Below are 103,958 nucleotides of genomic sequence, written 5' to 3'. Positions count from 1 at the left end.
GGGGTCTCTTCTCGGCTACCAACATTCCATATAAATTAGTCTCGTGGGTGCAATTTTATTAAATCAACAAAAATTTGCAATGTTGGCAACGTGTTTCTGTTTCCGCTTCTGTTTCTGTTTCAGCCTCTGTGCTAGTTTCCCCTTCAGCCCTTGGCCCCGGAAAGCAAGGGAGTCGTCCTAAGTAGCCGCTGTGAAAGTGCCATCCTCGGGGTGAAGGTGGGCTTTCTTTTTCTGTTTGGTATTTGGGAGGTTGGGTGCAGGGTTGGCTGACTGTCTGGCGCTGGGGGTGGCTCCGGCTCTGGGGTGCTCGTATTAAAAAGATTGTGTTCCATTTGAATGCGGTGCACATTTGTCGGTTGGTTTCCTGGCGGATTATTATAATATATTGAAGATCGCTTAGTTGAAATTTAGTGTTAATGTCAATGGGGTCTTATGAGCGCCATAACAGCGGCCGGATTGCCTGGCAAATGGCATTTATACACAGGTCCTGCCATTCTTTTGTGGAGTAATCCATCTGTAGGCTTTCTTCTGTCCTTGTTTGGGGCCAGGGTTGAAGACTGTTGGGCTTTTGAATTGAGTTTTTGTTTCGACAGTCAGATTTTATTTTACTTTCTTCAACAGGGACTGTAAAAGTAGCAAATTATCATGTAAACTGACCTTTTTTAGTTTCAGTTTGAGTTTTAAATAGTCTAAGATTTTATCTCCATTTAGAGAAAGTGTATACATTTTTTGGGTGACTGAAAACCCAAAAATCCCTAATTTTAAGTCGATCATAACTACGTTGAAAATGCATTAATTTCAATTCGGAAAGTTTGTCTATGCTAGTTTTTTTTAAGTTAACAAATCTGCTTACTGAATTTTAAATTTTAAGAAATCCAAATTTTTTCGATTTTTCACAATTTTAACGATGTAACCCCTTATAAAATTTTCCAAAAAAATTTGTAAAATTTTTTTTCTCCAAAATATAGCTAGATCGACTCCGCAGATGATGCTGATCAAGCCTATATATGATTTATAGGGTTGGAAACGACTCCTTCACTGAGTTGCAAGCTTCTGGCTAAAATTTCAATACCCTTCAAGGCTATAAAAACCCCTTAAAACTCCTCCAAAAACCTCTTAATTGCTTGACAGCAGCCATTTTTTTTAGCTCAACTCCCTCCACTTTCAATTAATCGAATTGAAAACTTGACTTTTCAATTTTCTCTGCCATATTGAAAAGTGAAAATTGTGATAAATGTGCGCCGTGGGCTTTAAAATTGCGCTCGACGAGTGCCTGCAAAAAGGCAAAAACTCATTTCGCCGTGTTAATAAATTATGATGTAGCAGCGCGGCGGGATGTGCAATTTTGCAACAAAAGGAAGGCTGAGGTGGGGAAAAGACAACATATCCATAAAGGCCTACCCCTGCCCGGAAAAGGAGATGGAGTCGGGGACGAGGCCAATCTCTTCCGGAAAAAGTGCCAGGGGATAAAATCAACCTGTGCATTCGCAATGAGCTGTGAGCTGGGAGATGTACCATCTGAGGAAGAGATACCATTTTCGATTGCGACTGGGATTGGGACCCTTTTTGCACTTGCTAAACAAAAGCACAAAAAAAGAAAAAAGGAAACACCCAACACACCCTTCGCAATGGCATTAATGCCATGTCCTGATGACCTGGGGGTGAGGACGCCATCGAACAGGGTGTTTTATGCCTTGTTTTATTTATGCAAAATTATGTTTCAATTAAACGCAATGCGCTCGGTAATTGGCAGCCATTTTGTTTGGCAGAAATCCAGAAATCCTGGATGGCAACATCTGCGATGCGCCGTAATTAGGCCTCGCATATGCCGCAGCATCCACGGAATTTAAAGTAGGATCAGATCCCGGCATTTGCGGCTTTGTTTGCCCTGTCAAAATATTGTAATTCTTTTTCGGCCGCGCTCAGCCCAGTGCCAACGAATTTGAATGCCATAAACTGGCAGAGTTTATGTGAGATTCGGCATTAGAATTACACGGCCGACTAACGCCATCCGCGGATTCGCCGAATCACTGAGTCGCGGAGAAGTGGTGGCTCTGAATGTGGATACAGTCATACAGCATGAATAAAACATATGCCGGGAATGGGTGTTCCAATGGATTTAAATCATGGGAACCGCCAACTGTGCGGTTTATGTTTAAAAAATTAAGGATTTCATTTTAAAAGCAATTCGAGAGAGGAAATTGTTTTTATTTTAGACTCTTTTAGGTATAAAGCATTCGATTTTTAATACAAATAAATAACTTTTAACTCCTAATTATAATATTTATTAATCTTGGGACTGTTTGCCTTAAAAGCAATTTCGCCTGGCATATGAAATAAAATATATTTCAAGCGCTGCCTTATCGCGTCGATGATCGCCTTTTGGGGCAGTTTGAGCGACACAGGAAAACTTTTCCAATAACAGCATCCAAATGTTAACTTATGCCCGGCTCCTCTACGTGCTCCGCATATAGAGCGGCGGCGACATCCGCCGTGAACCCAACGAAGCCGGCGTCCGGAACCCCACTTGCCACCAAGCTAGTCCCCATCAATGGGGCAATCTTTGGAACGCCATTTTGACGTTTTCGAAAGTTTCTTTTATTGCATACATGAGCCATTTGGGTGCCGGGGCTTCCGTTTCCGTTTCTGGCAAGGACTCGGCTCGTTGACGCTGCCATTACGCTGTCGCAGCTCCAGAAATGGGATGGGTACATCGTCTGGGCTGCGTCTTCTATGTGTTTCGTCCTTCACCCCACGTCCTTCGTCCGATTCGCACACATGTGCTAGTGTGTGCCGTAAATGGCGTCGTTATGTGTGCGCTTATTATCATAATCCGTTGAGTTGTTGCCGCATTAATTAAATTTAATTAAAGGCGTTTTGCAACATTTCCGGCTACGTGGCCACGCTGCAAATTGCAAATGCCAGGATCCTTCGGCCGAAAAGGGGAAGAATCTCCATCTATCCCTTGAGCCAAAAGTGCGAACTCTAACCCCAATCGTCCTTGCGACGAGCCATGAAATCAATTTGCGCAAAATGGCATTCGTTAATTAATATTTGCGGCAGCGGCATTAGCAAGTGGTAATTTATGCCTCGCATGGGGATATATATTAGGCAATCTATAGAATGGAGTCGATGCTAAACACATGCTCTGATATATGTCTAGGATTACTTGAGAGTAGCCATAAATTGCTAAATATTATTGCGAACATATATTAAAGTATGTCCTTAGAGGAATAATTTAATCTGTAATTAAAATTATGGTATAGGTCGTTGGAAAAGTATAGAAAATATATTCCGACAGTTTCCTAAATGCTTCATTTAAGGGAATCCAGATTTTTCACACAATAAATGTTTTAATCCATTATTGGATTGGAAATTACTAGCCCAATAAATTGTATTGCAACTCAAGCCTTTGTTGAAATAAAATATCATATTTTCTTCCATATTATAAAACCAACTAAACTCTCATTATCCCCTTCCCACAATCACCTTAAAAACATTTGATTTGATTTGATTTATTTATTAATTCTTCACTGCAGTTGTTGTTGGCTTATGCTAACGTTATTTTTCGATTTTATTTTGGGTTCGCTTCATTTGGTTAACTCATGGTTCATATTGTATTCATTCCCTTGGCCGAAATCGCTCCGAATGCAACGAAATACGATTTCTAGGTTTTATATTTCATTTTCTTATCGTTAATATAGTTTCATGCAGTTTTATGTACAATTAAGATGGCAAATATTGGGGCGCACCTCTCGATCGCTCGATCTAATACTAGGATCTCTTTAAGGTTCGAATATAATTCAGTTACGTATATGCGGGCTCTCGATTTATCGCAAATTCCGAATATTTCTGGCTGGGTAAGTAAACTGGGTTGGTTAGTAAATAGTTATCGACTTGACTCTACGTATTTATGTTCGTTAGCCATTAGCTAATATTTAATTTGATTTCGAGTTTTTGGACCTCATCGAAAAGGTCGGCGTATGGATGGGATCTCGTTGCAGTGGCCTCCCAGTCAGTGGGGGGCGGAGAGTGAAACAAGAGTTCTTTAATTGTTTTTCGCATTCATTTTAAAATCGCATAAAATTATATAATACACAATTCGTCACAACTAAACTTAAACTAAAATTAACAGAAAGTTTTAGCATTAAGGTCAAACAAAATTAATTAATTTACGCGCTAATTTGCTAGGCCATCCGAATAGTCTAAACATTCAACTTAAAGCAAACTGAAACGCAACAAAAACAGAACGGATGCGGAAGCGGGAACGGAAACGGAAACAACTGAGTTCCTCCAATCAGGTCTTGAAACAAGGCAAAAGGCTGTCACCACCCGTGAATATCACTCGAACCAAGGCAAAACAAAGGGGAGAACGCGGAAAAGATAGAATGTCCTGCAAGGACACGGGACTCTGAATACAGAAGGAAGGGCGCGGTCTGGGGAGGCTGACTTTATGCGGTAGTCGTGGTGGAGGTGTGGCTGTGGGCAAAACGTGACTTTAACTCTGACTCGACTGCATTTAATGTTAATCATACTAGATACACATACATTTAGGTATTATACATACACATATAAGTTCATAGTTGTATATATATTTGTAATATATTCTCATATATATTTGTCAATAATTGTTTATGTAAATATGCGCTATGTAAGCCTTCCGCCTCGGTTGTGTATAATAAATAGATTTTGACTTTAATCCAACTTGCAATCCGCGAGAGACTATGCTAGGTAAATTTAATTTCGGGAAGTTTGAAATCTACGTATATGGGTTCGTGCCGATCGTCTCCTCCTCTATATCCCTCCCTACTTGGCCTTATCTCCGTTGTTGCAACCTTAATCTAATACGTATTTCAGTGTTTCCTTTGTTTTTCTTCTGTAGACTGGCAGGCTCTGCGCCTTCGCTTAATCGTAGATTAATTTAAAATTTTAGTCACTGGCAAAACGACAATTTCTCGGCTTCCTCCTACCTCAAATTTAGTTTCGTTATTATTATTATTATTACGTATTTGAAATCGTGATTATGCTTTCGGGTATGTTGCATACCGTTCCTTCTTACAGCTGGTATTTATGGAAATATTTGCGCAATTCTCTGCATACTTTTGCTGCTTACATCGAATCGATCTGAGTCGAATTAAGATTAATATGGCATTGAAGAAATCATTGTATTCAAGCGTTGGTATACAACAAAATACGGCAAACACACAGTAGAGACTTTGCTTAAACAAAACATTGGAAGAGGGGTTTTCTTGTGTCGAAAACATAAACAGAAATATCCAATAAATAGGTAGTAGATACAAAACGTACGCTCTATAACTCTATATGTAAGTATCTTTAATCTGTAAGCATATCCACATATCCACATACATATGCGTATATATAGGTGTTCATAGACCGTCAAACATAGTCGAACGTGGCTTCTAAATATCGAACTAGGTTATCCTACAGCAGTCGCAAATAATTTTACACTCGAATCCATCAAGGTCCCTCCCCGCAACCCGCTCCCATTGGGAGCCGATTGAGGTCGGGCAACGGAGTTCTCTGACTATCAAAAATCGCTCATTTCGTCAATATTCATTTATATAGATCGCGTCTCCTGCTAACTCCAGCCTTAAGCATTTACCGCTATTCTAAGTAGTTCAAGTTATCCATTAATATTGCCACGTTGAGTCCCCTGGCCCACGGGCTCTTCGCTGGGGGTTGAATTGGCAGTTTTGGGGGTTGGACGCGTGGTGCGCGTTGGCGAAGGGGAAAGAAATGTCGGATACACAAATTCTCACTGGAGATCTGGAAGGAAATCGCAGGCGCTGCTCTATCACATAGACAACGGCACCTGGGGGAAACCTCAGAAAGCTTTGATTCACTGCCATTCAATCGCTGGCCCCAGCAAAGAGCCCCCGAGCCAGTGGACCCACTCGCTGGCGTGTGTGCTTGTAGGTTTGTAGACTTATCCAACTATTTACTATGTAAAACTTTACGTATTTTAGTTTTCGAGTTTATCTTCTGCTTTCTATCTCGCGCGCTACACAGAGACGAGGACGCGACGCGATGCGGCGGTGGTGGTGTGGTGCTAGTGGAGCTAGTGGTGCGGCTGGTGGAAGATGGGCTCGTTGGCTCGACGCTGGCCAGCTTAGGAGTTAACCTTGCTGACCGCTTTCAGCAGGTCGTGATTGCTCTTGTCCAGGGCGCTCATCATGCCCAGGTTGCCGCCCAAGCCGCCGCCAAGGGCGCCGGGTCCGATGCCACCGCCCACGCCCACGCCGACACCCATGCCCAGGCCGAGCTTGAGATCGTTCTGACCGACGACGGAGTGGTGCAAGTGGCCCGGATTGTGTGCGATGATCGAGTGGTGGTCCTGCGGCTGCTGTTGCTGCTGCTGGTGCTGTTGCTGCTGCTGTTGTTGCTGCTGCTGCTGTTGCTGCTGCTGCTGCACTTGCTTGTTCTGCTGGGCGGATTTCATCGTCTCCTGGGCCTTCATCTTTTCCTGCTCCTCGCGATCGCGACGCGCCTAGAGAAGGGAGAACAAGGTGGAGTTAGTAACGGTTGGGGATCTCTAAGGTGACCAAACAGGGTCCTTCTTTGAAGGCCGATATGAAATTGGAGACCTTACCTGTTCGTTTATCTCCTTGACTGCTCGCAACTCCTTCTTCAGCTTCATGCGCCGGTTCTGGAACCAGATCTTTATCTGGCGCTCGGTCAGGCAGAGGGCGTGTGCGATCTCGATGCGCCGCCGCCGGGTTAAGTAGTGATTGAAGTGAAACTCCTTCTCCAGTTCGAGGGTCTGGAACCGTGTGTAGGTCTGGCGGCCTCGTCTTCGGGGGCATCCGTTGGGGCCTGTGGAGGGGAAGAGCAGAGAAAGTCATGTCAGATGCTGTCGGGATGGTGATGCTGTCGCTGTTTTTTTTTTTGGCAACGCTTAATGAGCTGCAAAGACGCTGTCAGACAGTCGAAAATGGAACTCTGGCCCGCCTTAACGGCCAGCAGCAACACATGTCAGGCATGTCGCCCCATGATTTGTGCTCGGGGATTGAGGATTGGGGCTTGTGGATTGTGGATTCGCTGCACTGCGAATGTCTGGCTGCAAATTACGAGGCAAACAAACAGTTTTCCCAACCAGAAGGGTATGAGAGACTAGACCTGACGTCAGCAGCCGTCGCCGCCCCAGGACACGGACTCCCCGGGGTCCATTCCGGGACCTGATTCCACTGCGGATTGGCATCGCACGCAGTGCGTGGAAGGGTGAAGCAACCGGCACCGAATCGCCCAGCGGCAGGTCTCGCCCTGGTGGCCAGCCAGCGCTTTTCTTTCGATTTTCCCTGCAGCAGGCCACACATTCCTGTCTGTAGTTTTTTGTTTTCTCTTTACTTTTTGTTGTATCTGCCTTTTTTAGCAATTTTCCACGCTACCTGTGCGAATTTTTTGCGCGACGGTGCGAAGATGCGCCTGGAATGGGCACAGGCTCCGTGTTTATGTTACGGAAATCAAAAATTCGCTATCTACAAATTGCTGTCCCAGTGCCAGAGCCTAGCAGCCTCTCACTTTTAGCCGCTTGCCGTTTTATGGCTTTCATGTCTCTCTGCTCTTTTTTGCCGCCTTTGTGTGGAGTTTTTCTGCTAAAAGGTTTCGTTGTCAGCAGCAATTTTTTATGGTTTGCAAGTTGCGACTTTCCAGCGACAAAGCCGGCAAAGAAAGGTACAATTTTAACGTAATATTATGAAAGGTGCAGATTTTGTGAATCTTTCCCGGTTGCAGTTGTAAATCACTTGGATTTTTTGTTGTCGACTTTCTGCTGCATTTTTTATGAGATTGAGCAGTTGGCAAAACATTTACGGACGGATGAGCCTGTGACGGTTGAATTTACCTGAACTGATAAGCGGCTTAGCTGAGTCATGGATATTGACTTGGCAGAATGTTTTATAACAAAAATTTACGTAATTTTAGCTGAGAAAATTATATTAACTCGTGTAAGTTTTAAGGGAAACCATAATAAGAGGAAAAGTAATTGATTTAATTGATGTATTTTTATGACTTGGCAAATTAAAATTTTATTAAGGCTCAAACCTCTAAAATAAATTAAAGCATAATTGCATCCCTTTAAATTGAAATTAATTTCTCTTCCTGCGAAAGCAGTGCTATGTTTTTAATTCCCGGATAGCGGCCATAAAATGGGAAATACATTTGCTGCTTGGAGTGGACAGGACAAGGCAGAGCACAATGAGAACAGGACATAGTTAAGCGGGGAAAAGCAATTTCAATTCTAATCAACCCCCCTTTTGCGGAGTCCTGCGTCCGGGAATAGCGAACTAATCTAAATTATTTACACGCTACAATGAGCAGCTACAATTCGTCCCATAAATCACGACTCCCAGGACACACGCGCCCCTAAACAAGATTTACGACGCCCGCAATGGCCGCCGGGGCGCAGGGCGCAGGTGCGAGCGGGATGGCTGCACTCGCTCGCAGGAGCGGAGTGATGGAATCCAACATGGCTGCCGCAGTGTCTGCCTTCGCACAGGTAGACACTCGCACACACACACACACCCATGGAGAGCGGCCAGAGAGCGTTGGCATGGCAACGCCTGAGCACGAGCGAGCGGGACGGGGAGTTGAGCGAAGTGGTGAGTCGGCGCAGGCAAACCGGTATAAGCGCAGGAGAGAGGGAGAGGGTGCACAAGTGAGCGCACTCACACGTGGAGCCGAGCGAAAAGGAGAGGGAGAACACATTGAGTCATAGACTTTGTTATTGATTTTCCAACGCCGCTGCATTTCCACTCAAAAAACCATTCGAAAAGCCTTAAATCCGCTTGGGAAAAATGGAAAATCGAAGGTTTCAATTCGGGTTTCGAGTGAGTCTCGCAGAGAGCGACTTTGTGGGGGACTTTTCGAGTTCAATGATCTTTCCCAGCACCGAGAAATTCATTCAAAATATGAAAAATATTAATGGTTAAGCGGATCGTAACACTATTCTTTTCAAGATTAAGTCGACAAAATTCTATAATTCTATAAATAATAATTGTGATATTTTGTATATGGATCTACATGTAATTATTTATTTCGAAAAATTAATTTGGAATTTATCTTAAATTTTTTGTTGACGGGAATCCTTATATCCTTGTATCAAAAAATGTAAGAGATTCATTAAAACCGGTTAAGTAATTTAATTGTTGTGTTTTATTACTACAATTTATAAGCAAAGATGCTTTCTTCATAACACTTTATAAAAAGTATTCTCCCAAAATAACTTATTTATTCTCCTTGGGTATGACTCACTTTTAGTGTTTCAAATCAACAATAAATCTAAACATTTGTTAATAAACTTTTACTTTTATTTTAATGAGCACTAAGCTGCGATTACGTCTTGCTATAAACTATTAAAATTTCCATAATTGAATCCAATGTGATGACTTTCGATTGCGCACTGATCGATAAATTAGCTGAAAGCGCTTCGATAGACTTGACAAGCGCTAAGCGGCTGTCTGGGGGTTTTATTTTAATTTTTTTTTAGCCCGTCGAACCGGTTCGTTGCACAATTGCTAAGGAAAACCATTTTCCAATTAAAAATCAATTAGCGCGCCATAAATCGTGGCTGCAATTGACTGAAGCGTCGGCGGCCAGTAAACAAAACTGAATAAAACCTGCGAGCCAGAAATCTGTTTCTGGTATTCCGAATCGCGGGAAATTCCAGACGCGGTGGCGTTGTCCGCCAAAATGGAGCAATCGGCCCATGGATCGATGGGGCTATTGCATATAGGCGGAGGGAATATAGAGAGAATCCGAGAGGTGACAAAACAACAAGCTGGGGAATATCATCCCAAGGCGCCGACGCTGTCATGGGACTGAGAATGGCAATGATAATGGGTTGGGAATGGTTATGGAAATGGGAATGGTTATGGCCCAAAACCGGGGACAGCGTCTATAACAATGACATTAACAATTAAAAATATTAATAATCATAAACGTAATTGTTCAATAAACAGCGGCGCGTATAAATAAGCGCAGAAACATACGAAAACGAGACGCTGAAAAAAAACAGCGCAGACTGAAACTTATGATGACATAAAAATCATAAAAACAATTCAAAGCGTACAATAAAGATACACACACACACACACGCTGCGGTAGGGGCGACGAGGGGGCGGTAAAAAGCGCCATAGTTTGCCCCAGAGTGCCGCTATGTGTGTGTGCGTATCTGTGTGTGCATTCGAAAGTGGTTCCGCGGGGACTTGGAATTCTTGTTTATCAAGCGACACAAAATTGTACAATAAACAAACATTTCGGGTACGAGTATTTCGTGTTTAGTGTTTGGCTCCCATTTTCCCTTTCGTTTCGTTTCGTTTTGGTAAATAATAAAGAAATTTACATATCGTTTGACAAAGAACTTTGGAAACATTGTGTGGCACCGTTTTCCTCTTGTTATTTCAGCCCGACAATTAGTTAGAATTTCGATTTAGAATTTCTAGCCGGGTCAAGCTGTATACTCGTATGTATTCTGTTTGCCGGCAAATAAATTTCCTGATTTCGTTGTTGTTGACCAAAAAATAGAAACAAGAAACTTTCCCGCCTCCGGCCTTCTTTTTCCGCTTGTTTGTTGACTTTTGGCGCGCAAATTTCGTTGTGTATTTGCTTTGAGTGGAATTTGTAGAAACCGCGTGGGGCTGGCTTCTCTTTAGTTTATGGGAGTGTCTGGAGGCATATTTAAATAATGCTGATCTAGCTCAGTGGCCCCGGGAATTGACCATTTAAATGTGACTTTTTATGGTTATAACTTTTAGATAAGAAAGTCAAGATAAACTGGGGTTTTGTGAATGAAATCGTTTGTGAACTTTACTTTATACTTTTGATACATTACAAAATAATAAAAGGCACTTTAAGAAAAAATTCGATTATTATTAGAAATATAATTTTTTAGATAAGGATATTTATGGGACTTAAAGTATAATTTCAACTGAATCAAAAAAAAATCAGAAAGTGTAATTGTAAAATTCTTAGATACTTTTCACATCCTAAATCTCTTCTGTGAAATTCTCTTCATAATTTTTACCAAAGATACATATCTGTAGATGTATCGCATCCAGAAATGTGTACGCATATTTATGCCATCGTATATTTATCTCATTTTCTTTCTTTTCAGAGAGAGAAGAAATTTCACTGGCTGTGCGTATGTTTTATGCTGATTTGTTTATATTTTGTATGAATTTTCGAAACTAACTTCCCGGATGGCATGTTGAAAGATATATAAACAAACGGCAGACATTTAACATGCCCGAGGAGATATACCATCACACTCGCAATGAATTGAAGTGGGGAATGTATTTCTGGGGGTCCCGAAAAAATATTGTGATGGCTCAACAATTTTTTTTTGGAGGCAGCACAGCGCCCATTGTTTTGCGCAGACGATCTTTCCAGCATTTAGCACAAATTGCAATGTTCCCGGGTAAAATCATGAGCCATCCCCAGGGAGCGGTCCCCGGCCTTTCTCTCCGAGTTTCCCCCTTTTCCCCATAGCACTTGGAATATGCAAATGCGCGGAATTCGTGGAGCGACGAAGACTAATTAAACTTTGAAAGAAAAGCCGCTTAAACGCTGTTCTGACAAGGCTCACGGGCAACATCTGGCGCCTTTGTGTGGCTTTTAGCCGCACTTTTCAGGGGGCGAAGATGAAGAGCACAAGGGGGTGGTGGGTTGCCCTCGGAGGTGGGGCAGGTAAGAGCCGCCATTAAATTGCGCTCATGCTCGCCTCTTTGGGGGTGGCTCTTCTCGGCTCCCGGCTGCCATTGCAAATAATTTATGTTTATTAAATTTATTTAAATTTAATCAGTCGCGCAGGGAGGCAGGTTAAGAGGTTGAGGGTGGCGGTGTCCTGGCAACGGAAAAGCCTCCGCCGGGGGATGCTTCCTCTGCAATTTATGTGCAGTGTTGTTGTCTGTGCTATCAGATCTGCCACGCCCCCAGTGTACTCCCACCCCATATCTCTTTTCCCCTGCCTGACTGCTAATTGTGTGCTTAATCTTGGAAAATATATGGCAAGCTGTCGCTGTCTGTTCGAAGAGCGAAGAAAATTCCCGGCAAATGTTGCAAATACTCCTGGCTCCTGGGGGATTAATATATTCTCATCAAATATTTCACGCCATTATTGGAATTGCTCCGAGGGGTGAAGCGGGTGTTACAAGAGCAGGAAAGAAAGGTCTATTTGAGTTTGCAATTAAAACTGTATCATGCCCACAAAGGATGTAGCCGGAGTAAATAAAATGGAAAATAGCAGGGAAAACAATTCACAAGACTAAAATGTTAATTGAAATTAGAATATTAAAATTGTAAACTTAAATAAGGTGATATTCATACATTGCTGTTGAATGTTTTATGTGTTAAAAGCATCAAAGGAGAGTCTAATTTTCAATACACTTTTTATATTAACTTTTATTATATCTAAGATACTTTTTGAAATTATATTCCAATTCCCTAGTTAAAAATTTCTGAGAAATAAGATAAAATAATTCTATTTTTACTAATTTAGTTCCACTTTTCAAAGAATATTTTCCTAATGATCTAATAATAGTTTTAGAAATCAAACCCTAGTTTTTCAGACATATGAGAACCCTTCTTATCTCCAAAATATCGCAAGTAATGGATACTCTCATATGTTTTTCGCATTATCTGGCCAGAATTTTCGGATATCTGCTCTGTATTCCGGAAAGTGCAGACAGCCCTTAATTCTACGCCCGAACCATGGAGCCATGGTAACTTGGTAACAGCTCGAGTTTTTCGGTTTTCCTTTTCCCATTTTCCGTTTTCCTTCTCGACGCTTTTCCCTTTTTTGCACACAGCCAAGCCAGGGCGCTGGTGCGAGCGAGAGGGACGGCAAATAACGGCAACGGCAGCCATTAGAGCCATTCACCCTTACTGTCTTTATGGCATTTTTAATCTCGTGGGTGGTTGGCGGCACAACCTTACCTCCCACAGCCCCCCCTGCCCAGCCACGCCTCCTACCCCCACCCAGCGAAGGCATTTTTTGCACGCATTGCAAACACGAGGGTGTGATAAGACAAAATACCCGACATAAATGTGAAAAATATATGGCCAGAAGTGAAAAGGGAAAACGGAAGAAGCCAGCCGCAGAATGGGTGTTTTCCGAGGGGGTTTAAGGGGGGGTTGTTAGGCAGGGGCGCAGGTTAACGGGGTTTTAAAAGAGGGGTTTTAAATAAATATAATTTGGGATACAATAAATAAATAAATCTCTTTACAGTTAGTATCTGAAATTAAATAAATATTTAATAACATTCTTATAGACCCCTCTTTAGACATCTAACTAACTCCTCTAACTACGCTCCTGTTTGCCAGAAAGTCTTGCCAAAAGGAAGCCGGTAAAATCAGACTCTTTTTGGCCCCCCATTCAGCCCATCGCACCGAAGTGGTTCCAATAAATTTGTCGGGCCACCCGGAAAAGGAGAGAAAGAGAGAGAGAAGGGGAGCCAAGGAGGGCAAGTTCCGGGCGGGGGAGCTCAACTAATTTTGGACGGACGGACAGCTGTGGAGCATTTGTAGCGATGGCCTATAAATGGCATTAGGCGTCTAGAATTGGTAATCCGCAAGATTTTTGCAAACGGCGTCTGTGACTGGCACTTCAGCCACGTTCTTGAATTTTTCCGGGGACACGTGTCGCCAACTGACCGCAAGTCGAGCACCCCCACACAGTATCTGTATCTGAATGTGAATCTGAATCTGAGGCCCCGCCCTGTATCCGTATCTGCGCCTTTCCTATCCCGGTCTGTGAGCCGCAATTTAATTGCAAATGAAAGGCGTTTAATGTGCGCCGCTTGCGATTAAAATCGCCGCGAATCGATGCGACACAATCAACGGCCATTCAATGATCACAATGAAGTGGCGCCGCAGCGACTCTCTTTATGTGAGTGGAATTATTTGTTCGCGTAAAGTATCTGTAGCTGTGGCTGTCTCTATATCTGTATCCCTGGCTGCGGCCGTGGCTGTATCTGCAGCTTAGGGAAACACGAGTTTCGTGGGTGGTCGTTGGGTTCATCAACACTTTTTGGCTCCTTTGTTTGGCTTTATTTTTCGGAGGCTAAGAGAAGACAAAGGGCAATGGCGAAACTTCAATTGGAAGCTAGCAACAAAAATACCCTGTAACTGTAGTTATATTCATTAAGACATAAATATGGATATAACGTTATCAATTCAACAAAAAATAGGTTTTAATGTTCCCTTAAGAATTTTAATTTCTCCGGCAGACATTAAAGGAATAATTTAATGACCAAAAATAAATATGATAAATTATTCAGTGAAGCACTTCCTCATTTTATATATTCCTGGGCCACCCAAAAGTTTCTTTCCCTCCACAAAATATAAAATGTTGAATCCACAAAACTAAGATACCCGATCCGCTAAAGATAAAGGGTAGAGAAAAAGGTTTCGAGGCAGTAACATAACTGCAATTGGCCTCGTCTTGCCCTTTGGACGCCTCATTGGCTTTGGCGTTATATTTTTTTGGGAAAGGAAAGGCGAGGAAACTGAATTGAAATTGATTGCCTTCATTGGCTGCTTTTCTCTCCTTTTTCCAAGTTCATTTGGTCGTTCTATGAACCTTGGCAAGCATTATATCGACTTTTATTGAAAATACATATAAATTGAGCCAACTGCCTTCTGACTGCGAACGCATTTCGGTATTGTTTTTTGGTTTTTTGTTTGCCTCCGATGGGTTTTCCTTGCCTTTTTCGGCCCGTTTTCCCAACTGCGTTCACGGCTCGGTGCACACGGGTCCCCGCACTCGATATTTGGGTATATACTATATACATATATACTCCTATTCCTATTTGGTGAAAACAAACACGAACTTCGGATTCCCATTCCCAGTCCCATTGCCATCTCCATTTCGATTCCGATTCGAATGCAGAACTTGGGGGCAGATGTCGGCCATAACTTAGATTGCGTGGGCCGACTTGAAACGATGACGTATTAAAACGCCATTCGGGGAAGCACCCCCGTCCCCGTTCGCCCTCTCCTGTTGTAATCCCCACCACTCCATTTTCCCCCCGCAAAACGAGAACGTGACACTTAAATTCGTATAAAAAGCATCGATCGATCGATGCGGGTTCTATATTTACCTAGGCGTGCGCATAACTCATGCTTATCCCCCTCGGATGGAAATTTCAATATAATACCCGTAGCAGTTCTCATGTGTGCACTGAGAGAAAGAAATTAGCTCTAAACATAATATATTGAAAGTATTTTTATATTAATCCGACAGGAGGGCAAACCTAAACACTACCTCTTAGGTATCTTCATCTTTTCTTATAAATCGAATTAAATATTCCTCGTTTTTTCTGTGTGTACCCCCTCGCATATTGAGGTGTGGTCCTGAGTAGGGGTCCTGAGAAATTGATTGTCGCTCGCTCCCCGAAGCGCTGTGGCACCGCAGACCACAGAAACGGAGACCCGCTTATTAGTGTTTCCAATCTTGCACTTCCTTTGGAATTCTCTTGTGCCTTCTTCTGCTTTTTCGTGGCTGACAAAGTTGATTAATGGCTCACACACACACAGTCGCACTCGCAGTTGGCCCTTTGTTAATGGCTGCTCGGGCAAAGTAATTCGAGAAAATGGTGTCTGATGGCGAGATGCTGCTGCCATGCCGATCCCAGAGGAAAGTCTTTTGTCACCGACAGGTTTTATTTCCCCTATTGTTTGCCTCCTTTTCTGAAGTTTTCTCCCTTCAGAGGCACTATACGTATATGGACGAAGCTCCTCCGGCAAGGAAACTCCAATTACCTGAATTGCTTCATTAGGAGAGAGAACGAGGAGCGGAAGGATTCCCACAAAAGCCAACAACTGGAATAACGAGTTCTTCGAGGGGAGGATTTTTAAAAACACAAAAGGCCTAGGATTTTCTTTATTCAAAGGAAAATTTCTTTATGAAACTGGGATCATAAATAAAACCTCGAAATTGAAACAATACTGCCAGGAATGTAACTTTTCATATAAGTCAATTCATTGTTAGAAACTTACTGAAAGACTTATAGTAAAATCAGACAGAAACTATGATTTAACTGTCACTATTTCTTTAATAAGGTGCCATTACCTCATTTCCCAACGGTTATGGCGCATCAAAGAGAACCAAGTGCATCGTAAACACTCTAATCGCGGTGATTAATCAGAAGATGTAATAAATTTAGTCCAAGAATCGCACACAAAAGAGTGCATTAGCCGACGCCGCGAGCGACTTGTTTAATTCCGCGATTAAATTAATATTAAGTACTCTCTGTCTTCGAATTTATTACAACCGGAAAGTCGGGGGGAAAATGGTCGCAGTCACGCATTGCACGCGATGCGGAAAATGGAAAACCTGCGAAATTGTCGCACGCCAGAGCCAAGTTCTAAATAAAACTTTTGTGTAAATTAAATATTAAAGCTAATAGAAATGTGTAAAGTTTGCCTACTGATGGCTTTGTTTGTTTTCTCATATGTGCACTGCGAGAAACTCAAGTCAAAGAACTGATGAAATAAATAGATTAAAATCAATTTCTATTCATAAATCTTTTATGGCTATAGTTAATGACTTGTTTCTTGGAATTTTTATATTAAAAATTGTCATTTATATGTATAATAAATATAATCAAAAGAAACTAGATTTTGTTTGACTTTTGAACCCATTTTTTTGGGGCGTGTGAGAGGGGAATAAACTTTGATTAAATGAGCGGGGAGAGTCAGTCGGTCGGTCGGTGGGAATCGAGTCGGCAATTGTCTGTGGAACGTGTGCGCTTTTAATTTGATTTTGTCTGCGCCAAATTTACATGTCTGTCGGCCCATTCCCAGTGCCCAAAATGCGCGCCAGTCTGGCTGCCATTCCGGTCCTTGTCTGCGGATGTCGCCCACTCCGAGAACAAAACCCTTTCCCCCGTGCATCCTGATCCTGGTAATCCAAACCCCTTTGCCAATTTGCACCACTCGGGCATTAAAACCGCAGATTAACAGCCGCACGGGGTAGTTTAAAAAAAAAACTCGGAGAACGTGTCATTTCGAATTTTCCGCCGCCGCAAAACGAAAAAAATAATACAACGACACGAAACGTGCCGATAACACGGTGTCGTACTGGAGCGAGATAGGAATATGAATGGAGGACCAGAGCGCGAGGGAGCAGCAAATGTAAATACCAAATATAAAAAGAGGAAAACAGAGACCGAAAGAAAACACAGGGAATCGGAAATTAAACAAAACCGAAACGAAATGGAATTCGCTTATCGCGCCTCATAAATTAACCCTTGCCAGCCGTCGTCCATGTTCCGAGAGATGCGAGAAGGAGCGACAGGCGGCGGGGCAGACCAGATCTCCCCCAGCGGGGTCAACGTTTATCGACGAAATGGCGGATCTTCGCGCCCCCGAAACCCCTGCCAATGACATTGATCGCTGCCGCAGAGAAAATATTGAAAATATTGAAAATATAATTGAAACATTGATATTGATTCTGATTCCAGCAGAAGCAAAGTTCAAGCCAGGGTTCAAAGAGAGAGAGATAGGCGGTCGCTCTGAAACAGAGACAGAGATAGAAAGACAGTCAATAATTCAATTCCCCGGCAAGCGAGACTATCGCCAGTCGCAATTATGGCTTGTAAAATTAATAAAAATAATATATTTTATTATTCCATTCGTGCGGTTATCGCTGTGCGGGGAATGCGAATAAATCATAGTGTCTGTGTCGACGTTGGAGAGAATTAAGCGGTTTGTTTTAGAAAATCACTGAAACACCAGCTATAGAGGCTACAAATATTTCAATTAAATGCTTCCATATTTTGTCAAAACTATTAATCCAAACTTGACACGCAACTATGAGTGTTTAACAATTAAAACTTGAGGAGACTATTAAATACATTTCAATTAAGATGTAAATTATTTTACAATAATTATAAAGACACTTGGCATCTGTAGATATTTTTCTTCTCTCTTCAGAAACCTTAATTTCCCAAGTTAGCTAGCCCCTAAACTAATTGTAATTATAAACCTTAAGCAAAAAACCACCAGCCGCAAATCTATGCAGAATGGCAAACTGAGACTCGGTGAGTTAATTACTTGTCAAACAGCGGCTGTTAGTGCTGTAAATTGCCCGAATGACTCCGCTCAACGCCAACGCCAGTGATTTATTTTCAAAACAAACACCAGAGGATCGCCAGTGGCAGTTGCCCAAGGGAGATATGGGGGCCTGGGGACTTTAACCAGCTCCAATATCAAACGATCTGTGACGCCCAAAGCCGAGCCATGGCACGTACTTCTGCTCCGATTTCAGCCCTGTTCCAGAGACTAAAGACCAGGGAGGCCAAGGGACCCAAAGACCGACCACAAAACCAGACTGCTTGGACACTGTCCGCAATTTGTTCGCCCATGTTTTCGAGAGCAATTAAACGGCTCGCAATTACATGCCACACCAAAAACAAAGGAAAAGGACAGAAAGAGAGAGAGAGAGAGACAGAGGGGAAGTGTTTAATGTCATTGCGGGGCCACAGTGCGTATGCGCAATGCGCACTAATATGGTTGAATTCATTTGCTAATCGATACGTCCTTTAAAAAGCCATTAGCAGGCTTCTTTTATGTTTAAAGTTGAGAGTAATAAATGCAAATTTAAAATAAAAATAAATATAAAATTGCAATATTACATGTTTATATTTATTCTATTTAGTAGCGCAGTCAAAAACATATACTTATTCGATTCAATAAATTACAATACCAAACATTAACCAATTAATAAACCCATTTTACTTCCCGATTGTTAATCGATTACGTGCCCTACTCAAAGACCCAACTAATTCGAAAAACTACAAAGTGAGCAGCCATTAAGTCGAGTGAAATGTGAATGGGAATCTAGATGGGAATCTAGATGGGAATGTGAATGCGACTGTGAATGCCGATTAATGACCGCCCATTGTAAGCCGCAATTGACAGTGGCTACCCGTGTTTCCAACTAATTAAATGGAACATATAGGCTATGGCTATGACTATATGACGGTGATTCGCCAAACAATCAACGCCATTATCGCGCCCATAAAACGGGGGATCGGTAGTCCACAAAATAACATCACGATCGTTATGCACGGCGCAAGACCATGCGTAAAATCGTAAATAGATCATAAAACGCCCATAAAAAGCCATTTAACGAGGCCCACAAGAACGCAGATCGACGTCCGCACAAATCGATCAATCGAGTGAGTGTTTCTCCCCTGTCACCAGGCGAGATGTACTCCAAGGTATTTGCTATGGACAGCAGCGGTTTGTATTTTGGGGGGCCCTGACGATAGCAAATACTGATTTACGATCCCGGGCGAATACTTGACATGAATTTCGGCTGCAACTTTCACGCAGCCGAGGGATATTAGCATGGAGAGGCGAACAGTTGCCGGCTGCGATGTCTAAACCTTTTCATAAACTCGTATTTGCCGGCAAATGACTCCGATAAACAATGCAATTGTGCATTGAATAAGGCAGGGACAGAAACAAAGGTTGAGGGATTTATGACAGGACAGCAGGAGCTATGTGACGAATGCATTTCGCCGAGAAGGGTTCACCGAGGTGAAAGTAGCAGAGAAAGAAATACGCCCGCAGCAGGTAAATCATATTTCTCAAGGCCATTCGGCCAGGCTCTAAAAAAAAAAAAAACCATCATATTCCACGGATTACCCGCAATCCTGGGCCCATAACCCATTGGTTCAATGCCAGTCGGGGAATTAACTTCAAGGGTTTCCGGTTAATTGCGGTACTTACCGTTGAAATCGCCGCAAACGACTCGCTCGAAGGGACTTCCCATCCAGTCTGAAATTAAAGAGAGAGAAAAAAGAGGAAAGCAATTAGCTTATGGGTTTTCTTTGATATTTTTTTACTACAAAACTAAGGAGTTATGTGTGCTCCCCATGTGCTGTTAATGCGAAATTCTTCGCCAAACAGCCTTGAGACCCAGCGAGACCCGCGACGATCCCTCAAATCATGTCCACTGCCCCCCTGGCACTTCCCAGAGGTTCCACATGGCAGCCTTCATAAACCACTCAATCGAGCCGTTTTCAATTTAGTTGTCAGCGCCGGCCACAAAAAGCAGAATTAGCCGGGCCACCGGACCACCGGCCGAGTGAACCTCCTCTGGCCAGTTGAACCGGCTCCGCTTTAAGTAGACCACGCGAGATGGCGGAGATGGGGAAGGAGATATCTATATGCTGGGGACTCTCAGTGAGTAAGGAGAAGTGTAGCAGCATCTGGGGGAGATGACCGAGGAGCAACGACCAGAGACGTCGGCTCCTCCTAATTAATAAGCAGATGAAGCTGCTCGGCATCGTTGGCGCATTTTTAATTAAAATACACAAATTTCTGTGCATTTGCCTTGTCGCTGTTGCCACTTTATTTGACACACGAACGGACAGACAGACGGACGGACAGACGGGCAATCTCTAATATGTACAAGATTCTGCAGGCCGAGACTTCTTTGTCGCTTCGATGATTGCACAATTTATGGACCAGACGCTTCTTATCTGGCCAAGGCAGTGTTCTGTCTACACATGGAAAATAATCGTAGATGTACGAAAATATAATAATAAATAAACTTGCATTCGAAGAGTTTTAAATGGAAAAGTGATGCAACTCCTAAAATATCAATGTATTTCTACTGATTTTCTCCCTGTGTACTCCTTCACCCCCTTTTCTTGGCCATTTTCTTCGTCTTGCCACCGCACGTGCTGAGTTTGCGAATATCCCAAGACGGGAAAAGCTTTTGCCATTTTCATGCTTTGTCGGGCTGCGCTTTTCCAGATAATTAAGAAAAGTTAACCTCTTTGCTTTCTTATCAGCATAATCAGGTGCAGGCGCGCCTTTCCTCCCGTTATCCCCGTTATCCCAGTTTTCTGCTGGCTTTTCCACGCCCCAGCCCGGCGGCAACATGCAACATTGTTGTTGATGTTGCTGCTGGCGCAGTCGGTGCAACGATGTGAAAATGAAAATTCATTCAGACGCTTTGGCGTAAAATATTAAAATTCATTAGTTAAATTGCATTTGGCAAGCATTCAGCTGTAAAACGTTGCTGCAGCAGCGGCAACAACAACCATTGCCGTGGCAGTTGTTCGTGTGTCCGGGTCTGTGTATGTTTTTTTTTTTTTTTGGGTGGGTTCGCAGGCTTGGCCAAGTGAAAGCCAAGCGCTCAGACTTTTTGCAAGAGGGATTCTCACATACATACATATGTATATATGTATATGTGCAGTTTATGTGCAACTTTATGTACAGTATCCGGATTTTTGGGGGGAACGAGGAGGAGAACCCGCTGCGTCGACGTGTCGCGCACTTGGCTGCCATAATGGCGTCATGCTCGTATTTACTTTCATCGCCGCCAGTCGCGTCGTCTATGATCTCGTTGACAATTTTATCGCTGTGGCGCTGTGAGCGGGAGATATGCAAAATATTTCATTGTGCGAAATACCGTTTATCTTCCCGGCCCGGGCTTCTTACTATTACCAACAGGTTTTGGCCAGCAAATCGCGTCTATCTGTGTGTATTGGCCAAATGGGCGTGTTGAATACCTTTATTAATGCATGTGTTTTCATAATTTCATCGGGCTAAAATAGTGGAATTGATATTTAATCTGCATAGATTAATCGGAGCGCTGGTTATCGATTTGCTGACACCCAGATCTAGCTGAAAATGATAATTTCCAAAGGCTCGGCATGTGGTTTAGTTCTTTTATTTATTTATATATTTACTTTGTGAACTTTGTAAGTTTTTGACTCTGTTTTTAGAGCTTTTAAAAAATGATCCTCATAAAATTACCACCTTGTTTTCGTTTATTATTTTGAAATCTGTCTGCAGGCCCATCGATGGATAATTACTCATACGAGTTAATGCACATGCCTGGGCCATAAATTCAAGTGAAATCCCCCGGGTTCTCGAGTAAATACATCTCTCGATCTCTGCTCTATTCCGCCGACCGATGTGCAGTCTATAACTCTGGCCAATTGACAGTCTATTCATATGCCGTCCGCCATTAATCAGGAGGCGTTCAACCCGCGGTCGGGTGGCGGAAAACCGAATTCTCTCAATTTCTTGTGCACTGTGGAAATGGCAAATAAATCTGCCCGGCAGAAATGCGCGAAAAAAAGAGCGAACGGATCGCGTAAATTAAACTGACCCACATAAATTTGGAGGCGAGTTCGCTCGTACTACGTTAGCCGCATAAAAAGATACACTTTTCGCCGTTGTATCTGTGCCTGTATCTCTAGCCGTGGCTGTATCTCTCGGCGAGTATCTGTATCTGGATTTCGTATGCGCGGAGCACACATCCCAGGCTTTTTTTCTGTGTTTCTGTGCGCGGGGCAACCTTGAGGCTATTTAAATTACAAATCGACGACAGACAGACAAGCGAAGCATTTTTCAAACTATTTTCATTTTTATTTACTGCCAACTTTTTAGCTCTTCGTTCATTTCGTTTTTGGATACGTTTGGTATTCGGATTTGGACTCGAATCGCTCTGGAAGACTGATGCGAAATAAACGACTTGGAAGTGCCCCAAAGTGTTCATTATGAATTGGAATTGGCGGTAAAATGGCGCGGGAAATGGGAATGCCATTGGAAAATGTTTGCCCCACGTATATCTATTGTTTATAGGAGCTGTGAGGGTATTAACTAACAATTTAGAACACTGCACGTGGAAAAACAAGATCGGAAAACTGGGAATAACACATTCTTAATGTAGAAAGAAAGGAACAGATTCGATAAATAATTATAATATAATTATATAAGTTAAACGCTAATCTACATTTATCTTATCGTATTAAAAAAAAAATACATTCTTATAGCCTCTTTAGATTTTGTTTATCTCTGTGTATAATACAATGATTTATATGTACACAAAACGCTTTAAGATCGATTCATAGATCGTAAAAAGGAAATTGATTTAAGGTGAAATGTACATGTTTATTATCTGTGGAGTATATAGTTTCTTTCAAGCTTTTTAGAATGTGTTTTTCCGCTGTGTAATTGGTTTGATTTATATCAAAAATGTTTAGTAATCGGTTCTTCATTTAAGATGCCTTGTTTCCTCGTAAATAATTTAGGAGATCTGTAAATTGTTGATTTTCCCTAATACCAAGTGTGAGTTTCCACTGATCTGACATTCACTTTAAAAATTTGTTTGATAGAAGCAATTTTTCCACCCTTATATTTATATATAAATGTAAAGCTTGACTCACCTGTGAGCGTCATCCAGGGATACCTTGGCAGATCGGCAATGCCGGCTCCGCCCGCTCCACCTGCGCCGGGCATCACCCCGGAGGCTGGCTGGGTGCAGGCATTGCCCAGAGAGTCCACGCCGATCGCTCCGGCACTGGCCGCGGATACCGCCGATGCGGCGGCTGTGGCGTGCTGATAGAACTGGGCGAACTGCGCGGAGGCCGAGGCAGGTACGCTCATCGACTGGTAGCTGTTCATCACGGTGTCCGTGTACCTGCTGTGGAAGAGAGATGGAGATTCGATTAGCCTCGGGAACATGTGTGTGATCCCTGCTCTCCTCACTCTGACTCCTGATTCCTGACTCTCCCACTCCCTTCCAGAAGTCACATGCTAATGAGCCGCTGTGCCCTGACCATTTGCATGCCCCCTTCTGCGGTCGCCTCTAATTGCCCACTAATCCCGAACACGCCCACGCACAGCAGGACTCACTGTAGCCAGCGTACAGTGGACTAATATGCAAATGGCCGCAGCGGAAGGTCAGACTGCGTGCGAATCTTGTGGGCACCGCAGGCTGCTCTAATTTGCCGGCTTTATGGCCATTCGATATGAATGGCCAGTGGTCAGGGACCTGAAGGCCTGGACCCTGGAAGCAGGATCCTGCCCATAATTAGAGCGCATTCGAAACGGATTTGTGGCTTGCGGTTTATGGAGATTTAAACTCAAGGTTTCGACAGGCATTTCCGCTTGCCCAATCGAGAGCAAGCGAAATGAATTCTCGGAAAGATGATTTTAAGTTTGTTTATAAAGAGGAAGCTGTCTTTATTACAAGTTTGAAAATGGGAAAGTTGAGCAGGCCAGGGAATCGACATGTTAGTTGTCATAGTTTTTAAAATAAATACTAACTGAGGTTGCCCCAAATCGATATAATACTCCCTTCTGTTTCATTAGAGTTGCAGGTTGCAGTTGAATTTTACATAAAAGGATAAAGGGATCAAAGATAAAAGTTTGCATTAATATGAATTTTAGGAAATCAAAAGTTTAAGCATTATTTAATAATAATTAATATTCATAGTCTTTTGGCAGAAATTAAAAACGAATTAGAGAATTTAATATGAAAATAATTAAATGACTTTAGCTATTAAAAACCTTAAATTGATATTTAATTTTAAAACAATTTTGATTGTTTTTTGAATTAAGAATTTTAAATATTTACTTTAAGAGTTAATCATTCCGTAAAAACTATTAGAAGGACTTTAAAGATTTTCTGGTTTTAATTTAACAGGAGATTTAATAGATTTGTTTCTTTGTCCCCAAGCATTTTCGACTCTTTGAGCCCCAACTCACCTGCACGACTTATCTTCCAGTCCAGAGAACCCGGCCATTCCGGAGAGTCCTCCGTGGCTGCTCGGGTGATTCGACACGTACGGATACATCTTGCTGGTGGGGATGGCAAACGAGGAGCTGGCCGCGGCGGCGGCGGCTGCAGCTGCGGCTGCTGCGGCAACAGATGCGGATGCCGCTGATGCGGATGCGGCGGAATGCGACGCGGACACGGATGCCGCCGATGCGGAGGCCCCGGATCCCGGCGAGTTGTCGTTGAGGCTGCGGTGCAGCGAGGAGCTGCCAGAGGCCGACGGCGATGGGGAGCAGCTGCTGTCGCCCGCCGAGGGAGGCGTTAGCAACAGTTGCTGATGGGCGTGGCCGTGCGAGGCGGCAGCGGCTGCGGCGAGCTTGTTGATGTGGTGCTGCTGCTGCTGCAACTGGAGGGCAGCGGACAGCGAGGAGTACTGGTGGTTCTGCTGGTGGTGCACCTGTGCCTGCTGCGCCTGCTGCGCCTGCTGCTGCTGGTGCTGTAGATGCTGCACCTGCTGCTGGTGCTGTTGGAACGGCGACGAGGAGGAGACCGGCGAGTGGGGCGACTGGTGGCCCAGGTGCTGACTAAGCTGGCTGGGCGATAGTGATCCGCCGGAACCGCTCAGGTTGACGTTGTTGTGGTTGCTGCTGCTGCTGGGGCTGCCGCTGCTGTGGTTGGTGTTGCTGCTGGCGCTGGTGTTGTTGCTGTGGCTCACGGCAGAGGCGGCGGCGGCTAGAGCGGCGGCTACTGCTGCAGATGACGAAGTCGGGGGGGTGGTGGTTAGGTGGTGCGAACTGATAAACGGCTGGAACTGTGGATACTTTGGCAGCATACTATCGAAAACAAATTTTGACATTGCACATAGTTTTCTGCTCTCTGGCCGAGGATCGAATCTTCGGATGGCTTTCTTTGTTATTTTCACTCAAGTTCTTTTCGTTGTTTCAACTTCGGTATGATTGGCTATGTTTTTGGGATTGAATATTTCGGTTTAAGACATTTTAAGCGTTCTTTAACAAATTTTGTGCGAATTCAGCGAAGGGAAAAGGAGCCAAAAGTTGGTCCTAAATGAGTTCTGAAGGTGTTTTGATTTTGTAACCCTTTGGGAGTTAAAAAATTTTGATGACAATGCCAACGGAATTATATTATAATTTTCCTGACAATATAAAAGGCATTTTAGATATTTTTTCAAAAGGGTTTTACCTATTATTTAAATATTTTATGTTTCTGAAGATACCAATTCGTGATTAATTAACTAGAAGATACTATCTGCCGAAAAGTTATAATATGTATCATATATATTTATGCCAAATCGTTTAAATTTAAACCTACACCTACTCAAAAACAAAAAACTATAAACTATAATGACATAAAATCTGATGATCTCTTTGCCCTTTCAGTATCTCGATTATCTAAATGACTTTATAATCCATAAGAAACCTAATTAGAAAGGACCATATCTGCCCGATCAAATTAAAGTTTAGTGGCAACCAACAGTCTAAAATTGATGTTCTAAACTCCCGTCTTGATTTGACTTTACTGCCTTAATAACCCAATGGAAACTACAATGAAATCACTATATAAATCACCGCAAATTGATCAAATTAAAATGTACTAAAAGCTAAAATAAACTTTGCCTCTCATAAAAGTGTTGCTCAAAATGTGATAAACAAAAAGAAACAAGGGAAGATGGAAAATATATACTGCTTATAAAAATTGCTCGGAAAGCATAAAAACGAACATTAGCCAAATTGAATATGTTTAGACTGAACATAAATCTTGCGGATGGCGAGAAGCAGAACTCAAGTGGAAAATATATAAAATCCTCGATCTGCGTATACTTTTCTTTCAGCTTTCAGAGTTTTCCCAGCACAATGCCAAAGGGGTTAGTACGGGTTAAGTTTCCCCGGTTAAGTTTAATCTAAGATTGCAAGTAGTTAGTAACTTTTAGGGATAGACATTACGTTGAAGAGAGATACGAGATAGAGATTGGAAACTTTGCCCGATTTTAAGCTACTTTCTCGTTTCGGAGAATTGGGAAATTGCATTTCGTTACCTTTCTCGGGTTTTCTCTAGCGAACTTTTGGCGAGCAGCTTTTCAGCTTTTCCGTTTTCTTTTTTCGCTCGAAACTGGCGAATTCACAACGAAATTTGTTAAATTTGCATATGGTCTCGGGTTACAGCCGAGTGTTGTTGTGCCAGCTGCTGCTGTGTGTGAGCCGTGTGTGTGTGTGGTGTGGGCCAGCTTTATTTGTTGTGAAAGCAATTAAAAGGCGGCCATCAATTACGCGGAATTTTGAATGGTCCAAGTGCCGGCGGGATTTCGTACGTGTGATTTATAGGCGCGCGATCTGTTTTTTAATGGCACTCTTATGTTTTTATGGTTTTTTTTTAGGACCTATCGAGTGTGCGAGTCTGTGAGTGTAGCGTGTGTGCGCCTGTGGAGAAAGGCTTTCTTCGTTTCGGTTTAATTACTTTGTTTAAAATGCCATATCGAACTCAAACTCGAACTCGAACTCTGCGGCCCTTTTACGATGTCAACTTTATGGCTTTTTAATTATTATGCACCGCACACTGAGAGGTATAAAACGCAATGTTTTGACAGTTTTTCGGTTTTCCGATTTTTCACTTGGTTTTCCGTATCGCTGCTTGTGCGGTACCGCGTTTTATGCGCTCTATAACTGTTAAGTGACAATAAGCCGGTGGATCGGAATCGGAATCGAAATCGGTGAACGCAATCGTAATCCGGAGAATCGAGAGAATCGAAATCGCTGAGTCGGGAGCTGAAGCCAAGAGTGGAGCTGAGTTCCGCAGACACTACTGCGCGCCACGATAATAAATATTATAATAAAACGAAATTTTTAAAAGAGTATAAAAATTTCGTGTAATTGGTAATTCTTGCTGCCGGCGCAGGCAGCGACGCCAGCGGAGGCAGAGACCGCAGCGGAGCGGCGACGCAGCGCTTTGAGTCGTTGGAGACTTGAGTTTTTGTCTGTCTGCGGATGGGATTTGGATTTATTTATTCCTCGCTGGTTGTGTTGCTGTTGCCGTTTTTTGGGGAGACTACGCGGCGAAGGCCGAGCGTTGTGGCGTTACGAGCAGCGAAACGTTTATGGCGCAATACAAAAGCCATGCGAGCGTTCTTATGGGCAACTGGATGCTGAGTTTGTGACATTCATTTCGAGCGCACACAGACATGCGGCCAACGCAGCTCTCACTCAACGCCGACTGCGGGCAATAGGAAAGATGGCAGCGTCACACTCATACGCTCGTCTCGCTCCCACTCGTCGCTTTCTCGCTTCGAGCGAGCTGCACGCCGTCTGCTCTCCCGCTCGAGCGCATGATGGCCGCCTCGCTGCTTCCGCTCTTTGAGTGAGTTGCCGGCCGTTGAGTGCGTTTTTAGTGCTCGCTTAATTTTCATGTTTATAACGTGAGAACTCATTCGCAGCTGAGCGCAACTACTTTGAGCCGCCCCGAGTGAGTGGAATGCTTTTTTAAGTGTTTTATGCTTTGTTTGGCAAAATGTTATTGTTGATTAAATTACCCCGCATTATTCATGCTGAGTACGAGTGCGGGCGAGTGAGTCGGTGGCTCCTGAGTGAGTGCTTTCCTATACAAATTAGCCTGAAATTTGTCTCGGTTTTTTTATAGCCCAGAGAAGAAAAAACACTAAAATTACGAAAAATCCATAAATTCGAGAGATGAAAAACGCCGACGCTGCAAAATATTCGCTCTTCCTCTTCCATTTTTCGGCCGCCGCCTTTTGTTCCTCTTTCTCTATTCCTTTATTCTCCTTTCTCCGCTCCTCTCTCCCCGCCTTTTGCGTTTGACGCTGGAATTGCTGTTATGACATTTTTATGAAAAATTTCAAATTTACGACTGAAATTGGACAACAAAAACAGACATTTCCCAACCCCCTCTCTGTGTCCTCTATCGCTCTATCTCTGCTTCTCTCGTTCTGCAAAATAAAGCGAATCTGCAATTTCTTAACTTCTTCACTGTTTCAAGTTTGTTACATCTTGACAGGACTAGGTGGTGGGAGTGGGAGCGAGAGGAGGCGGAAGAAGTTTTGTATAAAAAATATATCCATACATATGTACATATATTTTTCAAAATAAAACAAAAGATTTGTAGATTTAAACCATTTTAATATTATCGATAATTTGTATTATGGAAAAAGAACAATTATTAAAATTAATTTGAAACATAAATTTACATCTGAAATGATAACAAAATCAAGAAAACATATTTACATATATGTTTGTACAGTTTTAAATAATTAAGAAATAAATTAATGAATAGTCTATGGTTATCTATGGATTTTTGTCCAAAATGTTTATTGTTTATTCTTATAGAAACAACAAATATTTTAAAATTTAAAGACATAATTATCGTTTTTATTTTGCTATCAGGAATTATTTGTAAGCGTATTTATTTATTTTTTATAATTTCATTTACCATTTCTTATTCTAAGAGTATTTACTTAGTTTATAAATCACAATATTTGTATTTCTTTTTTATTTAAAGAGTATTATACTCGTATATTTAATTTATTTCCGCTTAATTATGCTCTCTGCACCTCAAATATTTATTTCGATTTAATTATCCTCGTAAGCACCTGTCAGTTTTACGGGCTTCTCGCCTGGCTAATAGTACCTTTTATAATTGACTTTCGCGTAGTTTTATGGCCCTTGCCCAAGTGCGATTGCCGAATCCTGGGCGATAACAATTGAATAATTGATCAATCAGCGGATTGGCTAAACAATCAATTCTTTTTGGCACACTGGCTTGTTAAATTTTGTTGGTTTTATGGCCCAGAGGAGGGGTTTTCGAGGCGGACACGGCGTTAACGGTCGGGCGAGTGCTTTAAAATTAATTGCTCATAAATTCCAAATTAAACATTTTGCCACACTTTGGTTCATGTTTATGGGTCATACGGCGAGTGCGAATGAGTGGCCGCACTGAGTGCACTCAAACTGACTTATGCACTGCGAAAAATATCAAAATATGAATATTCCTCGAAATAAAATTAATGCATTTTTGGCTTAGTTATTACACTTTTTATTATCATGATTATACAAAATTATGGAAAAATTCTTAATGATCGAATTAAATACTGTAAGGGTATACAAACTTCGACGTGCCGAAATAATAAAAACCTTTCTATAAACCATTTAATTAATGTTTTTAGGAAAGAGTTTTCTTTTTAAATAAATAGTTTAAGTAGAGATCTGTACTTATTATTAATTGTAGCTATGTAGTCCTACGCATTTTGTGCATTTTCCTTATGGTTTTTCTCAGAGTGCACTCAGATCTGCAGCCACTCACAGCGGGCTGTGATTTACTGCCCTTGCCGCGGGGTTATGGGCTACGAGATGTACGGTATATACATACATATACGGGATATATATGGTGCGGGCTATAAGACCGTGGCAGGTGGGCCGCCCAACGACCGGAAAAATGTAAAAGGCCCATTTTGATAATCAAAACAAATAATAAAACAACTTCGCACGTTAGTCTGCTCACTGCTGCGGCAACAATAACAAAAAACAAAGAACAGCCCATTAAACGATAATAATCGTAATAAACTAATAAAAATTGAAACTGGGTGAGAGTGGACGAGCACTGAAAACACACCAAAAAGAGTAAATAAATAAAAACAGAGTAATTTTCAGTAATAAAACACTATTTTCAGTTGGAAGTTTCGAGTGGAGTTTCGCTTGGGTCGGGTATTGTGTCACATTTCTGGTGGTTGGGATTGCGTGCGATTGTGATCCTCGGAAGCGTTAAACAAAAGCGGAACGGAACGGAACAAACCATAAAAGAAACAGCTCCGTTGTGCGTATATGCTGTAATCTCCCGTGCGACAGGTTGTATCTAAAATAAAGTAGGCATAAAAAGAAGGTAGACGCGTGCAATGAGAAACACTTGTAAAACAATAAAGGCACAAAAAATATGTACGGAAGTGTGGGGCTAAAATGAAAGGGAATAAGTGTAGAAAGTTATTGGATTTTTATGTTAGAAGACAACATTTTACTATTAACTTAATAGTTTTAAAAGTGGTTGTAAATTGTATTTACGTAGATTTAATTTGTAACATAGTATCCTTACCTTTAAAGCATAAAAGGTCTTTTTTAATTTAATTTTAATTTTCTATATTTCCATTGACAATTTGTTTTATATAAATTACTGAAATACAATTACCATTAAAGGAACCATTTTAGTAGTATACCTTTCACACTTCTAAACTTTATTATAATTTTTTATTAATTTTAAACATTTTATGAAACTAAACATAGATTTAATATAAATATTTTCCAACGCTTGAATACTTTCTTCTTCTGTCAAATTGTTTTTCCATATTTATTTGTTATAAGGTATTCCAAGGTAAATTGCAACTTCTGTCCTAACCTACAAGAACAGATAACTAAAAAATCTATAAAATTAATAAACTTCCAGCTGATTTTGCTTTCATCCGCTGGTTCCCACAGCCCAAGCTGTAGAGCTGGAAACTATTGCCTTTGCGATTTCGAGTGCGGATCGTAAAAGCCGCTAGAAGACAGGCGTAATTGCCCATAAAAAGACTGTAAAATATTTCGGAGTGAGTAATGAGACCGGAATCAATTGTCACTCGCTGCTGTGAATCAATGGCATTGAGTGAGTCTCTCCGGCCTGAGTGAGAAGTGCGGCTCAGAATGGGAATAAAACCCGCTGCACATCAAGTTCATTCCCTAATTTGATACACTTTTATGGCCCCGGAGTTTATGGCTTGTTTGGCGGGCTTGTGCTTGTGGTTTTCCCCGTCTGCCGATCTGACGAATGAGTTTTCCGTCGGACGACGACGACGATTACTAAATGCCTTCTCACGCAATCATTTTTTAATCCCCGATGCGGTCGGGTTTATGGGTCACCCCATCACCCGGCATCCGGAATCTGGGTCTCTGTGTCATATCCCATCCGCACGGAGGCGATCTCGAGTCACCTCCGAATTACTCAATAAAAATTATACGAGTGTCTGTCTTTCCGTGTTTTCCTCTCCGTTTTTACTGCGTTTTAATTGCTCTAATGACACACTGGTTTTTTGTAAAGTGTGTAGGTAATAGATATAAATGTTGGATATAGTCAACAATGCATAAGGTGAATGGAAAAGACCAGAGGTCCTTAAATTGAAGGGTCTAGCTCTAGGCTATAAACTTAAGTCATGCACTTACCGTTAGGGGATATGTGTCAGTATCTGAAAGTAGAAGGATATATAATTATTTTTAGCAATTTTGGTTAATTTAAAATATATTCCTTTCTTAAATTTATACAATTTATGAAATATTTCTATGGTCTTGAAGAATCGACAATGTTTCTGCGCATTTAACGTCAAGCTATACTCTACGTTCTATAATAAATACACGTAAACAGTCCGTCAATACTAAAACTGAAAGGTTATATTTAATAAAAATGGATATAGACCCGACAGAAACCTATGTCGAGAGGATAAAGAGAACGGGAACATGGCTCAACCCCTTCCGGCTTGCTAGATACGTTTTTGAGAAGGGTCAGATACTTGCAAATGAATTTGCAAGAATCGCAACTTCGTGGCAGTGAGTAATTGTTTACTATATATTTTTTAGATAGTAATACATATCATTGTCTATTCCAGATAAGACTATCATCAAGGAACATTACTTGATTAAAAGGGACGCCTGTATAATTTGCTTGTTAATGCTCAATTTAATAATTTCCTGCTGCTCTGCAGCTCAGCTGTCGTGAGTTAAAACCGCTCATTTCTAGTAAATTTTCTTCCTGAAATTTGTGTATTCTGCTTTCTTTTAGTAATTTCTTGGCCATCTAAAATTCAAGGGTGATCAATGTACAGGGACAAGTCTATTCATTATCGACCAGTGTATGCCTGAGGTTGTCACGGTACTGTACTGCAGTGTACTGTACTGTACAGTAACTAAGACTGTTCAAAATTTTAAAGCTTAAAGTTTGAAGACATGAAGCCTTAAAATCTCGATAAATATTTGGCCAGTGTAACCCTTATCCTAAAATATATTATATGTTCTTTTAGTCAACATTTTAATTTCATAATTTAAGCTGAGCAAAAAGAAACTAAATCTTTATTAAAATTAAAATGAAGATTAAAGAAATTAAATGACCGGTCAAAAAACATTAAAAAAATTTTTTTTCTATATTAAAATAATTTTTTTATCGAGCTTAATTTTCATCTCTCTTCCTTTAGTTAGTTCTACCCTAATATTTTTATATATTCTTAATAATTAAGCATATATTTAGTATCCTCTACTAAAATAACAAGAATTAAGTATTCCCCTAATGGTTTCCTTGGCCCTGATTTAGCTGAATGGCAAGGGACAGTGAAAATGTGGAAATTCGGAGATTCGGAGATTCGGAAAAGTGGAAGTGGAATGACGAGCGTGTTTTATAGGCCTCAACAAGACATTAAAATACACGCATACGCCCCGTAGGCACGGGGTGGCCATTACGTTACCTGCGGCGGTGGTTTTTCAGTTTTTCCCCCAGCTGGAAAACCGAGAGAAAAGCGAGCTCCAGAGAGCTGGAGTGAGAGCAAGAGGGAGAGAGAGACAGCGGAGATGGGCGATGATGGGCTCGCTGCGAAAGGAGATTTCAATATCATAAAAAATCGTATTAAGAGAATCTCATATTGGGAATCGTAAAGTTTTTACGACCGTTTAATGGACTCTTGCAGTAAGCGTGAGTATTTACGCGCTGCTTAAAAGCGGTAAAATATGGCCAAGTGGTGTCGTGGGACACTGGCGGGATGCGGATGCGGATGGTGCTGCAGAAAATGCAGAGGCTGATGCAGATGCGGATGGAAAACTTCAATTAGAGACAAAAAGCGAAATGGTCATTCGATTACCGGAAAACTCCAACTCCTTTCTATAACGGCGCCATCTGTCCGCCGCTCGCCGAAGCACTGCGGCCAAGCAGTGCAAGCAGTGTTCATGCGTCCTGACTAAGGTCGTGGACTGAGGAGGGGGTGGGTTCGGGTGCAAGCAGTGCCAGAGAAAGGACCTTTCGTCCTTTCCTTTTCGCAACGAATGAGACAGCCAGAGGAAGGGAGGGACAGCCTACAACGATCGGTATTGCAAATAATAAAGGGCGTGGCCGCCGATTACGTCAGCATTGGTTCAGGCGTAAGCGAATGTCCTTCGAAAGAAATCAGTTTGAAGCGGCAAAAACACGGAAATGGGTGTGGCAAGGGCAAGGCATTATGGTGGTTTGGCTCAGCAGATTCGCAGTCTTACTTCTCAGTTGCACAGTGGATTTAATGAAACGGATCATCGGAAATGTTGGTGTTTAAAATAATTAAAATATTAATCAAAAAGGATAAAGAGGACACAAGAGCAAAAGAAAGTCGAGTGCTTAATAAGTGGCTCAAGTTAAAAATGCTGAAATGTGTTATTAATAAAGGATAAATAATTTATTCCTTGCTAATACTTCACCCATTGTGATCAGTTGTAAACAATATGTAATAATTCTCAAGTAACATTTTTAAGGCAATGTCTGCTCGGAACTAACAACCTTTAGGGCCCGTCCATCATAACATAAAACCACTTTGATGGATGTCTGAGTTGGTTTGATTGATCGGAAATGACCTCAGAGGCGACGATTGGCGAAGGGGAAAACAGCAATCTGTCCTATTGGGTACAACCATTCTATTAATCATTATTTCCCGTATTCAAATGCAGACGATGACGATTCGATGAATCTATAGAGTCCGTCGGTGGAAATCTCTGGGCTCATTGGATGCCATTCGTAGGTGCAGTCACGTAGGGCGTTCCATAGCTCCAAGTTTCCGAACAATTTAGTGGAAGTCTGGTGACAACGACCCGACGACTTCATTAGACGCGGCCATCCATCATTTGGTCGAGAGTTATGTGACTGTTGGAAAGGATTTCCTACGATTTCCACGACTCGGATAAATCAACAGTCCAACCCCTACTATGTGCACAGGGAAAACTTGTTGAAAAACTGAGGTATCTAATCGGGACTTTTCAATTTTTAATCTGAAATTATCTAAATTCCATTAAATTTGAATTAAAATTAACAGTTTTTACTATAATAACACCATTCGTTTTGAAGCTTTTAAAGCTTAATTTCTTCTTAAACCCTCTTAGTTTTCCTCTCAGTGTACCCAGTCGAAATAAATCACAAAGTTCGAGCAGTGCTGGTCGTAAAACGGATTCTGCCGAATGTTTGTTAATTATGGTTTTGCGTAACTCTAGCATTAGTTGGCCGCGGGGTCAGAACGAAACCACTCGTGAGTGATTTGTATTTGGGCTCGTTAAAGTGTCCAGCGGAATGGATGCTGGTGGTGGTAGAGGCAATGGGTTTCCTTCTCAAATGCGGCGGCACGATCGCCGAGCATCTTTTCCCATTCGCAATCCGCAATCCAGCGAAGGCATCTCCAGGAAAAGGCACGTTTTCCAACACAATTTGCAACAATTTAAGATTTTTGCGCCAGCTCCGATGGCCGATAGTCGAATATCCATTATATCCAGAGAGATTGCCCCGTTTCATGGGCTCGTAAAAATCGAGAGGAAAAAAAAGAGAATGGGGAGTGGCGCTTATTGGGGGGAAATTGAGAAGTTTTGAGCCGAAAGCGCCGCATCTGGTTGCGAAATGAGAGCGATTTTCAAACTCCAGCTGGCGTTTGCAGCTGAAACAAGAATATTACGCGTAATCCACGGAATTTCAGTGGGATTTAAGTGTGCAACTTGGGGCTTAATAAGCTAGTTTGGCTCTTAGAGACTCTGCATTTCCGAGAACTCTTAGTCAGGCAGAAATTATGATAGTTCCTAATGATTTTCATATGGGGCAGCCCAATAATGGGTCAATTGAAATACTGCGGATATAGTAAGAATACAAAATTAGAATATAGAAAATACTCAAATAATTTAATAATTTATTCATTAACCCAAGCCTTTACAGACTTGATTATTTATTCAAATTAATATTCACATTAGTTGTGCTTTATAAATTTTATTAAAACACCTTTTAAAGCGACATTATACCAGACAATTAATACAATTAATGTAATGGAAATACCCTAGGCATAACCATTAGTTCAATTCGCTGTGAAGTGCGCCTGAAAACATTCAATAAAACATGCTCCACTTCAAGGGGATTAATTGGGCGCATAAATCGAGTTTAATTCACGTAATGTGAACACTTAATGCTAATTACTCGATTCAATGCGATGTCAGCGGTATTTGCATGTTCCAATGGGGCTTTAATTCGACTTCGAGAGGAAAATACATGCATAAATAGTGCTCGTTCCACTCAGGTGACCTTTGGCCCCCTCGGTCTACTCAAAGAGTCTCCGAAGACCCACCGACAGATTCACACGGGCGCTGTGAAGAGTGGTTTCTGGGGGATTCTTTAGGCTCGGAAACCGGATCAACCACTTCGGCGGTGCAATGGCGGCGGCAAATGGCCGTGATAAGAGCACCAGAGCACACCGCCATCGTTTTGGCCTCAAAGACTCTTGGCATTCATAAATATATTGAAAAGAGTCTTTACCAAGGCGAATCCATGAACATTTCATCCCCTGGCCCTGGTGCGCACATCCTCCTTTCTCTCCCTGCGCATTTCTCCTGGGCTCACTTTCTTTGTCTCATTGAAAAACCAAGAACCAAGCCTGAAACCGAACACAAACGAACCCGTTTGTACACAGGAGAAAATATGTGATTTAAAATATAGAGGTAATATAATAGTCAATATTTAAACAGCATAGAAATTTGAAATTACTTCTTGAATGTTTTACAACATCCATTATCTATAATATTTGGTAGTCTAAATATTTCTGCTTAGTTTCTCTCAGTGTATCCATTGACTTGACTCATCCATGCGGTCATCGCGGAGGTCGAACTCTTGGCAGCCCGAAATGCGTTGTTTTCGTCATTTAGGGCCTTGGGTCATCGTCATCCGATTATCGATTGACCGACTTATGGCCCGGGGGGCAGCCAAGAAATCCGAGAAATTCAATTGGAGTATTGAATTCCGATGTCGAATAAATTATGGGTAGATTAAACATGCCATATTCCCCCCTGGTAGCACAGCGGACACAGCCACTATTTATCCCCTCGGCCAGATAAACCCCATTAAAACACGTCTATGGCTAATAACCCCCTGGGAACCGAGAACCTGGTCCCCTAATTTCCCCGACTCCCTCTCTCTCTCTCTCTGGCGAATTTACGTGACGCTGACACTTGCTATCTGGAGCCATAAACTCGGGAGCCTTATCATCGCCGGCGGTCATTAAAAGGGAGTTTTACTGTAGGACTGACCGCGCGAGAGGCGTCTTTAAAGCCAACGCAGGACAATTATGCACACAGCCGGACATGGCGACTATCCACCCTTTTGGGCACTCAGAGAAAAGTCCAATAATATTTAACAAGGAAAAATTATGTCTTGAAAGGGCACAAAAATATGTTTTTATAAATCTAGAAAAAAATCTTAAAGTTCTTTAGTTTGATATCCTAAAACTAAAAATATAGTATGCTTCCCGAAGTTGGCTTATTCAGAATGTTGATACTTTGGGGCGTATTTTTTGCAAGTGAAGCTTCTTGGGCTTTGGCCAGAGTCCGCCAAGCGGAACAGGAAATTTACGAGTGCCGCGTCTTGGCCATTTCAATGGAGTCTGGCTTCCAGCACAATTATGCAGCGGATTAGCTGGGTGAAAATAAATTGGCCAGTCCCGCGACTTGCGACCAAACATAGTCTGCCACTGGGCAGCCAGGGCACCGACTCCGCCTCACCCAGTGCCATTGCCACCAGAGATTCCACTCCCCCAACAACATTGGGGCAACATCGCGTGCCACACATCGAGAGACGTGATTACGCCCCGCCAGCAGGTTGGCCAATTCACTTGGCCACATTATGCATATGCATGCGGAGAGGGGGACGCATCGCTTAACTCACCTTAACGGCCGTTCAGCATACTTTACAGGTGCTTGGCCAGGCTATTGAGACGTCTCACATAGCCGGGGGGAGTCTTCGTTGCGAGGAGACAAGGCTCAAATTTATTATTAGATATATAAGCTTTATAGTTTAGAAACTTGGTGCATTTTTTTTACCAGAAAATTTATATTTCTATCTTAAAACTGACCATAAAGAAGGATACCAAGGACACATTTATAATCATCACCAACTAGTAATAACAATAATAATGCAAATGGCTGTGTGGAGTTTTATTTTGTGGTGGTTTCTAGTTCCATTAGATATGCCCAGATTTATTGACGTTTAAAACTTCCATTATATACCAGGAAAAGTCCTTCTCAAGAGCAATCGGAGTCTTGGCTTCTGCGCCATCGGAATCGCTTTTGTATTCACACAACAATTGCATGGAATTGCGTGTTTTCACTCTCGGTTTCCGGTTATTCCCGCCCCATAAATCACAATCAAAGGGATCAGGAGCAGGACCACGAAACGTGTCCGTACGCCCTTCGTGGCCGAGGGAGTGAAGGAATCCAGATGGACGGACTTCCGCGTCCTGAAGGGTTAAACTGTCCAATTGCGAAAAGGGCCGTAAAATGCCGGATTTTGAGAACTGGAAGGGTATTCGGAGGGAACCCCTCGAATAGTGACAATAAAAATGGCAAACAAAAGTCGCCGGGTGACCACCAGTTGTTGCCGCGACCCCTTGCCGAAAGGATATATGGTGGAAATATGGAAGCGGTGTCACACCATGTTGTCGCGTTTTACGACCACCGCTCACCTTTTGTTTGCCGACTTTATGGCCGCTGCCTCGTTCCTTATTCCTTACGTTTTTTTCCCAGCGCGAGTCCGCCATTTAACCGACTCACTTTCGGGCGAAAACCGGGCCAAACGAGCCTTCAAAACTTGGGCCAAGTTGGCAGTTTTTCTAATTTATCGATTCGCCAAAAGGTCGTTTTTTATCTCACTTTTTTTTTTAGCAAAATCAACTCGAGAACTGGACCCGTTCGCCTTGGCAACAGCCATTAACCGGTTGCAATTTTTTTTGTTTTTTTCGGCTAACGACTATTAATAGACGCAACCTTCAAGGACGCTAAGTGCCTTAAAAAACTGCATCCGGAGAAAGGATATTCCCTGGAAAAAGGCTGAGACAGGTAGACCGCCCCTACAGCTGTCCATAAAAAACATAATTACGCAACTCAAGGACTTTCGGGCGCGGCAGGACTTGTAGTGACGAAAACGCAGCCCGTGCAAATCGCATAACCCTTAATGTAACCAAGTAACCCGGCAAGGTCTTGGTCCTTGGTGTCCTTGAAGTGAAATTCGATTCGATTGAGTATTTTTTTCTGGCAGATGAAGAAAATTACTGTAGTGAAACAAAAAAAGAAGTAAGAAAAATGTTCCTACCCATGGTTAAATTAATTTCCTAATTGCTAATTGCTTTTTGTGGTTCGATTTTTAGTACTTTCATTATCATTTCGTAAAGCTTTAAGTACAAATAAATCTTTGACAAAACCGCAACCGCAATTTTCTTTCGTAAAAGTGCTCAAACCTTATTTAACTTTCCTTAATTTTATATTAAGTTTCCTCCTCTCATTTGATTCAATTTTAAATTGCTTGTTTAATACGAATCAAAGAGCCAATTTAATTTAATGGGGAACTGAAATAACTTGTTCTTCGTGGCGAAACCAACTGCCCAATTAACTCCAATCAAAATGGAAGCAACCGTAAAAACACAAATAATAACGAACGTAAATTTGTTATTAGGCAATTCTACGCGATCGCCGCGGCCGAAGATTCAGAATGTGTGTATAATTTCGGCTGACAACGCCTCACTGTCCGCCAAATCATTCATAATTCATTTTGTATGCCGCATAAATGTTTTTACTATCAATAAAAGCGCAATCAAATTAACATTAAACTTATTTCTCCGAGGTGGCTCCTCGCCGGGATCGAAAGCGCACGTAATTATTTTAAAATATTCCGCCATTCCGTTAGGTTATCGCCGCATTCTTTTCCACTCGGCCAGATTTTTGATTCTTGTCTCTGTTTTCATCGTTTGTTGTGTCAGAATTTCAGAATTTCGTCACATAAAAATAGAAATTTGAAATTGGCCGTGATCTGTGTGGGCAGCACACCCCTCCTCTTCCGCTAGCGTTTGTAGTGAGTTTTGAGGTTTTCGCATTTATATTAATTTAAATCGCAAATGTGTCGCCGCCAATGGGGAGCTTGTTGACATTTTATTTACAATAGCAGAAATGTGCAATAAAAATTAATGAAAGGCTTATGTAAATGCTTCCCCCGGTAATTGCGGGCGGACATTTGGGCAAGAAAAGCACGGCGAAAACGAGCGTTTCTGCCATTTTCATTTTCGGACCCTGGAAATGTGTTTTCCTAATTAGCTATTCTGAAAGGAACAATTTCTATTTTTATGCCAGTCACATGCCCGCCTAAATGGGCTAACAAAATGGTGCAAGGGGTGATGATCATCGGGAATCTTAATTATTTTTAGAAGTGCCACCATAAATCTTTGGCAACAAAAGGGCTGAGTTGAGTTTAGTTTTTCCCCTTTAAAGGTATTTATTTGTCTTTCGTTGGTTTCCATTTGAGGGAGTCTTCAAGGAATTTTAAAATCAGTGCCTTTGTGTGTTGTTTTAAATTAATTTAGATAATTGCAGGGAATTTTTAGTAATTCCACCAAGTTGTAAGTGGATTAAATATGAATTTGTGTGGTGAATTAATGTTTGCTCTCAAAGTCTACTCGCCTTTTAAATACTCTGGATTTCTTGCTAAGCCATTCCAATTAAAATCCAATCGAGGAGCACATCTGCAGGTGATTAGGCGGAGCATCGCGGCCAGTTGGCTCCGTTCCATTACCGATCCGATCCGATCCAGTGCCTCCACCGCTGCGGCTTGCCGGCAATTGGTGGACGTTGCCTTCATGGACAAGTGCATGTGGCATTGGCATTGGACTGGAACAGAGACGGGGATACACCTCCACTTGAGCCAGTTGCTCATTACACTCGACTGGATAATTACGGGCATTTCAATAAACAAGCCCAGGAGTCGTGTGCTCGAACATGGCTCGAGCTGTGCCCGGGCATTATGAACTGTTTCCGAACGGCGCGCACATAATACCATATTTCAAATTTCAATTAAGTCCAAGTGCTGAGAGAGCGGTCCCCCTTCGATTTCCTCCGACATCGGGTATATATCAAGGCCCCACCAATCGGAAAATTCGTTTCCTATTTGACTTTTGACTTCTCGAAATATAAACATTTCGTTTTATGGCTATCGATCGATTTATATCGATTTCGGCCTAAAAGGGACTCAAGTGCAGTTCTCCACTTGGCCCGGTGCATCATTGCCAAATCCCCTCGAGAGCGATAGATGGCCGCGGCTATATCCCAGGTCTCTGCCCCAACGAATTAGATTTTAATTAAAAACTAGTTTTCGCCCGGCATTTGAAATGAGCTGCGCCGGCTGGGATATTTTTTTAATAAACCATAAAAATGTTTCTAAAGTGTCACACACAAAATTTGGGCTGTCACATAAATTCCGATGCCTTAAAACAAATTCCAGCGATTAAAATCTGAAAATGGACAACTCTCTGACCACCTTGGACCGGGCCTCTTGGAGGCCCGTAGGCCCGATTGAAAAACCCGAACCGACGAGAACTGGAGTCTTTGGGGGCTGAGTGGTTTTTGGGTTCGCATTCGGTATCTGTCGGATACAGATAGCGGCCATGGCGTAGATTACATTAGGGGCGAACGGCAAAGAGCATTTTGGAATAACAACAAGCTCGGGAATCCAGAAAGAAAACAAAGAAAGCGCTGTTCAAATTTACATTCCTCTCGGAAAGAGTTTCTGGCCGGGATTGGGGGTAGTCCCTGTTGACTTAGGCGGATCCCCGGCTTGGCTCAAACAATATTTTGCATATTCCATCGATTTTTCGACTCCAAAAATGAGTGCGCATAATGAGCGTGCGAGCGAGATGGCGCAGAGAGAGAGAGAAGGCATTTTCTGGGTGTGTCCCCAGGCAAGCGAGATGGGGAGACACATAGAGAAAGAGAGAGGAAGCTCGTCGCCAAAGAGGATAATTTAGTTTCGATTCCACATCATATCCATGTCCCCGCCGCAATTCAAGTCGCTTTTCTAGCGAATCTAAGGCTCCGCCGCATAAATCTCGTTAATTTATGAAGGATGCGTGCGAAATGCCAACAAACTAACTCGCCCACGCAGCACATAGCCGAGGCCGAGCCTCGGAGCCACCGAGTCGCAGATCCGTGGAACCACTCTGCACCACAAACTTCCAGCCCCACGTCCTCCTCCTGCACCCAAACTCCACTTGGCGGCTCCACTGTCACGCGAGTGAATGTTCTGCATATCAAACTTGCGACTCGGGACTCGCTGCACAGAGAAAAAATAATGTTACCCTTCAGAAGCTAGGGAAAATTAAGGAAGAATTATAAACAACAATATGGAACAACTTAACTTTAACATGAAACTGATCTTGTAAAAGTATTTCCATTTCCTCCAGTGTATAAATGCACGTCCAAGTCTCTAATCCAATTCGAAATCCACCTTCCCGACCATGTTTTGTTCTCCATTGGGCCCCCCGACCGACCCCGTTGTCTCGCTGACATCTCTCGATTTATTTAACTGTCCATTTGTGTCGCACTTGGACTAACGATTTTCTAGCCAAGTCCGCGTTCGGTGCGCAAATTTATTTGACTTGCCCGACATTCCGGCGATCATCGGTCGGGCGTGGACAATTTATGCAAATGCCCGGCATATTGATATTGTTATGCCTTTGTAATGGAAATGCCTGCAATTACCACTTGAGAAGCTCCATTGTGAACTGGCGCTGCGAAGAGCAATTAACGCAAATTAGTTCGTTGAGTTTTCCTCTTTCGAGTAGGAAAACTAAAGAAGAAACACCCAGGGGAAAATGCGATTATAGAGTCAAGTGGTTTAATTAATACAAAGTGTGTGCTTAGCCCTTTATTAGATAATTATTTAATGCAAGGTGATCAAGGTAAACGAAAAACCTAAGATTAATTAAGTTTTCATAGATGTAATGATTTTCTTTAATGGTATTCACTTAGTATAAGTTTCTGAATTAAGAGGATAGTATTAACACGATGATTTAAAATTCGATCTTAAGAAAATGGAAATTATTCCTTTTTTTTCTTGTTGCAATCAAAGTTGACTTATGGCTTTCTAACGTCTGGTATTTCTTAATAAATAAGTCAAAAATAATGTATATTTCCCCGCTGTTTTGTTGATCGTTAGGCCCCATTATCACCATCATTATTCAGCTGCTCTGTGCAGTAAATAATAATAATTACCGGGCGTAACGAGCTCGTATGCGGGTGCAAATGTCATTGATTACTTTTAATGAGCGATTATTATTTATATAGATGGGTGTTTTTGTGCCTTCCTCCAACCGAGATAGACCTGCTAGCGACTGCGCTCCGTCCACAAATGAAATGAAGTCATAAAATTATTTAAATCTTTATTTAAGTGACAATAAAGCACATTATGTACATTTAATGATAAGCGTCCATTGCAGATTACGATTTGAGGCGGTGATTTCGAGTCGTTTTTCAGTGCGACTTGAAAAATATGTATAGCGAGTATTGGAATTAGCCCCTGTATTGCATTATATACGACACTGATAAAAAATAATTTAGTATACTGCTTTTGGGCATTGGCACGTGATCTGCACCTGTCATCCCAAAAATTGCTTATTGCAAAGGCTTTTAGTGTACGCCTTTATAATTTATTTAATATGCTGAATGTTTCTCGATCGGATTACAAGTTTTTAGAGTGCTTTTAGCCGGGCTAAAGTGACGCAGGTGCGGCTAATGCACGGAGTTAATCAGTGGTCAGTAGGGTCACTCAAGCAGGAGAAACGAGATTTATCTTTTGACCATTAATAAATACAATTAAAAAAAAATTAGATTTCCTAAGAGATTTAAAGCAATTTATTCCTAAAAAAAAACTTATTTATTTTAGAAAAAAAACTGAGAACTGAAGAATACCTTTTTAAAATACTTAAAACCCATTTCTCCTACATTTCCTTGTCATTTTATGTGTTATATTATTTTTGGAATAATATTTCAAACATTAAGATATATTTTCTACATCTACATCTTACTTGACTTTGGTTAATTTAAAAATACCATAAATACAATAATCCTAAAATAAGGAAAAATGAACTTAAATTTCAATGAAATATAATAATAAATATGATTATTTACATCCCAATATTCCGGATATCTATCAGAAGTGCATCGCCCTAGTGTATTGCGACATCGTCGACTGTTTTCTTGCTTTTTGTGTGTCCCGAGATCCCCAATAAAAATGCGTGATTACGAGCATTTAATGCAATATATTAATTACTTCGCCTTCGCACAGCGATTCCGAGTCCGAATCTGATGGCGATTCCGATGTCTCTTGGACCGCCCCCCGATTAAAAACTGGAATAACGTCTTTGTCAGCGTCTTCTCGGAGGTGGATTCCACCGGATTCAGTGGGGGCTCCGGCTGCGGCTCCGCCAATGACGGGCCTGAACTCTGCTCCTCCGACATTCGTTAGCCAATTTACGAGCGACTAATGGCCGTAACGCACACACTTTATGGCCTCATCCACAATCGAATCGCAATGAGAACTGCACAAATCGTGCAATTTCTGGGACAGTGCAGCGGTCACCGTGAAATCATATTTATTCGGTCACCGTTTGTAGGGGGTGTCCATTTTCGACCGCGGCAGTTGCCAAATTAAATTATAAAATCGGGACCCACAAAAGCGCAGAACAAAGCCAGGCCTCGTAAAGTTTTACGCATATTTTTCGTGAACAATTCCCATTTAATGGGGGACTCCAAGCCCGGTCTCCGCGAAAGTCCGACGGCTCCGGACTTATGGCCATGTTAATGGCTTTTTAAAGCGATTATGCGAGAAATTTTAATGGATTGCCCCTGAATAATGATCGATTCATGCACCAGAGCCGCTGGACGGGATTAAATCATTATGCAATTAGGTTTTTTCGTGTTTTGGCTTAGACAAAACACTTTAACGACTTCGGTGGCTTGGCGCGCCCATAAAGCGAATTTATTTAAAACGCTGTCTGATTTATGCTTCTTTGATTTAATCTGCCGCTTGGACTCCCCAGCTCAAAATCATATTCGTTTTCGAATTAATATCACTGGCGATAAAAGGCAAATATTTAAATTTGTATACCAACCCTTTGTTTGTGCCCGGGGACCATCTTCGCCGGTCTCGCGGTGAGGTGTAGTTTTTATAGGCGTAATCCACAAATGTTATAAAAACACACACAAACACACGCGAAGACACAGACCTGAAAATAGAAGAGAGGGGGAATTTTGTTTAGTTATGGTTTTATTTTTAGACAAATAATTGGTAAAATGTTAATTTTGGATTTGACTTTAATTGAAAATCCGCCCTCAGACGGAAATATGTAAATATTTTGGTGTGTTTGGAAGTTATCCTATTCAGTCTTTGATTGATTTAAATATTTAAGTTGAAATTTAGTCTAATTAATTAATTGAAAAATTATCTTTGATTTCAGCGTAAAATTAATTACTTTTAGATTATGACCATGTTAAGAAAAAACCATAAATTTACTGCAAATCATTAAAATATAAGAAAAACAAAATGTATTTATACGTTTAGTTACTTTTATTTAAATCTTAAAGCCCTCTTTTTCTATATAATCTTTCAAAAGACTGCAACTTTCTTATCCTAAATTTCAGTTTACAAAATTTTTATAGTGTACGGATTTTTCTAGCCACTAAAATATTTTAATATTTCAATTGCTGACCTCCAAATACCTCTTTTAATGGCTGCAAACGTTCCAATTGCCTTTCCTACATATCCCCACAATTAATAATTTATACTCCGTTCCGCTTGAGGGAAAGCTGCCCTGGAAAATAATTTAAATTTTGTGATTTCAATTTGAAAACTGCTGGCTTGCCGCCCGACCAGGGATCCCATTTTGGTGGCAACTAATTGAACCCAATTCGAGTGGAGCAGCTGCCGTAGGGTCGTCAGGTGTGCAGAACGACAATTCCCCAGTTGAAATTCGTATTTTCCACTTTAATAAAAAAAAACAGACAGAAAGGCGGAAATGTTGAGTTTGGAAAATCAATTCCGACAGTGTGTTGCAGGTTCAGGAGAGCTGGAACTGCCTTTCCCGCATTCGCTGCGAGTGAAACTCAAACCGGCAGCGTCGTTTGAGCGAAAACGGGGAACGAGTTCTCCCCGGCGAGCGCTTCAAATATCTTTCCTTTTCTCCCGGACTCCTCTTGTTGAGGCTTCGTTGCTGTGGAGCCCCAAGATTCCGGCACACATTCCGCGAAAGTCTCCAACGCTGACCAACGCTGCTGCTGCAGTCGCCGCCACCGCCGCCGTTGCGGTCGCTGTCTGCGTCGCCGTCGCCGCTGACGCCTGCGCTGCGCTGCTCTCGCTGGCTACGTCGTTCTCGCTCCCACCAAAATGGCCGCTCTAGTGGGGTCTCGCTCGCCCTGCTGGCAGCTTATCGAGCGTGTGAGTAGATCAGCGCAAGCCAGCGGCCATGTGCGCAACAGGGCGCACACTATGGCACACGGTACGGTGCTCCCCAGTGCCACGCCCATGCGCCCCCACAAAAGCGCGCGCGGGCTAAGAAAAAGCGTCGACAGTTGGGCGGCGGCGGTCCGCTTGCACCGCTTATCGCCGGCGTTTGCCGACGCGATTGCCGCTGGCATTGTTATTGTTGTTGCTGGTTTAGCTAAGGTTGCTGTTTCCAAAGTTGCTTGCTGTTTTAAAAGTTGCTTCTTAAAGATGTTGCTGCTGTTTTGATGTTGCTTTTGCGACTGATGTTTTGTTTGTTGTTGTTGCTGCTCTGCTGGTTCTAAAGATGCTTTTGTTGCTACCGAATCGGATTCAGAATTTGCCGCTTTTGTTGCACAAACTTTAGCTGTTGTTGCTGAAGTGCCCAGATGTTGCAGTTGTTAAAGTTAGTGGCTCTAATTATAGATATTTAGCTACCTTTTTCCTAACTCTTTTTTGGAATCGTTTCTGTATTTTAAATATGCTGCTAAGAAGTTGTTTCAGTTCATTTTTGATAATATTATTGCTGCTGACACTTTAGTTAGGATGCTAAAACTAGTTTTAGACTGTAACATTACTGATGACCTTGCTGATATTATTGCTATTGGATTTAGAATTGTTCCTTTTATGGCATTTTACATTTTAGTTTTCAATATCAATGGTTCCCATGTCCAGTCGCTTTTTGCTGACTAACGAAACTAACTAATAAAAGCTTTAATCATAAAAAATTTTTAAGATTTCATCTTAAAATAAGTAATATAGCTGAGACCTTTAATATATCTGTTCTAATTAAATTATTCTCTTAGCAATGTTGATAGTACTACCATTGATAGCTACAACAATGCAACATTCTATTGATGTTTGCTGACCTTTCTGATAGTTCTGTACTGTGATGCTTAAGCTTATTATAGCAAATGTTCCTTCTTTAACCAAACTTGCCACCGTTGCACTTGTGGCTTTTTTTATGGATGCTGCTGCTGTGCCTCAAGTTGTGGCTGCTGCAGCTGTGTCCGATGTCGCTGTCGTATCTGTTATCAATTCTAATGCCTGGGGAGCTGGCAGCGCACTTAGCCGGGCGCTTGGCAATTTCCAGTTGATTGGCTGCACTTTTCGAGATTTTCGATATCCCAGGACGAGGGAATTTGCATGCAGAAGCGAATGGCTTGAGGGGGGCTCCATTCTACTCAGAGTTTCCGTTTCGCCTGCAAGGACACTTGAGAGCCGAGAACAGCTGCAACTTGGCCATCTCCGCCAGTTGGCCGTATGGTGCAAATGGCTGTGGCTCTGCGATGCGAAAAGTGAAAATGCAGTTTCGCATAATTTGATCCCTCCCCAACCCCCGGGAAAATCGCTCTCTCTGTCTGCCGTCTATCTGCTGCTGCGGCTGATGGTCCTGAATGCTGTGTGTCCCTAGATCCTAGCTCTGCGAGCATCCTGCGAGTCCTGGTGGCAAGACAATGCCCGTTCTAATCGCAATCATGGCTGCACTGTAATGGCAAAATGCCAGGAGCCTCGCCTCACCTCTGCGCTCCGCTCAGCTCTCGCATTTCTGCTTCGGTGGTTGTCCTTCGCTTGAATTGCACTTTTTTATGGCATTGCAATTAGGGGTAAGCGCATCGATGCACACTCACACTCTTACAAAGAGAGAGAGAGATACTAGGGGTGCAAAGGCAGCGCAGGCCAAGGGTTGTTAATTATCTACCGAAGGGAGAAAGAGTGGGCACCCATACCGAGGCGACAATTATCTGAGAATTCCATATTGCCGCTTCCCGGGAATGCTAAACAAATAGTTTCTGCAATTTATCCTTGTCCAAGGGTTTGGATGTCCTTTACTTGAGGATATCTTTGTACTTATTTGCATGAATTTGCAGTTAGACTTTGCGAGAAATCAGAATTTAAAAGAAAGTTTTAGGGATAATACTTTTTGTAAGATCATTATCTTGATTGAATTTTGAAATATCTTCCTTTGTTGGCGGATTTTAAACGAATCACGAGAAGATACTTCCTTTCGTAATATTATAACCTCTTGAAATCATATGAAAGAATTATATAGTGTGTCATTTACAGGCACGATAATTCCATTATAAACCTCAATAGTATTTACAAGCAACTAAAGTTTAAAGCCTTCCCACAAAATGCCTTTAAACTACTCAGTAACAATTTTTTAATACATTCCGTGTGCAAAAAGTGTATTACCAACAAACGATTTATTAAATGGGGAAGCCTACAATAAAATCTGAATGTTCCAGGGCGAAACCAATCCGAGTCTTATTCAGAAAGTCAAGGAGGAAGGTGAAGGGGCGGGACTGGAATGGGATATATAGTACATATATCTGGGGTCGACACTGGTCCATTGTCGTTGTATTTGCGCATTGTGCAGAAAAGTCGTAAAAATTTCTGCTGTCTACGTTCGAAATGAATGGAAAAATGAGAAAAGGCCGCGCCGATGCTATGCTTTTCTCCGTTCCGAGTTACCAGGCAGCGGAGAGGAGTTCTTGTAAAGTTTACGAGCGCAAATATAATTCAAATGGTCGTTAATTGCAACAACAACGATGGGCCGAAAGTGCCTCATAAATGGATTGGATACCCCTCGGAAATCGGCGTGAGTGGGTGGGGTTATGTACACACAGAGATATAGCCCCGAAAAAAGCTAAAGTCAGAGCAGCTGGGTTTCCGCCGAGAGCTTTTCGTGTTTGTTTGCAGAGCGAGGAAAGGGAAAAGCACAACAAACTCGGGCAGCACGTGGTGGGGATATTTCTCGGCGAACTGTGTTTCAAGTATTTCGAAATTTCCCAAACTCGATTCGATGCGATTCGGTTCGGTTTGGATTTCTTCCTCCCGGCGACTGGGTAACTGGCTTGCCCGAAAAAAAAGTACCAAAGCGGTTAGATTTTTGGTGTTGAGGGAAATTTCAGCTTGCGCATGTACGGGGCACGCACACACGGACAGGAAACCCCTCACAGATACGCCGTACGTGCGCTCACACAGATACTCGGCGGGCTATCCGTGAGATACGCACAGATACAGATACTCGGCACTGCCGGCGTCGCTGCCGGCGGCGCAGTCGTCGCATTGGGATTTTGAAAGACCGAAGAAATCGTCGGCCAACGGCTTCAAATGAACGCAAAACGTTGGAAAGCAAACAACCGCAAAAAAGCCATCAGCTAAAAATAAAACTGCAACTCCAGCGGTGTTTGGCCATCTAGCCCATAGAACAGTGCTCGCTAATCGTGTGTCTATATGTATTTGTGTATCTCGTGTGTGATTAATCTCGCTGGGAGTCCGAAATGAAAAGTTCAGAGGCAGAAAGTTCCGAAAGCGCAGCGTGAAACAGGTTTGCATTTGCTGGCTGTGACTGCAGCCGGAGTTCACACGTGTGCTTCGCCCCGAGTATCTGTGTGAGAGCGCGCCTGCAGCCGCAAACTGGTTTCCAGATCAATCTCAAGTATCTCGTGTCTCTCTATCTCTATTTGCAGATCTCGCCGGACGCCTTAACGCCGCCATAAACACCAAATAACGAATTCTCGGCGACCTCCTCTGCATTTGGCGTGGCCAGCAAACAAATGTCGCATGTCAAGGTCTTGTTAAAACGTGGAAAATCCATCCATCCGTCCGCCCGAAGAGTCAACACGAGTGGCACGACTTTTTCAGCTGTCCCAAAAGCAAAGTTGCCCCCGAAAAAAATAGCGTAGTCTGTGTGCTTGAGTGTGTGCGTGCCATTGACATTGACTTATGCTTAATAGGGGGACTCGCAGAGGGGGTAAGGGTATCCACCCTTTGACGAAAAAACTTTGTTTTGTCGCTTTGCCAGCTCTGCTTTTGCCTCGTTTCTCTTCGCTTTCTGCCTTCCACGCACATTTATGGTTTGTTTTGCTCACACACAACCAAAGAACACAAGAAAGAGAGGGCCGTAGGCGGGAAGAAAGAGACAGAGGGATAGAGAATGAGAGAGATGGAGCAGCTCAGTCGTCTGCGATGATAAACGCCTCCTTGCCTTTTTTGGCGGGTCGGTCCATGAATGAAAAAATTGCCCCGAATGACTGACTGCCAGACAGATAGCTACAAAATGCCCATTTCGGGGGTTACCAGCGGGGGTTGCTGCGGTGGGCAGGGGGGCCAAGGGGGGCCGGAAAGCCGACAGCAATAAACACCGAGCTACGACAAAAGTCTGATGAGGCAGACAATCATGAAGTTCATCATGAGGCACGCGTTGATGAAAATGAAAATGGTTTTCATTTCGGGTTCGTTGCCGTTGCCGGTGCCGGCTTCTCTTCCAGCCTCAGTTTGCATTCAGTGGGGCAGGTTATTTATGGCACTTCTCCCGAACGCCACACTGGGGTAATCGATTTTTATTGGATTAATATTGCCTTCCGCCTGACTTGTCACTCTTTTCTGCTCTTCGTTATCTCTTTCGTAGGTTTTCACACTGAAGTATGACGGGTCTGGACCAAGTGCTGGTGAGTTTTTAATGTCTTTCTTAGAACCAAAGAACTGTAGTGCTAAGCTTATCAACAAATGCAACTATAAATAGCTGTATTTAGACTAAAGAAGTATGTTTTATAAATATATATGGATTTCACTTATTTAAAGAGTTATTTTTTAGTTGAAATATATTTTAAATATGGTCAAGAATTAAAAGGAGAGCTTTTTTACAATATCTTTTAGTAGTTTACACTCAGATTACGCTTACATAAGATCTATGTTGGGCTATATATAGTTGTATATTTGTATTGACCAACTATTTCCCTTTGAAAAATGACCATATGCCCAGCCAGAGTGTTCCAAGAACTTCTCTAGTCCACACCTCCTGAAAAGCCCTTTGCAAATATTCCCACGGCGCACGCGGCGTATGCGCAATTTGTCTGCGCATCGAACGACCGGTCGGTCGGCCAGAAATCGGTCAAACTGCCACCTGGCTACTTATTAGCGGCACTAAATCAAACCGGCCTGCAGGGACAGACAGATTTTACGAGCGGTGCGCCAGTTACAAGCTGCATTTTTCACATGCGTATAAATCAATCAAATGGCCCTACTCCGGGTCGAAATTCGAACCCGAAAAAAAGAAGAGATGCAGAGGTCGTTCTGTGAACTCTGAGATCAGTTACGAAAACTGCAACGAAGGCAATGGACGGCCAGACGACAGCCATAAAGTTTAGTTTTACGACTGCCAAACGCATAATTACGAATTTTCCTCTCACCTACACGAGCGCGTTGTTAGGGGCGGTTTTTCGGCTAGAAACACACACACACACACATAGACATATGAGGACCCACCCCACTGAGGGGAGCGATGCTGCAAAATGGCAAACAACCCGCTTGATTTTTACTCCATTTATCCGAATTTTGATTGCGATATTTGGGATTGTCTTGCGATGCGAACAGATGCAGGCGTGAAGCGTCCATAGGTGGCACACATGTGACACGAAAACAGGCAGACCTCGCTTTAGTAAATCAAGAAGTTTTGAAGGAAAGTTTAACAGAAGTTTTTACCTTTTTAATTAAGTAGAAAAAGCAAAGAACTTCAGACATTTAAGATTATATAAACAGTCCATTTAACATAAATTCTTGTTGAGATTTTTGTTATGTTTTAATTCGTTTAATGTCTACTAAAAACAATACATTGTTTGTTTTGATAAAAAATAAGTCTTATAAATTTGTAACATAACAAATTCCTACAGAATTACTTTAATTTTAAATTGTCTCGTAAAACACTCTAAAAAATTGACCTTGGTATTCACTGTACCACAAAAATCCAGCCAGACAATATGGCGTTGCCTGACTTCGCTTTGCAAATTATCAAGAATTATTTTTGCTGATGTCAGGGGTTGTTATTTGATTATTTCGAACGATGTTTCACCAGCACCCTGAGGGATGCCATGGGAATGCCGAGAATTTACATGTGTGGCTAACGCCCCAGACATTAAGTTTAATGCCTTCACCGGTCGGTCGTTCGGTCTGGGCTGGCCTTGTGAGTTATCAAATCATCGGCCCAAGTCTCGATCTCAGACTCAGACTTGGAATGCTTAATTTTGCGGCAGGCAGACACTCTAATTTGGCCATTCAAATTGCAGCTCAGACAGGGCAAAGAGGTCACCATTGGGGGCAGCTGCTCCTCGGAGCATAAATTGCACACTAATTGTGTCCATTCCGGGGCGTCGCTTTTGTTTTCTGCCACCCGAGGCCATTAGTCGATTTAATAAAATAAAATCGACTAAAACACAGCGGCGAACTCTGTGCGCAAGTGTCGTGGCCATCTTCAACCTCCAGATCCAAGTCCAAGTCCCACTTCCAATTCCAGTCTCGCTTTCTGTTTCTGTCTCTGGCATTCACTTCTCTCGTGCCATCCCCCCTCTCCAGGCCCATCTACATCTCCACCTCCATCTCCATCCCAATCCCAGCCAGAACTCAGCTCTGTCGCCATCGCCATCGTCTCGTGTTTAGTTTGGGTGTGAAATCTAATTTGAAAAGTTTGTGTAGTCATTTTGATGCCGGAGCGCACTCAGCAGCATATGCTACCCACCGCTCGCTCGGGTTTTCTTTTCTAATTTTGTTTGCAAGTCATTGACGCAATATTGCCCAGCTCCCAGTTTCCAGTTCCCAGCTCCGAGCTCCTCGAAACCCCAAAGGCCTCCTCATCCTTCCTCGATTCGCAGCAGTTCTGTCCACCGGCTGCGACCCGAAAATTCTATAAGAACCGCACCGAGCACATTTGCCAGACACTGAACGTGGGTATTCAGAAATTTAAATTAGAATTCATAATAAATAGTTGCAATACGGGCTTATGAGCACATAAAAAGGCCTTTGCTGCAGGGTAATGGTTTTATTAGGAATTTAATCTCAATATAACTACAACTGGAAGAAATCTGCATACTAAATTTAACTATTAACTATTTCCCAAATATTTTATAAATTCATCTGTTCATTCCTTTAATTAAAAACACATGTTGGTTATTTTTATATCAACTTTTTAATACTAAAAGTCTCTTCATTATTTTTCCGACTTAAAGTTCCTTTTTTTGTGTGCTCAGCAAAGTCAATTCGAGGTGAAAGAAATTTGGAAACTAAATTAAACTTCAATTCCTGAGACATAATCCCCAATGGGCGATAAAGAAATATATCCACGGAGAGGAAAGAATGAAATGGAACTGAGCAGAATAATTGGGAAGACAGAAAAAAGGTGGAAAAAAAAGATGGAAACTCATTTGGAAACTACGCCCCAGAGGTGGCGAGTGTGGCGAATGCGAATGCTCCCTCAAAAGTTTAGAATTGTGCAGGGTCCTTGGGCTGTCTCGAGGGGTGTGGTTTTCGGTTTGGGATGCCAAGCGTGGAAACAATCAACTGAAAGCGTTGATGGTGACGACTGCTCCTTTTTTGTGGTCCAGGGCAGGTGAGAGGAGTGAGAGTGGGAGTGGGTTTCTCTGTGGAATGCGTCTGCTGGCAACAATGGCGCAATGGCGTCTGTAATTCCGAGCAATTGTTTCCGTTCTCAAAGGAGAACGCCTTTGTCTGTCCCAGCCAACGAAGCGTGCATCCAACGCTTTGACACCACATGCCGCAAAGGACTCATCTGCAGGCTCCAGCCAGCGTTTAACACCTTTTGCTCTTGCTTGGCAACGATTTGCCATAAAGTCACGTACCGCCAAATCGAAATATATTTTGCAAACCACGCCAGGATTTCTAGTGATGGCCGAGCGAGCATCCCTCACATGCCTCGTTGGCTCGCCAAATGGTCGCACCTTCTCGGGGGGGAACAGCCCCCAAAAGACAGAGAACAACCTGAGATCCTGGGACATCCAAGTCCGCCCTCGGTGCTCGTTAGGCGGTACAGTACATTACACTGTCCTGCCTCGTCCGTCCACTGGGAGTCGCCGCCGTTTTGCATCGGAATTTGCTTTGCCAAATGCCGCCATTTAGGGTTGTGCCAATAAAAAAATGATATTTATGGTTGTAACGGCCGTTTTGTGTGTACGCCCTCCCCCGCCCTTAACGGCATCCGCCCCGAAAGTCTGACAAGCCCATCCGAAAGACATACAAACACCGGCCTAGGCACAGTGGGATCAAGTCTTAAATTTTTTAATAGAAAGCTTAGGATTTTGTAGAATATGAAAGAAAATTAATAGAGGTTGTCTTTGAAGGTGGAAATTATGAAGAAACTTTCAATGTTTATTTTATATATTTAATTCATTGAAAGTAATCCAATAAAAACACAAGATAAATCATTTTATATCATCAGATTCAGTTTATTTAAAAAATCATATTAGATATTTTAAAATACATAATTGAAGTAATAATATAAGCAATAATATGCAGTAATCTTTTACAAAAATTAAATTTATAATCTATTTTAAATAATTCATAAAGATAAAAGAAATAAAAACTAAGAAGAGCTTACAATATTAATATTTTCACTTTTAACCTTTGGCTAAATATTTTATATATTTATTATATTTTTTTGGTAAATATAAAATTAATATTATCAATAATTTATAATTAAAAGTAAGTCCAGAGATGTTTATTTCAACCTGAAACCCCTTTTGTGGCCCACTGTTCCGTGGGGGTTGCCTCGGCGCACAAATGAAATCTCACAGGCATAACGAGCTCATGACTCTTTGCTGCAAGGGTTGGGCAGGAGCAGGGCCAGGACGAGCACCAGGACTCTCGCACACACACACACACAGCCGCACAGACATAGGCAAATATATAGTGGCTGAGACTTGGGCACATACACATAGAAAAATATGGCACGTACTCCCCGAGAGCCATAAGTTTACGTTTTATATCGGGCAAACTGTGCAATATTATAAATTTTGAATTTTATCTTAGGCATTAGATTGCCAGAGAGTTGCCTGGTTGGTTGCGGAGCTCTCTCTCTCCTCATGAGCTCCCCCAGCACTTTCCCGCCCCTCGCCCGTTAGGGATTAAATGAAGGGACGTGCTCGAAGACGAAAGTAGGAGCTGCCAAAGGGGTGGGCAGGTGGGTAATGGCTGGCAACAAAGGGTGATTATCGTGATTGGCGAAATAGTGGAACTTGAGCTGGTTCAGGTTCTGCTTCTCGGGGTCTCGGGAATATTAATGCCAGGTATCAGGGAACTTTTGTGCGTTGTCGTAACTTCTGAAACTTACCGAGTTCTCTTGTCTTTCTCTTATATTTTTCGCAGGACAGCCGCCAGGATATATGCACGGCAAATGCCGGGAATAAAGACACGTCTTATGTGACAAGTGCAGGCTAAACGTCTGAGGTTATCGCAATCATTTTCGATTCTCTCCCCCCTCGGCTACTCGGTGGAAAAGCAACCACCGAAAAGGAATAAAAGGACACAGGGCGACCGGAAGTGAGGAAATCGCTTGTAAAATCGGGCACACGAGTGCGAGCGAGACACGAGCGAACACGGCCCGAAAGGAAACGACAATTACGAGGACATGCCGGCTTCGCCTTTTGCTGTTTCTATCCGTTCCTTTCAGTTGCGGCCGTGCAATCGTCGGGTCAACAACGCGCCGTGTCCTGTCAGGATCTCTATCTGGAACTTTACCTTTAAAATCACACAGCAGTCGCAGTATCTATATCTGCAACTGCAGTCCTTTTTCGTGTCCTTTATAAGCACTTGCGGATGATGATGACTCTGTGCAACTTCGTATACGTATACTGAATGTATCCTGAGTGTATCCTATCCGGTATACCTTCAGTATACGTAACACGAGGAAACACAAGCAACGCGGGATGTGAAACACTTGAAAAAAATATATGACATTGTGATTTTATATGGATAACACTTTTAGTTTTAAATCTTTTCACTTTGTAAATAAAATGGTTAAATAAAGTCCTGTTTTGGAAATGGTATATAACTCGTGTACGGCTTTTAATGGATGGCTGGGATAAGGTTCCTATTCCGCAACCTGTTGATATCGCCACGCTTTTTGGAACCAGATGGATGAACAGCTGACTTGGACTTTTCCCCCACCAATTACCTAGCAATGATGGATAAGGCGGCAAATTATTCAGAACGAACTAGCATTCCAATTTGTGGATATTTTTAGACTCTAAATTAAATTCCTTATTTATATATGGATAGTAAATGCAATAATTTGTATCTAAACTTTAACAAATAAAGATTAAACGAGATTAACATTATTGTTATCCGAAAGACACTCAATCTTTTCGCCAATTAAGATAAGAAATGAAAACGAAATGTATATAAATGAAATATCTTTTACGAGGCATAAACAAATCTGAACTGTCATAAAATGAATTTTAGTATACACATAAAAAATCTTGAGATAGCCTCATCATGCATTTTTCAACACACAATAAAGACTTTAAGAACAACAAATAATTTAAGAATGACAGGCGATTCGTGTAGCCTTGCAAATATTTAAATGAAAATATTTTGGCTTGATGGATCTTAAAAATAACATTGTTTTTCTGGGTTGCTTATAATTAAGGGTATATGTTTCTATAAATGAATTGTATTATCAAACATTCTCTAAATTGAAGTGCACTCTATAAATTATATAGAATATCTCAGCTATTTTGCCTGAAATAAATATAAAAAACATAAACAAAAATGAAGGTGTTATTTTAGTTTTAGGACAATTTCTAGGAATTTTCTTATCTAGAATTTATTTTTTTTAATTAAGAAATTAATGTTTTTTATTTATTTCCCGATTCTCGTTTCGTTTACTAGCGACATTGCCGGCGAGTGTCTGTAACCCAAGGGGCGCCACCTATAGTTGAGTTTTTACATCATAGTGCGCATATTCGATTTCAAAAGGAAGTCGGGGTTGAAAGGCGATTTCTTATAAGAATTAAAAGGACAAAAAATTCGCAATTTCCAAAATTATAGGCATCATTCTTAGGGAATTTTTATAAATAAATATTACCTCGCTTTGAGGGGTAGTTGAAATTCTAAAAATAAACATTAGAAAGCATATAAAGCTGAGCATTTATTTATACACATTTATTTTGAGTTGTACTCTTATTTTCTTTAGATTTTTTAAAATGAATATGTATGTTTTTTGTAGACAGAGCTACCAAGCCATTGAACCTCAGCTGGCAACTAGCGCTCATACAAAGTATCTCGCAGATACCGAGCGAGGGAGAATGGAGGAGGGGAGCAGAGGACGGAGGAGAAGAAACCACAGCGAAGGAGATAACGAAAGCCGCAACGAAACTGGCTGGGCAACAACAAGCAAATGAATTTATGAGCATGCCCAGAGCTCTTCTTCGCTCTGTCTCTCCGTCTCGCTGTGTCGCCGCATTCTCTCTGCTGCCCCCGGCCCCGGACCAGTCCCGTTGCCATGGCAACAATGGCCGCTGCGAAGGAGCGAGCAAAGCGGAGGCCGAGAACATTTAATTCGGCCATATTTGATTTTGGACATGCTGTCATTGCTCTCGTTCGTTCGGGGTGGGTTTTCGGTTCGCGTTGGTATCTGTCAGTGCGTCTGCTCCGTTTTGGGCGTTTGCCGGCATCTGTATCTATGTATCTGTATCTGTATCTGTATCTGTAGGCTGGTACATATCCGCCGGCAAAGGGAGTATGCTTAACTTTAACCTTTGGCTTTGGGGCACAATCGTGGCATGCAAATCCCTTATTAATTTAACGATCTCCGCCCGCTAAACACGTCTTTAAAAAGAAATAAATCAATTTCACGTCGTCCCCCGCCCAGCATTAATATGCAACGAGAGGCTTATGGGCCTAAATGGCCATCGATTAACTATAAAATTGCCGATTTACGATTGCGCTCATAAAATCTTGATTCGCCCGACTCGAAGTTGGCTTGAATTGGTTCTGCTTTTCGAGAGTTCGGGTCCCCCCCAGCATTATCTATAAATAAGTATTGCTAGTGGAATTTATGGGAGAGTCGAAACCTGTCGAAAATTGATTTACGACCCATGAGTCGACAGCGCTAACGATGCGATCCACCAGAGCCAAGTGAGTAAGATATTGGCGGAGTGTCTCGCAAAATACAGCCCGTCCCATACAGCTGTCCCTAAAAATGATTGAGGCTCCATTAGCCAGCCAGGCGAGCGGGCATAAAATATACCCATTCGTATGTATAATGCCTTCATAACCCAAAGCCGGGATATAATTTACACACACCGCTCGCCAAGTTGGTAAACTAATTCATCGCGAAAGGTGTGAATAAATGTATAGGAGTCGTTAAATAATCGTAAAATAATATTCAGAGCAAATTGTTTGGTCTGGCATGATGATAAAATAAACATAAATTATATGGCTTATCTTAAAATATTTTAGAATATATATATAATTTAATTAAAGCATCATAACAATGCTGTGGAATAATTTAAACATTCTGCCTACCAAAGTTGTTGAACCAAGTTTCAGCGAAAGGTGTGAATAAATATATTTTAGAGTCGTAAAATAATCGTAAAATAATATTCAAAGCAAATCGATAGACATAAAACAAAGGGGGCTAAAAAAATAAAAACAATAGACAAAATATAGCAGTTCAAAAGAATAAATAAATTAAAATTAAATCAACAATAAATATAAAATAATTACAAATTTGTTTGTCAATTACTTTCATACAAATAAAGCTTAGTAAGCTAATAAAGCAACTACTAAGTAGTAAATTGCATTCATAAAATAAACATCAAATAGTTTCCAAAGCAATACTAAGTTATCTAGGAATAATTATGAATTAAATTCCGCAGTCAAGCAATGGCTAATGACATCATTAGCATTTTCTTTCTGGGTCCTAATTAAATGGAATATTAAAATCATTTTAAAGACCTGCTCTAGACATTACAAAACTACATATAACGATGATTTTTTGTGATAATATCCACATAGGTTAGCTATTTTATGATATCTATAAAGCTCTGGCTTGGTTTCCAGCCAGTGATGGCTAATAAACCGATTACATATCTGTTGATTACATCAATTGGCATAACTTACGAGTGCCCCGAGTATCCATCTGCGAGTCCCTGTCCCGCGAAGAACTGCAAAGAAAGAAGAGTTGGCATTAAAAATCTTCGCCTGGCCGTAAAATCATTCGAAATGCCCGATTGTCAATTAATGCCCACTCGCCGGCAATTGCACTTATGTATTGTATGTATATTCCCGCCCGATTTGTCCGACTTTGTCTCGACTTTGGCTGATAAGGCGCAATGAACCCGGGCTCCAATCACTCGAAGGCGGAGATTTTTTGGGCAGCCCCGAGAGAGGGGATGGGTAATTTATGCATTCTTTGTTCTGTCTACATGCCACTCGTGATATTTCATTTAAAAACCGAAAAAACAACAAGACAAACGGCTCAGAAATATGTGTATATATAAACAAACCAGGCAAACGTGCACTTGGCATGACAGGGAAATGGCTTTGGGATTGGGCCTGCGACGGGGACTGGGGTTGGGTCTGGGATTTGCGATTGCCGAGTGACCACAGATTTCGGAATATGTAAATGCAGTCCCCCATCAGACATCTGAAGTCGCCATAAATTAGCAGGCAGCACTGACAGCCGTCATTTTCGAATTCCTGCGGAGAATTTCCGGGGCAGGATGTAGGGGTGACAGAAAATATAGATAGATATGTATTGTATTGAAAATTAATCATCAAACTATTTAATTATTTCTCTGACATTGTAGAAAATACTGTGTTGAAATATAATTTCAGACTTTGCTTCGTTTTATTCACCCTTTTAGGATGCGTCATTGGACTAAAGATTGTATGCTGGCCAAATATCCAAGAATAACCAAGGCACTCGACTCACGTCACGCTGGAAATCGTATATATAGGGGCTTATTTTTTTTTTTGCGACCTCGAAATCATAATTCAGGATTTTATGGCCTTTTAAGTGCCATTAAGTCAACTCTTTCCGAGGCCACTTTCGGTTTTCCTTGAACATTCGCTGCCGGCAATTAAAGATTTTGAAATTGCAACTCTTTGACGCAGCAGCAGCAGCAGCGGAACGGAACGGAGATCCCTGGCGATTTGTGATTTTTTAGATTTTCACTCTATTTGCGGTGCTGCGCCCACACATACAGATACTATGTGCACTAACACAGGCGCGGATTCAAGGCACTGCGGCCATTAAAACTGCTTTATGGTCCCTAAAAACGAAACTAAACGAAAGCGAAAGCGAGGAACATGTGTAGGGGTTTGTATTCCCGTTTTCCCTTTGCCGCTAGCCCTTTTCCTTTTGCCATTTCCACATTTTCTTCGTCCATCCATGCGGCGGAAGGATTAATATTTTTATGGAGCACTTTTCTGGTTGTTTGCTGAATTTTGCAACAAATTGTTTTACGGCCCACCGGCGGGTTCAACTAGAATCTCTAAAGACCCGGGAAGGCAGACTGGAAAATCGGACTATATTAATATTAAATTTTAAAGATTTTGTGATATTTCAGACCCCGAAAAGTTACTAACTTGATACTCCCAGCCTAGCTCAAGTATAAGTAATAATAAATTTACTTAAATACATTTTGAATGAAGATAAGTGTAACATTAAAATGCAGATTGTTATGCAAGCTAGCTTGTAAAACCCAAGAAATAATTCGTAATCCTTTTTCGAGAGCTTTGTCTGTCTGCAAAATGGCCACATTATAAAAATATTTCTATTTTATTCAAATTATTCGGTTGGTGAAACCAGATATGGCGACCTCCCGGCCGAGTGTCAAATCCAATTAAATGCCATAAACAAAAGACAGACATTCTAAAACAATTTGTAGATTACCTGAAGCCATCTCATTAGAAGACGAATTTCAATGTTAAATCTGCGATTTCTATGCGAAATCGATTCTGAAAGTGTGAACGGAACGAGCAAGAATAGCCAGCGAGAAACAAAGGGAATATCAGACTCTCGACGGGTTTTTGGAGCCCGGCTTCTGTTCGTTCACCTGGCTTCGGAGCCCCAATCCCAATCGAAGCCCCCTTTTTACCCCCGATCTGGGATCGCCTCGGGCGACGGGGAACGGCTGCCATTTATGTGCGGTTCGAAAGCGCCTAATGTAAACATTTAATTGCGCCATTAATTGCGCGGTAAGTGTGCCAGATGCACATGCTCGCACTGCCAAGGATGGAGAATGGGGAGTGCTGTGGCATTGCAGGGGCGGTGCCAAGAAAACAAACAAATTCCCTCGGTTTGGTTAAGTGCCCAGCGGTGCACTCGAGAAAACTCACAGACTCCACTCCGCTCCACCCCTCCCCTCGGGCGGACCCTAACCCGCTGACTTTTACGAGCATCGGAGTCTGCCATTAAGGCGCTCCGGGCGCTCCTCTCCGCCCCGCTTTCTCTGGTCCTGATCCTCCATTTCCCCAACTCCATCTTTTTTTACACTGGGAAGAAATAAGCCCTTGTGAAAAGCTTTAAACCATTTTATAATATGTTAAAAAAATATATAAAAATACTTTTTATAAATGGAATATTAAGAGAATTCTTAATTGAAACTCGCAAGAGATGGCTTGCTATTTTTTCAAGTGCATCTTGGCCTCCACCTTGCATCCCCAGTTTCAACTTGCTCGGCAACTTCTGGCGCATTAACTTTGTGTATTTAATGCGGAAAATTATTGTCAATACAATCGACTTTTTACGATGCTTAAGTTGACAGTTTTTCTGTTTCTGTTCCTGGATTATTTGCAGCCCTGCTGGCGTTTCCGCTGAAGCTGAGGCCCCACTGTATTGCCATTTTCATAATTATGATTCAATTAATGAAGAATATAGTAAATCAACGGCAAGTTGAAAGCAAATTCTAGAGAGATTAGCCACAGGTAGATCTTAATTATTATTTAAATGTTTAATAATAATTTACCGAAATAATTAAGAACTTTTTATATATATATATATTATTTCTTTAAGTATTTATATATTTTATAAAGAATTTTCAATTCTGTGTCAGATGTCATCTCTCCGTTTTCAATTTATTTTTAACAAGCTAATTATTTATACCCTCATTACAATAAAAGCTTTAAAATATCATTTTAAAAGTAGCTTTTAAGATAAAACCCTGAAAACACAGTATCCACCAGGCAGGTGTAAAGTCCTCAAGGTACAATTTTTGCGTTCAGATCGAGTCCGATTATAGTGACTTCCATTTGCCAAAAATGAAACAACACACGACGCGCCGCCTGGCGCCATTAACTTAATCGAACGGAAAACCAAACAAAAGCCGCAATTAACATTAAGCCCTTCGCAGTCTGGCTTGGGTTTTGGGTTCGGGCTTTCGGGTACCAGGGTTCAGTTCTGCCTTCGATGATAGCTCTGCTTTAGAGAACCTGCACAGCCCATGGGAATGTGGTTGACTCTCCGGCAAGGCGGCGGGTGCGTGTGTGTTTGCTAATTTGAAATTCTGTGGCGTAAGCAGGGGAACCCGATGTAGAACTCGAGCAGCCCTGTCCTCTTACAAGCCGGGGCTACATTAAATTTTAGAAAACACAAAATGCCGCTTTCCGTGTTCCCTTGGCTGGTTGGCAAACAATTTCCCATAAATTTACGTTGAATTACAGCCAACAATGTGTGTGTACAAATGCACCGGGGAGTGGCGAACTTGTGACTCTGGCCCGTGTTCTGCCATCTTTTTGGCAAGCATGAAAATGTATTCCAGACACGCATCGGGCCATTTTGCAAACGTGCCACCGAATGAGGCTCAACTTTGGGATCTCCTCATCCCCATCCGCTCCTGTTACAGCTACAGCTACTGCTCCTGCTCCTGCTCATGTCCCCCAAAAGTAACCACAACGACATCCGCCCACCCGCTCAGAGGACCTCGAATATGCGGACTCGGATCCGGCAACTTTCCGGCTGACTTTGCTTTTATTTTTTTGGCCCAGCTCTAGAGCCTTTGGCCCCCAGCGTCCCCGGCATCAAATCACGAACGGAAAGAAGGACAAACTTTCCGGTTTCTCTTTTTCTTTTTTGCCTAAAATAAGTAAAGTTTGAATTTGGCAAACATAAATTACATCTGTGTGGAGGGGGGAACAGTGCTGCACAGAAATGAGAACTATACAATATTTACAAAATATATTTAAAAATATATGTATATAAATATATAACTCATAATTAATAAATAATAATAAACAAATGATAAGTAAAAGTTAAAGCTACACAAAAAATATGGGAAAATATCTGCTATTTACTTTATGAATAATGTGTCATCATTAAGTAAAATTTAGGTCAAGGACCTTATTGATTAAGTACAAATATTAGTAAGGCATCTTGTAAATATCTTCCCCTCAAAAATGAAGAAAGAACAAATTGCCAACACTTGATGCCATGGATGCCAATGTTTCCCGGAGGGCACGAACATAGTTTTCCATATTTTTTATGGCTCCGCACATTTTTTTTTTTTACATTTTATAATCGCCGCCGTTGCAAAATATATGAAATAAATAAATAATAAAATACACAACGAACCAGGAGTGGGTGCGGCCCCAGAAATGCCATTTGCTTGCCTCCCGAAACTTTTTTGCTCTTATTGCAGCTGTCGGACTGGAGATACTTTGCGTTGGTAACTTATGGATACGAGGCCAAAGGAGCAGAAGGACCGAAGGGAGCCCAGGCTCAGGCAAGGTGAGCAAATTGCCAAACGAGGGATGCGGACCAGGACGAGGACGAGGTGGCTGCCCACCTTGGGAAGCTGGCGTGTAATTTGTATCTAATCTTGCCTCATGTTTATATAAAAGCAACGACAGCAGAGGGGGAAACTATTTGCTCCACACAATTTCTGCAATATGGCGATGGCTGAATGGCTCTGCCAGGAGGGTGAATCCTCGTCCTTGTCCAAGTTCGGGGAGCTGCGAGTCTAAGTGGAAGCACATACATATATTCATGGCAGCTCCAAGGAGCCAACCGACATCGACGGGCGGGTGGGTTTTTGGAATTTTAATAAAATTGCTGCATTGCCAACTAAAGATAGATACTTTTCGTGTAATTTACGATGATGGCAGAGCAGCAATGATGGCGAACGATAGCGAAACGACAACGGGAAAACTATTCCAGGGAGTGGGAGATAGGGAACCTATTGGGGGAAACTCAATATCCAGAGATGTCAGTTGCCTGATCGGCCATGAAAATCAGCTTAAAGCGTTGAAATTCCACCGAAAATGTGTGAAAGTTTAGCGGAAATTGTTCTTCAACATTGCGTGTTGATTTCTCAGATGGGTTTTCTTTAATTTAGTTACCCATAAGCTTTGAATTTCAATGTCAAAATGTATTTGAATAAATATTAATTCTTATAATTGAGAGATAATTAAAACATAGTTTTATTTAAAGGTTTAAAATTATTTTTATCATTATCTTTATGTTTTAAGTAAGTCTTAGTTTGTTGCTTAGGGATACCTTGTGTCAGTTAACTTTTAGAATAATCATTATAGTATATTGAAACTACTTTATTTTGCCTTTATGATAGTTAAGTCTCCGCCAAAGATTGAACCGTTTGTCGAGCGATTTCCCATCATAATTATAAAAGTTTACCCCCATTTCCGCTAACCCTTATTATCCCAAATTTCCCCATGTGGCAAAGTCACATTTAATCAGCCAACTTGCGTCGCAAAACACTCAGCTTAACTCAACTGAACTCAGCGAACTGAAGTCATGTCCCTGGGCCGGAGTTTGGCTTATTTATTGATGAGTCCAACGGCACGTTGACACGAAACCCCACCGAAAAGTAAGCACCAAAGTGCCTCCTTAATTTTACCCAATTGATCAATTTCCCCTTGCATATATGCATATGGCCTGGAGCGGGGGATGTTGATTGGACCACTAAATCGAGCCGAGGACCCCTAATAATGGCCATCCTGGGGTCCAGCCAAAAGTTAATGTAATTGCTGGCCAGTAATTTGCCGTGGGTGGGTTCATTTGCGCCAAATTGGAAGCCCATCGAGCTGAGCACTTTTAATTACGCGTGCGGAGCATAAATTGTCAATCGAATTAAGACTCGGGATAACAGTGGACATTTTCCTTAGCAAGAGGTAAAGTTTCCGGCCGAAAACCCTTTCCATTCACCCATTTATTTCGTTTAAAATATCCTCAACATGAGTCGGAGCCTTGTAAACAACTGAACACGGCATCAAATATAGTTTCCTCGTTTCTCAAATTTTTATTTCCAGTGTAAGAGTTGCAAAGAGAAAGTTTCCCGACCGTAGGTAGCGAATTTACCTGCATCAGGTGCCCAGCCGCGAAGGAGTTGACCCTTTCCCTGCAACTGAAACGGCGATGCGTAAAATTTGTTTTAACCAAACAGACACAGACAGGCGACTTGTTCACGGCGCATATTTCTGTATTATTTTTTATGATATGCGGCATAAATGGATTTCAAAATGCTGCCAAACAGGCAGCTGGGCCTCATTGTCCTTTCATATTCCTTTGGGCCTTTCAATGGAACCCCGACTCCGCTGCCGCTGCCGTTGCCTTTGCCGTCGCCGTGGCCGTCTCGTCAGGTTGCGGGACAAAGGGTTGCAGGGTTGAGAGATGACAATTGTTGCAATTCCCCGGCACAGGATCGTAAAAAGAAGAGGCCGTAAATCAAAATCAGAGTTCGTCCTGCGCGAAAAGTGAAAGCGAAAGTTGCTGCTGGCCATGCCCCCGCGCTGAACCCTCGATGGCTGCCATATTGGAAAGAGAAAGGGAGAGGGAAGGCCAAGGGCAAGGGGGAAATGAAAAGGGCCACCCCATTTCACCTGGTGCAAGAAGGAAAAAGAAAGGCGGACGGAAGGATGCGGTCGCTTCTGGGGTGGCTTTATCCCCGGCATGTAAATGTCCCGTTTAATCCTTGTAATGGCAGCAGTTGCCGCTGCTCCCATGGAAATCGGTCCTCTTCCTTGGCCCTTCTCCTTTTCCCGAGTTTTCCTCCTTTTCCTCCATCTGATAAACCGCAACAACAAAAGGCAGCCGGCGAGAGCCGCCCATTTTGTTGTTGTTTACCTATTTATGAAATGAAATGCGTTTTACTTTCATTCCACTTAATCACAGGATGCCGTTTATTTTGAAATGCCTTCAATTGAAAGTCCTCCCTCCTTCCGTGTTTTTCAGGAGGGCGTGTCCATGGGTTAAGCATTCAAGATCGCTTAAAAAGATGAGAAACATTTGCTCAGCCATTTCTCAAATGGCACGAACTGTGTGAGCAACCTTTTTAATAAATTCAAGGCGAAATTAATGAATGGAATTTGTAAATATATCTCAGGGGTTGGGTTTTCGAAGGGTTGAACATATGTTGCCAGAAATTGCGTTGTAAAGAAACCAAATAAAGTCTTAAAACTCTATTAATAATCAAAAATATAAAGCAAAGGAAAATCAGAATTTCTTTTACTTGAATTTCTACATCTATCGGTCAAATAAGATCTTGAATTACCATCCTAGAACCCCAATTTGTGCGTATTCTTATTACATAAACATCGATTCAAGACATACATTAAATGCCTTAACTTTGATCCCAATCAACAACGAAACCAATTTGGAACCACCTTTTTGTTCTACAGGCGATAGATCCAATTAATTTTATCGTTCGAACAATTTAAAACAATTTTACCAATCGATTTGAATTTTAAATTCAGCTTTAAACGCCTTGAAAATGTCACGCCAGATATGTTAATGCACGGCCCCCGATCGTATATGGATATATCGAAGCAGGCAGAGTTCGGAGAAGTGGTAAACTCCCTGATTGATTTACTGCCCTGTCCAAAGAAATATCCAAAATGTCCAAAGACCCAAAGTGGCCGGGCGATAACCGAAATGGATGCGGTGCGCTGCGACTTCCCAATGGCTGGAGTGCCAAGAGAAATATTAAAATTCAATACATTCGAACCTCGAACCGCTTCATAAATTCTCTGCTGCAGCTCCCCAGAGGGGAGGAGTACGGATCGGCCGGAGATATGTAGCGCTGGCGGAACATGTGTTAATTTCAGGACCGTAAGAATTGCGCCACAAGATATGGCTGCGATGACGACGGAGATTGAGTTCGGTTCGATTCGGGCTGGCATAAATATTTACCAGATTCGGAACGGGGAATATAACAAAAAACACCCAAACAAAGCCAGAGAGACAAAGTAAATTATTTATTTATTTTCACATTTTTCGAGTCACGCTGTTCGGAAAGATAAGAAGAGTCAGGGGGGACTTGTCCGTGTCAGCTTGGAATTTAGTTACTAAAATACGAGCTACGAACTATGAGCCATGAGAGACCTGACCAACAGCAACAGCCGTGCCATTGAAATGGTTTTGAAAATATTGGAAAACCAGTTTTCCATCGAATTTTCGGCCACCAGCACTTGAGTCTCAAGTGTCAGGGGAGCGGGTTTGTTGTTGGCATCCCGAATCCGAACCCAGTCCCTCTCTGCAATTAGATCAGAGACATCGCTCATTCTGAAGTGATTTCCGAGGCGTACCCAAAGCGGTTTCGAAATGAAAAATGGTGCTATATGAGTGGCATATTTATGCCCATTTCGATGTCGGGGAATATTAACCAGTCGAGAGAGTCGAGTGCCTTGCTAGGAGTGGGAGTGGGAGTGGGAGTAGGAGTAGGAGATCCACCATCCCAGCCGAACCTGATAAATGCAGCAAGTTTGCGTCTTGAATTTCAATGGCGGACACATCCCGACAATGGGTGCCCAGGGAAACAGATATAAGATATATGTGCTATACGGAGAGGGCTCCATCTATATCCACATCCACATCCCACATCGAACTCCCTGACTCTCTGATGTACTTATAACAAGAGTCAAGTGCGAGGCACTGCGTCGCCCATTTTAATGCGTTCCTTCGACAGGCCATGAAAATATGCCCGGGGATTTTTAAAACGCTTTAATTGAAGCCCCACACAGCAGACGGAATGTCTGTTTTTCGTTCTCGAGATGCAAAAGTGGCCCGAGACAATTAAAATTCTGAACGCATTCAATTTACTTGGAAGTCTTTATAATATTTGCCCCAGCCTCAGTCTTCGAGTCTCTGCAAATGGCGACGGCAAAACAAATCAGATTGAGAAATACACTAATGTTAACGTGTACGTCATAGAGTTATGAACGTGCGAAATATATACGGGAAAAAGGCAAATTGGTTAATCAAATAGTTTATGCAAGGAAGCGGAACAATAACCACGTTTTATGGCCGTTTAATCTGTGGGAAAAACATTTACGATGTTTTCTCTCCATCCGCGGGCTTGTAAAGATTTGTTGACACAAATAAAACACTGGCTAAAGTTCTCAGTTCCGAGAGTTCTAATAGCAAAGTCGTAAAGTTTAAAACCCTAAACAATTCGAAAGTTTCTTTGTCGCCGGGACTGGTTATTGCACTTTAAGGAGCGTATTATTCAAAATCAGTTCATAACATGGAGCAAAGTGTGGCGACAACGTTTTGAATTCCGCTTTTGGAGACGGGGAACAAGTTCTCGGGCTAACTGAGTAAATCGGATTAAAGTCTGATTGTTCGGTTAAGTTATGTGATGGCAACTGCAGCATAAAAACTATTTAATAAAAGTCGAGTTAGTTATCTTTGACAAAAAATTTACAACTTAAGCACTCCAGAAATGGACAACGTTTTGTGTTTTACAAAGGATTTGTTAGGAATTCTGTTCATTATATTTTTGTATTTATTATACTTTTATAAATAAACGCAAATACATTATAAAATTGTAAATAAAGTAAGCAGCATTTATTATTTATAATAAACAAATTTAACTTGGGGTATACAAGTATTAAAATTATAAGATTTAAGGAGAATGTAATGATAATACTAGAGCCATGTAAATAAATAGTGAACCTTTCATTATCCAAATCGTTGTCTGTTTTAAAACTTGATTTAATATATTTAAAGTCATTAATTACGGGATTTCCGATTTATACAGCATTTAATTTATGCATCATAATATTAATATTTTATGGAAATAAATGTTATACAAATGATCTCACTAAGCCTTTTTTTAATTAACAATAAAAATTGCTTATAAAAAAGAAAGGAAACGCGCTTTGGAAAGCCGAAGAGTGTATTACCTTTGCAGCTTCCAATTTTATCAGGTGACCGAATCGATCATAATTTGAACAAAAATTCATTAATTTTAATTCGGAAAGCAGTTCTATGTTAGTTTTTAATAGGTTAATAAATCTGCATCCTAAAGTTAATAACTTATAAAATCAAAATTTTTTTGAAATTTTTAAAATTTTAATGATGTAACCCCTTATAAATTTAACAAAAAATAAAAAAAATTTGTTTTCTTTCGGACATAGCAAGACAGACTCTCCTGTTGATGCTGATCAAGAATATATATGAATTATGGGGTCGGAAATGACTCCTTCGTACCCTGCAAGGGTATAAAAACATTTTAAAAGGCGGTGCTGACCGATTTTAAAAAAACGTTTGAAATAAAAAATGACGCACGTAACAAATGAGTGCGCATTGTCATTAGCCGAATAAGGCAGCTAATACCTTTGGCGACGCCATTTTTGCGTTTAAAATACAAATTATAACAATTAAATAAACATTTTTCAGACTTCGCGAGGCACTTGCCGGGAAAAGGTGATTCGGGAATCGCTTATGAAATATAATTGGCTAATTTGTTCGGTCTTGAGTAACAAATAACGCGCATAAACATTCAATTTACGATCTGAGTCAGACAGCACCGAGTACGCATTATATTTGCGGAGATAACGAATGCGAATGCGAGTCGGAGCGGTCCTTTAGCGGAGTGCCCCGCCAACAGGTTCGCGATAAGGCGGGGCCATTAAGAGGCACCTGTCACCTGTCCCCTCCCCGGATCAATAAAGTCCCGAGTTTATGCCGAAAATTGATATTAATATGCCGTTCGATGGCTCGATTAAAGTGCGCTAAATAAAACCCGGGCAAGTGCTCGGCATACACTCACTATATATAGGGGTATTAGGGCGTGGCTCCCAGCTGGAATGCTGCAAATGTAAGCTGCAGCCTTAAATTGATTTAAAGTCTTGCTTCTGGTCTTTCAAAGCCCTTCAAATGCAAATTGGCTCCGGAGGCCGCTCGTTTTCCGTTTTATTGCGAATATTAAATGAAATTAATGAAATTTTCTGCGCCATAATCCTTTGCAAAACGCATAAATTTGCTCATTAAGTGTGCGCAAATATTGTATGTATTCGCCCTACGCCTGGGCGTAAGGTATATTATATATGCCCATGTATAGGAACAGCGCCTGTCCGCCCCGGTACATATTTATATTGATTTTTATCTCGCCGGCATCGAGGGATGGATGTTGTTGCCATGCCCAGGCCCCATTACATATATTGCCATGGTTCCTTGTGCCCCAAAGTGTGTGTAGAAAATAAGCTTGCTGGTAAATAAGCGACGCCCCAAAAACGGGCAAGCTTTGAGCTTGCCTTTTCGAAATTAAACAGAAAGTTTTCCTGCAAAGAGGGGAAGCAAGAAAGTACCAAGGAGGCGGGGTCCTGGGTTAGGTATACAAAAATGATTATACAGATCAAATATATAAACAATTTTGAATTTTATAGAATTTTTACCGGAGTTGTAAGATTTATTTAAACAATTTTAATTATTATTTTAATTAATGACTTCTAAAAAATTCCCTTTTGTGGGTAGTTCTAGCCAATACCCCAACCTTCACGCTGGCGCCCTCTGCTGGCTTGCTTGCTTAGCTGAGGCTTTGTTGTTTCCCACCCAGAGGTCGCCAGCTATGTGTGACACATTTACGCACACATATGCCTTGGGGCCTGGTAGTGTGTGTGCGAATGGGTGAAAGAAAGATGGCAGGCGTGTGTACATGCAGTCGTCCCTTTCACACACTCACGCATGGCCGTCGCCGTTATGGCTGCCAAAAAGGAATCATGGCCTCCCGTTCTGATTTCGTATCTGTGTGACATTTAGCTACGGTGAACTGGTATTAGTAAATGTATCTCGTAGGTTGACGCTGCTTTTTGTCAACGATTTTTGTCTTGTTACCCCTGAAAACTCTGAAAACTCTGAAAACGCAGATCATGCGCACTCGGCGCAGCTGCTAGAATTTATTCGAGATTTTTTTTTTTCTCTTCTACAACTATATATATATTTTTTTTCGTTTTGCAAAACGAGTTTATCAGACTGCAGTTAAAACTTGGCTGGGCTGCAATCTTTAATACGAAGAAAATGAGCATGCAAATTTGGCCAGATCTCCGGCTAATTTAAGATTTCTCCGGCTTGCCGGGCCAAAAAACCTGATTTCAGCCATATGCGTGACACGTCCGCATAATGCTGTCGAAAATTGTCACATAAATCAATCATATTTATACAAATGCCCCTGATATCCGAACCGCCCGCCGCCAGTTGTTGACAATATGCTAATTCATTTGGGCTTTTGGCCCCCCCGACTTTGGCTTTGTCTTTGCCTTTGTCTGGTCTCGTTGTCAGTCGCTGAAAACGTGTTTTGGCATTTGATTAGTTGCGATATATGTTAAGAAGTCCCAAACATAACCAGGGGACTCTGCTGGCTAATGCTTGCCAGTCATGTCATTGGTCGCCGGCTGCCAAGCGAAGCTCCCAAGACCGTAACACTCAATGTGGAATACAAAACGTGGCTATACGGATTTCATTTCAGCATTTGCAGGTGTTAAATGGCGTCCGCGGCTTGAGATCGTAAGTGGAATAAGCAATTGGTTAAACGCAACAGACTAAAGTAATTCATAAATAAAAGAAGTTCTTATAAATAATTTATTAAAATAATGAAGGGGGGAAAATAAACAAAAGTAAGATTAACTGGAATTTGCAATTCAATATATGACCTTTTCTTAGTCACATTAAATAGATAATTTGATAATTGCTAAATAAGATTATTAATTTTAATTAATTTGGTTATTGGATTGTTTATAAGTACAAGGAAGTTACTTACTAATAAATTAGGGCTAGGTTGAAGTTATTATGAAATGAATTTGATATTATTAATAGTTAGTGTACCTTTCAAAAATTTAAAATATAATATAAGGTATTATCAATATATAAAAATAATTTAAAATTGTTTATAACTTTCTCAGCTGAATTATGAACTTTACAAGATTTGTGTTTCTAATTATAAATAATAAAAAAATCTAAATGCACTTGAATTGAATGCCCTTTGATCGCCACTTTGAGTAATTACCGGCAAACTGTCTGTTAACTAGCCAACTTTGAGCAAATAACTCTAAATTTTTACGTTACGATAAAAGTTACTTTTGAGCAATCTGAAAAACGTTGTCGAGACAATGTTACAATTGTTTAGCAAGTGGCTGTTTGTCTTGGCAGCGGTGCCAAGTGCGGCATTTAGCCAATAAAATGCCGCTAAAAAAGCAACAAAAACGAGGAGTTTCATTCATAAAAACGCAGCCGCAAAGGGAGAGGAACAAGCGGAGCGGGTGTAGTTGACTCGCGTGTTAGTCGCGCGCCTTTTTATTTTTATGGGAACGAGAACCAGACCAGACCAAGCCGACTTGGAGCAGACCAAGACAGGGCCAAGAGCCAGCGAAGAGACCCAGGACAAGGCCAGTTTGGGTGCGGGAACGGATACAGATGCGGGAGCAGATACAGATACAGCTTCCGGCAGCGACTTAAGCGGCACTCGACGCGTCGTTTAATGGCGGCCATAATAATGCCTTATTTTTACTGCCGACCGTCGAGTGTCGCATGTGTGAGCGGAGCAGAGCGGAAAAGTGTGTCTAGGTGTCTGGCAGCCGTCTACTTCTGACCGTAAAATTTTAATATCCCCGTTGCCAGTTAGTATTGCTCCACGTTCGCACGGCACTCGCTCCTGCCTCCTGTCTCGTCGTGGCCATCTCTTTACGGCGGTCCAAATCAATCTGCGGCACCTTTATGACCTCTTTATGTGCCACACTTTTCACCTTGACATTGACCAGGGATTCTCTGGGCTCCGGATTTGGGGATTGGGGATTCCCCGCTCCAGATTCTCGACCTGCCCCAACGCGGTGGTGTCCCACATGGAAAGTGAGTGTCGTAAAACATTAAGTGAGTGATGAGCGTGGCTGTGCTCGGCAGCGGGAGCATAATCCATCATAAACATTTTTATGGCCACTCGCATTTGGCCCACTTCCCGCCGCCGCTGCCTCCCCATCTCGTCCCCTTCAGCCAGCTTTTGTTGGCGGTAGTAAAATTCGTTAAATGCCCAACAAATTGTTTATTATAGCAGTTTGGCAATAAATGCGGCCATTAACTCATTTTAGGTGTTGCCACCGCACTTTTCTGTTTGTTCTTGTGAGGTCTCAAAAATGCGTTTTAATTGACGTTGCCGGAGCTCTGGAGGAGTGTCCGTCGAGTTTTTTGGGCTCGTAATGGCGGTTAGAACAATTCGGAATCGTTGCTATTCTCATTCATCGCCAGGCACGCCGCACCGAAAGCGAAATTGTGAATTTGTTTATCAACAGCCGTAGCCATTTGTGGTGTCGCATATAAACATTGCCAAAAAAAATACACTTGAAGTATTGTCAATAAAAAAAAGTGATTAATTCATTGAGAAGAGTGAAATGAACAAATGAATACTAATTTGAGCTATTGTTAAACAAGTCCAATCGCTTTTATAACTGATATACTTTATCAGATATTTAAATATAAAATTCGAATAAGAGTTTTGCTTTTAAGATTTTTCTCTTAATAAACAACTTGTTGGCTTAAATAAAAACGGATATATCTATGTCAGATGTCAACTCGTGTTTCCCAAAATTACGACGGCCACAGTTTTGTTCATTAGCAATTCTTTGATGTCATACACACTCGCCTTGTTTGTGTTTATATGTGTTTCTCCCTCATCGGGGAATGCCAAAAATATAAATATAATTTTTCAGATACGCAGTAGATATGTAGGTACGTGGGTGTGTGGGCATGAGATACTCGTATCTACGGTCTGCATGGATACATAAATATGTATGAATTCCGCCCGACTTTTTGTCCGTAAATGTTTAATCCCAGCGGAGCTGTGGAATCCGAATCAGCTGTCCCCCTTTCGAAATGCCATTCTTCCTGACCCAACCGACAATGGGCCGCATCGGGGCCTGTTCTGGCCAAAAGGAGCTTTGCGGCTGAACTTTGGGCTTGGCAGGGCAAAGAGCCAGGCCATTATAAGGAAGTTGAATGGGGCCATTTGTGCTTGGGGTTCCATGGGAGAAGTCACATCCGCACGAGGCCCATAGATATACAATGCAGAGAAAGAAAATAGGGGCAACAGTTGATGAGTTTTCAAGTAAATATTAACATATATCTAAAAGATACACAGTTTATATTATACAAAATCTATCTTTGTGTTTAAAAGAAATTCAAAAATATTTCAAAGTCTGTTTTCCGTCTCTTATTTTCTTACTGTGTGCCCAAAATGAGATACCCATACCCAGCAAGGGCTGGGCAGCCTCCCGGAGAATGCCTGTTTATTTATATCTCCGCCGTAATGTGCCCGGCGATGTGTCACTGCCTCTCCTCTCTTTTCGTGACCTAGTTGCCAGATTTTTGGCTCGCTCCCCGCAGCCCAAGCATGCGGATGCCACACTCGCCCTGTGTCAGTATGTGTGTGCCATGTTGTTTATGGAGCAGAACACACAGCTAATTGCGTCGTCGCCATCCGTGTCTTAGCCTCGTAATTAATTCTATTGGCTCTGATTGGACTAAATTAAAATGATCGTCGCTCAGAGCGAGCCATGTCAAGTCACATAGCCTCTGATCGCGTCGATCGATAGTCGAGCCAAGTGTAAATGCTAATGATGCCGGTCGCGTAGTATTACTATAGCCAAGTGCCAGGGCACCATGGGCATTATAACCCCTTGAGAGTCTCAGAAATGTATCAATCAAATAAATAACATTCATTCTTGTACAAGTAGAGAAAATATATTGTAAACTAAGTAAAGCAGACAAAATTTAAATGGACAACAATGCGTTTTGATAAGCTTATCAGCTTATTGCACATTTTAAGTGCAGGTAGGAACTGCATTTCCCTGTTTCCATTACTTCCAATTTGTGCCCACTGTGCGGCCATCGCAGTGACGTAGAGAAAACGAAATCGAATGGAGGGAAAGACCTTTAGAGCAGACTAATGCTGCCTTTGGCCTGGCGGCATAATTTCTGGGAGTTGTTATCGAATTGTGGTTCTGGTTCTAGTTTTGGCCGGAATCAAATCGGATCGGCTTGGGTCGGGTCGGTCCCTTCCACAGCCCCAAACTCCCAAGCCAAAGCCCAAACCCCAGTCAAGGTCTGTGCCTTTGCCTTCGACGGGCACAAAACTCATTTAAATTCAATTCGAATGTGACATTTTTGTGTTTTCTTTTTATTTTCTCTTGGCTCCTCTGTTGTTGGCATTTTGGGACTTTGATAAATGTGGCAAAGCTGCGCGGGGGAGGGGTCACTGAACGCTTAAATCGAATTCCGATTCCACCTTTTCCAGCGCATATATTCGTTTTGTTTTTCCTGTTTTTCCCCCTCGTCGTCGCCCCGCCTTGCCGATGATGTTGTTGTTTGTTCTTTGTTAGCCTCCATTGTTATCCAAAATGGCTGCATTATTTGTACAGACTTTTTCATTTGTTTCCCGGCTCGCAGCCACGGCGGTGTTGTGTTTTGGCCCTTTTTGGGAACTTGGTCTGAACCGCTCAGGACGTGATTCATGTGTGGCTGCTGCTGCTGCTGTCGCTATGGCTGAACTGTCGTTTATATTGATGGGGTGTATTTTATTTTATTGTGTTCAGAACGGTGGGACAGGAGAGTTCTTCGAGTCAGGAGCGTCGTTTAGGTATTAGGTAAAAGCTGCTGGTTCGATCGCTCCCTCCCGTTATGCCGCGTTATCGCTTCTGTCTGATTGTTGGCCATTTTCATAAACACACTAAATAAAACTCATACGTTCCGCGCTTATTGTTTACCTTACCAGAGTGTTTCTTGTCTTAAATAACCAAAATATTGAATATGCTCGGTTCAGCTTAAGTGTTTAAGATGGGTTTGTTATATTTACCTGAAAATAAAAGAGGAAAGACAGTAAATTAATAGGAGAATCAAATTATTGAGTTATACTAAATATTAACAGAATAGTAGCTAACTTTGACAATGTTATTATTACTTTTGATAATATCCAGGAACATAACTCCTACATGGTTAAACACAACCAATGTAGTGTAACTCTAACGAATTATACTTATTTTGCATTGCAAATATAATTGTAATCTTTCTATAATCCTTGAATAAACATTACGTATTCTTAAAAACAAAAAAGTACGCTATGCATAATTCAGCCATAACTTTAAGCAACTTGAATTCCTACACGAAAAACATCTCATTACATTGTACATAATTATAATGGCCTTCTCTGCCCGCGGAATAAGATCGTAATATGCAAATGCAGCTGGTGTCTTGACTATAAAAGTCCATTAAACAGCGAGGTCCAGACGAATCCAAACCCTCAGCTCCCCGGTTAAAATCCTTTTGAATTTAATCCTCTAATTTTCCCCCAAAAGCAAACAGACCGAAAAAAATCCACCGAAAAAAATGAAGGAAAAATATAAAATTTGTTCTGGCTGAGATTTGCCGCGGAGTAAATGTAAAATGCAGAACTGCAGAAGGCCAGACTGGTAATCCCCGGAGATGAGGGCAAGGCAGGGAAGGTATTTGTATAATTTAATTAAGCCACGCCATTGAGGAGGGTAAAGAGTAGAACAACAGAGAGATAGCGGCGAATTGCATATCAGGTGGCATTACTTATAATGTTTTCCGTTAAAAGCAATTCAGCAATTAAAATGACTTCCAGACACGCAAATGCCTTAAATATATATATTTTATTATCTATATTTAATGTAAAAGCATAGAGGTTGAAGCAGAAATGCTAAAGCCCAGACTTTGAGCGCCGCAGACGTCGAAGAAAAAATCTGGTCAATAATGGCCAAGAGTAATGCACTTCATTTCGCCTCCTGGGCAGGACTCCAGAGGACTCCAGAGGAAAATGGCAACAATTTGCGACTGCTGGGGCCAAAGGCAACAAAGACGCAGCAGGAGTGGAGCCGAAAAAAATGCCAGACAAATTTTATATAAATAATTCATTGTTGTAACGTGCAAAGCTCGTCGAGAGCGTTTCAGTTAATTAATGAAACGCATCGCCGGGCCCCAAGACAAAGAGCGTTTCTGGAGCTGAAACTGATTGTGAGTCTGGGACCGAGACGCAATTGGGGCTAAATGGCCCCAGGCAGTGGTTGTAGGGGATTTTGGGAGGGGTTGCTTCCCGAGGAGCAGGAAAATTAATAACAGAAGCCGAGCGAGAAACCCAGCAAGGACGCAGGATAAAGAGTTTCGGGCGGCAGACGACGGGCGTTGGGAGAAGTGCAAACAACGTGAGGTGAGGGTGGTGGTTGCAATTCCATTTCCACCACCGTGCCAACACGTTAGCCACCTCGCACAGATACAGACTCACACATGGGTGTCGGCCATGGCCAAATAATGCCCCAACCCTCTTCATCCACCCCCAACTGCCATGGGTTGCCAAGCCAAGCGATATTCAAATTTTCTGCACAAACTTTACGAAGCGCATCAGCAACAGCAACAGGACTGCGGTTGGGGTTGGATTTGGATTTTCTGCTGGCTGAGCGGTGAGGGGTGAGAGGTTGGAGGTCGCGGCTTGGGATAAGGGAGGGAGAAGGTGGCGCAGCACGTCACGAATTGCGGCTCAGGCATTAGCTAATAGTCAGGCAGCAGCAGAGCGGCAAACTTGAAGCTAACCCAGGAATAATACCAGAGCGAGGTTCAAAATAATGGCGAAACACAAATACACTTTCTGTTTGAATTTAGGTAGTTTTTTAGAAATTTGTATATGAAATTTAAACAGAATTAAAATGAAAATTAAAAAGGTTTTTACTCATTATATTAATATTTTATTACAATAAATATTTTACAAGCCTTTTAAAATAATTTCCTTGTCTTGAAGGAATCATTTTTTAGGTTCTTTAAGGGAAATACATTTATAATAAAGAAATTTATAATTTTTTAGACCAAATAAATACACAATAGTCTTTGTATAAGGTTTGGTTTTTCTGATATTCCCTTCACACAATATGTTAGTGTATAATGAACACACTCTCACTCCTCTCACAGCACGATGTTCATTACACAAAATTTGCATTTAGACGCAAACAACACGGCATTGGACTGGGGAGAATGGAAAAGGGAGACTGAACCGGTGGACGGGGGCGGCACTGGGAGGTGTTTTTCGCGAAAAGTCAGCCCAAAAAGTGCACTTAACCATAACTCACGCTCGTGACATCGCGAAATTCTTCCATTAGTTTTTGATCCCCGCTCCCGCGAGCCCGGGAACTTTGGTTGCATACGAAATTTCTCATCAGGAGCCATTGTTCCATTGGCATTATCGAGACCACCACCATTCCCATCAGCATCCCATCATCATTATCATCATCATCGATGGATGGAGATGAGATTTAAGTGGCTGCCAGCGTTTATTTACGAGGCAATGTCACTTGGTGGCTAATAAACCCATCGCTTGCCAAAGTTATTGCCTGCCAAGATTCAGACAGCGATTCCCACTGATTTGCGAGCTATTGGAATGCAAATTGCCACCGGAGTGGAGCAGAGAGAAATGGCTTAATTAGAGCTTTTGATTCTCGATTCCCACCTGTCGTTGCGCCCAGTTAAATATGATAATTAATGGGATTTTTATTTATTCCGAGATACTGCAGTGAGAGAAGAATGTCGCCGGGCACACGAGTCACCCTGTGCCGTTGCCCACCACCACTCCAACCAAAAACAATCGCTGAGCGCCCCAAAAATTCTCTCTTTGGCTCTCTTAAGTCCCTTGAAATCTCAAAGTGGAGGGTATTTCGAGGGTTAAACAATGGCAAACAGCTGTTAACGGGGGTTGGTTGTTGTTTGTTTTTATTTTGCACAATTTTATTTTCATTTTTTTATGAGAGTAAGCAACAAAAAAAGTATAATTTATGCTAGAAAAGACTTAACAATTTTAGTAAATAATAATATATAATATTTCCAATCTTGTTCACTACTAAGAAAGTCTTAAGTGTCTTAAGCCTTAAGTAACGAACAATTAAATAACTTTATATATATTTTCCACTCCCACATTTAAATATTTTTTAAAAGAAAGTTCCTTTTCGTTTTCCCTAAGCTCCTTCTTCATGAGCTCCTTCGTCAATCGCAAATCAAATTGAATTTCACAGAATACTGTCGTGGATTGAATGTCACATCGGATTCCTTTCATGGGGCGAAGCAATTTTTCGATTCAATTATTCTGGGAGGAAAGTGTGAGGGAATGCACACCCCGAGCACTGGCCCCCCAGCTGAATGGAAAACGTGCAATCAGAGAAGGAATTTCCCACCATTTCCCACCGTTGGCCACCATTTTTGTTAAATGCAGGGAAACGTCTGCGAGAAATACTTGCAATCAAAATGGTCGTTACTCCTTTGCAGAAGGTGTGGATAATTCGTCCTGCTGCAGCGACGAGTGCGTTGGCCCCCGGAGGACCTGTCTGGACCCAGTCCCAGGACCAATCCCAATCCCAATTCCAGACCCAATCTCAATCCCATCCGTTGCTGCTGCTTTAACCAAGCTCAATTGAACTTAATGCCAAGTCGGGATCCGAGCTCGGTTCGCAGGAGCCAGACGCAGGAACGTGTTCAATTTGCGCTCATGAATGTTTCAGCATATAGTTATTGGATTTAGTTTCGGCACTTGCCACTAAGCAGAAATGCTCCGAATTTTCTGCAAGCTTCCGAGGCGTGCACGAAATTCGCAAATAAGCCAGAAAACGCCAGAGAGCAAAAGGCGGCAAAACTTTCATAAGGCAACAAGAGTGTGTGTGCGGCTGCGATATGAAAGCCAAGCGAATATATTAAATATTTTATGCGGAAAGCAGAAAACTTTTGATTCTCGTTAATAAACCGAAACTTTCGGTCCAAGTTTTAGCTCCTTTCCAGATGCTGAAGGAGCTAATATAGAATTTTTAATAAACGGTTTCGGTTTGGTTTAAATATTTGAGTTCAAATAATTGTTTGTCTTTCATTCTCGCCTCATTTGGCTTTAAAAATTGTGACAAATTCTACATGTTTTCTATGAGAAATATTTACTTATTATTAAATAATTGCAGCTTGGGTTACAATTATTTAAATCATGGAATTGTAATAACATTGCTCTGCACGAACATATCACCAATCATCTTCCATATCAGAGAAATATTATTACAATACCTATATAAATCTATTTAGTTTGTCTTAATATAAAACATGAACGTTTAATATTATTTAAAACAAAAACAAAAAGGCGTTGACATCTCCCCTTACTATTATTAAAAACCTTACCCACTGTACTGACTCACAGAGTTCGTTGAACTCGGGCCATGCAAATGGGCTCTCCATAAAATGATTGATCCAATTGGCCAGGTATTTCCCAGATCCCAGACGAAAACTGGGTCAGTCGCTGGCGATGCCGATTACGAGTGGCACTGGCAATGGCCGTGAAGCGGGAGCCACAGCCACAGCCACAGCAGCAGCTAGGCCATAAAAAGTGACATAAAATCCCCGGCGACGACCTTGAGAAGCAGTAAAATTTTTAATGACTCTCACTTTTTACGGCCATTTCTCGTAGACCGTAAAACGTGGGACTGTGGAACTGTGACGGACCAGCATCGACTGCTCGTAGGAAGAAAGCGAGATCGCTCCGCTCTTCGGCCACAGGAAGGTGAATGGGCCCACTGTGCGACCATAATGCGAGGATTTAAACTGGCTCTGTCGAGTTATTTTTTCCCTTTTTTGCTCTGCGAGTGTGTGTGGGTGGCAAGCCTTGTCCTTGTGCCTCGTTTTTTATGTCCCGACCTTGCTTTATTGCCTCATGAGCCAGGCGAACTGACATTGAGCCAAACCATCCGTCCGGGCCCAGCCCAACCCTTTTGTCTAACGCGGCTCAACCCTTTGCAGAACAACTAACGATAATTGCACGCAGGTTTCGCCTAATTTAGTTTCAAGGTCCGCTGTTTCTGTTGCTGTTCCTGTTTCTGGAAATTATCATTTCATACTTTATTGCAGCAATGTGGCATAGGCAAGGCACATTTCCTTAATTGGCCCTTAAAAACTGGAAATAATCACACTCAAGGCAAGGCAGGGCCGAGAGAAGCGTTGGCATTGAGATCTCTAGAAATATCTTGAAGAGAATAAAAGCAGAGCTCAGAGATCGAAGTCAGTCATGTTTATTTATCGGAGCATACAATGTTGCTGGAACAGTTAGGTTTAATTTATTTTCTCTTGGTCGGTTAAGTAAAGCTATCGCTTGAGCAAATTAATTGTTTGTTAAGTAAATGCCATGTAAAGTTATGCTTGCGAATCGAGGTTTATTAGCAAGATCTTGTAATATTCAAATGAAATGGTAAAACTAGTTTAGTTTTTATTAAGTTCTTAGATTATCAGTTGAAAGAGAACCTTGCTCTTCCGACATGAATTTCTAATCCAAGTATTCTATCTCACCATTTTCTTGTCAGTTTTTCGAAACGCTCTGAGACCCCAATCCCGCTCCCTGACAACCGAGCTCTTATTAATTAAGCCAGCCATATTTCATTATATCCGATTAAGCTGTCAGACACCTGTCTTCCGATCCGATTTCCCTTTGGCTTTGTGCATTCGCCGCCTTCTTGGGGGTTCGTTATTGGAATGGCTTCTGTCTGCTGATAAGAATGTTTGTTGAGACAACAAAATGTGGAAAACTTTTAATGAGAAATGTCGCCAGTGCATGCGGTTCCACTTTGGGCGGAAGACCGAGCCAGGAGCCAGAAGCCATTCCACTCTATGGCGCGCACCATTCCATTCCTTTCATCCCATCGGCGTTTTGGCGAACTCGACAATTTTCGTTACGAGCGAGCATCTTGCCAAAATGAGAAAACTTTTGCCAACACCAAACGTGTCGACGTCCCGAAATGTAGACGCAGATGGAGTTGGCAAATGGAGGAGCAGTTCGGTCCTGAATCCGGATCCACCCCCGATTACACGCCCTTTCAGCCAGCAGCAGCAGCAGCAGTTGCCAAAAGTAAATCTCTTTCGAGTGGCTGCAATCCCCGTGGACGTTGTAGGTGTCGTCTGCCGCCCCCGAGGCAGCGATTTCCCTCCCATTATTTGCACAGCAGTTGCAGCGGCTCCGGATAAGGATGCCGCATGCCGGACACGGACAGTGAATCCGGGAGCTGGCACTCCCAGAGTCCCGGAGTCCCGCAATCTCGCCGTCCCGGCGTCCCCATCCGCCCGCATACCCGAATCCGGACCGTATAGGCACTTATTCCGTGCCCTGGCTTTTCCTTTATTTGTGCACAAGGCAACGATTCGGAAGAATGGCTTCGTTCCCATTCCGGATGCGGAATGCCTTTGTGTGCCTTTGGGGGCGGGAAGGAAGTCGCTCGACTCTGTCGGTTGGCTTCGCCTGATGGGAGCCGTTGCAGTTCGGCCAAGTGACGTTCCACAGCCCTGCACTGGCCGAAATCTTATAGTTTAATTTATGATAAAGCTTACATTTATTTTGTATTTTATTTAAATTTTTATGGGGGTTTAATATCAATCAAGATTTGAGTTCAAAATATCAAACTTAATATAAATAAATAAATTATAAATTGGCCAATAAACTGCTAAACAAATTGAAATCATTTAAATTCAAAGTCATTATAAAGCTTTAAAATTCATTTAAAAAACAAAAAATAATAAACACGCCATTATTCAGAAATTAAAGATGCGCATCACAGTTTTATTACTTGCATTTATAAAGCCATAAACTACCGATCTCATAAAAATTACCATAGCCATATGAGGTTTGCTTTAAAAGCTAAGCTAAGCTACTTTTAAAGCTTGTTTTTAGTTCAAGAACTTGATCCAACCCATTTCTGTCAGTGCACGTGGAAAGATTCCCTTCGTACACACAGTAAGTGCCCCAATTGCCTGGATGTTGACTTCTATTTCGGCTGGAGGAAGAACACACCTAAGTGTACAAACAAAACAACCCAAATAAGCTCGGCAAAAATGGAATTATGAAAATATATATAGTATATCATTTAACTCAGGCGGTGTCTGTTTGTTTTCCCGAATGGGACTCAAATTCAGTGAATGTCATGGCACGCGACTAAATATATAAATGGGCCTGGCCTTAAAGGTGACTCTTTTGGGGGACTCAAAGTCCAGGGTTTCTCTGTTCCTTATCAAAATTTATCTTTAAAGAAATCTTAATTTTCAAAGAATAAAATAAGTTAAAATATATTTTTATTTAGTATAGTTTACCTTCTAAACCCCTCCCTAAATACGCCTCTGCTTCGAACACTTGAGCCGGCATTTCTTTTTAATTTGGCCAAGAAAAGTGTTGGCCAATATTTTGGCCAACTTTTTTTATATCCCCAGCCAGCAGTTGGTGACATTTTGTCAGTTTTGTCTAATGAAATTCGTCACCTCTGCCTCGGCCAATATGGCAGAACTTCGTCTCGTTTAATTATTTCCGGTGTTCGGGGGGGAAATGCGGCAGCTGTTGGGGGGACGGGGACTGGGGAAAATGCGACTTATCAAGTCGTTAAGACACAGGGACCCACAAAGTGCACGCTGGGACTGGATACAGGACTGGATCCGGGATACATATAAATCAGCGGGAGAATGCCTGGCCATCGGATGTAAATCGAACACTTAATGGACTCACCTGCTGGGGATAAGGCCGCAGGGGTAATAAATTTGCATGCATTATGAGCACAAAATAAGTTACGAACTTTATTCCTGAATTAAACGTGAATGAATTAACGTGACTGAAATATTCCATCTTGGCCTGCCGGAGGACTCGGACATGTAGCCGAGGCGAGTCGACTGGAGTCGAGTTGGGGCATTTGCATAAATTGCTCTTGTAATTCCAGCTGGATCCCGAGTCTCCGTCTCCATCTCCATCTCCGTCCTCGTCCTCATCCGCCATTCGCATCCGCATCCTCTCATTCCCATCCCCATCCTCCACGACCGGAGTGTGAGTGCATATAAAGAAGTACGTTTTATGCAATGCCAGTATTAAAATAAATTCTGCATTTCAGTTATGCAAATTCAGCTGCGTTTATTTTCGAATGAATGGATATGCAAACATGGCCACTCGCCGAGCCACTTTGAGATTCACAAAAAACACAAAACCCAGACCCTGAAAATCGTGGCCTGAATTCTGGACTCAATTAGTCAAGACAGCGAGGCTCCCACTTGAATCGGTCTCCGGCAATGGCCTTCGCCATTAGCATTTGTCCGCTAATTGACAATTAGCTGCTGGCTGCCAGTGTGTGGTCCGAGGAATTGCCAATTTGCATAAGGGCAATCGCGTACAAAGGCGAATTACGCAAAAAAGAAAAACCAAATAAATAAATAAAATGTTAGAAGGGGAACATCCTATCGAGCTCCACTTGCCGTCGGCAAGTAGCTTGTTTAGTTTTCAGGGTTGGTTTTTAAATTGATTTTGTTTTGTCTTATTTGGTTTTGGTATAAAGCAATATATAATTCCAGCATTAACACCGAATTAATTAATTTAATATGTTACTAAGTTATATATTTAAGAAATTTCTGTATATGTAAAGTCCCTAAAATGTAAACTGCTAAAAATGTATTCTGGAAAAACCATTTCTTTTGCATATAATATTTAAATTGTATTACTTTAAAAAGCAACAAAATTTTTAATAAAACATAAGACACATTTAAATGTTTCAAACAAGTGTGAAAAGACAAGGAAAATACCCATACTTAACTCTTTTAAATGAAAAATAAACATTTTATTCATTAAAACAATGCGAAAACGTGTACTACTATTTTCTATTCTGTCTTCTAAGCAAAACTCTGTTGGGAAATAAACGTTCTTTAATTTTAAAATCTATATCGCCAACTTATCTTTGGAAGTATCTGAACTATGTACGCTGCGCTATTCATGCGCATTCGAACCCGCTGCTGCCCTGCATGGATGCCGGCTTCGAATTCCCAGTCCAGAAACCAAATCCCAGGGCCCAGGTCCCCAGCTCGAGACCCTTGCAACCCGCGTTTGCCATGAAGACCAGGCTGGCTCCGTCGGATAATGGAAGACACGCGCTGAGACCCCTTCTTCTGCGATGATATAACTCTGGGCAAGGGGGCGGTGGGGCGGCAGATACTGCGCCTGTATTTGTGCGTGCATTGGTGTGCGTGGGCGGCGCTGCTGCCGCCACTGCTGCCTCTGTCGACGCCAGCTTTGCCACGCCTCGAGACGAGTCTGCGCGCATGTGCGAGAAAAGGACGCATATCTGCCGAGTGCCGGGGCGTCAGATAAATCCAAAATGGCCGCCGGAACGACAGATAAACGGGCTTTGCTGCAGCGCCCCCTGGCGGCGTGTGGTTATCTGCCGATTGGAAGTCGTCTCTCGGGACGCAGTTCCAGCCAAAGGATAACACGTTCTCCCAGTTGGCCGGCAGCTTCCAGGCTCAGCCGCCAGGTGGCGACCGCGTGCCGCATCCCATTGGAGTTGCGAGGCGTCAGATAAGAGACGCCACTCCAATGGCCGCCCTCCACTTCCGTGCTTCCCCTTCCCAGTGGAATTTGCGTAAATCTGGTTAGCTTTGCCACACACACAATCTTGTTTGTCACTTGACAATTATCCACGCGCCGATTGGAGAAAACATTTCTCATGACGATAATTGACCGAGTTGTGGATTCAAGGCAATATTCTTCGGGGTTTATAAGTCTGGAGAGCTTCTAATTTAACTTGGCCATCATTTAGAATGTGTCCAAAATCGATAGGTGCGGCAGCACGCCATTTTTTAAGCCTTTTTAGGTATTTTATTTGCAGTCAAAGTCTGAATTTTAGCATTAAGATTATGGATCATGAGTAAAATTATTAACAAATGCTTATTTTAGTCCAAATTTTAGGAAGTTTAAGATTTTATACAGTAATTTAATATGAAAGGAGTTTAACGACATCCTATACAATGGATTTTCGTATAAATGCCGAGCCTAATAATTTTTTTAGCTACTTTAATAACATAAAAAATGTTTCAAATACAACATTTTTGGTGACAAATCGGGAGTTTAATTGATTCACTAAATTAATTTATTCTAATTTTGTTTACTTCTCATAATTGAATATGTCAGGCGGCAGTTTATTTAAAACAAAGACTGTATTTTGATAACATGAAGAACATAGGGAATAAAAACCATTTAGCTTATCAGCCAATTAGTTTTTAAAAGCTGTTATCAGGGATTTTTAAGTGGACCGTGAAGGCAACACCGATTCATATGGTGAAAACCACAATGAATGAATAACGCTGCACGAATGTCTGACTAAAAACAGAACAGAGTATAATATAGTCACTAAGTTAATCAAATTACAGCTGCATATTTTATTTTAAACCTACATAAAGCCTATGGATAATTGGCTTATTTTTATAAGAAAACAGAGAACCCATACTCAGCAACCCTTAAATGTTATCAGCCAGCAGCTAGTGGTCAGAGGATATCTTCGCTATATTTGATATAGTAAACAGCAATCAGTAATCAGGGACTCAGGCCTCTGCAGAGCTGCAAGGGGGCAAAATACACAATACAAATAATTTGTAATCAGTGGCGTTAACAATGCGACCCATAAATTTCTATTGACCTCTGTACCCCCAAAGGCAACCCTGCAGCGCACAGAATGTCAACAGAATTATGCAAGTGGAGCGATAAAAGCAAAGCCCGCGAACTAAATTTATTGGATGCCATCCACTCATTAGCATCCAAATGCGGAGCTGCGAAGACGAACGAACTCATTAACAGCCGAGGCATCGGCAACGGCAACGGCATCGCCATCTCCATCCTCTGTTCAGGGAACCAAGTGCCAGCTCCCCGGTTCCACTGCCGCAACCCTGAGACCCAATCCCGATCACAATCCCAGAGATCCGAGTCCAGACCTGCCTGCTCCATGGCGCTGAATAAATAACAAAGTGACAACCACAAAAAACGACCACTGCCAAGGTGGTGCGGGAGCGACAGGAGGGGAATGTCTATGGAGGTGGATATAGAAGTGGAAGTGGAAGTGGAGGCGGCGGGCAAGACAAGAAAATGTACCATAATTGAGCTCACAAATCACCAGGCTGAGCAGGTACACAGAGAAAAAGAAGGTAACATTTTTAGAAGAACATTAAGTGAACTGATAACTCAACTCTTCAAAGCTTGTATGGTTAGTATGCGCAAAACATTTTTTGTGAAACATAAAATAAAATATACAAAAACGAATCATCAAAACCACTCCAATATTTTCCAGTGTAAAGAATTGAAGAATCGAAAAGACAGAGAAACGGAGACGAAATCTTGCAGCAGCCGGCACAGAACGGAGGAGAACACGGGCCAAGTAAATTGAGATTCTTTAAATTTATGCACATATTTTTTTCAGCAGCAGTACGTGGAGCCACTTAAGCTCCTCGACGGCCACTGCCACTGCCACGCCCCCCATCCCCCTCGGGGGAGTGGAACGTGGCGAGGAGAGCCGAGCCGCCCAACCACATCCGCATCCGTTTGCGCCTGGCTCCGAATGGCATTCTGGTTGGCTCCCCGGGAGCTTGGTCTCGGGCCTGGGCCTGGCCATTTGGCGGGATGTGGCTACAGATGTGGATACAGACGGGAATATCTACAAGGGGGAGGGATGTGTGTGGTGTGGCATATTGATGAACCGCAACAAATTGGCTCCACGGTGGCAATGCCGACTGCTTACTGCCAGGGCCAGCGCAGCAGAAGGCGAATGTCAAGCGCCGCATAGTGGGATGGGAGAGATTTTAAATTTACTGAATAACTTCATGAAACATTTTAATAAATATATATTTAATAAAAGTAGTTTGTAGTTCCATAATATTTCTGGATAAGATTGTCCTTAAAAGTCCAATATTTTATATTCATCTCACCTAATTTACAGCCTGACTGCCACTGTTCAGTTACTTGAATTCCCGGGGATGGCGCAACTTTTTCTAGCCATTATACTCGAGAGAAAATTGTAAAAAACAACCAAGGAAAATGCGCAAAAATGAGGGAAAATAAAAGAAAAGCAGTGGAGAGACAGACACACTAAAAAGCATGTTGCCCCGCCCTCGCAGCCTCACAGCCCCGTGGCTTTGTGGCCATTGCCATTTGAATCCGTATCCATTCCATCACCTCGGATTCCCCGCCCAGCCTGTAGTATGTAGTTGCAGCTCTCTCGGCAGCTTGGCAATCTGCCATCATTTGGCATAAATCCCCCTGATAAGGCCCCTCGATTGCTCCCCGGAGCTCGTACTCGTAAGCCGCGCAATTTCGCTGGCGCGGAGGTCATAGTTCATAGTTTGTGCCCGCAACTACTTAGAAATAATATGAATTTTTCAAAAAGTTTGCGCACTCCCCACGGGCTGAGCGAGTTTTTTGGCCATATAACCAGAGAGGGACCCCGCCTCGGATTGGCCCGAAATGTAGCCATTTCTATGCGGATCCCCACTAGGAACTGGAGTTGGGTTCAACGCTCGACTCCCCCTTTAGTGCTGTAGAGCTCTATTCTAATCTGAATCTTCCCTCTAGGAGATTGGCAGACATTACGACATGCAGCACCGCAAGTTAATTGCCCCTGCAACAAGGGTCATCATTCATATTTTATGCTTGCAGAACTCTGAGAGATCTCCCAAGTGGAAATTATAATAAAAAAATCCGCGTACAACTATGCTAATATCAGGTTATCGAATAAATAGTGAACTTTATTGTGTGGTAAATATTTATATGAAATTAAATCATAATTAAAATAAATTGTAAAGTCAGCATTTCATAATATAAAATGCTTTATTAATGTATTCTAAATTTCTAAATAATATAATGAATAAATAAATTCTTTCTATTCTTCTCCAATTTCCATATTAAAATATATTTTTATATACTTTGATAAAGAAACATTTCTTCAATTTAATTTATTACCAATAAATTCTATTAATATTGTAAGTCTTATAATTTCTCTAAAATTTCATATCATTATAAAGAATGTCACATAAATCAAAGCCAACATAAGTTTCTTTCACAAAATATCTGCGAGTCAAGTTGTTGTGCCCACTTAAAAACAAATAAAGCAGCGCTGCAAAATAAAAACGAAAAAGAAAACTTGTTTGTGCTTTGTTTTCTTTATTGGGTGCATTAAAAAATGTAAATAAATGTGCCCCAGCACGCATGTACAAAAAAAATAACAAAAGGAAAATAATACAACGAATGTGGCTCTATGAGTCACAAGCAAACACACGCACACCCAGAGTCCCAAACAAATTTCAGTTTTCAGTTTTTTTTTTATCTACTGGGTCTGCGGGGGTCAAAAACGGGGACGGGGGCGGGGACTGCAGCCTAGAATATAAATTTAATTCCGACAACAACAGATTTTTCGCCTCGATTCAGGCTCAAGTCTCGAGTCAATTTCAGGTTACGTGAGTTTGTGAGGGATTTCGTTTTGTTTTGCGCAGTTTCAGCCGTTGGCAGGAGTGGCCCAAGTCGATGGCCGAGGCGGGGGTTGGCGGTGCGAATGGCCGCCAGCTTCAATGGCCGCCGCACCAGGAGCTGCGGCTCTACCTGGGTGCGTGTGAGCGAGTGTGAGTGCGAGTGCGACAGGGATGCAGTGTGCGCACGGCACTAGGGGCCAGTGGAAGCGGAAGAGAGAAAGGGCGACACTGGCATAGTGGTTGCTACTTTTGTGCCAACTGTTTCTACGTGGCTTCTAAATTCGATTTCGGGATTCGAGTTCAGATGGTTTCAGTACTTTGTCCCAGATACACAGAAAAATAATTTAGTAGAATATAAAAATTATAACAGTAATTAAAATAATAGTTTATCACTAAAGTTGAAATATTTTTGAGATAAAAAATACTTGGACTTGTAAGTTATTTTTTATAATTTCAATTTCTAGTTTTCGTATCATTTCTCTCCGTGCACATTTCGAAATAGCTTCTTGGCTCAACTTGAACCCGTTCGGTGTGCAGCTGTTTATGGCTGAACTCCCACCGAACCGGCAAAAGTTTGTTTACGATTCGTTTCTGATTCGATTTTCGGTGGATGCCGATGCGATCCACTGTATCCCCCCCGAAGGTGCTGCTGTACTTGGCTTGTTTAATTAGCCGCGGCCTTCGGAATTCTGACGCAAATAAATCAAAGGCGAAGCAGACAACAAGTTTTCCTCAAAAAATACGGCATGTCAGACGGGGGAAAATAAGAAAAACAAATGCACACGAAGAAAAACAAGTTTGGGAAAATCAATGGAGAAGATAATGGTATTTAACTCTATCTAAAAATTATTTATTTTTTATAAATAATTACATAATAAACCTCCAAAGTGTTGCAGTAATAGTAAATTATTTTTGAAGAATTAAAAGAATTATAAATATAAAAATAAAATTATTTTAATATAATTTCTAATTTACTTTAAAAGCAAAAAGTATCTCAATTTTCCCAAGTGACATTACATTCTCTGCTTCATTTCATAATTTTTCAAGTTCGTTTTTCTAGCAGGCACAATTTCCCCCCGTTTGTTTTTCCTTTTTCTCCACCTCCTGCTCACTGGCCATTAATATTTCACTTGAGGGGCAGCTCTTTAACTAATCCCCCGTCCACAAAGTGCCGCACAGGTGAGGGCGGACCGGAGCTGCAAATTGGCAGCACCTTCTGGCACTTAATGAAGTCGGTGGGCCCAGCCCTTGGCCATTCCGGTCCTTCATCCGGGCAACCCTTCCCCCATTCCGTCGAACTGTGGCTCACTCTGGAAATTCGCTGGCCCTTCTAATTGCGCATCTTTAATGTAATCAAGTTACTCGGAGCAGGGACAGGCTTCTGCCATGCAAATGTATCCAAGAAATTAGTTAAATTAATTCAATTTGGCCGCGCAATTGGAATTTGCAGCACGGAGCGCTGATTAAAATTTCAAATGAACTTCTATTCAACGGATGGGGAGCCACTTACACGGAGTTTTCCGCTGCAGACGTAATTTCATTATTTATTTAGAGGCTCAGACATGGCAAATGCTGCAAAGGCACATCCCTCATCTATCTGAAAAGTGAGCCTTAAATTTGTGTTCAATTTGGTTTAAACAAATTTCGAGTAAACACGGGCAGTAAGAAATCAGAAAAAAATCTAAATAATATTTTTAACATTGTGGGAAAATGTTTTGTATTTATGCAGAGACAGCTGTATGCAGAGATTGCTATCTTTGCACCTGCAAAATGCAGGAATTTATCTTTGCTAAAAATATAATTAAATGGGTTGTCATTAGGCTTCGCTTTATACATTTTCATTTGCTCATTAAAAAGATCAATAGAGACAAAACAAAATACATTTAACCTGTTCAAATTATTTCCCTCTCTTAGTTTAAATTAATTTCTACCGTAAAAACCTATCTATTTCAACAAAATGACAGATATAACTTAATTTTTACTGACTTTACTCCTTGATATTAACTTTTATTTCATTTCCGCCGCAACCTTTCAATCCTTACTGTTTCCCTATCTATTTCCACCTGCTCCAACTAACGTTTTATTATTTTCATTTGCGCCCAGGTAAACAATATGCCAGCTAAGTTCGCTCCTTCGAAACGATCTAGGGACAATTTAATTAGGTTTTGGCAATGGCTTCGATTTAATTAAAAAGCACAAGGGGCTGGCAAATTGAAGCCACAAATAAAGCAACCAATTGAAGCGAGTGTGGCAAGCGTTTAATGAAGCCAGAACAACGGCAACTCGGCACACAGGCAGAAATAAGGGCAAATAAACGAGGTATTTATGTGGCGTCTCAAGACATCAGCCCCGAGGCCCCCCAAACCCCCAACAAGAAGAAGTAGAACTTCAGGTCCAAGGCAGGTCTTAAGCGAGGCGGGGCAACATACATAATTGACTGACGGGATAATTCACTTCCGTGCACTTGCGTGTTTATTAAATTTCTGGGGTTGTCTCAGGGCATTGATTCCGTATCGCTGGGGCAGCCGTGTGGGGGCGGGATTCCCCGTGCTGGAGCTGAGTTTCTGATATTGCGTAACCACATGTAATTACGTGTATTCCTCATTAGTTTGGAATCGTGACTGGCTTTTGGCTGGCTTTCTCGAAAAATGCGAGGCACTGACACGGTGGGATGAAAAGTGAACTGAATTGAATGATTTTTCATTAAAGGATGTCTTTAAAGGATTTAATTAAAATTAAAACTGGAAAGGGTTTGCATTTGCTTATATCAATGTTAAATTATAATTTAAAGCCTCATAGAACTGAAATTTAATGTATTTTTCTTGGCTAGATTACATACAAATATCCCATATATATAAATAAATTTATGTCCCATTTAAATCTTCCATATTCTCAGCTTGCCCTTCCATTGTGCAGCCATTGCTAATATCTGGGGCTGGAGGAGACATGTGCTCTGAACAACCGATGCCAGTGGAGGGTTAAGGGAATGGGGATATGGCTCCTGGCGTAGTCACGTTCGTCAGCCAACCCATTTACTTAGCTAAGCGATGGGGGTTGTAGTCGTGCCGCGTACCTGCCCGCGCAGAACCCTGTTGCCACCCAAGGAAGGACCTCCCACCACCACCCCTGCGTTAGGGATTCGCACAACTTGTTACTCGCCAGCCTTCCTATTTTCCCATTGCGATTCCTATTGCGATTCGGATTCGACTTGATGGAAATCTTCGAGCTACACGTTTTCGTTCTTATCGACGGAATATGGAAATTTCGTCATTTATTTGATCAACTTTTGCCTTTTTCATATCGGCCAAGGGCGGGGATCTCTCTGGCAGTGGATGTGAAAAATAAATGGCAAAAGGTACAACTTTGGGTCTCAACTATTTCATATGCCGCACACACACACACACGCACACACACTGTGAGTGTAATTTAGCAAAAATCATGTTTGCGAATAAAAATGGAAACTGGCATGCGAAATTCGAGTGCCGGGAAGCAATTCTCCTTCGGCTGAGTTGCACCTGCGACCCAATTCAATTGGATAGTTCGCCCAGACGCCAGATGGAGTTTTATGCACATCCCCATTATTATTACTTTTATTTTTCATGCATATAAATATGGGTATATATGTAAATGGAAAGAAAAGGTCGCGATGGAGACTCACCTGAAGCAGCTGCCGTCGGGTTAAGTCCTCGCTCCAGGGGTCGATGTATAATCAAGCTGGAATGGTACAACAGAAATTGTAAAATTAAGTATTAAGGAAATACTTGGGATATTAAAAAAATATATATATTAAAGGATTGTATATACTTTATAATAAATATTTTCAAAAAAGTAATTGAAGAGTTATTCAATGTGTGGAAAATACTTGCTCATGTGTGAGTTTTCCTATGAGTTACGCTCCATTTCCCAGCCTATGCAAGCGGACTCGCATGTAAAACACTTTTCACAGCCGATTTACATGGATTACACCACACAAAATGGCAAATGGCCGTCCGGCCAAGGACCCAAAATATACACCCGATTCGTCGACACCCAACACTCGCTCGGTGGTGGGGATGGATGAAGAGCAAACCGATTTATGCCAGAACACGCTCCTCATTATTATTTCACGCTTATCATTTTATTTCAATTCATTTCGGCCCACCGACCACCGACCACCGAACCCCCAACCCATTAGCCCCCGCCTCTGTCCAGAGTGCGGTTCCGTGTTTGCGGAAAAGCAGATATACAATAAATTCATAGTTGCTTTCCGGGGATTGGACCGCAGGATACAGAACTCAGGACCCAGGACACTCTCACGCACCATCGGGGGACATTTATATGGAGATGCTCGAGATGCATTCATATTCCATGGGGTCCAGTTGCGGGTCTCCGTGTTCCGTGCGCCCCATTACCCGTCGCTTATTCGATTATGTCGACATCGATGCTTCATATATGTACAAAATACACCAAGAGAAAATCTTTTCCATGTGAATATAAGTTGGGGGAATTATATAGAAGAAATCTGGAAAGATAGTAAGGTGTTCAGTTTGGATTACGAGAGAGAGAAAGGCGATTTATCAATTGGAAAGTAAAAAGAAAGAAGAAACAAATACAAATATATATATTGAAACTGGCTGAAAATGTTGAGTATTGCTTCGAGTTTCTTGTGTTTCAGTAGATAAAAACAATTTTAGATTTAGCAAGAGAATATATTAGTACTAAGCTATGACTTCCGCCCCTAGTAATCTGTGATTACTTTCAAGATCTCGAGTTAAATATATATAATAATATCTTTAAAATCTCCACTCGATACCCCTTTTTTTCCCCGGTGCACTTTTTTATGCTTCATATAGGTCGTGTGCCCTTTTGCCACGCCCCATCCACTGCCCTTTCCCCGTTCGCCATTTAACGCCCCCCAGTAGTCTGTCTCGTCGAGTGGTCGCTGCTGCTTGTTTGTCTATATGGCATTTGTTTGTTTTCGCCATCAGCCATCTGCCCCCGTTCTCATCAACGGCGTCATCAATTTTTTTCCTCACTTTTCCTTGCTCATGCGAGCTTGTGTGCTTTTTGCGAAAAACTTTTTAGTTTCCTTGTTTGATAGACAAACAGACGGCAATCGAGCGACCTCGAGAATTCCCCAATGGAATATGCTCGTGTGCATAAATTCTGGCGGAAAACGGCTTTCCCTGCTTTCATTTTCATAATGAGCAGCCCGAGACAGGCGATGGCGAAGTGGGAGCCATTTTCCCGGAGAGCAGAGTGGTCGAGGTTCGAGTCCTCAAAGTAATTGGCCGCGCAACTTGTAAATGACAAACATGTCCATGATGGAGTTTTCCACTAGCTTCTCGCCTGCCTCGCTGTCTGTCTGTCTGTCAGTATCGAAATTCCATAAAAGAGAAACTTTGGCTCATTAATATTTTCCGTTTTCCTGAAGATTAGCTGCAGCCGGCAAATGGAAATGGAAACGAAAATGCGGCACAGTCCATTTCCCCGCCCTCGGAGCTCGCTCGTGCTCCGATTTATTTATGTGTGCTCGTTGTTATCGTAACAAGGGTCACGATGGAACAAATCCAGGGAAAGAAGCTCCGAATGAAACGGAAAACTTTTAGGAGGAGGTGTTATATGAAATGAACATGGGGCTGGCTTTTAAACGGGACATGCACCGAAGCTGTAAAATTAAGAATGACATGCATTTTGCTAATATAAACTGGGGCAGACTTTACATAACACTAAAAATATTTAAATAAATATTATATATATTTTGTTTAACTTTAATTTGACTGCATAAAGTATAAAACAAGGAAAACTCCCGAATATCCTGCCGCCTGCTGTGGAAATGGAACGTCGGAGGCGATCTCCCACTGCGCCCAGCGGTCGAGTTCGCGATATGCGAAAAGGGTTTACGGGTTTACGACCCAAGGGTCAGAGGTACCTCCTTCTGTGACCAGCGAGTGCTACGCTCTGAATGCAATTACCGAAAAAAAAACAGAGACAGTTTTTTTGGTCAAAAAATGAAGCGTCTCTAATATTCCCGGAAAAGGGAAAGTGATGCAGCCAGACTCTGTGTTTATGACAGCCATATAAATTGCAATTTGCTGCATTCTGTATTCGTTTTGTTGTTATTCAACGGGTTGGGCATATGTATCTGGGATCTGGTATCCGTATCTATGGATATATACTTGCTGCCACATGCCGACAGGCAGTACAAATATTTGCCCAGCTGAACGAACTCTCTAAAAAGGGATGGATTCTTACAGTGATGCCAAGTTAGACTTCTTTTTAAAACTATAAAATCTTTTTCCTCCACTCTTACCACTATATATTTTATTAAATTTATTTAATTTAATGTTTAATTTATATATCAAGTATTATTCTTCCTAAGCTACGAAGCTCTTGGCATCACTGTTGTGTTATGACAATTGATTTCGCGATGCTTCCTCCATGGACTTCGGACCCCTAATAGTTCCCCAGTTGACCATCTCCGGGATGGAAGTGCCCAGAGCCTGTCAGAGTCATAAAAATTATGGAAACCAAATGCGAATCGCGGACACTTGAATGGCCGCCATTCGAATGGATCAACGAACCCAAAAATAAAACAGATGCAGATGCAATTGCGATGCAATGGCGATGGCCGACTCCCGCTCCGATCTGATCCGACAATTATTAATTGCGATTGCTTCATTCAAATCGAAATGGAGCCTCCGTTTTGGGGCCCGAGTTGGCCAAGTCTGGTCAAACTGGTTAACTGGTTAACTCAGCCTGCCGCTGGGCATAAATTGCAATTTATGGTAAGCGGTAACGCGGCTTTGGTTAAATAATTCCCTATCGGTGCAGGGAGGGAACGGGTTTTAGCAATAAGTTTTATTATTTTATTCGCATTATTATCGCAAAAAGGAGTGACGCTTTTGTGGGGAGTAGCAAAATATACACCTGAGCATTAGTTACTTAATTAAATTAAATGTTGGAGGCTTAGTGTAATTTCTTTAAGTGGAGGGAGTCTTATTTTTATATATTTGTGTGGCCATTTGAAGATGCATTTAATATTTATGATGACTATAGAAGCCTGTATGCCACTTATTGTTTATATTTTAATAAATATGATGAAAAAATTAGTTTAAAATGTGATTTTAATGATTTTGCATATCCCCACTGTTAGCATTTTTTAATTTAAATATTTTTAAAAATTGTTATTCAATGATCTCGTGATACTCCAAAGAGGTAATTTAGCATATTGCCAATATTCTTCCTTTTAGTGAGTTGCAAAATCAGCCTTTATCGGGCCTCGCGTGTGGCCTGAAACCAGTTTTGGTCGGCATCACGTCCACGTTCACATTCCAACCACCCATTGAACCATTTTGCCCACTGCCATTTGCCTTGTGCGCATGTCCGAGTTTTCGTGATGGCCCGACCCCTGGGAAATTGCTCGCCTTTCCGCCGAGGCGATGAAAATTCTGGCACATGACGCCACACCGAAAGTTCGCCTGGGATCTGAGGATTTGAAGCCATATGGCGGCGAGATGCAGGCATCAGCTCAGGGCAGCGCACGAAGGTAGCCTCCGGCTGCATGGTTGTATCTGTATCTGAACGATGGCTGCTCATGGCAGCGACATTTCCCAGCGGATGGAAAAAGGAAAATGCAGTTCGTGGCTCACTTGCTTTTATACGCGCCAAGATAAGCAGCCGCCCAGACAAATTGAACCCTCGCCTCGCCCAGCCCTCTGCATTTTCCATTTCCCATTTCCCATCAGTCTGCTGCCACTCAGCCAATCAGTCCGTCATAATTTTCCCTTCGCTGAGCTTTTGCTCGCTGCTCGGCTAGATTAAACTAATGCAAATACTTGCGAAACTAAATAATGTCGATGGCCCCAATGCGAGGGCAAAATATTTTGCTGGCTGGCAGAGACAAAAAAATAAAAATATATAAATATATAGCGTCATAAGTGTATATATGTACATATGTTTCTTTATTTTCTTATCGCTTTAATTATTGGGTGCGTTCAGCAGGGAATTATTACAGTAAATCACTAGTTATTTGTCGGTCTATCTTGTTTATTATTAATTATTATAATAAAAGAGAAAAATGTTTAAGATTTATTTTAAAAAATGTACCGAAAAGTATATTACTTTGGAAGTAACGGGTATTTAGTGACACTTAATGACGATAATGTAAGATGAATGTAGCCTTTTTATGTACATATATTTTATATATTATCTTTATATTGACAGACTTTAATTTGTACAGATTTTACGACCTGACTTGGCTCGTCGGGTCTTCATTTATGCTTGTTTTTTAGTATTTATATTATTAGACAATCGTAAAACTTTTAATATAGCAAATTAATCAATCAGAAGTTGGAAACGGAGTCATTTTCGACCCCATAAACCATATATATTCTTGATCAGCATCAGATCAGCATCAACAGTCGGAAAGAAAAAAATTTTTTGAAAATGTTTTCAAAATTTTATAAGGGGTTACATCGTCAAAATTCTAAAAAGTTGACAAAAAATTTGATTTCTTAAAATTATAAATTCGGTTTACAGATTTGTAAACCTTATAAAAACTAGCACAGAAAAGCTTTCCGAATGAAATTTATAGCTTTTTTGACTTAGTTATGATATTTTTAAACATTGATTTGTTAAGAAAGTTAAAAAAATATCGATTTATTAAAGAGATTAATATTTATATGTATATGTCAACTACGTCTTATCAAAATTAGCTTTCTTTCTCGTTTAAATTTGGAAATCTTAATCTAATTTTGATTAATTTATATAAAGTATGTACATATATATGTACAAATATTTATTTATATTTTTTTTCTATTCCTTTAAAGTAGTTTTCCTGCACAGCTCTATATAGTACATGGCTTACGAAATGTGTAAATTAGTTCTCCTTCGTAAACTAACCCGATTTACTTTCGGCAGATCAACATTAGTTGCTGCATTAAATTAATGGCCGATAAATGGAATCGGCCAGAGAGCCGGGGGACTCGTGCTCGAAAGCCAGCCGGTAGGTAAATGGCCAAGAACACGTAACGGAAATCTGAAACTGGCCAACTCGATTCCCCGTTTATTGGCGCGTGCTTTGCTTACAGCCTTTACATTTGAAAAGTCCTTCGACTGGCAGAAGTGGGGCCTTGGAGACCAATATATATGGTATAGATGTGCTTATGGAGGAGCTTGGGTGGGGTTGGGTTGTAATGGTTTGTCCCAACTAAATACGCAACACGAACTATGTGGGCGTTCCGGCCGGTTGAGTTGGGCCCAGAAGGAGGAAGGGAACGGGAGCCCAGGCCCAAGGAATTCGCAGTTCCTTTGGTTGCTTCCAAGGAACGTGATTTTCAATGTCGTTTCCCTTTTGTTGTCGTCGGCGTCGAACGGGAAATTATGATGCGAAACGAAAATGCGAAGAAGACGAGTTGAGAATGAGTGAGCGAGGTGTAAGTGCACTCGGAGAAATTTTAAAGAGTTTGGTTGTCGAACTTCAATATCTTAAAATTGGAAATTTAAGCTAAAGGACTCCCATTAGACCTCTGGTTTAATTATCAATTTAATATTGTTTTTAACTCACAATTACAATGTTTCAAAATTTATTCAGAGCAAAATTTATTCCAAGTGTTTGGGGGCCGCCAAGAAATGAACAAAATATTGGCAAAGGGAAAACAAGAAAAAACAAAAAGGAAAACACAATGGGCGACTGATGATGATGATGATACGTACGCAATGGAAATGGGAAAACTCGACGAAATCAAAGAATATAAAATGGGCGGCGGGAGGAGAACAACAAAGAGCTGCAGGCAGAATGCCAGAAGCAGACCGAGAACCAGAAATGAAAACTAAAGTAGAAATGCTTTCAGACATTTCAGAGATACACACGCGGACACACAGATACACACGAATATAGTATTTCAAGTTTCGTAGCCTCGATTTAGTCCGTTTCTCCTAGGGGCTTAAATATTTCATTTTGTCAAAAAAATAAAGAAATGTGTAGAATGGGGCAGGGAATGCAGCGAAAAATTGGGGAAACGCCAGCAGCTGCCAAAGCTTTTAGGTAAATTAAATAATTTTTTCGCTCGCTTTTTAGTTGGAATGAAAAACTGCTGGGGCAGCACGAATAGTTTTAGTTTAGTTTGGTTTATTTCAGCCCGGAGCTCTCGCAGCAATCCATCAAAAGCTGCAGAAGCATTCCCGCTTAATTTATGGCTTAATAAACCCATGGGATGCCGCCCATGTTAATCAGATATGCCCGGACAGTTCGATTGAAATATGGCCGCGGCGGAAACGCTAAATGGGACTGGGGCCCAGGTACGGGTACGGAATGGAAATTGGAATGAAAATGGAGATGGGAATGCATTCCCCAGTTACCAATTGCCATGCCCGTGCACCGGATAGTGTCAATCAGCGAACATTCTTCATTTTTGTTTACCCAAACTCACCTTGGGGCCGCTTTTGTTTGTTTTCAAATTTCCTGCCAGCCTTCTAGTTCGCCTGCCTGCTGGCCATTTTATTTTATTTATTCGAGAAGCGAGTTCTTTGCTGGAGGATCCCGGACTTGAAAGAGTTTGAAGCCGCTGCCGCCGCACACTCTGGTTGGAGATTGACTTTCAAATAAACAATGACTCTGACGGTTGGAAGTCGGTTGCTAGCTCTTGGCCCGGCCAACCTCTAATCGATTGGCCAAGCCTACATTTGGCTTGGACTGCAATCAATCATATCAATCAAATTATCATTGCAAGTGCAATTTGTCTAGGCCTTGAGTGTGATTCTGGCAAATGCATTTGCCATAGGCGTCACTTAATTGAGATAAGAAATTATTGTGGTCTTCGCTTCCAGTACGAAATTAATTATATTTGTTTCCATAAAAAACTAAATTAGTTTACAAATACTATTACCTTTAAAAAAAACTATCCAATAATAAATCCAATTCAAGTATTTTAAATAATTAAAATATAGATACAATGATTTCAATATAAACATATCCCAATAAAGTTCTTTAATTAACTAAGCAAAGTTATGAAAATATATTTATATTCTGTTGTATCTTTCCCCCTGGTTTTCTGGCCATAAATTCTCGTCAATGTCTCCATTTTCGTGTACAACCATTGGACGGCCATTACAACGGCGATTGACACAGTGATTTACGGCAATGAAAATTATTCACCTGCACAACTCACTCACACACACACACATGCGAATCGAGGAGGACTCACCTGGTGGAAAAATGAAGAACTGGAGACCGCAGGCGACGCTCTGTCATAAAAAATAAAACGAAATTGTCGTCACTTTTATGGCTCCCTACCGAGGGCCTGCCCTTGAGTCGGATTCAGATTCAGATTCTGATTCAGGTTCGGGTTCTTGGGGAAGTCGTATATTAGGCAGCTCCTTAAAAAGTCAGTTGAACGGAAAACGCAAATACCGAAATACAGGGGAAAATACAGAAGCCGGTAGGCGGCAAACGGTAAACGGTAAACAGTAAGGCTTCTTTGTGGACTCTTTTAATGAGCTGTCAGAATTATCATAAAGCAATTAAACGCATTTCACACTCATAACCGTAGGCAAGTATTCAATCCACACGCACTGCCCCCACCCCCACCCAGAAGGGGCTGAAGCACCCAACTCCCCCCTGGAATCCCGCCACCGCCACTGACACTAATTGGTTGCTTTATGGCCCAGTTAAATCGTAAAACTCAAATTTTATGCTTTGTCACTGAAACGATTATGACGTCCGCTGCTCGTCCTCCGAAGTTCTCCTGGCTTTCGCCTGGCAGTTGGCAGTTGGGAGTCCCGTCAAGTGGCTTTATCTCGGCATCTCCGGATCTTCGGATCTGTAATGCCCTCTGATTTATGTCCCTGCAGGAGTTATTTGCGCCAATTTACAGATTGATTTCGGTCTTAAGTTTTTACTGTCCCCTGTGCTTATTCATCGCCTTTTGCACCTACTTAACTCGCCTCGAGTTCTGCATTTATGTTTTATTGTTGGCACCGCAATCGCGGGATTTTAAGTACCAAATCCAGATTCGAATCCGAGTTCCCATATGTTTCGAGTGGAGAGTTAACTGAGGAACCCGTTTGGTAAGCGTTTAAGAGGGGGTAATTACACCCGATATTGAACCCATTAAAATGAAAGGGGGCCTCGTTTAGATAAGCGAATGTTTAACTTATTAATTTTAATTTAATGTAATCATGATTGGGGTTTATTACAATTAATAATTTTACTACCTTAAAGACTTTAAAATATGTTGAATTTAATTGGGAGATTTATTTGGTGGATTAATTGAAACAAAACTACATTTTAAGGTCCAGATTCTAATCAAATAATTTCATTTAAATGTTATTCTAGACTTTTCTTTATGTTCTTTAGTATATCAAAATGTTCTAAGGGCCTGAAACTGTTCTAAAACCGCAAGAAAATAGCTTGTGACTTTCTTAATTATTAATAAATTTACCAAAAACAATTTCTCAATGAATTAGTTAACACAAATTAATTTCTCCGATCCGTGAAGGTCATGCATAAATTTGACCTCTCCACTTGCCGTTCGCTCTCTATTCAAATGTGCAAAGTAAACAAAACAACAAAACGGAGAGAAAAGTCGAAAAATAAATGTTTGTGTTCGACTTGAATGTGTAGGCGCATTGTTTCAATAACAAACAATGCGATATATTTAAACATTTCCACACGTGTACATAGATACATACATATATGCCTATATATTCCGATGCGATTGATTTGTTTATGTGGGTGAAGGCGCGAAACTGTGACGAATGTGAATGCAATCAGGAATGGAAATGATAATTAACTGCACCTTATCACGAACGGCTGGCCTCGTTTGGGTTTTCCCTTGGCCCTGCCCCTTTGTTATTATAACAAGTTATTTTTTATATAATTAAATGGGCAAGGGCATCGATAACGAATGATCTTAATTCGAATACATTTTAGCCGAGTCATGAACCCTAGGAATCAAAAGACAATATCCAATTGGGACGGATGGACAAGTAAGACCCATTGGGAAAGACTTTGTTTTGAACTCTCTATCCTCCGCTCCTACATTGTTGTTGTGTTTTGCGATTGCTCCAATCATTCTTATCAGCAAAAAGCAGAGCACTGCCATTGTTTGATACTCGCCACCCACAATGCATCCAACTTTGTTGCCAGGCGAGCGGGAAACTTATTATATTCCTCACAGTCACAGTCACCACTCCTCTTGTCCCCCTCAAAAAATGAATGCAAGCCCAAAAAAACGAGAGAAAAAATAGCGAGGCGAGTGGCAAAGCTGGAAAATCGTAAAAAAAGGAAATTGCATTTCCCCAAAGCAGCGAAACTTGCGCAGGACTTTTGAGATTCTATTAAATTCTAACAAGATTTCAAGCTGCGAGGCGCAGTGGGAAAAGCAGGAGGAAGAGCAACTGCAGCGGCATCCAATAAGCAAATGGCAGCTGTCACAGGGGAGTAAAGAGAGCGCGGAGTCTGGGAGTGACGGGGGAAGAGCGTGCGCCAAGGCAAACAAAAACATTGAAGCAACGCGCCAAAATAAGAAAAACAAAATAAGCGGTGGAGCGAGCAGTAAAGAGCGCCAAAGTCAAACGAACAGGTGCAGTGGTGACAAAGAGAAGAAACAGAACAAGAGAAGCGTTTAAGAGCGTAGTTCACCAATACATATGCAAAAGGGGAGAGTTTAAGAGAGTGTTTTTAAGAGAGCCAGCACGCACACTATGACAAATCCAATTGGAAGAGAGTGGCACAGTGTTTGAATGTATTGGTAAGCAAGAGAGCGGCTGGTTTTGTCTGTTTTTAAATTTGTATTATACGATTTTTCATTAATTTTAGCAATAAGAAAATGGGTAAACTAAATTAATAAATTTAAGAAATATATACAACAAATTTAAAACTAAAAAAATATATAAATACTTTTTATTTTTCTTATTATTTTAATTTAAAAATTAAATGGATTTAATTTTGTTCCATATCTTAAAAGGTTATTCATTAAAAAATATTTATTTATAAACTGAAGGCTTAAAATTAATCTTTACAGTTTTTAAAACGTTCATTAGCTGTGTCGACTCTCTCTGCATTCTTCTTAACCGATAGTAAAAAAATATATATGTACTCAGCTTATAATTGTAGAAAAATTATATATAACTTTTAATAATTTTCAATTTTATTGAGAAATGAGTGCCTTCTAATCAGTTCAAAAATACCTTCCAATTAGATTAACCTTCTTATTACGTTAGCAGTGACTTGAACTAGGTTTGTGTATTGTCTAATGCCTGGACATTTCTGCGCATAGCTCCCTATTTACGAGTATATTCCCCTCTCTGTCTAATCTAGCCACCCCTAATTCCCGTTACTTACCCCTGACAAAGTTCCTCCAGCCTTCAGTCTTGGTTTCTGATACTTTTCTTTTTATTTTGGTAACCACGCAGTCGCAGAAACTCAGTCGGAATTCGGCCGTTTCGATGGCAATCCTGTTTGGGATTTTGGCTGTTTTTCGGCTGCTCCGGAATTCAGGCAAA

At 41.7% G+C, this 103,958-nt stretch overlaps 1 protein-coding gene and 2 long non-coding RNA genes across 4 annotated transcripts; 1 reads left to right on the top strand and 2 right to left on the bottom strand.

Moving 5' to 3' along the window:
• Positions 1-3,581: 3,581 nt before the first annotated feature.
• abd-A (abdominal A) lies at positions 3,582-26,981 on the bottom strand. Its single transcript, XM_017162188.3, has 6 exons — positions 26,601-26,981; positions 24,538-25,507; positions 23,214-23,470; positions 19,756-19,803; positions 6,611-6,834; positions 3,582-6,508 (listed from the first exon to the last, which is right to left on the bottom strand). Exons 2-6 carry the CDS (start codon positions 25,401-25,403, stop codon positions 6,131-6,133), a joined length of 1,773 nt encoding a protein of 590 aa, XP_017017677.1. The 5' UTR covers positions 25,404-25,507; positions 26,601-26,981; the 3' UTR covers positions 3,582-6,130.
• Positions 26,982-28,793: 1,812 nt separating this feature from the next.
• LOC108071442 (uncharacterized) lies at positions 28,794-100,044 on the bottom strand. Of its 2 annotated transcripts, XR_011445156.1 has the most exons (6): positions 99,884-100,044; positions 93,130-93,185; positions 59,051-59,094; positions 44,766-44,879; positions 31,756-31,778; positions 28,794-30,421 (listed from the first exon to the last, which is right to left on the bottom strand). It is a non-coding gene; the product is annotated as an uncharacterized lncRNA (long non-coding RNA). The 2 variants fall into 2 exon arrangements; XR_011445157.1 differs by lacking the exon at positions 31,756-31,778.
• LOC108071441 (uncharacterized) lies at positions 31,898-32,610 on the top strand. The gene is made up of 3 exons (XR_001770582.3): positions 31,898-32,136; positions 32,196-32,301; positions 32,369-32,610. It is a non-coding gene; the product is annotated as an uncharacterized lncRNA (long non-coding RNA).
• Positions 100,045-103,958: the final 3,914 nt, after the last annotated feature.

This window comes from Drosophila kikkawai, chromosome 3R, assembly GCF_030179895.1.
Source record: "Drosophila kikkawai strain 14028-0561.14 chromosome 3R, DkikHiC1v2, whole genome shotgun sequence".
Taxonomy (NCBI): Eukaryota; Metazoa; Arthropoda; class Insecta; order Diptera; family Drosophilidae; genus Drosophila; species Drosophila kikkawai.
The sequence above is the reverse complement of the archived record's forward strand: the minus strand, read 5'-3'. Positions and strand labels throughout refer to the sequence as shown.

Excerpts from the sequence above, each read along its gene's own strand:
- abd-A (XM_017162188.3), bottom strand. The coding sequence starts at position 25,403 with ATGTCAAAATTTGTTTTCGATAGTATGCTGCCAAAGTATCCACAGTTC. Across the intron at positions 23,471-24,537 it reads CTGGAAGATAAGTCGTGCAG|CAGGTACACGGACACCGTGA; the intron begins GTGAGTTGGGGC and ends TCTCTTCCACAG. Across the intron at positions 6,509-6,610 it reads TCAAGGAGATAAACGAACAG|GCGCGTCGCGATCGCGAGGA; the intron begins GTAAGGTCTCCA and ends TCCCTTCTCTAG.